Source organism: Schistocerca americana, chromosome 4 (genome assembly GCF_021461395.2).
Source record: "Schistocerca americana isolate TAMUIC-IGC-003095 chromosome 4, iqSchAmer2.1, whole genome shotgun sequence".
NCBI classification, from domain to species: domain Eukaryota; kingdom Metazoa; phylum Arthropoda; class Insecta; order Orthoptera; family Acrididae; genus Schistocerca; species Schistocerca americana.
Genome location: NC_060122.1, coordinates 149432285 through 149576463, shown reverse-complemented (window position 1 = coordinate 149576463; position 144179 = coordinate 149432285). Strand labels below are relative to the sequence as shown.

At 40.5% G+C, this 144179-nt stretch overlaps 2 protein-coding genes across 3 annotated transcripts; one reads left to right on the top strand and one right to left on the bottom strand.

Moving 5' to 3' along the window:
- Positions 1 to 72682: 72682 nt before the first annotated feature.
- Positions 72683 to 75270, bottom strand: LOC124613313. The gene is made up of 2 exons (XM_047142009.1): positions 75093 to 75270; positions 72683 to 73584 (listed from the first exon to the last, which is right to left on the bottom strand). Exons 1-2 carry the CDS (start codon positions 75268 to 75270, stop codon positions 72683 to 72685), a joined length of 1080 nt encoding a protein of 359 aa, XP_046997965.1.
- A 10871-nt stretch (positions 75271 to 86141) lies between these two features.
- Positions 86142 to 125756, top strand: LOC124612472 (arginine/serine-rich protein PNISR). Of its 2 annotated transcripts, XM_047140701.1 has the most exons (3): positions 86142 to 86266; positions 111546 to 111629; positions 122381 to 125756. In XM_047140701.1, the coding sequence occupies exons 2-3, from the start codon at positions 111615 to 111617 to the stop codon at positions 124796 to 124798; spliced, it is 2433 nt and encodes an 810-aa protein (XP_046996657.1). In that variant the 5' UTR covers positions 86142 to 86266; positions 111546 to 111614; the 3' UTR covers positions 124799 to 125756. The 2 variants fall into 2 exon arrangements, with proteins under 2 accessions (XP_046996657.1, XP_046996658.1); XM_047140702.1 differs by lacking the exon at positions 111546 to 111629 and having other exon boundaries at positions 86151 to 86266.
- Positions 125757 to 144179: the final 18423 nt, after the last annotated feature.

The window sequence follows — 144179 nt, the reverse complement described above, 5'->3', positions numbered from 1 at the left end:
TCATGAAGTGCACGCCCATAGCTCATCGGTTCCCTGTGCGGTGGTTGATGCATTCTGTACGCATTTTAAGCCACTGTTCGAACCAGGTTTTGAGAAAACAGTTGAGTTTCAAGCCCACATTGTCATAAAGTCGATAGCAAGTCTGAGATTTTACAAAGCCCTTCGATTCCATTGACCACTAAGGATGAAGTTAAAAATTAACTAGATGGCTTAGAACAGCAAGAATTTTTGTCTCCCATTAATAGAGCCAGTAGGCTTCGCCCTTAGTGATGATTAGGAGTCCTGACGGCTCTCTTTGGGTCTGTGGACACTAAACAAATCGTTAATGCTCAAGCAGACATTGATTCTTACATCTTGCTTCATCCAGGTGAACTTTTTTCTAAATTTTCAGCCTTAAATTCTTCTCAAAGTTCAATCTAACAGAGACACATTTTCAATTGCCTCTTTCCTTCTGAATATATCATTTGGATTGAATCACTTTATCAGGCTGCTTTTGGCATGACCAGCACCTCCATCATATTTCAGATGTTTTCTGCAGGAATTCTGTATTGTGTAAATTATTCCAACAATATTCTGCTTACTGGTCACATAACAGACAAACATTTGCACAATCTCTGTCAGTGTTTTGTGGCCCTTGTACTGAAAGTCCTTCAGTATAACTTTTTCAAATGTGCCTTCTTACAACCAGCAGTCACTTATTTAGGTTATATCCTCAGAGAAGAGGGTTTTCAGCTCATCACAAAATATGAAGATAGGGGTATATCCTTAGGTATTCCACAGCAGTTTCACCTTTACCAATCATGTTGCCTAGATGCAGGGATAAAGACTACCCTACATCCTGGGAGAATGATGTAACAATTGAAGATGGCAGCACATAACAAACCATGCCTCCTTTATCTACCACATGACAAGCCATTCCTCCATTATCTACCACATGAGAAGCAACACCTGGGTTCTCTACTGTTTGACAAATCACTCGTGGTCACCTCTCCCTCCCTTCCTCTTTTCACTCCTCTCCACAATCAGATCCCAATAGTTGACACTCCATTAAAATTAAACAGCCAGTCACAATGTAGCCCTAGAGCACCAATCTTGGTTGTGCTCAAATGTATGTGAACAGTCTGAATCGCTGCACAGTGTTCAAAAGTATCAATCAAAATTTATATAAGGAGTGTGAGTTGCATTATCTCAACATCTAATATATGTCATCAAAGAATGCATGCTTGTACATACAGGAATACACACACACACACACACACATATATATATATATATATATATATATATATATATATATATATATATATATATATATATATATACAGGGTGATTCAAAAAGAATACCACAACTTTAGGAATTTAAAACTCTGCAACGACAAAAGGCAGAGCTAAGCACTATCTGTCGGCGAATTAAGGGAGCTATAAAGTTTCATTTACTTGTACATTTGTTCGCTTGAGGTGCTGTTGACTAGGCGTCAGCGTCAGTTGATGCTAAGATGGCGACCGCTCAACAGAAAGCTTTTTGTGTTATTGAGTACGGCAGACGTGAATCGACGACAGTTGTTCAGCGTGCATTTCGAACGAAGTATGGTGTTAAACCTCCTGATAGGTGGTGTATTAAACGTTGGCATAAACAGTTTACAGAGAATGGGTGTTTGTGCAAAGGGAAAAGTTCTGGACGGCCGAGAACGAGTGATGAAAATGTAGCACGCATCCAGCAAGCATTTGTTCGCAGCCCAGGAAAATCGACTCGCAGAGCTAGCAGAGAGCTGCAAATTCCCCAATCAACTGTATGGAGAGTCCTACGAAAAAGGTTAGTTATGAAACCTTATCGTCTGAAATTGGTCCGAGGCAGGCAGCCCGTGACAGAGCACTTCATCACTGGCCTCCAAGAAGCCCTGATCTTACCCCCTGCGATTTTTTCTTATGGGGGTATGTTAAGGATATGGTGTTTCAGCCACCTCTCCCAGCCACCATTGATGATTTGAAACGAGAAATAACAGCAGTTATCCAAACTGTTACGCCTGATATGCTACAGAGAGTGTGGAACGAGTTGGAGTATCGGGTTGATATTGCTCGAGTGTCTGGAGGGGGCCATATTGAATATCTCTGACTTGTTTTTGAGTGAAAAAAAACCTTTTTAAATACTCTTTGTAATGATGTATAACAGAAGGTTATATTATGTTTCTTTCATTAAATACACATTTTTAAAGTTGTGGTATTCTTTTTGAATCACCCTGTATATATATATATATATATATATATATATATATATATATATATATATATATATGATATACGGAACTTCCACCTGAAGTGTGTAAAATGGGGCCACTTAAAAAAATGCTAACTATGTTTTCGTTATTCACTGGAATAAATTGTTGATGTCAAATACTGGACTGTCCTATCAGCAAATTTTATCTCTTATCTGTAAATCAAATTGGAAGCTATTGTACATAGAATTACCTACAGACTATGAGAACGAGTAAAAACATACTCGCCATGAATAATTAAAAACCAAAGGTCACTTATACCACGTAATTAATGAATTATAAATACATAGTTGTCAAAAATGAGTTTGATATCAACTATTATCCTGCAGAACTTCAAAATGCGAGATAAAATCAATTGCTACTTTATGTTCCTGCTGCTTGTTATTATCAGCAGAAGACGGCACTCATACTTTGATCTATGAACCACACTTGGCGTAAGGCGCAAAAAAGCACAAATCAATAGTTTTTCAAATTTAAGTGGATCTATGATGCTTGTCAAGTGTCATATGTTAATTCAGCGTTCAAAATACGTCAGCAACATAAGAAAGTCCAATGTATACATCAAGCATCACAATGTTATTTACCACACATACACACACACATTCGGAAAACTGCTGTCTAAAAAATAGTAATAGCTGTACGTGCAGAGCTGAAGGGTACAGAACGCAGCGAACACAAGGCTGAGATAGTTGCCCTGGCGGCTTTGGAATTGGCTGATCGCTGGCCTACGCAGTTTGCCCTCCGAGTGGCCGGATCGGCCGATCTGGCTATTACGACGCAGGCTATGGCAACAGCTACTTCGAGTATAACGATCCACCGCAAAAACATTGATTTCCAGAGGGATTACAGCATAGTTTCCGCTGAAGACACCATGAGGTGTTATGTCACTGCTACGACCTACAGATGTAAATGAAGCGAAGCATTCACCACCTGCGATGCATTTCAGACATTTGCAGCAAGCGTTGGTGGATTTACGAAACCACCGTGGAAGAAGCAGGCATCGCGCAACCTGGCGCCACAGAAGCAGTAGCAGCAACAACTAGAGGAACGACATCTGAAGGTACTACATACAGTCCTACAGCATCCGTAGAGCTACAGGAGCTTACACGACTGGCTGAAGAATAATCTGAAATGAACGTTTACTGCCACACCAGAAGGTGGAGTTAAACTTAAATTATTTTGTACATCCACCACTGACTACATCACAATGGTGAACGTGGCAGGAACGAAAGACATTCCAAGTAGTATAGTAGGGCAGGTTCTTGCGTGATTTTCTGGCTTGCTGACGTCATCGATGACGTCATGGAATTGCCCCACCCATATCCCCACCAACTTCTCCCCCTCTGAAAGAGGCTAATTGCCTTATGCATAAAATGGCAAGAAGTTCAAATTTTAGCACGAAATTCAAGGAATAGCCCAACTGCAGTAGTGAATTTCTTGTGAAAGGATGGGTGTTATAGTAAGCATAAATTGGCAGGTATTTCAGAATGGTGCATTGTCATACTCACTGACATGGAATTCTGGGACGGGCTCGATAATGTCAGAATGTGATACTTGGAATACAAGCATTAGCCTAGCTTACATCAGAACCCAATATGGCTGAGCTGGAATAAAAGATGGCTGGTGGACCATACTGGTACAGTTCTGTGACCTCATAATCCATTTGAGACCTGTTGGGCTGTAGACAATACTTTGAATTCAAGCATACTAGCCTAGAGTTGAAATACTGGCATGGCTCTATCATGACCTCAGAATCTGAGATGGGTGATTTGGAATACAAGATGGCGATCAGACTTGGTGACTAGGGCATACTGGGACAGGCTCTATGCTGTCAGAATCCCAGTTCTGGAGTACTGACACTGTGACATCAAAGACAAACGATGTTTGTGTGGGTCTAGACCTGTCTACTGATCTACATGACATGTTTTCCCAAGCTGTTATTCACTCAAAGGTGTATGGTTGTTGCTTCTCCTAACTCTTAAGTTTGACTTTCGTCCATACGTTTCGATCGGACAAACACTGTGCGGGGGGGACAGACCTCCGGAATATGGCCGCCGCCGCAGACGACGAGGCTGCTTCCGCACCCTCGACTTATTCTCCCTGAGTTAACGTATTAACTTTACACCGATTAGAAGGGACAATTGAGTCTTTGTTTAAACAAATACCTTTTCAGGGAGAGCACCCTTTCCGCGGACGAGAAGTGCGCCAACACCCCTCTACAGTACCTCCACTAAGAGCCAAGTCGTCCATAGTCACGCCACCATGCACCGGTGACAGCTCCATTCAGAGAGAAACCACACGCATACTACCGATTCGATAACCTAACACGAAATGGAATACAGGAGTTCCGATTCCCAACGCGATTGTGCTGTTGTGACAGCACTCCACTCACAGCCTCCATTACTCGAGTTAATGACAATAAACATGAAAAATGCAGGAACCACACTTGTACTTTAACCTGGACGACAGAGAGTCAAAATATACATAAACTGAAATAACCTGTAACCTTCACCTACATACATACATTCTACATAAAAATTGAAGAATCTAGTGATGTACTTTCATCTTCCTGGTGGTGGACATTCGTCCAGTGGCTCTGGAGGGAGAAAGAGAGAGAAACTATGCATGTAAAATTCACCAGAGAAAAAAACTGTATGAGGGAATGGATGTTGGCTATTTACCATCAGTAACATAACCAGCCACCACACAACCATTTTTTGACACACTTTAAATCGAAGTGCCATCGTCGACGACGATTCAGAAGACTTCATGGTGGAAAGTAAGTAGGTGCTTTGGTTCAATTTATTATGAAAAACTCTTATACTGATGCCATGGGAGTGGTATTGTCCTGCCAGTGGAACACCGAGTGACGCAAAGTGTCTGCTTTGTTGTGCATGGTCGTCGTCCGTTTGCGAACTGCTTCAAGTACTGTATCCATACGGAGGGCAGTGTGCAAGTCAACAATGGGAGTAAGCTACTTGCATGAAATATCCATCTGAGCACCATACTTTGTAAAACTTGTAAATGGCCCATTTGTGTTGGACTGGCAAGACACCAGACAGAGCTGCGAAACAGTATCTTAGAGAGCACCGTCGCCTTATATAATCGAAGCTTTGCCGTGGTACTGAGGTCAGTACTTTTGAAAAAAGGGCGGAGTTTCTATGATCATACCATAAGCTTTGTTCCTGAGAAAGTCAACATGTTTATGGAGAAAGGAGTGTTCGTCCAAAGTGACCCCAGGTAAGTCACCGTTGACCACCAGGGGATATCCCACCCATGCAGTCTCAAGTTGGTAGGCGTGAGGGGTGTTTCTTGCTGAAATAGATGGCTGCCATCTTGGCAGGATTTAGTTGCAGTTTACTGGTTTTACAACAAGCGGCTGTGGCACTGAAGGCGTCGAATGTTGGCGCGAATATGTCTGCCGCTGGTGAGAAACTCTGTATCATTGGCAAATTGCGCAATTCGTACCCCTGTGACAATTGGCATGGCATAATCGATTTGGGCTGGAGTCTGAACCTCCAGAGTAGGCACGATTCCATTATGTAAGTACCTTTTGAATTGGGGCCAGTTATTTTCCTGGTGAATTTGCTGGTTCAGTAGGGCATTTGTCTGTGGTAGCGACGCCAGAACAGGATCATCGTTCGGCGATAAGTCATTGATGGTAACAAGACGGGGGTCAATCCCAAGTCTTTGGGTGATAACAATGTCAAATACGTCTGAACGTTGATATCTGGCGGAGGGTGTGTGAGTTAGCTCAAGAGGTTCCCAGATCTACAGGTCAAAGTCCTGCTCCAGGCGGTGCAGCACGAATCCCCTAGAGTTTCTGGCTTGAGAATTCCAAGTAGGATGCTTCGCCAATAAACGTCTTTCCGTTTGGTGCTAAGATATGATGCAACTCTTGTGCCATGAGCTACATTACAGGGCAAAGATTGTCGCCGCAAAAGTGACCTGTCCTAAATCTGTCCAGACTGAAACTGCAGTTACCTCCAGGTCCTGTAGGTTGGCTAGGTCGACATACCGGTGAGTAATAGTATGGCGAAGGTAAAGTGCTGTGCCACCACCTCGTGTATGTCTGTAATTGCGGGAACCCACCGTATTTCGAAGTTTTAAAGGTTCATTTGGCTGTAGGTGAGTCTCTGACAAGAGCACTATATCGATCTTGTGACGGCCATTGGAATTTTGTAGTTCACGTTCCTTAGTGCGAACTCCAGTAGCTTTCCATAGACAGATGCGGAGGTCCTCTGTGTGTGCGACCACGACATTAATCTGACCCCTCAACCTGAGCCAGTGTTTCCACCAGTATAACTATCTTAGACAGCTTGTCTTTAGCTGCCAATATCTTTTTCTGACTACTAAGAAATCTGAGAACAGTTGTCACCTCTGTAAGCGCAGCATCTGCATCTTTGTTCCGAGACGCCCTCGGTGTTGAACGACCAGTGTCACGCCGTACACCCTGCATTGCTGAAGTAAACGCTCGTCCGTGTTGTGTTATAGCTTGTAACATCCCCGGAGAATTTTGAAAGGACAATAATTAAATGTTAATGGGAATAGAACCTAGTGTAACCTCCCCGTAATTATTTTTAAATGATATGAATTGAATAAAAATGCAATTAGAGCCAAATGTTAGGTTCCCACAGTAATAAAACTCAATGATAATAAAACTGTGAAAAAAATATTAAGTCCCCACAAAATTAACGTTAAGATCAACCTGATAAATTGATTCTGGGAGGAAAAGCAAAGGAAATATTGTTTCAATTGTAATGATTATTTTCTTAAAAAGATTGCTTTGAGAACAAAATTATTATTGGGGCAATTCTTGAACAAATTAATTACAGTTAACATACATTACATTATCAGATGTGCACAATGCTGCTTCATTACCTTATTTAAAAAATATACCTCGTCCCGAACCTTGACCAGAGACCCATGTCGACGCCCGCCGACTCCTCACACACAACTCCGACTATCTCGCGCGCGCTACTAGCACAGACGGACTACATGCTCTCGCGACTCGCTACGTACAACAGCAGCCTCGCAACTGAACTGAACTCTCGCGCGGTCAAGCGCAGACTAGCAACGATAAATAACTCTCTGGTCAGAGATTCTGTCATGCCTCGCCATCGCTGCTACTGAATACATACGTGTTTCATAACCCTCCACTGGGGGGGCAAAAATTTGGCAGCGATGGTGAGTCATTTGGACTTGCCATGAGCAACAAATTTTTTCTTAATTAATTAATTTTTACAATTCACAGAATATTCAGATGTAGAACATGAATTAAATGTGGTGCACATGCACCGAGTACAAAACATTTCAGACAATGGCAAAAAATATATACAATGAGTACAGAACATATGACATAAGTGCACACGCAGTGAAAAACTCTTTAGCATTTTCACAACAAATAAATATAATGGCAAAAAATCATGTTAATAAGTGACATAAGTGCACATATACTGCAGTTCAGCAAATCGAAAAGAAAATGTATAGGCCATGAATATAAATAATGGTAGCAAAAAAATGATTTTCATTATGTTACAAGAATTAGGATAGGAAAGGGAAGGATTGCATCATGGTTGTAGCACTTTAAGTTGCACGCAGCTGCACTGAAAGTCCATATCTTTCCACAGAAGTACAACACCAAGTGAGACAATTTGAAGTTCTTTTCCCAGAAGTATTTATCAGCGTAGCCAAGACACTGAAATGTCGTAGTAATATTCCATGTTTTCACTTTGGCAGTACATTAGGTACACCAAACAGTGGGACCATAATAACGTCTCCATCACTCATGGTGGTGGACAGCATGTCATGTCAACACCACGCTCTTAGAAGGCACACCAACGTAGAATTAGCGCAAAAACCAAATATAGTGCTCCATGATCAGGAGGATGTACAGGACAAATGGATATTGCAGTAATTCAGGGTAGTGAGGTCAGAAGGTGAAGGACATTAAGTCACATACTAGTCTTCATTAGGAATTACATTAGTAGTTTATGGCATTGATAGCCCAGTTATTGAACATTTCTGTACCATGTATGTAGTATTACAGAAAAATGTTCATTAATTGTTTTACATAGAATATTTGCATCCATTCTCTAATTACAAATCCTCAGAAGTCATTACTTAAAACAAGAGGTAGTCAATAATAATGTTGATACTCTATCATTGGTCATCCCAATACAATCATCATTTCTCAGTTACAAAGCATTATTAATTAGTAGCATTCATTTTCCAGTTACAAAACAGTATTAATTAATCATTTGTCATTTCAATATAGTAATAATCAGTAGCCTTCTTTTCCTAGTTACAAAGCATTATTAAATAATCGCATTTTTTTCCCAGTTACAAAGCATAATGAATAGCATTCATTTTCTAGTTACAAAGCATAATTAGTAGCATTCTTTTCCTAGTTACAAAGCATTATTAGTAGTTCTTTCTAGTTACAAAGCATTGGTCATCTCTATACAGTAATTAGTAGTATTTTCCTAGTTACAAAGCATTATTAGCAGTTCTTTCTAGTTACAAAGCATTGGTCATCTCTATACAGTAATTAGTAGTATTTTCCTAGTTACAAAGCATTATTAGTAGTTCTTTCTAGTTACAAAGCATTGGTCATCTCTATACAGTAATTAGTAGTATTTTCCTAGTTACAAAGCATTATTAGTAGTTCTTTCTAGTTACAAAGCATTGGTCATCTCTATATAGTAATTAGTAGTATTTTCCTAGTTACAAAGCATTATTAGTAGTTCTTTCTAGTTACAAAGCATTGGTCATCTCTATATAGTAATTAGTAGTATTTTTTTAAGTGACATATTATTCATACCTGATCAGCATTACTCAGAACTCTCTTAAACTGGTACCATTATTTGGGACTGGTAATACATTTTTTTGTTAGCAGTGCATTGCGTTGGGTAATTATAGGGGAAAGCAAGAGAGAAAAATTTGCTTCTGGGTTGTTGGTGTAAATGAAAATGTCTAACGTCATTCGTCATAAGTCAGCTGTAGCAAGATTATGAAACAAGTAGAGTATATGTAATCACATTCATAGATGACATAGATTTAATGAACAACTGCTTATAGCACATTAATTTCATAAATAATTTCTCCTGCAAAAATATATAAAAAAATGGATTATTAAGCTGAAAGAAGAAATGCATTTTATGCTGAAAAGTAGTGAACTTCGAATTAACAGGTAGTGAAATGTGTATAAAAATGTGTTCCATAGCTGTCCTTTCCAAAACGTTCCATCATTATACTATGCAATATAACACCTGCTGTCAAAGCGAACTGCAACATATACTTAAATAACTACATAGCATAAATACATAACTTCAACAATATCCTCATCTGTAAGGAAAAAAAATTTCATTATCCATCACTTCATTACTTATATTATCGTAACTCCATTATTATCATCACCTGTAAAGAAAAACTTCATTATCCATAGTAGCATATTCTTCATCATTATTCATCAGCATTCATTATCATCTGCAAAAAATCACTTCATTACTCATTACACAACTATTTCTTATCTCTAGCATATTTCATCACTAAAACTAAGATGTGTAGTTCTGTCTGAGAGCCTGCCTCAGTCGCTTCGTATCCTGAAAGAAAAAATTAGTTAAGACTGCTATTGTACGATGTGTATAGTATATTCTTGTTAATGCTTGTTAATTCTGATCCATTTACTCTTCCTCATCAGATTTTTGCATCTTCTTTCGTTTATTCCGTAGGTGAAATTCCCATTTCTGTTTAATTTATTTCCTTTACACGTTATTTCCGTCTGAAAATGATGAACAAAGATTATTGTCTTGCATTTAACTCATATACCCATTAAATAATGACTGGTTTATAGTAACATAATTTGAGCATACAGCATAACATGGCAGAAAACGTAATATGTCAAAGACAAAGGCAGTGTTCAGAGGCAAAAAGTGTACACAGAATATCACAACGCAGCAGCAAAAAAAAAAAAAAATGTAAAACAGTCACGATGTTGAGATATCATAGGGCAAAAAATGTCAAAGTCAACTGGTGTTTGCTATATCCTAACCATTTCATAGTGCATACAAACAAAACATGAAAACAATCGTACATACATTAAAAAAATGGAAAATGTGCATGGTCTGATGTGTAATGACAACAAAAGCGACCTGCTAACCTTACCTTGCCGGGCACTTGTCAAGAAAAAATACGACAATCATCAGTAAATAGTCACATAAATATAATTGCATAAGTGGTCATAAAATGTGTAAGTTCATCTGGAAAAATATGCACGGTCTGATGTGTAACGACAAGAAGAGCGACTTGCCAAGAAAAAATACGATAATCATCAATAAGTAGTCATGTGAATATAATTGCAGAAATAGTCATAAAATGTGTAAATGGCATCATAGCATGTTAAATCATAAGTGTCTTCATTCAATAAAGGGTTTAATGTTAAACACATGGTGGTTGCCTTTACTTTTTCTGGTTCTCAGAGCTTCGACGTGTACAACATTGGGGTGAGGAATGCTGCGAATCCGATATGGACCTGCGTATAGAAGTTCAAATTTGCTGCACTTAATTTTATTCTGCTGGATAAATAGTGTGTACGTACTAATATCTTCTGTCCAATGTGAAAGTCTCGGCGTGTACAAACCTGTTTTTGCTGTCTTCTCCGGCGCTCTGCGGCACGTTTGATGTTGTTCAGCGCAATGCCAATTATTTCGTGGTGTCGTGATCGACGAGATGTAGGAAAATTTACTAATTCTGTAATTATGTTTGGTGGTTCAACGTTTTTCAGTATAACAGGCGGAGATAGCACAGTGGATTCATTTGGAATGGAATTAATTACATCTTGGAATGAGAATATGTGTGTGTCCCAATCAATATGTCTTTTGTGGCAGTATATTCTACAAAGTTTACCAATTTCTTTCATTAATCGTTCACAGGGGTTCGAAGAAGCATGGTACTTGGATATATAGATCGGAGAAATGTTTCTAGCTCGTAACATGCGTGTCCATATAGCAGAACGAAATTGTGATCCATTGTCAGAAATTACTTTCATCACATGCCCTACATGAAATAGAAAATGTTTTACAAATGCTTTCGAAACGGTTTTAGCAGTAGCTTTGCGTAACGGAGTGAAAGTAACAAATTTTGAAGTGAGTTCAACAGCGACCAAGATGTAGCAAAACCCTCTATTGGTTCTGGGAATCGGACCAAAAATGTCTACAGCGGCCATATGTCTCAATTTAACAGGTACAATAGGATATAATGGAGGAATATGTGAAGTCGTGTCTGATTTAGCTTTCTGGCAAATTTTACATGACGCTAAAACTCGTCGTATACGTTTTTCCATGTTGGTAAAATAACAGTTCTGTCTCAGTATAAGAAAACATTTTCTTGCTCCGTAATGTGCGTAACTTAAATGAGTGTACCAGATTAATTTGTTAACCAGTTTGTCAGGAATGCATAATAACCAATTGTTGCTGTCAGGGTGAGAGCGGCGAAATAGAATGTCATTGCGTACAGTGTAGTGGTTTATAATCGTAACATTATTCTTATCTTGCCAAAGGTGTTTAATTTCTTTCCACACATTGTCTTTATTCTGCTCTCGTGCCATGTCCTGTAATAACGATGAAATAAAATTTTCAAATGCAACTTGTTGGATGTACATTACGCTGAAATTTGCTTTGCGGAAGTTGGTTGCGACGTCTTGATGATTGTTGCTGAGAGAACGAGATAGTGCGTCTGCTACAACATTTTGTGTACCGGGAATGTGAACAATTGCAAAATTAAATTCCTGTAGACAAAGCTTCCATCTGCTTAATCTGTCGTGTGTGAATTTAGCTGAAAGTAAAAATTGTATCGCTCTTTGGTCTGTGTAGACGGTGGTATGTCTGCCATAAAGAAAGTGCCGAAATCTCGTAAAAGCCCATACAACACATAATGTTTCCAGTTCTGTAACAGAATAATTTCGTTCCGCAGGTGACAGAATGCGGCTTGCAAATGCGATGTTTTTAATTATTGTAGAGCCATCTTCTTCCATTTCCTGAAAAATGTGTACGCCTAAAGCGGTGTTGGAACTGTCGGTGGCATGGAAAAATTTCTGGTAAGATCTGGGTGCGATAAAAGTGGTGCATTCAACAAAGCATGTTTCAGGTTCATGAATTCAGAATGTGCTTGCTTATCCCAAGACCAAATAGTGTTTTTATCTGTCAATTGACATAATCTAGGTGTGTCTAAAGCAGAGTGATGAATAAATTTACGAAAAAAGTTAATTAAGCCCAAAAAACTGCGTAGTTGTTTCTTCGTCGTAGGAACAGTAATGTCACGTAGAGCTTGAAGTTCCTCCGGATCAGGCGCAATGCCTTCCGCTGAAATTACATGTCCAAGAAATTTTATAGAAGTTTTGCCAAAGTGCGATTTACTGAGGTTAACTGTGAGTCCTTGTGCATGAAAAGTTTGCAACAGTCGTTCTAAAATCACATTGTGTTCAGACCAGTTAGCTTCTGCGATAAAAATGTCATCTACGTACGTCGTAATTCTGTCCTTAAGTTCTGTCGGAAGTATTGTGTTCAAACCGCGAATAAAAGCTGCAGAAGAAATAGTTAAACCGAATGGTAATTTACAAAATTGATAACAGTCGCCAAAACAGAGAAAAGCTGTATACTTTCTGCAATTCGGATGAAGTTGAATTTGCCAAAATCCCGATTCCAAATCTAGTGTCGAATAAATAGCAGTACCATGAAATTTCTGTAGAAGTTCCTCTAGTGTCTGTGGTCGATCTGTTTCATTAATAATAATGTCATTAATGTGACGCGAATCAAGTACGAGGCGAAGTGAGCCATCTTTTTTCTTAACAATATGTAGCGGGTTTATGTACGGACTAACTGTTGGTTCAATAATTCCTTGGTCGAGCATATCTTGCAATTCTTTTTTAACTTGTTCTCTATGGATATACGGAATGGGATAATGCTTTGCTTTAAATGTGTCGTGCTGTTTGACTTGAAATTCATACATAAAACCGGACATAGTACCAGGGACATTGTCGAAAACTGGAGCTTGCTGTAAAAGAATTTTGTATAGTTGCTTGCGTTCGTCGTCTGTATTTGCATTGCTCTGTTTAACTTTATCAGAAATCATCTGCATTACGTCGTAGTCAGCTTCGTCTGGAGTGTTATAGTTATGTACGTATGTATCAGTGCACAATGTGGAATTACAGTCTATGTTACGTGATACGGAAATGACCTCTGTACAACTAATTGTTTGTTCTTCCGCAGATAAAGAATGCTGAAATTCTAAAGCCAATTGCACATTTTCATCCTTCAACATTAAATAGGAATTTTGAAAATAAATAACTGCGTCGTGTTGTATGAGAAAATTAGTACCTAAAATAACGTCTGTTGTCAATAAAGGAACAATCCAAAAATTTGAGTGAAAAGTATGACCTACAATACAAAATGATAAATGCGTCTGTAATTTAACGTCTACACCTTTACTCGATACTGCTCCTTTTACTTTCGTTTTGCCTAATGGTAATGTAGGATAGGCATTCTCTTTATTACACTCGTTGAAAGTTTCTTCATTTATTACTGACATAGGTGATCCAGAATCGATTACTGCTGAAAATTTCGATGAACCAACTTTAATTTCGATGACAGGATGTGAAATGGTTTTCTGAACAACAGGTCTTTCCTGCAAGAGAGTGTCTCTGATGTCAAAAGTAATAACATTTTCGTGAACAACGTTCTGCGTGTCTAAAGTAGTGCTCGTGTTACTGGAAGATGCGACCTGTACAGTATCTAGTCAGATTCTATCTGAGGTGTTACTATTTTCAGGAGGATGTTGTGGCATTTCCACTATTTGAACTGTTCTATTACTTCTTCCAGACGTATTACGTTCTGGATGATACCTACTATCGGGTTCGTTCATGAGAATATGTTCTTGTGATAATTTTGCTGTTGGTAAGACCGACTATTGTTAGATGTACGCTGAAAATTGTCCTCATTATTTTTACGTCTGTCGTGATAGTCATTCCTATACGGTGCATTGCGATAGGAATTGAAGTATTGTGTTTTCTGCACGTAATTGTTCCTTTGCTGCCGTGCGTTACTATTTGTTGTACCAGGGACTATACGTCCACGCGGCGAAACATTAAAGTTAGGTTGACCTTGTGCATTACATTGTTGGTTAGGTATGCTAACCGGCTGTCTTTCATGCTGTTGTGGTGGAACACGTCTATTGTTACTATAATGTGGTTCCTGTTGCTGAAAATTTTGACGATATTGATAATTAGAATTTTGTCTGTTATTAAAGTTTTGGTGGTTGACATTCCTAAAGCGTCTGTTACTTTTACTATTGAAATTACGTGGTTGATCGTAATTACTGTAAGTTTGCTGGCCTTGGTTGTTATATGAAAAATTTTTGTTTACGAAGGAATAGTCTGATTGCTGCACTTCTAAAAGCTGCAACAGATCCCTGAATGCCGAAATATTTTCTTTTTGCTGACCCATTAAAAGTGACACTCTTAATGACCGTGGTAATTTAGAAATGCATAATTGTATAAGTGCAGATTCAGTTTACGGTTCACTTAGGTACTGGTTTTGTTGCACCATGTGCTCAAAGAATTGCGTCACACTGGGAAAATTTGAGTTCTCATAATTTGGTAAGCTAATTAACTGATCTTTAATTCCACGCTGTGTCGTCTTCGACCAATACGCTGACAGAAAAGCGTTCTGAAACTCTTCTACCGAATAACATTGTCTCGCGATCGGTCTCATACGAGTTGCCGGTTCGCCTTCCAAAAAAACTACAAATAAATTCAAGTTTGTGCGTTACAGGCCAAGTCGGTGGAAAAGCAAAGCTAAACTGTTGTATCCAATCCAGTGGGTGAATCTGTGTTCTGTCATTTTTAAACACTTTAAATTTTCTCACTGATAGAAAATGTTTGTAATCGAAATTATCCTCTCTGTATGACGGAATAGGTTCTGTATTGTAAGAGAATCTATTTGTTTGTGTCTGTTCTGAATCTATGTCCCATACTCTCTGTAGATTACCCAAGTTATACGCGCTGCATGAGTCTGACAAATGTTCACTACGTGGCGTCTGCTGTGATGTGTTAAACCCTGAAACATTTTTTATCTCTGTTACCTCTTGCTGTAAACATGACAATTTTCTACGTAAGGTGTTATTAGATGAATCGATCTCATTGATCGTCTGATGTAGATTTTGAAATTCAGGTGTTTGATTAAATGAAATTGGCGCAGCATCGTCTGATTTGCTCTCATTATTACTTTCAATAACATCAATACGACTGGCCAATTCATCATATTTTTCAGTCAGTATTTTTATCTGATCATCGTTTTTAGTGTCAGTGGCATCAATCTGTTTTTGCAATTTACGTGTAGTTTCGTTCAGTTTTTTAACGTCAGCTTTGACGACATCGGAATCCTGTGTTAGTTCTAATTGTTCGAGGCTGTCGGTCACTGTTTGAAAATCTGTTGTGTATGTGTCTGTTTTCAATTTAAGATCGGAAATTTCGTCACGTAATTCTGTGTTCGACTGTTTGATGGTATTAATTTCATCGGACACTGCAGCAATATTGTTGTCTACGTATGTCTTTACCTTCGCAAACAATTTACGTTTGTCTTCTTGTCTCTGTGCTGTGATTGTTTCCATTACTTGACGTTTTACTTTATTTTGATCCTGAATAAATTTGCGGAAACGCGTATCACTGTTTTGTATGTGGTGGTTAAAGCGCTCGTCAATTTCAGTGTTCTGTTGGTCGAATTTCGCGTCTATCTTTGCATCCATTGTGCGCGAAAGTTCTGCTGTCATTAGTTTAAACTCGTCGTGTAATTGTGTAGCCTTTTCAGAGCATTGTTTAGCGACTCCGCTAATTTCGTCTCTAAGTGTTTCTGTTGTAGCTGTTTGCATTTCCCTTAATTCTTGAGCAACAGATCTAATTTCTTCGCTACTTTTTCTTGAACAAGCCTCAATTTCCTCGCGTAACTGTGCCTTAGTATCATGACACTGCGCGGCAACAGCTCTAATCTGTTCACTAAGCTGTCTCGAATTGTTGTCTAATTTTTCATTAAGGTTGTCTAATTTTTCACTCTGTTGTTTGGAATCTTCCCTATTTTGTATCAATATTGCCATAATTTGACCTAATGTAACATTATCTACTTTATTATCCGTGCTGTTTGATTGCGTACCTGCAATTGTCGCGTTTTGTGTGACCATTTGGTCAATCTGAGATTTACAAAAAGGTTTGCCAGTCAAATGTATACTGTCAGTCACTATTTCGGAATTAAATAAATCCGTCATACTTTCAGTACACTGTCCATTTTCATTAGAAAAATTTGTCTGTACCTTACTTGAATTTTCCAAACTGGGTGTGTTAAGCTGGGCAGCGCTCATTACAATAGGGCGCCCCGCGTCATCAATTGTCAGATTAGCAGAGGACACAATTAAGTTCGTTTGTTCATCATTAAGATAAAAATCATCATTAGTGGTTGGAACGCACTGATTGTCAGTGAACGCAGGATTGTCATCATTACACTGCGTGTCACAAGTACTATCGGTGAAGTTGTTTAAGTCGGTAATTTCATTCATAATACCTCGCGATACACTATTCACAGTCTTTCGCGGCATTTTTACAATAGTCACAATTATTCACAAATGAAATAAGCACAATGCAAAAAGCAACAAACACAAATACAACAGAGCAACGAATTGCTGATGATCTGAGGAAAGAAAGTCATAAAATTAGTAAAAGCGTTGCGCCAAATGCTAATTATATTAAGTAAATAAGAGCAAATATCTGACTACTTCTCAGAAGATTCTCAACGAAATACGATCCCAGACCGGATGTCGCCAAGTGTAACATCCCTGGAGAATTTTGAAAGGACAATAATTAAATGTTAATGGGAGTAGAACGTAGTATAACCTCCCCATAATTATTTTTAAATGATATGAACTGAATAAAAATGCAATTAGAGCCAAATGTTAGGTTCCCACAGTAATAAAACTCAATGATAATAAAAATGTGAAAAAATGTTAAGTCCCCACAAAATTAACGTTAAGATCAACCTGATAAATTGATTATGGGAGGAAAAGCAAAGGAAATATTGTTTCAATTGTAATGATTATTTTCTTAAAAAGATTGCTTTGAGAACAATATTATTATTGGGGCAATTCTTGAACAAATTAATTACAGTTAACATACATTACATTATCAGATGTGCGCAATGATGCTTCATTACCTTATTTAAAAAATATACCTCGTCCCGAACCTTGACCAGAGACCCATGTCGACGCCCGCCGACTCCTCACACACAACTCCGACTATCTCGCGCGCGCTACTAGCACAGACGAACTACATGCTCTCGCGACTCGCTACGTACAACAACAGCCTCGCAACTGAACTGAACTCTCGCGCGGTCAAGCGCAGACTAGCAACGATAAATAACTCTCTGGTCAGAGATTCTGTCATGCCTCGCCATCGCTGCTACTGAATACACACGTGTTTCAAGCTGCAGTCCAAACCTGGTCCCGTGATGGTGGAGGGGGGAGGGGGCTAATTGAGCAGCCAGGCCAGCAATGTCAGCTATTACAAGTTTCACGCCACTAGAAACAGTTGGACATTCGCTCTGTTGTTGTGCAGGACGTGAGGCTGACGTGCAGAACTTCTTGAGAGCGTTCTGAAATTCGCTACAGCCGTTCCAAGAAGCTGCATGTGGGCCCCACCAACCTGCATGTTTAGGAGGTGAGCTTGGAGGTACTGTGCATTTAGTAGTGGTGCGCATCGCGCCACATTTAACACAGCATATGGGTAATCGGTAATAGTTAGATGTGAGTATCCTATTTTGGCAGCGTTTACACTGGAATGATCCGTTGCAGTAGCAGTAACGCTACACTCGCAAATTCGTCGACAGCACATAGCAGACTCCATAGACAGTATCAGATTTATCCCCCTTTGGTAGCGTCACAGTGTACACCGCCAGTGGATGGAGTTTTCCTTGGTCTTATACTTGAACTGATGTACATCCCTTATGGTAAAACCTTGTTCTTGTAGGTCTTTGTGTAGCTCCTCCGCAGTAACAGGAGGTGGCAAATCTTTGACCACCACCAGGTGACCTCCTGGTAAGTGTGAAATGGTAGCTATTGATTCTTGCAAAAGGTGAACGCCTTCTGGTATTGCTCGAAGATGTCAATTTAGAAATTTACACACAACCACCAAACACATGAACTTATATGTACTAGGCATGTAGCAGCAACATTTTAGAATGAAACATTCGTACACTTATTTACAAGTCTAATCGTAGCCATCAAAACGCAACAAATACATACGACGGCAAAATATGATATTTTCTATGAGCATAGTGACCAATACCATACCTCTAAACGACATTCCAAGATGTAAACTGAAGTACCTTCGCAAGAGGTTTGCAGCGTCAACTGACAGCAGATGACTGTAGCTATGTCAGCGACACAGCACAGACTGCTACCTCCATCTGGTGGTAGGAATATGAATGTTATACCCCGAAAGTGCAAGCAGAGACCTAACAGGGTATCGTGCAGCTATGTCCATCATGAAAGAAAGTGGCATAAAACGACGCGCCGGCCGGAGTGGCCGTGCAGTTCTAGGCGCTACAGTCTGGAGCCGAGCGTCCGCTACGGTCGCAGGTTCGAATCCTGCCTCGGGCATGGATGTGTGTGATGTCCTTAGGTTAGTTAGGTTTAATTAGGTCTAAGTTCTAGGCGACTGATGACCTCAGAAGTTTAGTCGCATAGTGCTCAGAGCCATTTGATCCATTTAAAACGACGCATCGCTGTAAATAAGTGATTCACATGGCTCACAGCTGACTGCACAGCTGCAGTTCTGACTTGATCACTGACAGCTTGCCCCCGACAACTCACGTCCTACACCAATCACATTAGGCTGGGGTTACAGCACCAAACAATGCTCCAGTTCACATCAGTTAGGAAGACATCAATACAGAATCGTAACCGTCAAAAACGTGGTAAATACAGACAATGAAAAAAGAATGACATCTTACGAGATTAATGGCCCCTACCCCTCTTATCTGCGGCATCTCAACATGGGAAACCAGTATAGATGCTAGACCACAGTGTATGCTGTAGACAAGATCTAGAGACTGCCGGCGAACAGAACCCCCTCTCATCCGCGTAACGGATGAGCATGATGCTGTCAGCATGGTGGGGCTACGAACCATGAGGTACAATGCGGCACGGGGGCTGTCGGTTCCCATCGAAGTTGGCGCTGTGGGGAGCACGTGCGCTGGCTCCTTACGCAACTGCCAGCCAGCAATGTTTTATGATATACTCCATATGCGCTACTTGCAGAGTATAATGACATCAGACGTTTCCACTGAATTTCGAAGTCGGACGACGAAATACCACGAGCTATTCTATAGACGTCAGAGAGCAAGTCACTGAATTTTACTGTGCCAGTTCACCTCTTTTTAGTGTCTAGATTCTGTCTTACATGGATTGAAGAAGCTTTTGACAGGTTGAAAGGGAAGGAATACATGTTGTCGTTATTCTGTCTCCTGAAAGGGCATAAGACGTCTTGCAAAACTGAACAGCTGGTTAGTGCTAGCGATATAGACCTTTGCTTGCATGCATCAACTTGATGATATTTCACACAGTGAATTTAACATTTCTACTATAAATTCGAACCCACAGAGTAGGTATAGATTCGACGTATGATACTACCCATTGAATTATCACATTAAGGTGCTCCCAATTCTGCAATAGATCCAAAGTCACAACAACTAGGAAACTGTTAGTTCCACACAAATTTTAACAAAGAGTGGTGCTGTAGATATAATGGCTTGTTAATGTTTGCAAGATATCTTAGTCTACTGTCAGCACCTCCTGTACTTTACGAAATCAATTGGTTTGGTATGATTTATGTAAAGTATAATGACAGCAAACATCTCCACTGAAGTTCTGAGATGGACATCAAGATGTAGAGAGCAATGCAATAACATATCCACATTTACATGACACACTTAAGTGCTTGGCAGAGGGTTACTCAAACCACCTTCAGGCTATTTACCTACCGTTCTATTCTCTAAAGCACTTGAGAAAAATGAACATTTAAATCTTTCTGTATGAGTTCTGATTTCTCTTATTTTATTATGATGGTCATTTTGCCCTTGGTTGGCCACAATAAAATATTTTCACATTTGGAGGACAAGTTGGTGATTTCATGAAAATATCTCGTCAATAGAAAAACGCCTTTTTTATGATTGACATCCCAATCAACTAGCTTATCCAAGAATGCATATCCAGAGGAAAGGTCAGGGGGTTGTCTGAGAGTTAGCCCCCCCTCCCCTCCCCTCGACATTTTCCCCTGGATATTATGGTGTCTTGGACAAGCGAGCTATATAATGACTGCCACCTAGACGAGAAAAGTCGCTGACAAATTATACTTAATGCTGTGCTACGTTCCATATAGTGTACATTATAGCACCTGATAAAACGTAGGGACTAGCTAGACACAGAAAAAAGAAACTGAAACATGCAGAAACTAAAAATCTCAGAGATTAGACCGCTAATGGAATTTCTAAAACACACTATCATTCGCTTTACATTCATAAAGACTCTCATAGTAAAACATTGTATTTTACAGGAAGTTGTCAAATAAACTAAAATATGTGCTAGGTGCAAAATCTATCTGATAATTAAGGGGACACACCCCTGAATGGTCTAAATTTTTGTCATTATCTTCATCTTCATAGTGCAACTGATCTATAAATTAGGGGTAGCTCAAAATTCTTACACACAATTAGGGTCATTAGTCAAAGCATTTCCCAAAAAATCATTGAGATATTTATTATATTTTGGTACTGACAACAATACTTATAATAGTATAAAAAACAGAACACTATTTCACTGTGTTACCACTCTCTTTGGAACCACTTACTGCACAACTTGGAAAAAGAGTCAGAGTACAGACAACATTCACACAAGTGTTCTATGCCCCCAATTTCCTTCCCTGATGCTGATCTGTGAAGAAGACAAGTAATTTATTTTACTACAACAAAGATATTTAAAAAGGTAGCTCAAATATCACCAACATCATCATCATGTTATAAATTTTTTCTGGAAATAGTAGGCAAGGGAGGTAGAGGAGGTCATTCTAAATATTTGTAACAATTTTTATGAGTTTAACTTCAGTCATTTAGGAGAAAAATGTACATGAATGATGGAAATTCAAGTTTTTGGTGAATGGCATAAGAATATTTACAGATTTATTAACTTACCATTATGCTTGTTTAGAACATTCCAGCTGCACACTCTGTCCTCCTCTTTCCTTATCTTCCATACTCTTTCTCTTCATTCTTTTCTTTATCCTTGACTCCTTGGTAGCAGTTTCTGCAGCAATTTCTGCATAGGTTACCCGGCGCTTTTGTTAGAGCTGAAGCCATATTCCGTTTCGTCTGGATGTTCAATTTCTTCATAACATTGGTCCTTGAAATTGCACCATCATTGAATGTTATTATTGCATCGATTACACCAATATTCAGCACTGTCAGCCAGCAAATTCAGTTTGGGTATTCTCTCCCATATACAGCTGTTGAAGCTTTCATCTGCATTCTGAGAGAGACCATGCATAAATTTCCTAAGTAGATTTTTATTTGCCAGGTCCCTATATATAGGCCTAATTGCCCCCATTATAGCAAGTAGTAAGGAATGCTGGTGGGCATATCGTATGCCTGTAGCATTGTTCAACCAGTACTTGCAGCACGAATCTTCCCCTTTTGTACACAAACCATGCCGTGGGGTTTCATCTGTTGACCCTCTGTGAAAACATGCTGCCCAAACAGCACATCTCATGTTCTCCAAATCTCCTACATTTCTCGTTATTGCTAGTCCATAATACTGAGTCAAAGAATCAATTTCACTTTTTGTAAGACGACTGGACAACCTATGTGTTTTCTGCCTGGCAGTTTTTTTTCACTGAAGTCTTTACATAATTTTCTCATCCAAGCTCCCATTCTTTTTTGTACATGCCCAACACATTCAAGCTTTTATAACAGGGTGTCACCATATGGTCTGTCATTAACAACAGTACTGTGTCCTTTACAGTTTCCATCCCCAAGGTAGCCTACATACCGCACACCACAACTGACCGCTGATCTTCTAAAAATGTTTATAACTCCATTCGTTTCCGTTTCCACTTGGGCTATCAAAGTTCTTTACACAAACATTGGTGCCAATACATTTGTTTGAAAACCCTGGAAGTGCTGTGTTAGACATTCATAATCAAGTATCTTGACCAGTTTCAATAAATGTGGCAGTTACAACACCATTTAGAGAAGTATGATCTCTCTTCTGTAAAGATCCATCAAATGCTGCTACAATGTCTGTATTCTCGAACAAGACTACTGCTTCTCCTGCTGGTCTTTTCTTAGAATGTTCACTTACACCACATAAAGCATTATGTATTAATTTATAGTATCTGTCGAATCTCAGTGGAGGTGGAAGCAAATCCATCACTGCACAAAAAGTCTGGGCAGCTCTCCTTCCCCTTCCAATACATCGCATTGCATAAGCAAACTGAATATTTACACATTTACACTGTAATGTTACTGGAGATGTCATAGTATCACTGTGCATCTTACATGAGTTACAGGCAATCACTAACTGACTTGAAAGACCTTTCCTTGCTGAAATGTCCTCAGAAACGACAATACTATCTTCACAATTGCAATAATTGCGTTTCACTGTTGTTGTTGTGGTCTTCAGTCCTGAGACTGGTTTGATGCAGCTCTCCATGCTACCCTATCCTGTGCAAGCTGCTTCATCTCCCAGTACTTACTGCAACCTACATCCTTCTGAATCTGCTTAGTGTATTCATCTCTTGGTCTCCCTCTACGATTTTTACCCTCCACGCTGCCCTCCAATGCTAAATTTGTAATCCCTTGATGCCTCAGAACATGTCCTACTAACCGGCCCCTTCTTTTTGTCAAATTGTGCCACAAACTCCTCTTCTCCCCAATTCTATTCAATACTTCATCATTAGTTATGTGGTCTACCCATCTAATCTTCAGCATTCTTCTGTAGCACCAGCACTCTTCAAAAGTCTTGACAGCATATTTTGGTTCACAATAACATTTATGTCGTTATTGCTGCTTACGGTACTACTAGGCTTGTTCTTATTACATTCAGAAAGCGAAAGTTTACGTCTAGAAGCACTGCTTGTAGACACAATTTCTGTGGGCGACTTTTGAAGCAACAGCTGTATATTATTCGGTTGCGTTTCGAACTGGTTGCCACGAAACTTTCGTTTGGGGCAAAATTTCTTTACTCTCGGCATTTGTATCACAGGAAACACACACATACAGAAACAAAACAACACACAGTAACTACAAAACCACATGCACATGAAATTCCAAAATCATTTATTCGCAGATATTTGTTTACATTTGAACTATAGCCTTCTAGCCATGCCTGTAATTTGGTTGCAGCAGTCAGTGCCTCCTAGAATACACATGTGTTAAGAATCCGTAACTAATGACGGAAAAGATGGAAGAACAAAGTAATGCATCAAATATTCTGACACACTTCAAACTGACAGATGGGAATGGCCTCTATGCAACATTACATTCAACCTCAATTTTAGAATGAATGGAAAATGATAATACCAATAAACTATACATTTTTGAAATCAATGTGAAGTGCTCTTTTCTATAGATCAAAAAATTTTTTCAGGTTTTGGTAATTTTCACGAGCATGTCCCCATAAGCACTCTGCTAGGCTGATTCTTCTTACATTTTTATATCCCTAATGCCTCCAAGATTGTGGCCCTATGGTGCATTATGAAGAATGTGCATATTATTCTCTATTCTATTCAGTTTCTGCCAACTCTGAGATAAATACATACTATTCCATTTTGTGGCCGCAGCTGCCCCCAGAGTCTTACATCTAAAGATCTGCTAACCTGGAATATATAGTAACGGTCCCAATGACACAATCAATTCTATACTCCCCACCCTGAAAAATAATCTTTCTATTCTACGTTATGTCTAATTCTCAATCTTAGTGTGCTATTTAAAATGGAAGTCACGTTTGATGTTGGATCTTGTGTCGCAGTTCTTGATTTGCTGTGATATCTTGCCTTGAAAAGTCATAGGGACAGCTCTAACCTTAACAATATCTTTGCAATTATTTACTGACACTAATGAAGTTCTCCTCTATTCCATTTTCTTTATTTTATTATATGGTTACATCACGTCTTTCTCTGTGTACCCATTAGATGTAGATATCAGCTATAAGGTATTCAACTTGTCACATATTTCCTTAACTGCTAAAGGCAAACTAAGTACATGATAAACTTTTGAGGTAAAAAAAGGCCATCTTTTAATTTGATGGATGGCAAGAACTTGTATTAACGATCTAATCAGTACATGAAACTTTCTGGCAGATTAAAACTGTGTGCTGGACTGAGACTCGATGTCAGGATCTTTGCCTTTTGTGGGCAAATGTTGTATCAACTGAGCTATCCAGACTCAACTCACAGCTTGTTCTACAGCTTCACTTCCACCAGTACCTAATCTCCTACACTCCAAAGTTCACAGAAACGCTAGTGCGAATCTTGCAGGTCCAGCACTCATGAAAAAAAGAATATTGCAGAGACATGGCTTAGCCACAGCCTGGGGGGATGTTTCTGGATGCAATGTTCATTCTGCAGTGGAGTGTGCACTGATGTGCTGTGCAAGTTTCGCTGGAGAACTTCTGTGAAGTTTGGAACATATGTGATGAGAAACTGGCGGAAGTAAAAGCTGCAAGGACAGGTCGTTTGCCATGCTTGTGTAGCTCAGTTAGTAGACAACTTGAACTTGAAAGACAAAGGTCCTGAGTTCGAGTTTCAGTCTGGCACACAGACGTAATCTGTCAGGAAGTTTCACATCAGTGCACTAATAACTGTTACTGAAAAGATGGGGGTTGTCAGGTTCGGTAGATGCTGCTATGGATTACCTTAGACCAGACATTTCAAGTAACTTCCATAATATGAATTTGACCCTCACTACCCCAACAGAAATAATGTCCATCATAAAATCTTTAAAATCAAAAACATCTAGTGGGTATGATGAAATATCAACAAAGTTAATTAAAGAATGTGATTCTGAGCTAAGTAACATATTAAGCTATCTGTGTAACCAGTCGTTTATCAGTGGAATATTTCCTGAATGGCTGAAATATGCTGAAGTTAAGCCACTGTTTAAGGAGGGATATAAAGAAATAGCATCAAATTTCCTTCCAATTTCACTGTTGCCAGCATTCTCAAAAATTTTCAAAAACGTAATGTACAGCCATCTTTATAACCAACTTATCTCAAATAACATACTGTCAAAGTCACAGTTTGGATTTCTAAAAGGTTCTGATATTGCGAAGGCTTTCTAAACTTACAGTGAAAATGTGCTTAATTCATTAGACAAAAAATTACAGGCAACTGGTATATTTTGTGATCTGTCAAAGGCATTTGACTGTGTAGATCACAATATCCTTTTAAGTAAACTAGAATATTATAGCATAACTGGAAATGCTGCAAAATGGTTCAAATCTTGTATCTCTGGCAGGAAACAAAGGGTGTTATTAGGAAAGAGACATGTATCAAGCTATCAGGCATCATCAAACTGGGAACTAATTACATGTGGGGTCCCACAAGGTTCCATTTTGGGGCCCTTACTTTTTCTTGTGTATATCAATGACCTTTCATCAGTAACATTACCAGATGGCAAGTTCGTTTTGTTTGCCGATGATACAAACATTGCAATAAATAGCAAATCAAGTGTAGTCTTAGAAAGATCAGCCAATAAAATATTCGTGGACATTAATCACTGGTTCCTAGCCAATTCTTTGTCACTAAACTTTGAAAAAACACACTACATGCAGTTCAGAACTTGTAAGGGGTGTCCCAAGAATATATATGTCTAACATACGATGACAAGAAGATAGAAGAAGTGGACAGTGTTAAATTCTTGGGATTACAGCTTGATAATAAATTCAACTGGGAGGAGCACACCACAGAACTGCTGAAGCGTCTTAACAAATCTCTGTTTGCAATGCGAATTTTGTCAGACATAGTGGATATAAAAATGAAACAGCTGGCATACTATGCTTACTTTCATTCCATAATGTCATATGGGATTATTTTTTGGGGTAATTCATCAAGGCAAGCTAAAGTTTTCCGGGCACAAAAATGTGCAGTAAGAGTTATATGTGGTGTGAACTCAAGAACATCCTGCAGAAGCCTGTTTAGGGAACTAGGGATATTAACTACTGCTTCCCAATATATTTATTCCTTAATGAAATTTGTCATTAAAAATATATCACTTTTTCAAACCAACAGCTCAATTCATGGAATCAATACTAGAAATAAGAATAATCTTCACAAGGATTTAAAGTCACTTAGTCTTGTACAAAAAGGTGTGCATTATTCAGGAACACACATTTTCAATAACTTGCCAGCAGCCATAAAAAGCTTAACAACCAATGAAATTCAGTTTAAGAGAAGCCTAAAGGATTTATTGGTGGCCAACTCCTTCTACTCCATTGATGAATTTCTTAGTAAAACCAACTGATTTGTATATAAGTACAACATAACTTCTGCACAATTTCAGTGCAGTCATGTGTTCATTGAAAATTTGTGTGTGTGTGTGTGTGTGTGTGTGTGTGTGTGTGTAAGTATAATCTAACTTCTCCACCATTTCAGTGCAGTAATGTGTTCATTGTAAATAAGTATTACAGTAGTTGTATTACATGTTTATTACCTTATAAATAAATAAAAAACTTTTTTGTTTTAAATTCAGTGCATTAGTATTTGTAAAATGACTCTTAGTGTTCATTAAAAAATTACGATCATTCCACTTGGGACCTGTGGAATGGTACATTAGCTTATTTGTTTTAGTTGTAAATATTTGTCATGTATTGTTTTTCTGACATGTTCCACATCCTGGAGGACCTCCTCACTACGGATCAATTGGAATGAAAGTAAATCTAATCTAATCTAATCTAAACACTCTGCTCCAGAGAGAAAATCCATTCTGCAAATATCCCCCAGGCTGTGGCTAACAGTGTATCTGTAATACCCTTTCTTCCACAAGTACTTGTCCTGCAAGTTTCGCTGAAGAGCTTCTGCGTTGTTTGGAAGGTATAAGATGCGGTAATTGTGGAAGTGAGGCTGTGATGACAGACACATGCTTGGGTAGCTCAAATGATAGAGCACTTGCCTGTGAAAGGCAAAGGTCCTGAGTTTGAGACGTGGTCAACCACAGAGTTTTAAGCTGCCAGGAAGTTCCACATCAGTACACACTCCGCTGCAGAGTGAAAATTCGTTCTGGAAACATCCCCTCAGGCTGCGGCTAAGCCATATCTCCAGTAGATACATATTGCCATTTCTAGCCCAGTTTTGATGGACATTTGAATTTAAAAACGATCAAGAAAAAATCACGAAATTTCAGGAATTTTAAGCAAAAGGTAACAAAATACACAACAAGTTATATGAGAATCTTCTAACATCAGCAGAACATGTTTCATCTGTTATTGTCACTTAGTAGCTTGTAACTGAAGTTAATAATGCGATAAAATTGTCAGACAATCACAGTAAAGATGAAATGAAAGACATAACACAAAAATATTACTCAATACATGTAACACAATAATATTACTCAATATGTTCTAAAAAAGAGAAAGTAATAAGAAGAGATTTTGACCAACACTTAAATGACCATAGTTATAAAATAGACAAAAGGAGATCTATGTGAAATTTAATTAAAGAAATACCTGGAAACAAAATTAAGTCTGTATATTGGGCTGTATTTAAATGTTTATAAACAATATGTATATGCTCAACAATTGTTTCATGTTTAAATTTGATGTACATATTTTTGTTTATATTATGTTCATAAAAGAACTAGGCTGTTATGAAAAAGAAGTAGTTTTAATACCTAACAATGAAGATAGATATATTAGTTTTGGTAAAAGAGAGAAAATTTTACACCCTAGGTTTGTTGATACATTTAAATTTCTAGCTTAAAGATTCAACAAACTGTCACCAAATTTAAGAAGAGTCTGTTGACAAACATTTTTTCCTGAAAACCCAGTAAATTTAGTAATTTAAAAAGGTTTTTATCGATATGATTATATGGACAGTTGGGAAAAATTTGAAGATGCAAGTCTTCCATCAAAACAAGATCTCTATAATACATTGAATAACTGTGATGTTAGTGATGAAGATTATAAACATGCAAAATTATTTTGGGAAAAATTTAATATCCGAAAGCTTGGTGAATAACTGATCTTTCCTTGTTGTCTGAAATTTTGGAAATTTTAGAAAAAATTGTATAAAAGCATATGCTTTGGATCCATCTTGTTATTTTACAGTGCCAGGTATAAGTTTGGATTCGATGTTAAAAATTACTTAAGTTAAATTACAATTATTAGATGATTACAACATGATACTAATGATTGAGAGAAGTGTAAGAGGGGGTATATCTCAATGTTGTAAGAGATATGTCAAAACAAATAATATATATTGTAAATATTAAGATCCAAATAGGAAATCAAAATATTTAACATATTTAGATGAAAATATTTCATATGTTTGTGCTATGAGTTAATATTTACTGTGCGGAAATTTTGAGCAGAAAAAAATTAGATATTGATATGATGAAAACTGAATTTGGATATGTACTTCAAGTAGATTTAGAACATTCAAAATATTGACATGAAAAATATAAAGAATTCCCATTAGCTCCTGAAAACAACATTGTGCATGGGACTATAGAAATTGTGCATGACACTAAAGAAAAAAGTTATTGACGACTATGATTGACAAAAACAATTATGTACTTCATTATAGAAACCTTAAACAGTATTTATTACTAGGAGTGACGATAATGAAAATACACAACGTATCAAAATTTAAATAATCAGATTGGTTGATGAAATGTATAAATTTGAATACAGAAATGAGGACTAAAGCAAAAAATGATTCTGAAATGATTGTTATGAACTACAAGGATGAGTCAAATGAAATCCTTAAATATTTTTTTAAATTTTATTTATTGTGCAGAAGTGGTACAAAGCTGTATCACTTTTCAACATAATCTCCCCCACGCTGAATGCAAGTCCTCCAGCGCTTACAAAGTGCATAAACTCCTTTAGAAAAAAATTCTTTTGGTAGTCTGTGTAACCACTGATGCGCTGCGTGTCATACCTCTTCATCAGAACGGAACTTCTTTCTTCCCATTGCGTCTTTGAGTGGTCCAAACATATGGAAATCACTTGGGGCAAGCTCTGGTGAGTATGGTGGACAGGGAAGACACTCAAAATGTAGGTCTGTGATTGTTGCAACTGTTGTACGGGCAGTGTGGGGCCTTGCATTGTCATGTTGCAAAGGGACACCTGCTGACAGCAATCCACGCCGCTTTGATTTGATTGCAGGCCGCAGATGATTTTTTAGGAGATCTGTGTATGATGCACTGGTGACAGTGGTACCTCTAGGCTTGCAATGCTCCAAAATGACGCCTTTTTCGTAGCAAAAGAGAGTCAGCAAACCTTCCTTGCTGATGGTTCTGTTCGAAACTTCTTTGGTTTTGGTGATGAGGAATGGCGCCATTCGTTGCTCGCTCTCTTCGTTTCCAATTGGTGGAAGTGGACCCAGGTTTCGTCCCCAGTAACAATGCTTGCAAGGAAGCCATCACCCTCTCGTTCAAAGCGCCGAAGAAGTTCTTCACAAGCATCAACACGTCGTTCTCTCATTTCAGGAGTCAGCTGCCGTGGCACCCATCTTGCAGACACTTTGTGAAACTGGAGCACATCATGTACAGTGTGGTGTGCTGAGCCATGACTAATTGTACACATGCTGCAACGTCATTCAGTGCCACTCGGCGGTTTTCCTTCGCTATGGCTTCAACTGCTGCAGTGTTCTGTAGAGTCACAACTCGTTGTGCCTGACCTGGGCGAGGAGCATCTTCCACTGAAGTCATACCATTTGCGAACACTCTACTCCATTCGTAGCCTTGCTGCTGTGACAAACATGCATCACCATACTGAACCTTCATTCGTCGATGAAATTCAATAGGTATCACGCCTTCACTACACAAAAACCGAATAACACAACGCTGTTCTGTCCTGGTGCAAGTCACAAGTGGGGTGGCCATCTTTGTACTGATACTGCAACGGTATGTGTGCATCTGCACTATGCTGCCACCTGCAGGCCATTCTGCACACTGCTTGTAGCACGCTTACCAAGTTACAGGATAATGGGGCGAAAATTCGATTTGTTGTTACAAATTAAGTTTTTCATTTGACTCACCCTCGTAATTAACAACTCAGTATTTGGAAAAACAATGGAAATTAGAAGAAAAAGATTGGATATAAAATTAGTTTCAGATGCAAGTAAGTGTGAAAAAGTACACCAAAACCAAATTTTAAAGAAAGAACAATATTAATGAAAATCTTGTTGCATGAAAAGAAGCAAAATTACATTTAATAAGACAATTTATTTTTGAATGAGCATATTTGATTTACCTAAACAAATGATTATCACTACAAAGTTTTGAAACCAAGAGATGTAGAAAAAATTGAGCTTTTTTTATCAAGATACTGATAGTTATGTTTAGAATGTGTGGGCTGAAGATTTTTTATGAAGAGGAGGTTTGATAATTTTGATAATAGTGATTATCCAGAAGATAATATTCGCAACATTCCACAAATCAATAAGGAAGTATTAGGCTACATGAAAGATGAATGTAATGGAAAAATAATGGCGAAATTTTGTGATTTAAGCTCCTCACAAATAATAGCTTATGAAACTGGTGATATTCTGGGAAGAAATGAAAGTGAGTTAAGAAATATGTTTAAATCTATAAAATAAGCTTAGAAGATTATAGAGGTTGTGTGTTTAAAAATATAGAGCAATATAGAATTATGAATTTAATATGAAGCAATAAATATGAAATTTATTTGTCTGATGTGAATAAAAAATTATGAAAAACTGTAAATTTTTTCGGTATCTTCTGTTCATCTCTTTTTATGATAAAAGATACCTTTTTTTGAAAAGAAAATAGATACATTACCACATCGACATTATCTAATCAAATAATTGGCTTATGAAAAGATTTTTACAATTATTGGTCTTGTTAATAATTCTCATAATTTCTTATTGTACTCTTCATCATCAAAAAAGGAATTTTAACTTCATCTTTAAAGAAGTGAAGATTAACAGAATTATTATGTTTCATATCTGCCATCTCTTCAACTGTATAAATATTTTCATTGTTTTCAGGGTATAGTAACAGAAAAATAATTTATAAATAAATTTAAATTTTCATTATTACATATTTTTCTATGTAAATGGATTCCTCATTTAAAAAGTGAATAATGCAAGTGGCTCTAATTCGTTTGTACCACTTTACTTATCAGCGGGCCTCAGAATCCCACCTGTGATTTTTAATATTGTCTCTATTAGTAACTATACAATTGATTTAAATTAAATTTTATGGCTTTTGTCAAGTTACTCATAATTTTTGGAAAAATTATAAAAATTTACCTTGGCATTGGTTAAAGTATCAGTGCACATTTTCCCCTGTACATGCCTCACACACCTGTTATTTGCCATTGTTGATGCACACTGTTATTCTTTCAGTGTTCAAAGGTCCTTCTTATGATATACACTTGTTTATTTTGGTGCATTATTTCATAACAGTTGTCTATTCTACAAACTGAAAATGTTACAGAGAAGAGGACTATCAGTTGAGGAGATAAGGGATCTGTTGGAGCAGTCCTCTGATTCTGAAAACCCACTTAGTGAATGTGAATCTTCCATGATGATGATAATGACGTAGAAGTCACTGAAAACTCATGATGATCATGATGATCATGAAGAAATCCTTTATGAAGATAGTGAAGAACAGTTTAGTGCAAATTTTGTTGAGTGTGACTCATTGTTTTATTATAAAGGGAGTTAAATATGGGCTACAGCTCCTCAAGCTGGAATTTCTGGTCAGTGGAGCAAAAATGATGTACTGAAAGAATACCAGGAACTTATAAGTTATTCGATTAGGTACTGTGACAATGTAGAATCGTTTTTTATGTTGTTCTTTCATGTACCCCTCATTGACAAAGTGTGTCTGTGGCCAAGAAGGAATGTCGAATATTTTTTGAAGACTGGGTGGATATAGATATGCATGAAATGAAAATGTTTCTTGATGTTCTGATCCTGAATGAAATTTACAAGTAAGAAATAAAGATATCAGTCAGCTTTGGAGTGTTGAGAATGGCTGTCCACTGTTCAATGACATTATCTCTCACAACTGCTTCCATGCTATTCTGAGGATGTTGCACTCTGACAATGCAGCAGCCTGACTCGAACGTAGGTTAAGTGACAAATTGGAACCGATCAGAGAAGTTTTTGAGAAGTGGGAAATTACCCTTAGGGATACCTACATTCCAAGATGGTGTTTAAGTGTGGATGAACAGTTGCTCACATTACTAGGTCTCTATTCATTTCAGCAATACATCTCGTCAAAACCTGATAGATATGGCATAAAATTTAGGGCAGTTTGTAACACTGCAACAAACTACTGCTGAAAGATGGAAGGGTGTTTGGGGAAGGAGGAAAAAAACAAAGTTGTGCAACTTGGAGAGAATGTTGTGAAACCCTAATAATTGAACTTGAAAAATCTGGATGTAATATTACCTGTGATAATTTTTTAAATCTCTTTATGTAGCTCATTATTTATTGTCAATAGACCTGATACTAGTCGGTAGTAACCGGAGAAAAAGCAAAAGTGAACTGCCTGTCTATTTTATTACACCTAAAGGACGTGAAGTATTTGGTTTTCAACCAGATATGATGATAGCTCTTATGTTTCTAAGAAAACTAAGTTTTTACCACTCTTAGGTCTCTTCATGACCAAACAACAGCGTCATCATCACAAGTTAAGAAGTCTGAAGATATAATGATATACATAGCCACAAATGGCAGTGTTGAAGGCATCGACCAGAAAATGCAATGCTATAGTGTGATGAGAAAAACAAGGTGCCCGGACATTGGTGGTTCTCTTCAACATGATCAATGTAAGTGCTAAAACACTTATGGGAGCAAAATTGTTATGATGATTTTATAGAAAGTATTTGAAAATTGTTAGGGATTTATTTGTAAAAAAAGTACCATGCTCAAGAAAGGTATTGCAAAAATTATGAAAATCGTTAAAAATAATCAAAATTATCAAAAAACGATGAAAATTTTTGAAAAAGTTGTGAAAATTATGAAAAACTGTTAATTTTTTCGGTATCTTCTGTTCATCTCTTTTTTTATATAAAACAGTGCTTTTTGGAAAAAATTTTGTTTTTCTGTGCCATTTGCCTGAAATTTGGCGATACTTTCATCAATTGTCCTTGTCCTCCTTAAAACTCACATTCATTTCCAAAATTGCTCTAGATACAGAAATATGTATATCTACTGCCTCTGCAACATCCTTTCTTTCTGAAGGGTTAGTCCTGCAAGTTTTGGAGGAGAACATCTGTGAAGTTTGGAAGGAAAGTGATAAAGTACTAGGGGAAATATAACTGTAAGAAAGAGTCGTGAGTGTAGCTTGTTGGTAGATCACTTCCCAATTTCGAGTCTCGCTTAAGCATACAGTTATAATCTGCCAGGAAGTTTCGTATCAGTGCTCACCCTGATGTGTCGGATTCTGGCATCAGTACGTGTCGGCTTCATATATATTGCAAATTTTAATGCTGTTCACAACTTTAGTGACAGTGATCCAAATAATTAATATAATTTCCCTCTTCGAGTTCCGTGGTAGAATCTATTTTCGGATGCATGCCATCTATCAAAAGTATTGACACCAGTATTACCAACTTTTATCAGATCAATGACGTCAACCACATATCACTCATAATAAATGATTTTGTCTTTCACAGGTGGATACCTTTCAAAGAATCTGCACACTAAATCGTTTATAAAAGTATCTGCTATTAACCTGCTGGACAATTTCGCATAGCTAGGACATCACTTTGTCGATATTCTTCATTATTAAAACCGAAAGGACTCTAAGACAACATAAATTCTGAAAGCTCTATCAGGTCAATTGCTTCTGCAGTGCTAATCTTACGATGTTTCGGTGCATAACGTCTAATACTGTCAAGAGTTTCTTTGTTGGAACATTGCTGTATAATTTTTTTATATCTAAGGATGCTCAAGAGGAATTCACTAGCTCTATACTATTTCTTATTCCATAGTGTTCTTCGAAATTGTACATTGTTTTCAGTTTCCTATTTAGAATGCTATTAATTCTATATGTTGGTGACATTATTCACAATTGGACATAATCGATTATAAGCCTTACAGACCTTGACTTGAGCATGTAATTGAGGGAGCTTGTAATTCATAATTTTTGGTGCTTTGTTCTCATATTTGTTAAAGAAAAATTGAGAATTATTTATTTTCTTACAGAAATCCTCCTGAAATTCCTTGGTAGGATATTTTTGTACGACTTTAATGTCATTCTCTTCAGAAAATTCCTCTGTTTCTTTTAATATAATATACATCATGTGTTACCCTTGTTGATTTACCCTTATTTGCCTTTATAACTATAGCTTTCCTTTCTTCGTCTGTTTTATTTAATTTATTTCAAACCCACATTGAGAATCTAAATTACTTGCCTTGTGTTGCCCCATAACTGTCGTGTATGCCACCTCAAGTTTACTGCTTTGGCTACTTCACAGGTGATCTTACATCAGCAATGTTTTTCTTATACTGCAGTCCCATCTGTAAAGGTGTCGTCTCTTCCTCACTAAATTCAATATTAGTTAAATTGACTACTGTGTCATAGAAAGAATGCTGGTTTGCTTTCCCTGTAACATTGCCCCTATATGAAATTTTCACTCTTCAGAGGAGTGTGCGCTGATATGAAACTTCCTGGCACATTAAAACTATGTGCCGGAGCGAAACTCGAATTTAGGACCTTTGCGTTTCCCAGGAAAGTGCTCTACCAACTGAGCTCATTTGGTAGAGCACTTTCATGCAAAAGGCAAAGGTCCCGAGTTCTAGTCTTGGTTCAGAACACAGTTCTAACCTTCCAGGAAGTTTCAACATTGTCCCTTCCTTTGGTGTGTGACCATTTTATTTTCTTGCTATGTGTACTTTCTATTTTCTATACATTCTCTCCCACACTAGTGGAGATCTCTTGCCAAACGAAATGAAACTGTGTGGGAGACTATTAGTTAGAAAGCTGCAAATGCAGATCAGAAGCATCTCTGCTCAAAAAGCCCTTACGTTTATAAGATTTTCGAATATCCATTCTGACCCAATTTAACTCTCTCTTCTCTCTAAGTATCAATGCAATAACTAACTGATTTCTGATTTGTATCCATAGCATAATTTGGCGTTACATTAGGCAAAAGGCACTGCTTGTTAAATTTAGTGTTCATTACCTCGGCATTAATTTTATGCTTTAATTTACAAATTATTTTGACTTTGGCACTGGATTCATGTGTTGTAACATTTTGGCAATAATATCTCACTGCAATACAGGAAATGTTTGTTTTATTATAAATCCAGTCTTACATCACAAAGATCTTATTAACTGGGTAATTAATTTCAGTCAGCTATGACCATCGTCAGACCTAACAAATAACGCATAAAAGTTGCTTGATGTACAATATCTTCGAAGTACATAAAATAAAGAACAATAAATCATTATTAACAAACTGACAGCGTTTATTTACCTATGTGAATCCAGTACATCACATAATCTGTGTCAGTCTCATTACTAATCCGTATAAGCTTTGTCACAAATTGTAAAAAAAAATTTGAGTAGCAAGGACACTACTGCTCCAGACATGTTAACAGTTAAGCGACATGAGGTATACTGAGTAGAGGGACAAAGCTGATCCCAGCAAGTTTTTGATTTCAAATTGACTTACTAATTAAATACAGTGGTGCCTAGATTTAAGTTTCACTTCCCACTAGCTGTCCAAATCTGATTAGTTTTTAAGGGTGTATATATATATATATATCACAATCCATCATAATTATAGTTGTTTAACAACCATGTAACTGCTGCTATTGGGACTGTGGAATTTAGTTGTAGTGTAGGAATAAAAGTATCTCCACATTAGTTTTTAGTGGAGATTTGTTCAGTGTGAACATTAATAAAAGCAACAAACTGTAGGGGCGGATTCCTGACTGGAAGTGGAGGAAAAAAAGGTCCTATGAACACGTTTCTGGAACTATATTATTGCTATGGTAGATGGCACTGGCAAATGATAGTTCCTCTGACCACATACCATGTGTTCCTTGTGTGTTGCAGGCTGTGTGACTGATGCAGTGTACTGTGACAGAACAAGACAAGATTGTGTTTGTGAACAGCCAAGCAGATGGAAATGGTTGAGGGGCAGAACTCGGTCTTCAAAATATGGTACATGCACATTCTGCTGCCTCACTGCACGTTAGTCTGTCTGAAAAGACCCATGATCATGCAAACGCCCAAAAAGGGGTTGAAATGTTGTTTGTAGAGGATGGTGTCCTTGAGGATACTAGTGTTGATATAGCCATAATATCTCTTGACCTTTTCCATCTGCTTGGCCATACACAAACACCATTTTGGCTTGTTACTGACATGAATACTGGACCATTCTGCTGCATACAGTATGCTGTGTCAGTTGCACAGCCTGCAATACACAAGTAACACATGGCATGGGGTCAGAGGAACTTTCATTCATCAGCATCATCTACTGTGGCAACAATGCATTTATGGACTCATGTTCATAGGACCTTTCTTCTCCATTTCCAATGAGGAGTCAGTACCCAACAGTTTGTTGGTTTTATTAATGCTCACCCAGTATATCTGAAAATGGTAAATATTTCAGCCAATGAATTTTTTGTTATTGTGTAAAACAAAGGTATCTCTGCATTGAATATTACAAGCGAATTGCATCTCAAGAATCAAATTGTGTCTCAGGAGTCAAATTATATCTATGAGAACTGAATAAAAGGAAAAATTCGTTACCATACCTCTTTGTTGTTGTTATTTACAAAAAACCTATACCAATTGTGTATATAAAGGATGTGCAAGACACAACTGGCATTAGTTTTGATAACAAAATATATAGAATGGTCACACGGGATTACGCCTATTGTACAGTAATAATTGCCTTATGGGAGCGGGAGGCACATGATTGTGTCCACTACTGAAGACATATAACTAATATGTCTAAAATTATATCACCACTACTTGAAGAAAACCATGGATATAGTACCTGGACAAAGCTGCATATTACCAAGGGGGGGGGGGGGGTGAGGGTGAAAAGATATCATATGCAGATTGTGAGGTAAAAATTCATTTATTTTTCATCCAACTTAAAAGTAATTTTACATTTTCATAAGCAGACACAACACTATTTTCACACATCTTCTTCTTGAGTCAATGGAGAGCAGGACACATGTAGAGTTCTAGGATTTGAATAACAGGAAACTTGGAGATTCGACACATTCATCTGATCTTCTCCTCACCTTTGATGTAGATAATAGTATATATGTGGCCGAATAATCTATATGTGGCCGAATAATCTATTTTTATAGAGTACACCAGGCTCATCCCTGTGAATTCCATGGTAGACAACACTTTGCACTTTCCATGTTTTAGCACACTTCTCATCCTTGAAAGACCTCAGCGAAGCAATATTTGCCTCTACTATATATACAATAAATGCAACTTCATTAAATATGAACTGTCTGCACTCACCATCATAGAAAGCCTGAGTGTCTGAAATGAAGTTCACACCCTGAGATGCGATTATGAAATCCTCTAAGTGTGGCACAGAACTTGTTCATTTGTATAGCTCATTGGACAACGCAGGTGAGCGGGCAACAGTTAATCACATGCTCATGTAGAACTAGAGCATACACTGCAGTGTGTTCTGGGAAATTTCCCAAAGGTTCAAATTCAGTTTGTACATCTATAAGTCCAGATTTAACTATCTCGTTCTGTTTTGAGCAGTCTGTTATGATTATTGGTGCCAGCTCCTTGAATTTCCATGGGCTGAAGAGACATACTTCTTCCTCATAGTTTGACACATGGAACCTCACATATGTGTCATATGCTAGACTACATACGTTTTCATTCCACTGCAGGCATAGATAATCATATAGGTAGAATTCAGAGTTCAGGAAGACTTTGGCATTAGCTAATCTACAATCGTCAAATGTTGTCTAATCATTTGCTATATTCCCTCTTCTATTGGTCTGAAATGCACGTATGATGAAACTGGGTGTCTCCAATTCAGCAGAGGTTTTAACAGCCCATGTTGTCCCATAAACGAAAAGATAACAGTAGAAATACACTGGAATTCAGGTCTATTAAGAGCTTCAAATGCTGCTCATCCGATACAGTGATGTGTGACTTTTTCCATATTATTTTATTGTGGTGATTTAGTTCTCCTCTTGATCTTCTTGAACGTATGAGTTGTTATCTGTTGCACTCTTTACCAGAATAAGTTCCTGTTTAGCATTCAGAACAATTCGCCACATCTTCAAAGTACCCCATAAACAAATTTAGAGATATACACACAGTAAGTCTTGCACTCTCCCACTGTTCTACACACTGGCTCATTTGTGAACCATCCAGCATTTGCTACATCGTTCAGATCTGAGGGAGAAGCTGAGACATAAGTTTTCAGACTTGATGTTATGCCTACATTATGTGTACATCCACTCGCAATCCCATTAAGTACATATTGTATCTGATGAAACAGGAACACTAATGCATTACTTGCAACTTTGGATGTCACTATAGCAGTACCATTCATTTTCGTAAATGACTCATCAAGACATATGAAACGCTTGCATGAGAGGGTCTTGCATGAGAGCGTCTTGCATGAGATTGCAACCGTAATTTCATTGTCCTTGTTAAATGTGATTGATGCATAAGGTTTGTGTGAGAAGTATTCCTGGCGTATAATATACTCGGCATATTCCACCAGGCTAATTATATCGAACGATGTCACTGAGAAGTTTCAGACCTACTGATTTAAGAAACTCATAGTCTGCATGTGTTACTTGCATTCTGTTGTGAAGTGTTGCGTGTTCATTGCGCATGTTGGTTTTATAGCTTATGCCTATCCTGTCTTTGTTGACAATACGAAGACACAGGGAAGCTGCTGTGAGTCCCAGCTGGATGAAGGTCGCTGTTACCACTTTTGGTCTCCCAGGAAGATGGGGTCTTTGTTGTCACTGCATGTCATTATCGGGTCCACTGCAGTTCCTGGCCAGTTGAAGGTCATTACCACTTCTGGGTCCCTGTAAGTTCGAAGTCATTGCTAGTTCCGCATTAGATGTAGTGTACAATGATTTCCTCGCCATAAAAGTCGAAGAGTTGGTTATTCTGATTCACATACTCAGTTCTAGATAGTCCAATGTCTGAACTGTTTCTCAGAGGTAAATAGCGTTGGTAGGGGTCTCAACGATCTTACAACCTGTTCCAGCTAGTGGGAAGAAACAATAAATTGTATGAATCAATCTATTGTAGAGGTAAGAGTTTGTTGCAGTCTTAAACTCCATACGGATTGTACTGACAGGAAGTATATCCACTGACTGGTTAGATCTGTAAAATTTATTAGGGTTCTTCTTCGAAACTTGTCCTTTTGGAAATACAGTAATTGTACTATTGGACCTTTCTGTTCAAAGTTAATCACTGCATTCGGTGTCTGTTTCATACTGAAGTGTACTGATGTTTGCATGTAGCACAGTCCCTTTTCCAGACCATTTTAGAACGTCGTTTAAATGGTCAATATTGTATGCGCCAGGTTCTATTTCCACGATTTCTCTTCTACCATTAATTTCCAGACGAAATTTATTGTTAGCCTCTGTGATATTCGGAATGCTGTTGTATGTCTCCAGTCCAATCAGCACAATACTCCACTCCCTGTTGCTTAAACCAGTCGGTGGAAAGTAATCCGTGCGTAATACTGACGATCGTTGTATTCAAGTCAGAGTATACGACATTGCATCTGTACCTCAACTGATGAGTGGATGTTTAATGCACATCCTTATATATTCTTCTTCATAAACGTTAGGATGAGCATGATGCACAGATGGCCACACATAGAACACACATCTTCTGTCGATGAAGTATTTTTGTAATTCTTCTGGTGGCTGCAGGTCTCCAAATGAGTCAAAATAGTAGACGTTCCTTGTATTTCTCTTATCATACACCATCCAGTTGGTTCCTGATCCCACAGCATTTAAATTCACAATCCCACAATCTCTGAATTTATTCATAGTCTTTAATAATGTATCCCACAAAACACACCACATCATCTTGGAATGCTGAATTTTTTTGTTAACAAACTTGAGCAGACCTGTATTTATAAACGGTCTATGTCGTAAGACAGCTAACGGGCTTGTTTTGGTTATGAAAAGACCTACTCCTTCTTGTATGGTTTCAGATATAGTCCTTTCCCGATGGCTCCTTCTTCCATCACACAGTTAAGTCTTCTTGCTTCTCCTAGCTGCTCCTGGGAGTTCTGTGCATTCTTAACTGTTCTAGCAACAGCCCTAGCACCACCAGCCAGCGAACCTATCACTGAGAGATCTACGAGGGCAGGAAAGGGATAGTTCTGCCTGTTGTCGTGGGTATCAGCAGAACCCGAGTGCTTTAACTGGTCCTTTATGCCTCAGAGCGCTTGTAGCTGCATACATCGCTGTTATGATACAATTTTATGTTCCTGTACTGGCGTCTTCTTCTTCTTCATTGTTGTCTTCTTCTTCTCGTTCATAACTTGCTTGAAATCACATTCAAGCCCAATTTTATCATTTATGGTTTGATCAACTACAAATGCTGCAATAAGCTGCCCTATACCAGTATTCTTTCTTGCACGTATTGCCTTGGCTTTATTAGCCAAAATTCGATCTACAGTGTGATGAGATCTTCATGTTTTGCATATACAATGTTGTGTTCCAAACGCGCCTCATCAAGTGGGTTAATCCCCTTATCACTATGAGCCAAACTTTTTGAAGTTTTGTACCAGGCGACAGTAATTATAACAGAGAATGTGCACTTCAGCTGGAAGTTTGGCGAGAATACCGCCATCTCCTATAGTGTGTCTCCTATTGTGCATGTCACACTACTGTGTTGGTTGTGTTCCATGAACCCTGTTATACAGCAGATCGTCAGTGACAATCCAGCTGTTTTGATTGCAGGATAATCAAGCCATTAAACTAGTACCCTATTCCCTCAACATCTTATGACACCCTCTATGAGAAACACTTGTGGTTCTGAGCTGTTCTGCATTTCCTCTGTGTAAAAAGGTCCTGAAATTTCAGTGGCCCTCCCATTCTGTAAGATGTAAGGTCTGAGATTTGTTCTTTGCACTTTGGAAACTATGAATATCTCACATGACCGGTATGGGAGGTATGACTTCTCAAATGCTATCTTGTGTTTGGAGATACATACAAAATCGCCCACATTGAATATCTCTTTGTGTGGGTCCAGCATTTTAATACAATAATATATCGTATCCATGAATCCATTATCACTAACAACAATTGGGCTCATTTTTATTGTACTATGTTTGGCTCGATTATACTTGCAATAAGTTCTGGAAGGATATCCATCCATTTGTATGAACTCCAAAGATTAAAACATATCCTTATTTGACCTTTTATTGTTCTCTTTAGACGTTTCACAGTACTCGCCTGCAGGTGGGTGACTGTTGAGTAGTGATTTATTCCATGCCACTGCTTCATGATCTTGAAATACCTATTGTAGAACTCTCTTCCTTGATCAGTGTGGAGGTTGTCCAGGCATTGACTTGTCCCCATCTGCAACAAACACTTGAGCACCTCCACGACATCACTCCCCATTTTTGTTTGAACAGGTAATGCCCAGGCAAATTTGGAGTATGTATCAATAACCATTAAAATACATCTGAATGCATTATTCGCATGTGAATCTCCCCATACATCTATGAGATCAGCCTGCCTTAAGTCATCCAAACCTTTAATCATAACATGCCTACAAAGGTATGTTTTGCAAGCTTGTTTGTGCAGCTGTAGAGCTACTATCTCCATACTTATTCTATTATACCTCTCTCTCTAAGCTTGCTCGGTGGTTTCCGAAACAACCTCATTCGAATAAGCAGTACTACCGGCAGCAGCTGATGTCATGAGCAGTCGTAGTGTATCTATTCGCTCATTGGGATCATTGTAGACATATACAGTGGAGGCTGATTGCTGACTCTTTTATGTTGGATGTCAATACCATCACCAGTGCTATATCGAGCATCTAATACGATTTTATAATGGCTCTGTTTGTCGCACTGCAGCAGTTTCCCACTTTCCTATGTACAGGGATCAGTTGCAGTGTTTCACCGTACATCTCCAGATTTTTGGAGGAATAATTTAGAGATTTTGTGGGATTTGCGGAATGAGGTCCATTAGATCAGTTACTCTTTGAAATTCCCTATCACCTACTTGCATTGTTCTTTTCTTTTAAACTTATAGGCTGTGTGGGTGATGTGGATATCGAATGTTTAGTCTAACCTAGCATCACTGTGATGGTTAATGAAGTCAGCAACACCGTCGTCATTGTGCAATTTCACTGAGAGTTCATTGAGAGGTTCAGGAACTGGTTTACAGGTTTCTCTCAGTGTCTGATCTTGATCCAATTGTCCTTAGCAGTCGTTATTTCTCTTGAACAGCTTTTTGTGCCATGATGACCTCATGCTTAGTCGACATCTTGTCATATACTAAGTGGACTCCTCCCTATGGTGCACATTATATACATTCAGTCCAATTCCATCAACCTTTACAGTTTAATCGTGTACATTCGTTCCAATTCTATCAACCTTTCCTGCTGGGTCGTCTGCTTTCTTTCTCAGAATGATGTGGGTGTTGTGGTGTCACCGCCAGACACCACACTTGCTAGGTGGTAGCCTTTAAATCGGCCGCGGTCCGTTAGTATACGTCGGACCCGCGTGTCGCCACTGTCAGTGATTGCAGACCGAGCGCCGCCACACGGCAGGTCTAGAGAGACTTCCTAGCACTCGCCCCAGTTGTACAGCCGACTTTGCTAGCGATGGTTCACTGACAAAATACGCTCTCATTTGCCGACATGATAGTTAACATAGCCTTCAGCTACGTCATTTGCTACGACCTAGCAAGGCGCCATTACCAGTTACTATTGATGCTGTAAAACATGTACCATCAAGAGCGATGTTCACCATTTATGGATTAAAGTTAAGTATTCCACAGCTACATCCTTTTTTGCTAGTCTAATTTCCTTGACCTGTTCTAGACCTCACGCCAGCCTGCGTGAGCTAAAACGCGTGCCTTTCAGCTTCCTCTCAAAACTGGGTTGGCTCTCTTGCCAATCCACAACATTTGGCGACGAGGCCACACCGCGTTCATAACTATACTGCCCTGATTTACTTGTATAATGGCTTCGCCACCATCTCCAGATGTACTGTCCGAATTTTATCGCTTACAGAACCAGCAGACGCAGGCCTTACTGGATGCTCTTGGACAGCTCGTCCAGGGTCAACGTGCAATGCAAAATGATGCGGCAGCCACCGCTCCACCGCTAAATCAGCCACAACACGCAGTTGCACCAACTTTTCGTCCTTTTGATGCTGCACTGGAAAGCTGGACGGAGTGATCACGCCAATTTGGATTCCATCTCGCCGCCTACAGAATTCAAGGTAACAAGCGGCAGCCTTTCGTATTATCTTCCGTCGGGGTGACCATGTACTGTGTCATAGTCAAATTATTTCCCCAATGCGACGTAGCAACTCTGTCCTACGAAGAAATTTTGTCTGCATTAGATGCATATTTCAAAGAATCAGTCAATGTAGTGGCCAAACGGTATACCTTCTTTTGTACAAAACGTACGGCAGGTCAGACTAATCAGGAGTGCGTTGCAACCTTGCAAGGCCTTACTAGGGATTGTGCTTTTGAGTGTCAATGTGGACTCCCTTATTCAGATACTATGGTATGTGATGCAATTGCACAGAACATTTCTGATGTTCGTATATGGGAACAGATTTTGAAACTAGTCAATCCCTCCCTTCAACAAGTGATGGACGTATTGGATTGGCAGGACACACTTGACTTTGCTCAGGAATCATTTGAAACTTCGCCACTCGTGTGTCAGGTTAACCGGCCCGCCGGGCGAGCTGCACAGAACAGTAAACAGTCCTCGCGCCCGGCCGGGCCAAAGCCACCTGGCTCTCAGCCACGTGTACCACGCCGGCAAGCAAATACAGTGCTAAAATCATGCCCGCGGTGTGCTACCAGACATTCGTGTGAGAATTGCCCGTCACGCCAGGCTATTTGCTTTTACTCTAATAAAAAAGGACATGTTCAAAGTGTTTGCCAGAAAAAGCTCCGATCGGAAGCTCAAAACCATTCCAGGCCCATTGCTTTGTGCCGGAATCAGAATCGAACCAAGGATACTCAGGCTCGTGACACTTCGTCCATGGAAATTCATATAGTTCATGCCACTCCGCCCAGTGCCACTCTCTCTAACAGTGACTGTGGTCGTCCCACAAATAGTGTGCATCGACATCGCAGGAAGTACAGAAAGGGCAACAGCCTCAACGGGTGCGGGGCAAAGTCAGGACATGCGGGGACCAAGCAGCAATCGGTATTGTAATTGTAGACTGTTGAAGCTGCAATGGTAAAGTACCGGAACTTCAAGCGCTGATAGAAAGCACTGAAGCTGAAATCGTTATAGGTACGGAAAGCTGGATGAATCCAGAGATAAATTCTGCCGAAATTTTTACAAAGGTACAGACGGTGTTTAGAAAGGATAGATTGCATGCAATGGAGTGTTCGTCGCTGTTAGTAGTAGTTTATCCTGTAGTGAAGTAGAAGTGGATAGTTCCTGTGAATTATTATGAGTGGAGGTTACACCCAACAACCGAGCTAGGTTAATAATTGGCTCCTTTTACCGACCTCCCGACTCAGCAGCATTAGTGGCAGAACAACTGAGAGAAAATTTGGAATACATTTCACATAAATTTTCTCAGCATGTTATAGTCTTAGGTGGAGATTTCAATTTACCAGATATAGACTGGGACACTCAGATGTTTACGACGGGTGGTAGGGACAGAGCATCGAGTGACATTATACTGAGTGCACTATCCAAAAATTACCTCGAGCAATTAAACAGAGAACCGAATCGTGGAGATAACATCTTGGACCTACTGATAACAAACAGACCCGAACTTTTCGACTCTGTATGTGCAGAACAGGGAATCAGTGATCATAAGGCCGTTGCAGCATCCCTGAATATGGAAGTTAATAGGAATATAAAAAAGGGGAGGAAGGTTTATCTGTTTAGCAAGAGTAATAGAAGGCAGATTTCAGACTACCTAACAGATCAAAACGAAAATTTCTGTTCCGACACTGACAATGTTGAGTGTTTATGGAAAAAGTTCAAGACAATCGTAAAATGCGTTTTAGACAGGTACGTGCCGAGAAAAACTGCGAGGGACGGGAAAAACCCACCGTGGTACAACAACAAAGTTAGGAAACTACTGCGAAAGCAAAGAGAGCTTCACTCCAAGTTTAAACGCAGCCAAAACCTCTCAGACAAACAGAAGCTAAACGATGTCAAAGTTAGCGTAAGGAGGGCTATGCGTGAAGCGTTCAGTGAATTCGAAAGTAAAACTCTATGTACCGACTTGACAGAAAATCCTAGGAAGTTCTGGTCTAATTTAAATCAGTAAGTGGCTCGAAACAGCACATCCAGACACTCGGGGATGATGAAAGCATTGAAACAGAGGATGACACGCGTAAAGCTTAAATACTAAACACCTTTTTCCAAAGCTGTTTCACAGAGGAAGACCGCACTGCAGTTCCTTCTCTAAATCCTCACACAAACGAAAATATGGCTGACATCGAAATAAGTGTCCAAGGAATAGAAAAGCTACTGGAATCACTCAACAGAGGAAAGTCCACTGGACCTGAGGGATACCAATTCGATTCTACACAGAGTACGCGAAAGAACTTGCCCCCCTTCTAACAGCCGTGTACCGCAAGTCTCTAGAGGACCGGAAGGTTCCAAATGATTGGAAAAGAGCACAGGTAGTCCCAGTCTTCAAGAAGGGTCGTCGAGCAGATGCGCAAAACTATAGACCTATGTCTCTGATGTCGATCTGTTGTAGAATTTTACAACATGTTTTTTGCTCGAGTATCATGTCATTTTTGGAAACCCAGAATCTACTATGTAGGGATCAACATGGATTCCGGAAACAGCGATCGTGTGAGACCCAACTCGCTTTATTTGTTCATGAGACCCAGAAAATATTAGATACAGGCTCTCAGGTAGATGCTATTTTTCTTGACTTCCGGAAGGCGTTCGATACAGTTCCGCACTGTCGCCTGATAAACAGAGTAAGAGCCTACGGAATATCAGACCAGCTGTGTGGCTGGATTGAAGAGTTTTTAGCAAACAGAACACAGCATGTTGTTATCAATGGAGCGACGTCTACAGACGTTAAAGTAACCTCTGGCGTGCCACAGGGGAGTGTTATGGGACCATTGCTTTTCACAATATATATAAATGACCTAGTAGATAGTGTCGGAAGTTCCATGCAGCTTTTCGCGGATGATGCCGTAGTATACAGAGAAGTTGCAGCATTAGAAAATTGTAGCGAAATGCAGGAAGATCTGCAGCGGATAGGCACTTGGTGCAGGGAGTGGCAACTGACCCTTAACATAGATAAATGTAATGTATTGCGAATACATAGAAAGAAGGATCCTTTATTGTATGATTATATGATAGCGGAACAAACACTGGTAGCAGTTACTTCTGTAAAATATCTGGGAGTATGCGTACTGAACGATTTGAAGTGGAATGATCATATAAAATTAATTGTTGGTAAGGCGGGTACCAGGTTGAGATTCATTGGGAGAGTCCTTAGAAAATGTAGTCCATCAACAAAGGAGGTGGCTTACAAAACACTCGTTCGACCTATACTTGAGAATTGCTCATCACTGTGGGATCCGTACCAGATCGGGTTGACGGAGGAGATAGAGAAGATCCAAAGGAGAGCGGCGTGTTTCGTCACAGGGTTATTTGGTAACCGTGATAGCGTTACGGAGATGTTTAACAAACTCAAGTGGCAGACTCTACAAGAGAGGCGCTCTGCATCGTGGTGTAGCTTGCTCGCCAGGTTTCGAGAGGGTGCGTTTCTGGATGAGGTATCGAATATATTGATTCCCCCTACTTATACCTCCCGAGGAGATCACGAATGTAAAATTAGAGAGATTAGACCGCGCACGGACGCTTTCAGACAGTCGTTCTTCCCACGAACCATACGCGACTGGAACAGGAAAGGGAGGTAATGACAGTGGCACGTAAAGTGCCCTCCGCCACACACCGTTGGGTGGCTTGCGGAGTATAAATGTAGATGTAGAACTCCCGTCAAGTCGCAAGTTATTTTGTACCAGTGTCACTTCACGATGCACGAGACAGTCGCTCTTGTCGTCAACAGGATAATAAACGTTTTGTGGACTTGGATATTAATGGCAAAGTGATACCATTCCAGCTCGATACCGAGGCTGCAGTTTCACTGATCAGTCAAGACACTTACAAACTGCTGGGCACACCTCCGTTGCGTGCCTCAAATGTTAAGTTAAGTACCTATTTAGGTCAGCATATCCCTGTGTTAGGACAGTGCAGCCTTCTTGCAACATACAAGGGACAAACAAAACTTGTGTCATTTTACGTCCTTCGTTCTTCTTCTGCAGTGAACTTGTTTGGTTTCGATTTATTTCAGTTGTTTAACTTGTCTATAGTAAATCAGGTCCTATCAGCGAACCAGACTGTGCCTTCAGCCAGTGTTTGTCGTCCATGTGAAGAATTTGCCGACATTTTTGCACCGGGCCTCGGTTGCGCTAAGAACTATAAAGCACATTTGGAACTGAAAGTAAACGCGCAACCGAAATTTTTCAGGGCGCGCAATGTTCCCCACGCATTGCGTGATGAGGTCACAAAAACATTACACGATTTGGAATCACAAGGTGTCATTGAACGTGTGCAGGCTTCTCTCTCGGCATCACCCTTAGTAATTTTGCCAAAACCTTCAGGAAAATTGAGACTTTGTGTGGACTTCAAGGTAACTTTTCTTTACCCCGCCAGGAAGATCCTTTTGACAAACTGTGCCCGGGTAAATATTTTTCGAAGTTGGACCTAGCAGATGCGTACTTGCAAATACCGGTGGACGAAGAATCCCAGCGCGTTTTGGTGGTTAACACGCATCTTGATTTGTATCGATTCAAACGACTGCCATTCGGGTGTGCATCCGCCCCTGCATTGTTTCAGCAATATCTACAAACTGTTTGTGCGTCGGTCCCTACTGCAGCAAACTATCTGGACGATATTGTGATCTCCGGAAAGACGGAAGAAGAACATTTAGCCAATCTCAGAACATTATTTCAGGTCTTGCGACAAAATGGTCTTCGCTTGCTGAAGGACAGATGCGTGTTTTTTGCTCGTGACTTACCCTATCTGGGACATGTACTCCATGCCCAAGGCATACATCCCAGTCCAGAGTACCTCTGTGCCATACAAGACTTGCTACGCAATGGCCCTTGTCAAAGTCACGGATCGGGGATCCGTTGGTTCGCCGATTTTTTGCTCCTAAGGAGAGACTTTTTGTACGACATGGTGTTTTGCTGTTGCGTTCTGATCATGATCAGTCCAGGCTCGTGGTCCCACGTTCGTTACAGTCCTCTGTCTTACGGCTTCTCCACCAAGGACATTGGGATATAGTGAGAACGAAACAACTTGCTCGTCAGCACTGTACTTGGTTCGGAATCGATGCTGCGATTACGAATATGTGCTCTTCTTGCATGGTGTGTGCCGAACAACAATCAGCACCACTGCAGAAATTCTTTGCATGGCCAAAAGCCACTTCCCCTTGGCAACGCTTACACATCGATTTTGCTGGTCCATTCTGGAATGCTCGATGGTTGGTTGTGGTAGATTCATTCAGTAATTTTCCTTTTGTTGTCCAGATGTCTTCCACGACGTCATCTGCCACCATCCAAGCGTTATCCGCTATCTTTTGCATTGAAGGTCTTCCACAAACTATTGTTTCCGACAATGGCCCACAGTTCATGTCCGCAGAATTTCAGTCATTCTGCAAGGCTAATGGTATTCAACATCTGACGTCCGCGCCGTTTTCGCCTCAGTCAAACGGTGCCGCTGAACGATTGGTCAGGACTTTCAAGTCACCGATGTTGAAGCTGAAAGAGTCGCATTCTCGGGAGAACGCGTTATTGCTCTTTTTGTCCTCGTATCGCTCTCAGCCCTGAGATGGTCGCTCGCCAGCTGAGTTGCTCCACGGTCGCCCTCATCGAACCTTGATGTCTTTGCTACATCCGCCGCATCAGGTTCCTGTGCAGCGGCAGACACCTGCTTTTGCCCCAGGCGATCTTGTCTACTACCGCAAGTATCGAGGTTCACGGCGTTGGCTCTCAGGGCGCATTCTTCGCTGCCTCGGCCGCGCTATGTATCTGGTTTTGGGGGCCTCTGGTGAGGTGCGCCGGCATCTCAATCAGCTGCGCCTCTGTCGTCGCACGGGATCTGCCGCTCCCCGTCTGCTTTCAGCGACGGTGCCGTCCGGTCAGCGCCCCGGGGACCCATCTACTGGCTCGCCTCAACCCCAGTTGTTACCGACGCTGCCTTCCATTTTGCCCCATGGCGACGCGCCGCCGCCGCCGCCGCCGCCGCCGCCTGTTCTCCCGCCGGCGACGCCCGCAGTGGACGCGTCGCTGCAACCGCCGGGCGCCTCCCTCTGTCACGCGCCGCCGATCGCTTCCCGTGACCAGTTGTCCTCCGCCATGGAACTCTTGCCGCTCCGGACCATATGTCGTCTCTGTCCATCAGGTGCCCCAGCCCAATGGAGGTCGACCCTTCGGCCCCTCCTGTCTCTCTACGGGCGCATATACCGCATGTTGGCGTGCACCCTAGAGCAGGTTTTCAGGCGTTTCCTAGCTCCCCTCAGTCCGAATGGCAGGGTGCAGGTGGCACAGCCTCGCCTGTTGTTAGGCTCCCCACCTCGTCGCATACGTCAACATGGGGTCCTCCCCACGGCGGGCGGAAGCCCTATGCCACAACCGTCCGCCGATTTGCGGGGGAGGAATGTGGTGTCACTGCCAGACATCACACTTGCTAGGTGGTAGCCTTTAAATCGGCCGCGGTCCGTTAGTATACGTCGGACCCGCGTGTCGCCACTATCAGTGATTGCAGACCGAGTGCCGCCACACGGCAGGTCTAGAGAGACTTCCTAGCACTCTCCCCAGTTGTACAGCCGACTTTGCTAGCGATGGTTCACTGACAAAATACGCTCTCATTTGCCGACATGATAGTTAACATAGCCTTCAGCTACGTCATTTGCTACGACGTAGCAAGGCGCCATTACCAGTTACTATTGATGCTGTAAAACATGTACCGTCAAGAGCGATGTTCACCATTTATGGATTAAAGTTAAGTATTCCACAGCTACGTCCTTTTTTGCTAGTCTAATTTCCTTGACCTGTTCTAGACCTCACGCCAGCCTGCGTGAGCTAAAACGCGTGCCTTTCGGCTTCCTCTCAAAACCGGTTTGGCTCTCTTGCCAATCCACAACAGGTGTACATCTATAGGTCCTTAACCCTACCACTGATGTCATTGATCAATCTCAAAAGAGTCTGGGTGCATGTTTCTAGCTCCTTAACTTTAAGTTCGAAAGATTGAAGTTTTCCATCTCCATCTATGCACACCTATTCTCTCGGGCTGCGTGCTGAGCGAACTCGTCCGTGCTGTCATGTAAACTAATGTACTCATCGCTTTTCTCATATCTAAATGCAAAGAAACTCTTGGAAGTTCCGCCTGTACCCACCCTCATTCACTTTCCTTGATGTATCAATGAAGAGAAAGTCTTGTGTGTGTGATTCTAATAAACTGCGAATATATTTACAAAATCATTGAATGACATGTCAGTTCCTACATGCTCCTGGTAAATGTATCTTAAATTCAAACTGTCTTGCTTGAAAGCTAAAATGACGTTTGCATTATCCTGCACCAACTGGTTTGTGATTCTGGAATTTGTTTGACTCAAATAAAATACATGAACACCCATATGATGACCAAAACAGACATATCATAGGCTTTTATACTGGGTTTTCACAGCAACATCATCAAATGTCAACATGGTGCTTGGCTTTACTTTTTCTGGTTTTCACAGCAACATCATCAAATATGAACATGGTGCTTGGCTTTACTTTTTGTGGTTGATGGATTTGACTGCTTTGACTGAACGTTACACCATTGACACTCTGCAGTATATTTTGCAGTAACTAGTACTTCGGCTGAAAAATCGTTTTTGAAAATACACATATATGCTCAAACCAGACTTCGTCCCAATGTGTTGGCAATGACGTGAGAAAATTTGTCTTCCCATAGTTGGATGGACCTACAGGTATCGCTTGTTTATTATTGGGAAGGACTATCCCGTCCTTCTTCTTTTTCTTATGGTCTTCTTCTGCATCATCACAGGACCAGTCACTTACAACAAACTCTTGATGTTTCACCCACCCCATCATGATACCGACTACAGCAGGTTTTGGTGTGCAGTGGGCTTTTGCAGCTTGGTGCTGCTGTGGTATTCTAGACACCGCAGTGAAAATACTGGTAGCAGTAACATTATTACAAGAGGTATGAAAACATAAAACACAGTTTGTGGTAATACACATATTTTTATTCAGCAGTCATACACAGGATGCAGTACATCAAAAAAGCACCTGGTTCTTTCTTTATCTTCATACCTGTACAGCATTTAGCAAATAAAGTTTTGCCATATGCATAGAATTCAGTGGTAATTGCCTCAAACTGATTTAGTTTCTCCTTTTTGGCATCATGTTGATGCAATGATCTAAATTGTCTATGTGCACACTATATGTACAGAGGTAGTTCACAATGTCTTTATACACAATTTGAACATAATGCAGCCCATGGTTTGGTCTTTCCAACACCACCTGTATGCCGAGCCATTTGTAGTAGTGGAGTTGTATATAAATGGATAGACCACCCAATCTCACCATGAGTACCATACCACTGTTCAATGATGTAATAGATAGTGTCAGGCCAGCAGAGTAAATGTCCAGGGAAGAACGAGATGGAGAATACTTAGAGTTCATCTGTTGATTGATGTAGAATTCTACATGACACACTTCATCCATAACAACACTGTAATCTGCACCTTAACACTTCTCGGTGCATGTTAAATCTCTAATACAACATGTCAGACTCACTGTCCACTGATGCTTCTATACCAGTATTTAAGTGCTCTCAACCATTAACTGTTAAACTGTAAGTTGAAGTGAAAAGCAGAAAAACACTGTGAGGAATCAGCAGTTTCTCATCCGCCACATCAACACTCTGTCCTTGCAGTAACACCAGAATGTTCTGGGGTGGTGCACATGTTGGAAACCAGTACTGACCTGCACTGTTTGGTATAGGACCCCCAGTACAGTTCTTCTGAAAGTCAGGGCAGATTGAGTGTCTTCATCAATGAGCAGAGTGGGTAATAGTAGTTCATTGCCCTGCTCCAACCCGCTGTTCAGGTCCACTATAGGATCCCATGGTGCAGCTGCCATTGCTGGTCCTGACAGGCATGAGGTCGCTGAAGGACCCAATGAGCTGTCAGTGACTGCTGTTCACCTGGACATGCTGGAGATGACTGAATAAAGAAGAAGAAGAGAAACAAAAATCCCCAATCAAAGACATGGAATTGAACAAAGACATGTACTTACTTTTACGCTTTTCCCATGAGATGGAGATAGATGAGGCTCTTGGCTGCTGTTGATGCTTCATGCTTCTTCCACTGACTCAAGGTACCCTCTGCCACACACTGTCAGGTGGCTTGCGGAGTATGGATGTAGATGTAGATGTAGACTGACTGCAACTGAGAACACATCTATTTTATATCCAGCTGATGTCATGATCACATGACTGTATGTAGCATTCCTGTGTTCCTATTGGCTCCTGCCAATTTTCAGGTGGGCTGAGGGACGACAAAATAGTGTTTTTCCTTCAGGGTGGGGAAGGAGGAGGGGGAGGGAAGGGGTGGGTGGGTTTCTCAGAAGGATGGATTAGCCTCAGAGGGTCGTAAATCAACATCTATGGAGTCATAACCACTTAGCAGGACAATAGGTTAAGGGAAGGGATGACCAATTTCATTAATTAGCAGATCAGTTTCTTATAAAAATGTGCCAGGATCAGCTTTGTTGCACTACTATACCTCTGTGAGGCACTTTATTGTGAATAGCAGAGTAATCACACAGATGTAGATGTAGATGTGGAGGCAGTGATGTGACATGTCACTGCTGTACATCATTTCACACGACTTCAAAGAAATGCTCTTTTTAAGTGACTGTACAGTATCTTTCCAATAGAATTTAGTGCAAGTAAACCAGAAAACTCAGATTACTATGGTTATATGTAATGTAATAAAACGTTGTAAGGAAAGAGGCTTTATTAAAAATGCTTACTGCATTACAAAATTACATTGCATCGTTATACAATACAGTTGATCGTTGAAACAAAATCTGCAGCTTGCTAATGAAACAGACCATAGAAGTGCCTTCCCCTGACAGCACACATCGCGCCCGCATGATCCATTGGCCAAACATGATCCTATGAACTGGCACTCGAGGATATACATAGAAACCAACAAAATATGACTCAGCGCTAGTGTCCAGAGTATTTACTCATGAGCTAGAATTAAAACAAATTGTAACAAAGGATGTTTTATAAAAATATATTACCATGTCACAAAAAATGCAGTACCATTATACGACACATTTAAAACCTAAAATAGGTGTGCAGCTCACCAATTAAACAGAACTAACATTTTTAAAATGGCCAAACTATGTCCACACAGCCCACCCACCACTGGGGAGGACATACACTGGTTCAGTTATATGAAACGAAAAGACCAGAGTGCAAGCATGTCATTCATCGCTGCACAGCAGTATATCTCGTTTCTGTAAATTTTCAACATGTCCTGCATAATAGTATCCATGGCACTCAAAAAAATTTTTACATTTCGTGATGAAGCCTGTATGGCTGATTAATCTGACTGTACCATCTTTATACCCAATGGCAAGAGTTATGTAGTGTACTGGATCCACTCAGATATGAAAATGCTACCATTTATTTGTTGATAATGATTTCTAATTCTGTATTTTAAGTAATGTGGAGACATTTGTAAGATGGAAAGAACTATGCCCCTTACGTGACATCATTAAAGATCACCTAACTCACGTTGAGCGAACAGTAGGGCTGAACAAAAATGACTGACAAGGTACAATGCATCTTCTAGAGGGTATAGTATGGATATATTGGAATAATTAATGTCGGGTGATGGTTTTAAAGTAATTCACACGACATGAAACCTTTGTGGAAACGCGTCGATTTACTGGAGGCTAGTTTATGGAGGTTAGTTTATCCCAACCGTGGCCGGCTGGGGAGTGGCGAAGGGAAGTGACAATAGGCAGCTTAGGGCGGCTCAAGCTCTGAGAAAGTGGTAACGGGGCGCGACCTCCAGCTGCCTTAAGACGAGTGACAGTGAGTGGGTGCATGACCCCATGTTGGTGTACCGGGAAGCAGACAGAGAGCTTGTATGCCTGTTGATAAATGTCCGTCATCCCATTTTCAGTGAAACATGCAAGTAAGCTGTGCAAAGCTACGGTGGAGCGGTCAATAGAGGTCAAAATATGCGTGTTCGTTCTTAGCAACTACACGCTGAATTCACGGTCCACAGAGTCTGAAGTAAATCGGGTGAAGAGTGATAGAATGAAATACGCCGGCCTCTGATGGGAACGTAGGACCAAGGAATTTGAAGTACTCTCCTGGGTGTCAGAATTCCGGAAAATTTGGTGTTTGTGCAGATGCTAACCTTGATGGGTGGCCTGGGAGGAGCTAAATAGCAGAAGTTGAGAGGATTGGAAATTTTGTGGGAATTTGTTCACTTCCCAGAGCAGGCATTGGTCGGTGCTGGGAAGTGACGCATAATTAACGTGACTTGTGCTGCAATTGGCATAAGTGATTTGGCTGGAGGGGAAACCGAGGCGAAGAGCGGACTGTGAGAAGTCTCCGTAGGGGTCTTCCATTCCCAGCTTGCCTAGAGTGTAGACATGGCGTTCTTTACTCAGATTGCCTGAGAAAGAGTGAGCGTCTCTGCAGTTTAGGACTTAGCAAATGGAACGATTGAGCTTGGAGATAGAAATTTTTGGTTCAGCTATGTACCGAGCAAGATAGCTAGGAGTGAATAGACGAGCACAGCCTTGCAGCACCATGAAGTCGGCCAACGTCCATACAATGACGACGCTCCGCCACGCTGTATTCGGTGATATTGCGCCCGCTCCAGCCACTGATTAATTTGTTGGATCATGTCGGCAAACTTTCCACAAGGGTTTCATGAGCCGTGTATTGTAGAATTCTTCTCGCACTTCGCATTATTCCTGGGTCAGTCGATAGGAATTACTTTTGATTTATCGCGCTTTACTCCACACAAACGCAATTTATTACCACTGTCTGTTAGGAGAGTCATGTAATGTGATGATTGAAGGTCATGATTTAAAATAAATCTGTGCTAATCATCTGCATCTGTTTTCAATCAAGTAGTTGAAATCCCAAGTCACTTTCTTAATTAATTTTATGTTCAAAATTTGCATCTGGTGTTCAATAGCTGAGTATAACATCAATGTGCACCCCTTTTTAATTAAAAGGGATCAATTCTGAATCAATTAATGTCAACACTACCACCGCAGTTCAATGAGGAGTCACAGGGCCTTATTACTTTCTTTGCGTTATCCGACATTGCAGCAGTTTTGCACTCTCTGTTGATCTATTAGTTACCTGTGGTGAACACACACCAAAACCAGATGTGACAGGTGGGGTGTTACATATGGCGACCCTGCCAGGATACGATACTGTGGGATTTGCTAGGGAGTAGTCTTGAAATAGGAAATTTTTCCACGTGATCCATTGCTTAGTCATTTTAATTGAAAACGTGTAGCATTAGTTATAATAAGTTACATTGTCTTCTTCATGTGCTGTCCTTTCAAATTGACATTTACAGGTGCTTGTTACTTGTATTTGTGATTTGTTGGAGTACTTATGATGTGCAGTGCCACAATCAGCCTATGCTGAGCACACAGAACACAATCATTGGTACTAGTCTTTTTTGGTGGAATGCTTCATGAACTGTTTGTCAGGTCACTACTCACGCCCAGTGTATCAATTTGTGTCCTGATATATGTTTTGCGTTATCTAATTATTGAGAGTAAGGGGTACCTGGGTTTTGAGTTTCCGTGTAACATAAAAGTGCAAATGATGACGAGGGTAAAAGCCAAGACAACGGCAGAATATAATCAGACTGTCACTCGGGGGAACATGGGTGATAGTAGGGAAAGCTCTACCTATGAGTGTGACGAACGCGAGTTGCAACTTCCTGAAACTGCGTCTCACGACTGGTTTAGTCCGCTGATTAGCAAGGACGTTGATTCAGGCAGTGATACTGGGGGCTTGGGGGACGCAGGGAGTACAGGATTAATCCATAAGTATGGAAGATCCAGCCTAAGAAGCCAGAGTGTGTTGGAACAAAACGGTGTCCGACCATTATCAAACGATTTATTCACAAGTGATCCGACAGGGGCGCGGAGACGGTACTTGTCTAGATATCCAAGGGTTTCTCAGAACAGAGGAGAAGAGTCGCATTTTCAACCACAAAAGAACGAGGATCAAAATGCGGCTACTCTCAAAAACATTACGGACCTGTTGCAACAGATGCAAATGGTGAACTTCAGAACAGAGCGCCAACCTTAATGCCGAAATTAAAAAGGCGAATTCGGAGCTGAACTATAGGCTCACAGAAGTTTATAGGGAAGTAAAAGAGGAGGTAAAGAATCTCGGCGTCAAAATAGAGAAAGAGATTGCCATCATCAAACGAACGGCAATTGAAGCCAAATTAATCGCGAAAGGTGCAAGGAAAATAGCGATGAAAACTCGGGACTCCACACAAAGCACGGAAAAAGTAGGAAAGGTCATGTTATCAAGGCTACAAAGCCGGATAAAACGTGTCGAAGAAAAGCAACAAGAGCAACCGGACATAGGGCCTAACGAGATGTTGAAAGAGGAGGTGGCTATATTGAAAAGAAATTTAGAGGACGAGGTAAAACGACTCATTACAGAGACATCAGGAAAGGAGAAGGGTGTAATTACTGCGTCGACTGAACCGTCACATGCCGGAACACAGATAACCGCTTCACGGTGTGACAAAGTTGACACTAAAGCAACGAGAGCCATGCCTTAATTCACAGCTCTGAGGCAACGACCGAGGTAAACACAGACAGCGCGCAGCAATCCAGTGAGCACAATTGCTGTCAGCTGATTAGATGTACCGAACAAAAATGGTTCAAATGGTTCTGAGCACTATGGGACTTAATATCTGTGGTCATCAGTCCCCTAGAACTTAGAACTACTTAAACATAACTAACCTAAGGACATCACACACATCCATGCCCAAGGCAGGATTCGAACCTGTGACCGTAGCAGTCGCGCGGTGTACCGAACAACTGTCGAACATACAGAGGGGGAGAGATGACGATAGCCTGTCGGAACGAATTAGTCCACGTCCCGAAGTTCATACGAATCGTAAGAACGGGCGAAATGATAACTGGGATGATGACCGGTTTGACTACAAGCATTTTGTATCAGTCAGAAAGTCCCATCACTACAAGGACGAAGGTAATAGCTTGCATCCAAAAACTTTTATGGGACAATTCGAGTTATCTTTGCCCCCACACTGACCATTGATGTACCAGCTGGATTTTGTGTGCTTCCATATGGAGGGGGCGACCGCTGAGTACATGAGAAATGTAGCGAAGACGAGCGTCTCGTTCGAAGAATTCAAGAATGCCTTCTTGGGCAAGTATTGGTCTAAAGAAACCCAAGAAAGGATCAAACAAGAAATTATGATGTCCAGAGATATGGAAGGAGCAGGGTACCGGAGTCCGGTTAAATTTTTTGAAAATATGACGAAAAGGAACCAGTACCTAGACAACCCATTTAGCGGTGCGGAAATCATCAGATTATGCTACATGAAACTTCCCATCTCGTATCAACAATCACTTGCCGGTCGTTGTGGTAGCGATACTGAAGTATTTAAGGGCATTTTGCGCGAACTGGAATTCGCATTTCAAGAGGAACAGGCGCGGGAGATCGCCGACAGCGTGAACAAAATAACAACCGTCGCAATAATGGACCCCAGTGGGATAGTAGGCCAGTACCGAACTACAACGGCCACAATCAAGAGTAATGGCAACTCGAAAAGAAGGTACAAGGAAGAAGAGCGACACTCTTCGGTGCAACATAATAAATTACAAAGGACTTGGGGCGGTAATCAGCAATCGGGAACGAACAGGAATAATGGTTACCAAAATAACAACCAGGAAGAGGTCGAAGTCCGCCCTCCGAAGCCTGGTCCATCCCACCTTAACGGGCAGGATTACCAATGACTAGACCAGAGCGCGGACGTAGTAAATATAGGCTTAGAATAAGGATTTTTGCTAAAGTGTCTTGTTTGTTTGTGTATGTACTGATCTTAGTGGTAGAATGTCTCGTTTATATGTACCGATATTTTGTGTTTTTATTATTAATGATATCTCGCCTCTCGATGTTGTGAAAGTAAAGTGCACTAGAGTATTTTGTAAAAACACATGATTAAAGAATGGAAAACAAGTATTTCTGGGCGTCCCCCTAGAAAAAGATAGATTAGGAACTCTGTAAATTACAGGATAGTTCCCCATAATTGTATCTCCGTCACTGGAGAACGTATTTAAGGTGGCCAGTCCCGTAAGTCGTTACGAGGACGCACCGACGCATCTCGTATGCCCCTGAATACGTAAGAGGTGGACAGCTATGCGCAGTTGCGTGAATTAGCGCACCCAGTGTATGTTAAAATGAACCGGATATAATCATCTACAGAGCGAACAGCAGCATTGATATGCCAGAAATACGTGTTGATACGAAGATAGTGTAACAACTGCGAGCGTGAGCAGTGAGCTATATTTGTGTTGTGCCATTGTGACATTGCTAAACCGAAACATGTTCACACGCCGTATAAAACCATTCGTCACAAAAGGAGAAAACGGGAAGAAAATAGAGCAGAGAAGAAGTGTCACAATAGAACACGATCAAGGACGCTATCCAAACTTCCAGCAAAAATCTAAGTTTGTTGTGTTTTATACATGTTCGCAGGCACAATAAGAGGGACGTCTGCCACTCAAGGGATTCAGAAGAAAAAACAAGATTAGAGATAAAAAGTAGTAAATAGTAGATATGTAGTCGGGTCGGCCAACACCGTGTTAGTCGTAGGAATTGGTAGTTAGAAATGGTGATGGGATCCCGTCCATACAATCTTGATTCCCTATCCCTTGATTCTGTGTGTGTGTGAACGACTGTGAAGGGAGTTGTCTTGTACACTTTTATGTTTATGTATAAAAAAGTTCTGTTAAATTTTTATTTTAATTGATCCTGAAGTAGATTTACAAACAAGTAAAATTATTCCTTCTGTAATGAAACAAGTTCATTGTATTAAAAAAAAAATGGTACTGATGGGTAAACATGAGCACTTTCCATGTACTAAAATTAGTTGTCTTAGTGTGTTAAGGTGGCGTAACTGAGCAAGAGGGAGTTGAAGCTACGACACCTGGCACACCACACACGAGCTGACAAGGAACGAGGACGACAGCAATGAGAGGAGCACAGAGCTGACGATGGTGATGGCATGCAGACCACGCCCTGAATCGACGGGGACGGTGGTCAACTCAGCAGCCAAGGAGAGGTGACATCCAGCACCTCTGTGTACGACAAAGAGGTCGGTCCTGGTCTCTGTACACGGTACGGATCGGGGGCAGCAATGAAGAGGTCCAAGAAGGATTCTATATTTGTTGCTCGCCACATCAGGTGGAGCGACAGCCCAGATGGCCTTTTGTGCCTAATGACACCAACTTTGAAGGCCTGAGCAACTTTGAAGGCCAGATGACCTTTTGTGCCTAATGACACCAACTTTGAAGGCTCTCGTCTGATCACGGTCCCTCCCTTGCCCTAAAGCGTCTATAGAAGGACTGAGCTGCGAGAGGTCACCGATCATTGATGCACCGATGGGATCTTGGGCCTGTCGGTCAAGATGTCGACAACGAGCTCTTAGGTGAGAGCCATCCTGCCTCAAGAAGATGCGGGTGCCTGTGGCGCCATTTCGATAATCGACGTTACTCTCTTCTCAGCCGGTAGTCATCCCTCAACTTGCTAGTCAGACTAATGTCACTTCCGTTCCTGCAAGATACTTGTGCCGTCTGTGTGAGTGTGTCAGTGAGGATTCAAATGAATAACATGCGCCTCAACGAACTTAAAGTACTCATTTGTTCAGTTTATGAATTATGTTATAAGAAGGTTATGATTTTACAAATGTGCCATTTGTTAAAACGACATATATTTGTCATGGCACATTTCTTTGTGTTAGAATAAGATTTCATACTTATACCTTGTTACAAATACACAACAGTGGTTGCTCAATCGCAATGATTCTTGTCATAAAGATGACACTTACATCATGCACAATATAAACGTCCAGAGACAGTGACACACAAAAAAAACCTTTATTTATAAAATGTCAAACGGGCGTTCACATATAATTGAATGAAAGCAACCACTACCAACTTCACAAAATGTTACACGAATATTGTTCATGTATGTTTCTAGTAATTTAAGTCGAGTAGGGATGGATAATTGAGAGTGAATGGACCTTAAGTTATAATTGCGTGTCTTGCCATTCAAATGACAAGCACAGAGGTGCTTAAACATATGTATTTGCCCTTTGCGACATGTGTCCTTGTAATGTAATTGTAGTTTTCTTTTGAGTACTCTGCCATCTTACACATTATACATCAAGCTACCCTTGTATGTAATTATTTACTTCTGAAGTTGGTCATAATCACCGAAATTAATTACCTGGTTGATAAAAAATTTTATAATCCATGGCTGATTGTAAACTTAATGCTACAATTCCGGCTCCAAATAGATCACAGTACTTAGGTACTGTTTTCTTTCACCATTTTTAGCAGACTGCATTTAGTATGTGGAATGGGTAGTCTGGGCCCATAAACTGTTCTTTTTTAGTAAACTGGACAGCTTATTTAGGTGCTGGTCAACAGCATGTACGAATTTCACAAAACATATTACACTGTGCTGCCTGTGATAATGATATTTATTTTTCTATCACTTTTGGTCTTAAATCATCTTTAATGGCAGAAAACGTGTCGCAGATTTAACAGATGTCTTACATGCTTTGACATATGTTACTTCTGAAAACCATAGTTGCCAATATAAATGGAAAATCGTAGCGAGATTACAGAAAAACTAGAAGCGCCACACACGGGCCAACGCCCATATGACATCACAGCCTGCTACTGCACGTACTTCGCAGTACTACATCTACATCTACATTTATACTCCGCAAGCCACCCAACGGTGTGCGGCGGAGGGCACTTTACGTGCCACTGTCATTACCTCCCTTTTCTGTTCCAGTCGCGTATGGTCCGCGCGCGCTCGAATCTCTCTAATTTTACATTCGTGATCTCCTCGGGAGGTATAAGTAGGGGGAAGCAATATATTCGATACCTCATCCAGAAACACACCCTCTCGAAACCTGGCGAGCAAGCTACACCACGATGCAGAGCGCCTCTCTTGCAGAGTCTGCCACTTGAGTTTGCTAAACATCTCCGTAACGCTATCACGGTTACCAAATAACCCTGTAACGAAACGCGCCGCTCTTCTTTGCATCTTCTCTATCTCCTCCGTCAACCCGATCTGGTACGGATCCCACACTGATGATCAATACTCAAGTACAGGTCGAACGAGTGTTTTGTAAGCCACCTCCTTTGTTGATGGACTACATTTTCTAAGGACTCTCCCAATGAATCTCAACCTTGTACCCGCCTTACCAACAATTAATTTTATATGATCATTCCACTTCAAATCGTTCAGTACGCATACTCCCAGATATTTTACAGAAGTAACTGCTACCAGTGTTTGTTCCGCTATCATATAATCATACAATAAAGGATACTTCTTTCTATGTATCCGCAATACATTACATTTGTCTATGTTAAGGGTCAGTTGCCACTCCCTGCACCAAGTGCCTATCTGCTGCAGATCTTCCTGCATTTCGCTACAATTTTCTAATGCTGCAACTTCTCTGTATACTACAGCATCATCCGCGAAAAGCTGCATGGAACTTCCGACACTATCTACTAGGTCATTTATATATATTGTGAAAAGCAATGGTCCCATAACACTCCCCTGCGGCACGCCAGAGGTTACTTTAACGTCTGTAGACATCTCTCCATTGATAACAACATGCTTTGTTCTGTTTGCTGAAAACTCTTCAATCCAGCCACACAGCTGGTCTGATATTCCGTAGGCTCTTACTTTGTTTATCAGGCGACAGTGCGGAACTGTATCGAACGCCTTCCGGAAATCAAGGAAAATAGCATCTATCTGGGAGCCTGTATCAATATTTTCTGGGTCTCATGAACAAATAAAGCGAGTTGGGTCTCACACGATCGCTGTTTCCGGAATCCATGTTGATTCCTACAGAGTAGATTCTGAGTTTCCAAAAACGTCATGATACGCGAGCAAAAAACATGTTCTAAAATTATATAACAGATCGACGTCAGAGATATAGGTCTATGGTTTTGCGCATCTGCTCGACGACCCTTCTTGAAGACTGGGACTACCTGTGCTCTTTTCCAATCATTTGGAACCTTCCGTTCCTCTAGAGACTTGCGGTACACGGCTGTTAGAAGGGGGGGCAAGTTCTGTCGCGTACTCTGTGTAGAATCGAATTGGTATCCCTCAGGTCCAGTGGACTTTCCTCTGTCGAGTGATTCCAGTAGCTTTTCTATTCCTTGGACACTTATTTCGATGTCAGCCATTTTTTCGTTTGTGCGAGGATTTAGAGAAGGAACTGCAGTGCGGTCTTCCTCTGTGAAACAGCTTTGGAAAAAGGTGTTTAGTATTTCAGCTTTACGCGTGTCATCCTCTGTTTCAATGCCATCACCATCCCGGAGTGCCTGGATATGGTGTTTCGAGCCACTTACTGATTTAACGTAAGACCAGAACTTCTTAGGATTTTCTGTCAAGTCGGCACATAGAATTTTACTTTTGAATTCACTGAACGCTTCACGCATAGCCCTCCTTACGCTAACTTTGACATCGATTAGCTTCTGTTTGCCTGAGAGGTTTTGGCTGCTTTTAAACTTGGAGTGAAGCTCTCTTTGCTTTCGCAGTAGTTTCCTAACTTTGTTGTTGAACCACGGTGGGTTTTTCCCGTCTCTCACAGTTTTTCTCGGCACGTACCTGTCTAAAACGTATTTTACGATTGCCTTGAACTTTTTCCATATACACTCAACATTGTCAGTGTCGGAACAGAAATTTCCGTTTTGATCTGTTAGGTAGTCTGAAATCTGCCGTCTATTACTCTTGCTAAACAGATACACCTTCCTCCCTTTTTTTATATTCCTATTAACTTCCATATTCAGGGATGCTGCAACAGCATTATGATGACTAATTCCCTGTTCTTCACTTACAGAGCCGAAAAGTTCTGGTCTGTTTGTTATCAGTAGGTCCAAGATGTTATCTCCACGATTCGGTTCTCTGTTTAATTGCTCGAGGTAATTTTCGGATAGTGCACTCAGTATAATGTCACTTGATGCTCTGTCCCTACCACGCGTCGTAAACATCTGAGTGTCCCAGTCTATATCTGGTAAATTGAAATCTCCACCTAAGACTATAACATGTTGAGAAAATTTGTGTGAAATGTATTCCAAATTTTCTCTCAGTTGTTCTGCCACTAATGCTGCTGAGTCGGGAGGTAGGTAAAAGTAGCCAATTATTAACCTAGCTCGGTTGTTGAGTGTAGCCTCCACCCATAATAATTCACAGGAACTATCCACTTCTACTTCACTACAGGATAAACTACTAATAACAGCGACAAACACGCCACCACCGGTTGCATGCTATCTATCCTTTCTACACACCGTCTGTGCCTTTGTAAAAATTTCGGCAGAATTTATCTCTGGCTTCAGCCAGCTTTCTGTACCTATACCGATTTCAGCTTCGGTGCTTTCTATCAGCGCTTGAAGTTCCGGTACTTTACCAATGCAGCTTCGACAGTTTACAATTACAATAACGACTGCTGCTTGGTCCCTGCATGTCCTGACTTTGCCCCACACCCTTTGAGGCTGTTGCCCTTTCTGTACTTTCCCGAGGCCATCTAACCTAAAAATCCGGCCAGTCCACGCCACACAACCCCTGCTACCCGTGTAGCCGCTAGCTGCGTGTAGTGGACTCCTGACCTATCCAGCGGAACCCGAAACCCCATCACCCTATGGCGCAAGTCGAGGAATCTGCAGCCCACATGGTCGCACAACCGTCTCAGCCTCCGATTCAGACCCTCCACTCGGCTCTGTACCAAAGGTCCGCAGTCAGTCCTGTCGACGATGCTGCAGATGGTGAGGTCTGCTTTCATCCCGCTAGCGAGATTGGCAGTCTCCACCAAATCAGATAGCCGCCAGAAGCCAGAGAGGATTTCCTCCGATCCATAGCGACACACATCATTGGTGCCGACATGAGCGACCACCTGCAGATGGGTGCACCCTGTACCCTTCATGGCATATGGAAGGACCCTTTCCAAATCTGGAATGACTCACCCCGGTATGCACATGGAGTGCACATTGGTTTTCTTCCCCTCTCTTGCTGCCATATCCCTAAGGGGCCCCATCACATGCCTGACGTTGGAGCTCCCAACTACCAGTAAGCCCACCCTCTGCGACCGCCTGGATCTTGCAGACTGAGTGGCAACCTCTGGAACAGGACAAGCAGCCATGTTCGGCCGAAGATCAGTATCAGCCTGAGACAGAGCCTGAAACCAGTTCGTCAGACAAACTGGAGAGGCCTTCTGTTCAGCCCTCTGGAATGTCTTTCGCCCCCTGCCACACCTCAAGACGACCTCCCACGCTACCACAGGTGAGGGGTCAGCCTCAATGTGGGCAGTATGCCGGGCAGCCACAGTCGTAGTCCGATCGGGAGATGCGTGGGACGAGCTGGCCGTCCCCGACAAACCCCCATCTGGGCGCTCACAGTGATGCCCATTGGCAACAGCCTCAAGCTGTGCGACCAAAGCCAACACTGCCTGAAGCTGGGAGTGAAGGGATGCCGACTCAGCCTGCGTCCGAACACAGCAGTTGCTGCTCCAAAGTTTTGAAGGTCATGCTCATGGGGATGCAGTAATTTGACCTGACAAATACCAGTGTACTGATCAATATCCAAACTGGTTAGCTTTTTTTAAAATTCCACAGGATAGAAGGAAGTGATCAGTACAAGGCGTGTTTTTTGAGTAGTACTATTTTGCCACACCGCGGCCGCAGCTCTGCGGTCGGCGTTCTGTACATGCGCACTGGGTACCTACATATGTTGTCTATGCACTGACGCCATAACAGTCTGATTCTTCCTTGTTTACGTTGTGTACTGTGTGTAAGATGCCTCCGATAATCGTGAGTCCCGCCGACTGTGAAGTACGCGCTGTTATAAAATTTCTTAGTGCTAAAGGCCTAAAAGCGATGGATATTCATCGTGAGATCTGTGCAGTTTACGGAGAAAACATTATGAGTGATGGAATGGTAAGAAAGTGGGTGAGAGCATTTGAAGATGGCCGCACAAATGTGCATGATGAACAACAGAGTGGGCGTCCTTCGGTCGTTAATGAAAATTTGGTGCAGGAAGTGGACAATAAGGCAATAAGGTGAGAGGAAACAGATGCTTTGCGATTTGCTCCTTGTGGGATGACTTTCCTAATGTTTCTCGTAGTGTATGGCATTGTGATCGAGCACTTGAATTACCGAAAATTGTGTGCGCATTGGGTACCGAAAATGTTGACGAATGTGCACAAAACCAAACGCTTAGAAAGTGCATTGACTTTCCTTGAGCAGTACTGCAATGACGGTGATGATTTCTTAAGCCAAACTGTTAAGGGCGATGAAACATGGGTGGCCTACGTCACACCAAAATCAAAGCAACAGTCCATGGAATGGCGGCATTTAGATTCACCTAGAAAAGTGAACTTTAAGCAAACAATTTCTGACCGGAAAATCATGTGCTCAGTTTTTTGGGACAGAAAAGGAGTATTGCTTGTGGAATTTCTGCCTCGTAATGAGACAATCAATGTAGCAGCTTACTGTAAGACATTGCACAATCTGCGCCATTCAATTCAGAACACAAGGCAATGCCTGTCCGCATGTGGCGAATCAGAGCAAACATCTCATCACATCTTTATGGTGGGAAACTCTAAATCAGGGCTTCCCAACCTTTTCAGCTGGCGGACCCCTTCTTCAGTCGAAAATCCATGGCGGACCCCTAGTCAGTCAAGAGCACAGTAACTTTAAATTTCAGAGCGAAACCCATGGGAACTGAAAGTTTTTAATGCAAGTGCCATGTTCCCAATGTTCATATCAGCGTACACTCCGCTGCAGAGTGAAAATTCCCATACTGGAAACATCCCTCAGACTGTGGCTGAGCCATGTCTCCATAATATTCTTTCTTTCAGGAGTTCTTCTTCTGCAATGTTTGCAGGAGAGCTTCTGTAAAGTTTGGAAGGTAGGAGACGAGGTACTGGCAGAAGTAAGGCTGTGATGACGGGACATGAGTCACGCTTGGGTAGCTCAGATGGTAGAGCACTTGTCCATGAAAGGCAGAGGTCCTGAGTTCGAGTCTCGGTCCGGCACACAATTTTAATCTGCCAGAAAGTTTCAAGAAACAATATCATTAACACATGGCTTTATGAGATTTTCTGCAATGGTATGAGCTTTGCCTGTTTTTGTCACTCAATAACTAACTAAGAAAGAAGCTTTTAATGAATTTTCATTAATTGTTTTTGCATGAGTTTTCATGCAATGCTGAGAAGCAGCTAGTTCTGCACTCTTCCTTTTGAAAAAATCCGGGTGAGTACCTTTAAAGTGACGGCGCAATTTAACTTGAACCATTGAACAGTTCGGAAGGACTCGCACACAAATTACACACTGAGCTTTACCCTCCTTTGTCTCCATAAAGGCCATTTCCAAATAGCTTTCGTTGTACTTACTCTTCTTGGTTATTCCACTTCCACAGGATATTGCAACCAATGGAGTACTTGCAGCATTTCACATAATAAATCCGGCTGTGGAGCTTCTTGTGATTGTTCTTCCTTTGGTCGTCCTCTCGCCTCATTCATTTCAGCTTGAAACTTCCCTTGTTGTGAAGGCGATGGAGAAACTGCACCCTTCTTCAATGATCCTGACTTCAGCCACCTATCCATGTTAGAAGTAATAAACTGGTCAAAAATCGACTTACGAATTAGGTAGTGCACTGACAAAGCAAATTTAACATTTAATGATGCCTGGGGACGCATACGTGCCAGTGAGCACTGTGACTGGTCGACAAAGCTCGCTCCGCACATGCGTAAAAGTTTTCAGCGCATCTAGCGCCGAGAGCCGGCGCACAAACGACCCCCATACTGTTGCGAAACAGTTGATCAGAGAAGCCGCATTCTCCGGCACTAAACTGTGTATGCGTTCTCACTTAGGAACCGCAAAGGCTGCTTGGGAATACGACCTGAAGTAAAAGTACACAAGTTTTTCACATGAAAAAAAAAGTGATGAATTTGATTTTCACATTTTTATTCAATAATTTTACTCATTATTTTACACGACTTGGTGAAAGGTGGCCGCGGACCCCCTAGGAAGAGCCGGCGGACCCCTAAGGGGTCCGTGGACCACATGTTGGGAAACCCTGCTCTAAATCATCCTCCGTACAACCCCGATCTTGGCCCAGGGACTACCATCTGTTCCTGCACCTGAAGAAACACCTGGGCGATCAGCGTCTTCAAGACAATGACGAAGTCAGAACAGTGGTGATGCAGTGGTTAACAAGTCAGGTGACAGACTTCTATGAGGAGGGTAATCAAAAACTGGTACAACGTTATGACAAGTGCCTCAATATTGACGGAAATTATGTAGAAAAGTAGATTAAGGTACAGGCTTTCATGTAAAAATAAAATTATTGAGATTTCTTAGCATGTCTTTTTTTCATTGCAAAACAGTACTTACTTAAAAAACATGCCTCATTTTTATTGATTCATTTCCTATAATAAAAAGTAAGATCTCCAGTAAATTTTATTTTGTAGCAGTTTCCTCCTCCTGAGTGAGCCATCACACTGTAATGTTGCTACAATCCATTTATATTGGCAATCATGGTTTTCAGAAGTAATGTATATCAAACATGTGTAATGTGTTAAATCTGGGGTAAGTTTTCTGCTCATGAAGACAGTTTAAGATCAAAACCGGTAGCAGAATAAATATCATTTTCACAGACAGCACAGTGTGATGCATTTTGTAAAATGTTGTTCTTTACTTTAGTATTCCATAAAGTGCTCATGGTTTAAAGTTACAGAAAAGAAACATTTTACTGTACTAACGCACGCACATAATAATCAGAACACACACATAAATAAAAACAATAATAAATAACATGTATAGGAACTACCAGCTATGCACAGATATAGATTCTCATTTATAACATCCTGAGGTGTTGTACTGCACTCTATCTAAAACAGAGAAAACAAGAATACAGTAGCAGAAAATTCTTGCGCAAAGTGAATATAACATAGGTGCTATGTTCATTAACAGATTAAATAGTATAAAAATAAATGTGGGCTGACATATTCTATTACACTGTAGAAACACTTCTCAAGAAGAAATGTTTCTGTGAATACACGTTGCTCTTGCTCATTACACATGGTGTGACCCACAGTGGTTCATGTTAGAAATATGGTAACTGCTACTAGTTCGCAGGTACTTACATTTAGTTCTTTTAATCAGCACACATTTGTATATGTATTGGGAGTTTTATAGCGAAGACACTTTTTTTTTAAATAGGAGCTTGAAGGAGTCCTCGTAGAGCTATATGAGCTGTGAATTGTGATCTGTTATTCTCATACTGCACATATGGTAATCTAAATCATTTGATTCAAGCACAGGACACACATCAAAATCTGTTCTAAAAACCGGCATAAACATAGAATAACTGATGTTAATAACAGCATCCTAATAGCAACACAATTTTGTTATATTTATACACACCTAGCTCAAATTTCCATTGCGTCCTTTATAAATTCCCTCTACTGAATAGTAATATTTCTCCCACAGAAATTTCAGTAGCTTTGTTTTTAGGCTCTCTGGCTTCATGTTAGACACGTTTTTGCCCATTAATTTATTACATATAGTCATCTAAATATACTGTGGAGTCTGTGCATATAATTTCAATTGGTGTGTGAACAGCACAAAATTAGTTTTTTGTCTTGTATTGTGTGTGGTTAAAATGATTCTCCTCAAATAATTTTCATCTGCTGTGTAGAAGATTACAGTTTCGTAAATGTATACAGTGAGAACATTTAGGGTTTGTAGTTTCTGAAATAATGGGCAACAAGATTCTTTTTGTTGTTCAGTACCCATGTATCTGAAAATTTTTTTCAGGAGTTTCAGTATTCGACATACACTATTTCAACTTCCTCAGAAAATTATACCACATCAAATGAAAGATCCAAAAGACTCACGTCAGTAGAAGGTGATAGAATTTGTATTGCAAATGTGAAGTTGCTTAATTTATTTTATTGGAAGTTAATTTGTGTGCTCAAGGTTATGTTATTGGCCACATCTAGTCTAAGGAATTTAATCATGTCAACGTCTTCTGTAAGTTGATTTTTATGTTGTATTTTAAGCGCCATACATTTCGAAAGGTACGGTATGGGTTTTTGCAATGTTCAGTTTCAACCTATTTACTGGAACCAGCTTTCTAGGGTATCCAGTGTGCTTACAGTAAAGTTCGGAATATTTCTGTAACATCATCTACAAATTTAAGAAATGATGTCTGCAAACAGAACTCCTCCATCCAAACAGGCCTCAGAAAGCCCAACGGTACCAATCGACCTCCGTGTCATCCTCTGCCAGTAGCATCATTAAATGTGGGTATGGTGTGGCATATGGTCAGTGCACTGCTCTCCCTGCTGTTACCAGTTTTCGTGACTGGAACCGCTACTTCTCAGTCAGGTAGTTAAGTAGCTCCTCAATTGGCCTCACAAGGGATGAGTGCACCCCACTTGCCAACAATGCTCAGCAGACCCAGACAGTCACACATCCAAGTGCTAGCCAAGCCAACAGCGCTAAACTTTGGTTATATGATGGTAACTGGTGTTCCTATTGCAGCAAGGCTGTTGGCTACAAACAGGACAGGCGTGGAATTTATGTTTATGGGTAAGTCATTTACATAGAATAGGTATAGGATTGCCCCTAAAGTGCATTGAGGATAGTTTGTGACACTGTACTCCACTGAGAATATTAATTCACTGCATTTGAAATGTCAGTTGGCCTTTGTTTTCTGTTATGGAGGCAACAAGTAAGCAATTTCAGAGCAATGTCCTTAATCCTGTATTTATCTAATTTTTAGATAAGCGTAGCATAGTTTCTGGAGTCAAACGCTTTTTTAAGATTGCAGAAGATACCTGCAACTTTGCTCACCTAATCCAATGCTTTGCATTCATATTCAATAAAGTTGTTCACTGCATCCATAGTGTTTTTCCTTGGTATGTACAGATTGGTTACTTATAATAATATTACTATTAGATAAAATTTTGAAACCGTGTTTGAGGCTATTTTCTCTAACACTTTCGATAGGACAGGAGGAACAGAAATATGGTGATCGTTTCAAGGCAAGATTCGAATAGCTATTCTCTGTAATTTAAAATTTTCATTTAATTTACTATAAGATTTGCCACAGTAAACTGTTAAAGCTACAAGGGACTGTAAGTATCCTGTTAAGGTTTATGGAATACAATAATGCAAATGAACAACTTTTATGATGTCTTAATACAAAATCAAAAGCACAGCACAGTGAATGGCAGACAAGTGACGAATAATGAAAAAGTGGCAATGCCCAAGAAATATCGAAATAAATGCGACTGTGGAGCTATCAATATTTTAGTCACAAAGATCTTAAAAACGTAAATTACATTTCAGTTTTAACACTCCCACTGTTCTGCACTTTAAAAACTATTTCCGACAATGTTTAAGCTTGTGCACGATATCACAACCTATTTTTTCTCAATGGTTTGATGAAGATGTCTGCATACTGTTTTTCGCTTGGAACATCGCTAATAATGATATCTCCCTTCTCATACTTTTCTCTTAGTTACGAAATGGTATCGAGTGTCAATGCGCTACGATCTTTTATGAAATTCCGGATTTTTTATGAGTCTTACTGCACTCTGATCATCCATATAATGTTTTGGTTGCTGGACCGTATTTATTTCCAAAATTACTTAGCAGATTTCGCAGCCATATCACTTCATTTATAGCCATGCAGACTGCCATGAGTCCGCTTCTGTGGTGCTCAAAGTCACCGTTCTCTGACGCTGAGAGGACCACGTTATCGATCCATTTGATAACAGAGAAACAAAACCAGAAATCGATCGCCTTCTTACTGTATCTTCCGCGTACCTGTACAGAATCATCTTATCTTCGTTCTTCTGTACAATATACCAAAGTCTTTCGTGCCTTGCACTTACTTGAAAACGCTTACGACGGCATGACAATGACATTCATGACGATTGTTCTAGTATTTGCTCAAGGCATTCCCTGCGAAAGCCAGATCTGGTCGACTAACGCCGCTTTCACACTATACGGTTTTGACCGTACGGCAAAAAGCCGTACGAGTTTTAGCCGTGCCTGTGTTGCTTTCACATTACACGGCTTTTTGACGTGACCAGTTGTTGGTGTCTATTCAGTTTGCTTAATGTGTGTATCAAGATGAACCGTAAACGAGTTGTTGCTTTGTGGTTGCTTCATCGTCGCCGCAAAAGAAAAGGTCGTCTTTTGTGGGTACACCCCATTAACCAGAGAAGAGACGAAGTGGGTTTATTTTATACACTCTTTGAAGATTTGAGGAACGACGGAAATAAATTCTTTAACTATTTCCGAATGTCTATTACCTCGTTTGACGAATTACATAGAAAACTAAAGGATGTGTTACAACGACAAAACACACAATTCCGCAATTGCATCCAACCTGTTCAAATGCTGGCTATCACGTTAAGGTAATTTAATACATAAAAACTAGTTCTGTTTATTTACTTATTTATTTGTGTTTTACATTTTTATTACGCTCAGATTATGAAGTAGAAAAGTCAATATCAATATCAGCAGTTGAAACCAAAGAGTTTGTAGCAGGACTGACTGTACTGTCACTTTGTGGCGACAGGCTCTCTGCAAAAACGTTGTAGAACTGCGTTGTTGATGGTGGGCCTTCATGGCTACTTGTGGAAGGCGAAGGGTATGGTGGTGGCACTTTATTAATTCGTTGATAAGAACTGCGACCTTGAGAAGTCTGTAATGGTTGTTCGAGAAAAGTAGTTGGGTTTGGTGCAGCTGGAGGAGGACGAATCTGATGCGTATGGTAAGAGGATATTGGAGCAGCATTTTCCATAGGTGAATAAGAATAAGCTTGAAATCTATTATTATAGGGCATGGGAGGTGTGTAATGGGTAAATGGAGGAGGTTGAGCTGTCAATATATTTCTCCTTTCATATATATTTTCTATAACTTTGAGGACTCCCATCTGAAACTGAAGATAATCCTGTTCATCAAATTTTTCCAGATGAGGCTTCAGACTAAGTAAAAATGACATTTTGCTGCAAGGTTTGTCTTCTTCCAGAGCTCGTAATATTTTCATTTCGATTGCATCAGGTTTTCTATGTTTTCTGTTTGTATGGCACTCGCTTTTGGATGTTTGTTGTGTGGGTGCTGTATCAAATGGCCCAGAAACATTCTCAGTATTTTCGACGGAGCCCTGCGTTTCTATATCTTCTTCCAGTCTGGCGGTGCGTTCCGATTGAAAACTGTCCTCCGTCTCTCGAGCATCATACAGCTTTTTTAGAAACTGCAGCTGATCAGAATATACATACTTTTTCATTTTCTTTGCTGCTGAGCCACTTTTTTTCGCAGCTTGAATTTTTATGTTTGACTTCACAAAGGAGTCTCGTAGATTGGTCCACCTCCGTATTACTTCTATACCTACATCAAAAGAAAACAAAACTGTATGAAAACATTTTAATTTTGTATAGAAAAAAGCAAAACTGTAACAAAAAATGTCCACTGCAAACTAAATGTCACTGATTTTTTTTCGTTTTGTTCAGGTATCTGGCAAGCGGTTGTTCCTTCACTGACTTACATTTCCAGTACAGAATTGGGATTTCTACAGCAAGTAAAGTGGTTAATGATGTATGCACAGCAATTTGGTCATCACTGCGGGAAGAATGTATACAAAGACCGACCAAAGAGGTATGGGAATCAATAGCGGCTGGATTTGAACGTACTGCTAATTTCCCCCACTGCTTAGGAGCGGTGGATGGAAAACATATCCGTCTTACTGCCCCATTTAATAGCGGATCAATGTACTTCAATTACAAAGAATACTTTTCTGTGGTTCTGATGGCTGTAGCGGATTCCAACTACAGGTTCATTTATGTCGACGTAGGAAGTTATGGCAAAGACTGTGACTCTTCAGTGTTCAGACGGTCCAGTTTATGGAAGTCAATAGAAAGTAATTCCCTGGAATTTCCAGACGTCCAATGTCTGCCTGGTACGGAAGGTCCAAAAGTACCCTACTTCTTCGTGGGAGACGCAGCATTTGGCCTACACACGCATTTGCTCCGGCCTTTTGGGGGAACAAACTTGACAGTTGAGAAACGTGTATTTAATTACCGTTTGTGCAGAGCAAGGAGGTATGTGGAATGTGCTTTTGGCATCCTCACCAATAAGTGGCGGTTGTTTCACCGACCTTTAAATGTTCATCCAGATTTTGCAGTAAAAATGGTTAAAGCTTGCATTGTTTTACACAATTTTGTACGTCAGAGAGATGGATTTATAATTGAAGACACCACATCCTTCACTGGTTTGGAAGACTTAGCCCAAGATGCCAACATAAGAGGAGGACTGACAGCCAACGCCATAAGGAACACTCTTTGTAAATATTTTATGACAAATGCTGGAAGCGTGTCATGGCAGATGTCAAAGATATAAATTAACAAGCCTTTTCCTTTTTGTAGATTGTTTGTGAAAGCCTGCGACTGTATAGTAAATAGTTTTCTTTATAAATAAATTACTGCTACCACTCACGTTTTTAATCGTTTTGTTTATATTTTGTACGACGCGTTTCGGGAAATAATTCCGATCTTCAAGTGCGTTTTTTTCTCTAAGTTTTCATTATGTGTAGTGTTTTTTTATTTGTGAGGTCTTGTGCGTGTTTCTCTTATAAATTACAGTAAAGAAAACAGAATGCAAGACCTGACACATAAAAAGACACCACACATGATGAAAACTTAGAGAAAAACGCACTTAAGGATGGGAATTATTTCCCGAAACGCGTCGTGCAAAATATAAACAAAACAAAAAAAACGTGACTGGTAGCAGTAATTTACTTATAAACAAACGATTTACTTTTAGAATAAAATTTATAACGTTAAATAAAAACTGTTTAAAACGTATTAAATGTAATATTAATATATTAAATAAATACTTACCAAACGCATTTTTATCTTTGTCTTCCATCTCATCAAAATCTTGCTTCAGTGCTACGCAAACTTCCCGCCAAGCATTCTTTGTAGCAATACGATCTCTATACGCATCTAGAGTTTTGTCCCACAGAACAGGTCTTACTTCCACCAAGGTTATCAAAAGTTCAGTATCAATTTCATCCATTCTTCTACACTTTTCAGTAAACAAGAATAAACACAAATGAATAAAACGACACTACAACGAACTAGTCGACGCCGTACGGCTCAAAACCGTCCAGTGTGAAAGCATGCACTTAGTCACGTAGGCCACTGTTGTCGAACTTGCCGTACGGCGACCGTCTGTTGTAGTGGCAAGACACGGCTGCAGCACGGCACGGCAGCGGCATTTTGCCGTCGCCGTATAATGTGAAAGGCGCCATACATTTCTTCACACCTACAGCCGTACGGCTTTTTGCCGTACGGTCAAAACCGTATAGTGTGAAAGCGGCGTAATAGTCACGAGAAACAAATGTGAACCAACTGCTTCCCAGACTATAAATTTCGCTGCAAGTGGTGCATTTTCATCTGGTGAGTACAATTTTACATTTGGATCCACTCGAACAGGTCCAAGATTCGAATTTTACAAGTCGAAATGTTTTAGGATCCGCGTTGCAAATGTTGTTTGGCGGACAAATGTTTTTTTCTTCTCTGTTTCGTTCAATTGCCTTTCTGGAAAGGATTTCCACTTGGGAAACAGTTATTACAAACATTTTCGCCGTTTCTTCTACTATGTCTTTGGGATATTCTTTGCTTTTTACAATCAACAGCCCATTGCATACATACAAACCCAAGAGTACTAAATTATTTCCAACTTTCTCATTGAAAATATATTTATCAACGTCATTCTCTTTGAAATCGAATTTTATCAAGAATTTACAAAACGTTTGATTTTAACAATGGACAGCCCACCTTAAACCATACATTATTTTTTTACGCTTGCTTACATATTGCACCTTGCAGCTCCAGCACATAGATTTCCTCATTTAGTTTTCCGTATAAAAATGCGATCGAATTCCAACATTCGAATTATTCATTAAAATATCCCTCCAGTTTGTTAATCTCATTTAATTCATCATAATCCAATTCCCCAACCTCTTTCCCAAGTAGCAAACAAATTTGGATCTGTAACGTATGAATCTGAGTTCACATTTTGGATACTTCTGTCAACCAAGTATCATGTGAGATGTCTACCTTCATAGGGGATTGTGCAACAACCGTGAACATGTTGTATCTAAGACATTGCAAACTGATTGTAGAGATACATCCCGGCTATGATTCCGATGTTTATTGCTAACAATGCAGTTAGAAATAAATATATTGTTGGAGCAGCTGAACTCGAAGCGCCCATGTACGCAAAACAAAGTATTTTGGCTCTGTTTCTGTGGCTGCCTCCAAATCAGTTCTCGGGTTAGATTTCCAAGTTCTTCATTTGTAACTGAGGGTCCCTCCTTCTTGTCTTCGGCAATACCAACATCTTTAACTATGATCTCAAGTTCACTGGCGTCAGTCATTTGTTGTTCGTTTTCAGTGTTATCTTCATTGCTGCTTACATTTTCTTAATTAGGTTGGTCGGGCGTGTTCTCTGGAGCTGATATGGTCTTCTCAGCCGAGACGACGATTATGTCGAAGAGCGAGGGTAAAAGAGATGTGTTTTCGAATTTCTCACTTCGATTTTCTTATTAAAACACAAACGCTGAGACTTTGCATATCGACACGCTTCATAAAAAATGACGGAGCATCAAACATGCCCTCTATCCTTTGATAAGACCTATTTTTGTCAAATTGTCAAGCAGTTTGACGTTCATTTGACCAAGTGATTCGAGCCAGGTTTTGAGGCTATTTGCGGTCGACAAATTCACTTCACATTAGGTCTACGATGCTAAAAACGTTATGCAAATCTCGTTTTGTTCCTTGGGCAACGAGTCATCCAATCCAAGAATCGTTTCAAAATTATCTACAAAGCTCACATCAAAACCTCTCGTAATATAAACACCGACAGTAAACAAATTCTTTCTTATTTTCGGAACATACAGCACATCATCAATTCCTCCATCTTCCAAGCGCCCCTTCACGAATTATTTATTTTAGTATATATATTAAGATGGTATCTGTTCTTTCGGACATGTCCGAAAGAACAGATACCCTCTTAGTATATATATATATATAGTTAAGTCTCACCGACCACTTGACCATCTTCTTCTTCTATGCGAATGCACAAACAGTGCCCGAACTCTTACGGGAATCGGCAACGCATCGCGAGTAATGAGTATAATGGGCGGGGGCACTACGAATGTAGTCCGGGTCAATACGTTGAGAATGTGGGTTTTGCGGGAGGCGTGCCAGAGATAAATCCCTGCAGTCGCGCTATCCTCTGTGTCCTCGGTGGCTCAGATGGATGCCAGCACAGTAGCTCAGTGTACTCGGTTAGAGGGTTAGCTACCCTCTGTAATAAAAAACTGAGTGAATGGATCATCAAAGAACCTGAACGGCTGTCATTGGACATCCGCCACGAACAGATTCATCGACCAATAAAGAGCAAAATGTGATTAAAAAAAGGATGGATAGAGCGTCTGCCATATAAGCAGGAGATCCCGAGTTTGAGTCCCGGTCGGGGCACACATTTTCATCTGTCCCCGTTGACGTATGTCAACGCCTGTAAGCAGCTAAGGGTGTTCATTTCATTGTAATTTATTTTAGTTGTTCCGACTCCCTTCACTTCGCATTTAATGTTATCTTAAAGTGATATTTCAATGAGCTGACACTCGCGAATTTCACTGAGTGATTCCCACCGAAAAGCAACGTGTCGCGACGCCTCGATGTCGGTAAACCATACATCGCTTATATCAGCATGCAGTATAGTCTCGCAAACAACTTCACCATGCACAACTTTTTCATGTGTTCCTCCATTCGGTAACAACGAATGCATTTACCACATTACCTTTGCTTTGCTCATTGTTTTTCTTCTCCCTTGTTCGGCAATTTCTCGACACATGACCTACCTTCCCGCAGATCCAGCTAGTAAATTATCCTCTTGAATTCGCGTCTGTATGTTCTTTCTTCCAGGCTTGAGATGAAATCGCTGCCAGGTAATACTGAAGAATGGAATACAACCCATCAACTTTGAAAAATGGTGTCACAGGTTACCACAGATGATACATTGCAAAGACATCATGGAGGTAAAAAAAGAAGGGAGATGGCACTGTAGACTGAGGCTGTGTGTAGGTTTGAAGCCAGAGTGAACTGGGCTTGCCGCCATTTTAAGTAGCCCAAGACTATTGCTTCTTGTTCATCATTTCTGTCGTGAGCATGCAACAACTGTTTAAATAATACAAATTACAGTGCTTGCTTGAATAACATAGTGTCAGGATGGCAAGTCCGAACGTTTTTCTGTTCTTGAATGCGTATTTGCTCTAGTAATAGTACACATTTATCCTCGTTAATGTAACTTGTTTTTTGTTGATGCATTTGGAATAACGAAGAAGAGACGTATGGAATGTGAAAAGGACGTTTCCGTGACGCATTTTATTCCACTTTTACTATATTCGTATCGATAGCAAATGAAGCTGGAACTCTGAAAGTAATATTTGTTCGCTTTCTGGTTCTGCTTCTTGTTCATTACATGTTCAGCTTTCAACTAGTACACGAATTTTTAATGTTCAAGTTTGCAAAAAACTTACCTGCATCTTCTTTGTTAGCCCTTAAACGTGAGAAATAAGGAAAGAAGCAAAACATGCCATCGTATGTTGTGCATGTCAACAAAGTGAACGATTATTGAAATGTCAGAGAAACAGAACTACATGCAGAATAGAGTTCTTGTTTTATTAAATTGTCAATGCATTAGTTTCACTGTAGTTTACACATCTTCTCACTTTGACATCTTACCAATGGTGTGTCATTCAGAGCGTGGCTAATAATAGCTATTTACAGGGTAAAAAAACCTATATAATTTTTTAAACATCTTCCTTAATTGTGGAATGCTATAAATGTGATTGAGGGAATGATCTCAAACGCTTATGACCCCTTAAAATGAATAGTTTGTTTTAACACATATGTAAGTAACTTTTTAGTAATAATAACCTAACCTGTGTAAGATGCAGGCCAACATTTCCACCGGTAGCCTACTTGCTTATTTTCCCAGAATATTTCTCGCCAGTAACGCTGTCAGTTTTTCAGGAACAACCAAGCGCAGCACAATTGAAATGCACACCTACTTTGATCACCTGCTTGATGTTACTTTTGAATTTCATTTTGAGGTTTTCAAAGTATGTGTGCTTTGTGATATACCAATAGTTAGTTTCATGTTCCACATATTATTTGCATGATAAATCGTAATGATATGGAATGAGTCATTACATACTGACATCAATGTTTTGTTGTAAATATGCCTCCATTCTGATCATTTATTAGTTTTTACATTTTAATTAAAGACAGACATGTTAATCATAATCCCTACCCAGCACCATTTACACATTACAATAATATATAATCCTCCACAGAATAGGAGGAGTTATCAAAGAGAAACGTTTCCAATTTAGGTTCAAATTTTACATTGCTCTGTGTCAAGCATTTTATATCAACGGGTAAGTTATCAAAACCTTTTGTTTGCAGCTTTGTGAACCCATGTTTGTGTCTCAGACAACCTTAATGTAATGTAATGAGCATCATTTTTTTTCTGGTATTGTAATTATGTACACCATTGTTCCTGTTGAAGTGCAGTGGGTTATTTATAACAAACTTCAGGAGGAAATTACTACACTACGAAAGGGATAGGTTGCTACTGACACACAGAAAAACAGGCAGGAATGACGAAAAGAATAATCACATAAGTTTTCATCGATAGCCTTCTTCAGAAGGGAAGCACAGCATGCATACACATTCGTAAATCATATGCACGAAACTCACACACACGTTACCTCAATCTCTGGCTGTTCTAGCCAGAATCTTATTTAAAGGGGGAGGAAACATGAACAATGAATGATAATTATCAGCAAAAGCAATTTAGGGCGTCAGATGCTGGTCCAACAATCAGCGTGTGTTGTGCGTCGAGGTGACCGTTGATACAGTGTGGCTTGGATGTCGGAGCGTTTGCAATTTGGAAGGCAATGAAAAACACAGGAAAGAAGAGAAGGAATGGACACTAACTACAGTAAGGTAAATATAAAGTCAAATGACAGAAATAAAATAACTACAATAAAAGTAAACAGTGGAACAATAATTCACGTTTACAAAAGAAAATAATAAATGAAAAGCAACAGTTTGCTTTTGTTCTACAACATTAGTTTTATTGTTAACCGCTTTTCGGCTTACAAGGCCATCTTCAGCCAAAAACTGGTTAACAATAAAAGTAATATTGTAGAACAAAAGCAAACTGGTGCTCTCCATTTATTATAATGTTGTTCTACCAAGAACCGACGGAAGATTCTGTTAAGATGACAAAAGAAAATACTGCCAAATCGCTCAACTTACTAATGAAATGCGATTCCTTTAAACTTAAGACTACGATCAGATATATTAATACACCCATAAACAACACTGGTTGGCATTTTTGATGAAACAACTACATCTCCATGCATTACATTACAGACTAAGTTATGATCCACATTCAGTCTGTTGATTTCTTATTGACTTCCAAAGCAGAATATACAACCTAGATGTGAAGTTGCTAGTTTCATGATAAAAATAAAGAAAGCAATTCTTCTGTGCTAGACTTTAGCAGAAAATATATTTGAGGTAAATGCTGAAATTTCACTCATTGCAACATTTCATATTTTCCAGATTTCGTGTATCTTCATTTCACATTCCTATTAGCATATATTTAACTTCCTGTTTACTTTCAATGTTCTGTGCTCTAAAAAGCTGGTTTCCTCTCTCTCTCTCTCTCTTTCTCATTTCTTCATGTTATGTAAGAACACATGGGAAGTCAGTTTAAAACAAACAAACTGGCCGCAAATTTCGCAGTTGTGAGCCATCAGAAATGTATGAAGAGGAAAAAGGCCTAACATCTACTTCTTTTTTTAGGTTCACCACTGTCAAAACAAATGTCCATTTTTCGAGCTGTGGATTTAAATAGCCTTTTATGTATATCACCAAGAAGAAATGACACAAATTTTGCACAGACAATAACAGATTTAAAACATTTATTCTCCTTCCATGTTCCATGTATTTCTCTTTGCACTTGTATCAACAATAGTAATTTACGTTGCTATCACGAATAGTCAAACAGTAGAAACGCAATAAATACGTTTAATATTATAAATTTCGAACTTTGCAGAAAGCTTAAACAATGAACAGTATCCCAAGATCGCGTTCCAATCCCAGGTTAATGTTGAGAACATTTGCAGAACTTAATTCTCACTTCAGAGATATTTCTACTCTATTTTTTTTATTTTTTATTGGCTTCTAGCATATAAACGTTTTAGGGATCACAGTTTTAATGTATTGGTACACACACACACACACACACACACACACACACACACACGCACACACACACACACACACACACACACACACACACACACACACACATATATATATATAGCAACGTAACATTTGTTCATCTTCATTCATATATGTTTTCAGATCGAGATTGTTGTACTCATATTATAAAGACACAATTGACAGCTAACCACTTAGTTGTTAATTCATTTCTTTAATTAAGTTCAGTGGTCACATTTCCATTTAAATATTTGTCTTCATTAGCCATAAATCTGGATATGGTGCCATAGGTTCTCCTGGTTGTCCCCAAGAATTGGGATCATGCAAAGAAGCTGTCAGTGACCAAGTCTTAAGAACTCCTTCATAAAAGTTGACTCTGCCTTTCTCATACCGTCTACACTGTAATACGATGTGGTTTTATCAGCAATTGTTTCTTCTTCACACTGACAGTAGGGTGTCTCCGACACATCAGTTCTATGTAAATGGGCAGGGAAAGATCCATGACCTAGACGCATTCTCGCGATATATGTTATAATTTTCCTGGAATTTTTTTGGTTTTGCAAACCATGGCTCTCTTGGTACGAATGTCTGTATATGTGCATAGCTTTTGCCTCTTGTTTGTTGACTTTCATTCCATTCTTCTTGCCACGAGAGAAGGGCTTGCTCTTTCACTATTAGGAGGTATTCTGTGGATAGGAGTTTAACGTCCAAAGGTCTTCCGCTACTAATCGCATTTCTGCTCTATGGCCACGCCTAAGGAACGTACTTGCCTTTACTTGCGCATGTGTTACAAGAAGTACTGTGGCTGTGCACCATTCAAAGATGTACTTGGCTGAAGCATCTGTGTAATGTCATTTTGGATTTTGTCAAGCTCATATTAGGTGTGTTTTATATCATAACCCCATTGTAACTTATGTCCTAAATGCTGTTCCAAAACGCTAGTACGCTGAGAATCTCTCGGAAGGTACAATTTATTGATATTAAATGTCAGATAATTTTATTGGCGTTTAAAGATTTTAGGAGAGGTATGAAACAGGAAAAAGTCTTGAATGACAATTGATCGCTTTCGTGATGTGGGGAAAGTTCTTAACTATCGCTAAGGCGATTGAATTGCGAATTTGGTTGTTTTGGTTCAATCCTGTCATCTGTAAAAATTTTCTTATTCACCTTCATGGTTCAGAGAGCTTCTCTGACTTGTCATTGTCAATAATTTACAAATTAAGCTTGAAACATGGAAATGCAGGTGAATATTCAAAACACATTGATTATCTCGTAAAAACAAACACCCACTGTTATGGTTAGTCTCACAGTCAGCCACCTATGAAGTATAATACAAAATTTACAAGCTAATTATTTTAGCAGATTTCTTTTCCAAACAAGAACATCTTTAAATTAAGTACATGTGCAGACGAAATATATTCTGGTACTTGTGCAGGCATATTTCTGCTGGTGTTTCAGTTACTTTCAAGAGCAAAATATGAAGTTTACTTTCCTGGCACTGAATTGTAATTTTTCGCACAAATTAGAAAAAAATTTCACACTACCAGCACACTTACATAGCGTCAGTGGAGCTTCTTAAGTACTCTTTGTTCTATATACCTCTTTGTAAATGACGAGTATTAGGTGGGCAGGTTGTCACTACCAAAGAAAGGGAAGACAGCAAATTTCCAAATTCGCAATGAATAAACCAACAGAGCACATAAATAGTTCCTACTTAATTCACCTGCTAGATAGACTACCGCAGTCACAATACCTTGAAGCCTTTTTTTCCGGAGTTTCATCCTCCTCTCTGAGGGAGGCAGAGGAGCAGGCTGTTCTAAGGTATGCTTGCATGCTCTCCAGCCATATGGTTTTAGGGAGTTTCATTTGGTTTCATTTATTTATTATCTCTTGCAAAAAAAGTAGGATCTTATTTTTCCCAATTGTGAATTTATTTGAAGGAAATTTGGGGACATCTCCAGTTTTCATTTTATGGCCTACGGAAAATCTACAAAATCTGGGCAAAGCTGCTGGTGTTGCCATCTTTTTCCCTTTCCTAGCACGTCTGCTTGGGATGCACTAGGTTGTGTACATCTCAGTTCGTCTGCATTGGCGTTGCCATCCTGCGTCGTGGCGCTCAGTGGCGATATGGGTAAGTGGCCACACGGAAGTGGGGGCTCTTGCTGCTGCTGCCACCACAGCGCCTGCTTTCTTCCATCTTCTTTTCAAGTTCCTTTTGTTCTTGCTCTTTCTTCTTCCAACCCCCAGCCAGCTGCGTTGGTCGTCAGCTCTCTCCTTCACATTTGGAACTGTCAGGTCCAATATGGCGCCGTCTATCAGATTTCTGTGATAGGTGACAAACTCCTATATTTGTGCTTCCCTCTCTGTGTGTGTTGGCGCGTCTTCTCTGACGACGTTCGTCGTTTGTGTGGCGCGGGCTACCATTGTAATCTTTTTCTTCCTGTTGATTTGTATAACTTGGTTCATCATGGAGTGGTCTTCTGCTTGGGAGACTATCCCGTTACACAACTGCACATCCTTTTGCGACACCCTCCGCTGCAGTAGCGGCCAGTGGAGGTATGCTTCTCGCAAGAGGAGGCAGGCAGCCTCCATCTCCACATGGAGCGCCATCCTGAAAAGGCTCTAGGCCTCCTGTAGAGCTGCGTCGATGTTGGAATGGTGGTGGTCGTCTTTTTTGTGGCCTGCTGTAGTGCCGGTCTTTGGTGCAGCGACATTCTCTAGTGTGGCGACGATATTTACTGTTCGCCGTGAAGGCGCCGACTGCACCAGCTCAGCGGCACGGGACCACCCCCACCTCCCTCTCCTCCATCACTCTCACTTGTGGGGTGACCGGCCGGCCGCCCACGGGTGCGGCCTGTTGCTGTCGCGTCTGTAGACCTCCCTGGGGTCTAGGTTGTGGTCTTCTAGTTCCTGCGTCTTCGACGACGTCTTCTTAAGGGTTGAGAGACACCAGCCGGCCTCTTCATCTTTTCATTGGTATTGCTGCACTCTGCAAAATTCGGACAGCCACGGTAATTTGCGACATGTGTCCGCCTTAGCGGGCACACGACGGTCGTTCGTTTCTGCTGATGGTACAAGTGCAGCTGACGTGCAGCCCTGGACACTTAATGCATCTTGCAGCATTGTGGCAGTATTTCGCCACATGCTCTTCTTTCTGGCATCTGTAACATTGGGGTGACGGATCCAGGCTGGTGGGGAGAGCCTCCATCTCGATAGGAAAGCCTAGAAGCAAACCACACTGCGTATACGTCGTCATCGTCATTTGTTGTTTGCATCAATGAAGAGTGCGGCCTCTTCTTGTTCGTCAAATTGTGCAACTTGATTGCTGCACTGTGGAAACCTGCTCGCCGCAGTCCTTCCTGGACTTCCTTCTCGCTGATATCTGTGGCAGTCCCCTCAGGAGTGCCTTGGTTGTCTTCACATGTCGGGGTTGCGAAGCTGTCTTCTCGACGGACTCATCAGCGATATGGGCTGCTGTAGTGCTTTCCAGCGTCATGTAGACGCCCATGTTCGTCGGGGCTTGCAGCTTGATTATGGTGTCGGAGTCTACAGACTGGACAACAACTCCGAACTTGCAGCGCAGCGCTGCAATGGCCAATCATGCAGCTCTATCGACTCGTCGCCTATACACGGAATGTTGAGGGGACGTACCGTTGTACTGCGGTCATTTTCCTCCTTTTGTTCTTGCACTCGCTCGTCGGTGCTTTCTGCAGCTTGGGCTTCCTGATGCGTTTTATCTTCTTCGCTATTACGGCATTTACCTAGACCTTGCTTCGCCATGCTGCACGCCAGGTAACGCGACAATCCGCCTTGCTGTGAGAAGAGCGGCAAGACATTTGGCAGCTGGGCGTGCAACACAGTCTGTCTGTACTCTCTCCCTACTTGCCCACTGCAATAGCGCGGCGCTCACTAACACATGTGCGCACACTGCGTATCGATGCCTTCAGGAAAGCCAAATGCCTTCAGAAAGCCAAAGTATATATTTGAAAGGTGCACAATACCTCTCGTATGTGTAAATTAAAGCACATACGAACATAAAAATAAATTCTGCTGTGACACTGTCAGTATCTTAGGCGCGAGGATTTTAAACACGAAAATAACATTTTAATTTCAGTATAAACGAAATAAACTATTCCAGCACGTGTCAAATGATTCCCAGAACAAGCATGCCGAACACAGTGTACTATGAAGAAAATTGATATAATGCGTTTCATTATCTTTCTAGCTACGTTGTAATAATTTCCTGTCTGTTTGATTTTATGTGTACATTTTTAAACATTATCTTTACTATATATTCTTTATTTATTTTAGCTTTCAGGCAACACTGACCGTGAGGTCAGTAATAGCTTTTAAAGACTCTCTTTTACATGTGCCTGTTGTATATTACTTGTTCGTAGAAATTGGTGTTTTAATTTTTTTGTAAATGTTACAGGCCTAATTTAAGTCAAATGGCTATTTACACAACGTGTATAACAATAGATAAATGGAAGAGTCTGAGTAGAAAATATGTTAGCGTGTTAGCGAACTTTTGGCTGTCGAAATGAAGTACTTTGCATCGATCTACCTGAAGAGATCCTGTGGAGTTCTGTGACATTAGAACACAGACAAAAACAGTACTGTGTGCCTTCAAACAGTGTGTGAAGAATGAGCAACGAGGAATCGGAAAACATTTTTTCAAGTGGTAGTTTCGACTCTTCCGAATGGTGTGTAATATTATGATAAATAAGATCCATCATCTGTGCCACTGGAAGTTATAGATCTCAAATGGAAGCTTTTGCGATCGTGCATGAAGTAGTGTGGAAAATTACCGCATCCCGAACATAACCTATAAACATCAGCATTAAATCAGTGATTAAGTTGCTGTGTTACAGATTCGGGTATTTTTGAATGTTGCTGTTACAACAGCTTTCAAATTTTTATTTGAACAATAATGTGACAAAATTAAATAGTGGTATTTAGATGGTAAAGTTCGGTTCGAGTATCAGGGTTGAACTTAAGCTTTTTCTTGTTTCGGTGCTTGGAAACACCACTTACTAGAAGAGGACGTATGGTATGTTTACTAATAACATCTATTTATTCACATCTGCCATCATACCCGAGAGGGACGCAGAGACTTGAATTTTTGGGTTAGTTTTCCGTGGAAGTTTCACAAGCATTGCAGAATTTGTTTACCGCCACCGCCCATACCGAGATATTTTCAGGAGTGGGAAGCGTTAATTATTTAAGGAGACTAATTTGTTACGCTGTGTAAATGGTTCACATCAGTTCTGCGACTGTCTGTTGCAGCAGACGTGATAATGATTTTATATCATGCGAAAGGCAATTCAGTGAAGTATTTTGAGTCCTCAGAGAGAGTCTTCTTTCGTTTAACAGTTTTCGTAACTGACTCGAAATAGAAATTACACATGGACTGTTAATGACGTCGTTGAAAGTGTAACATACACTGTTTAGCGTGAAAATTTGTTTACAAGTGTCCACCCTCGTCGTGTGTTCATCACCCTGTGGGTATACCTTCCAGCTGGTGTTTCTGTGTGATACAAATAGTGAAAGTCAACGGCATGTATTTACAGTTTAACAAGGGTCATCGTAAATAATGCCAAATGACATTGCATTTCAACACAATGTACAAAATACTGTCACAAACTCATTTCTAAAAATCATAGTCGTTGGCATTGACCTTTATCATGACAGTACAATAATAGAGGATGCTAACAATCAGTAAATTATAAGATACCAGTAACTGTAATGGAACATAACATGCACACTTATGTACACATATGTAGGGATAGGGATTTATTCATTTAGTGTTACGTTTGTTCTTTCGCGATAATGTTTTCTTCTTTGTGGTATTGATGTTTTAGGTGACACATTTTTTTTTTTTTTTTTTTTTTTTCTTTTCCCCCCTCCGTACACCATTGTGTTATGTAGTATAAGAAGGCCTAAGGATCTGTTGGCTTCCAACTCAATAATTCTTCAATTCTGTTTATATTTCCATTGGCCCAATTTTATGAAATAGTAAGTTATTTGTGTTCAGTGGTTTATGTTTTTACTTTCCATACAATGCTGTGTGTGTTATCAGACTACAGGTAGATTCAGTGTTCCATGTGTTTAGATATTGTGCAAACATTGATAGCACAGTAACACTGGTAACAAATGTGTTGCACAGTATTTTAGGAACGAATCAGTGCAGTGTGGTCAAACAATATTTTTTGTGATTGTGCTAGGGGTGCTAATGATGCTGGAGCTCTGGCATTTCTATTTGAGATTTTGAAGTTGAAATCCATTCCACATATTTTTGTGTTAAGTTGGGAAATCAGTTTTCATTCAAACCCAGTGAGGTAAGTCCTGTACACAAGCAACATTTTTCAATGCCAAGATTCATTTTCTGTCAGTGTCTATACTGATAATGAACCCACCATTAAGTGGGTGTTTTGGCAGGCTGTTTAGGTTATAGTTTGCACTTTAATTTGCTGAGGCATATCTGCACATGAACTTGTACAGTTTGTTGGAGTATGTGCAGTTAATACGGTTTTATTAGTAGTAAATATTAACAACAGCAATTGATGGAAGAGATGTCACGTGTCTATCATTGACATAGCTCTGTTCCTAGGTCATGCTGCTGGAGTCTAATAGTTTGCCCATCAAAAAAGATAAACAAAACGGGATAGAGAAGTTATGAAGTTGACATAGCAAATGCTAGACAGCATGATTTGAAATATTTTTTATTCATTTTGGTCATGGAAAATCTAGAACTCAACCATTCAAATTTATTTTGTTTCTTTATGATGAATGTATGCAGACTGAAGCATCAAATGAAAATTTATACCAATGCTGCGATTTGAACCCGGGTCTCTTGCTCAGTAGGCAGATGCACTAACCATTATATCACGCTGGCACACTGACTTTACACAACTGCATTTACTACCCTAGGGTTTTATTAAAATAATTTCAGATCTCCAATATATATTGATGTGACACATTCACTCTTGACTTGTTCACAGTACCATCAGACATGATTAACACACCCTCACACTTTTGAATTTTTTTCATTTTTAATTGCGAAAAATTAACTGCGAACATTTGCAACTTCCAGCAAACTTCAAAATTGTGTTTTGAGAATATGAATAGTCACATGATGTTAACTGTCTTGAGAAATTATAGAGTGAAAAGACTGCAAACTGTCTTCCATGACATAAATGCCTGAAATTCTTATACTATCAAAATATTTGAACATAAAGATTCGATAATCTGAAATTTTTTGATTCTTTACGAACTATTTTCTGTAAAACACCTATTCTGAATATTCTAAAAATTGTGTGGTATGTTCGTATGCTAGTTGGTGATTGTATTTGTGGAAGGTTCAATCAAAGTGGGCAATATTTTGAGGTGCAAAATTTGAAAATTTTGTATGTTAGACCTGTCTCTACAACAAAAATGCCAACATTCAATGCATCAGTAACTTCACACCTAGGAATATAAGCATCTGCACTGTATTCTTCAGTTTCACATTCGGGTGACGGCAATGGTTCAGGTGGGCCATCACTAAATTTCTATTTGTAATGAGTACAGCAATTGCTGCACAATGGAGGTCATGGTGACACATTTACTTGAGGACCAACGTATTTCAGCAATAGCTCTGACAGATTTCCAACAATTGTGAAGTGCTTTTCACTTTTCTTAAACACCAATTTCTTGTGTCTTTTTTTCATGGCCTTTGCATCTCACCCATTCACTGCTATATTTCCTCACTGACATTGTATCTAAGAAAATGCCCAAACCAAACACAAAACTGTATGCAGAATGATTCGTATGCAGCTTCTCACTCGTTATAAACAGAAGAGCACTAGAAACAGTGTTGCCAACTTGTAGATTTTACACTAGAAGTTCGATGGATGCAAAATATGCAGAATGTTGGAAAATTTGTAACACTTTACACAGAAAAATATTGCCCACATTGTTTGCAGTAACTACTAATGCGTTAACAAGACAATGTATTGTGCAATTTTCATAAGTTTTGTGATAGGGGTTTTTAGGTCCCCCCAGGGGGCCCACAGTTCGTTTGTGGGTACATGTGTGGTGCGCACGGGGCCCCGAGCTATTGCAGCCTCCTTTCCTTTCCTTTGAAGGCTGCATTACCTTCCCTGTTCCTCTTCCTCCCTGTCCTTGCTCCTTTGTCCCTGCCCCCTCTTTTCCCTCTTAGTGGACTACTTTATGTTGACTTGGCTATCCTTCTGGCTCTGTTTTGGTCTATGCTATTGTTTAGTTTGCTGCTTCCATCTCCTTTTCATCATTTTTGGTCCCCTTGGGGTTTGACCTCCATTTCCAAAAAATTTCCATTCAGTGGGAGCCATTTGGGGATGAACTCTCTACCTAGCTTCCATGGCGCAGGTTCCTCTCCCCCTCCCCTTTCCCTTTGCACCCTGGCCTCCCTCCTGTAGGTCACCAGCATGGTATCCAGTCCATGTGGTGGGGCTGTTAAGTACCCACTTGGCTGAGCCCCCTGAAACCACAGGGATCACACTGCTAGTACCTGAGTTTTTAACGTCTCATGTATTCCCAGGAGTCGATGCTAATCATTTTGGGGCACCAGAACTCCTGGCAATGGCTGCTGTTCCAGACGGCCCTTGCTGTGGCTGGGTGGCGCCCACGGGACGAGCCCTTGATCGGAGTGGGTGGTACTAGGGCGGACTAAGTACAGGGCATTATTTTCCACCGAGATCTTCTTCTGCAAACTGACGAGGAGCTCTGTGCTAACCTCGAGCAGCGAGGGGTTCGTTTTATATGCTGTGTGCAGCGAGGCCCGTCAAACAATCGCATCGCTACGGGCGCCTTTATCATGACCTTTGAGGGAGATGTCCTCCCAGAGAAGGTCAAGGTAATGGTGTATCGGTGTGATGTCAAACCTTATATTCCACAACCGATGAGATGTTTTAAATGCTTAAGGTTTGGACACGTCTTCCCGCTGCACCACTGATCCTCTCTGTGGTGACTGTGGGCGCCCCCTCTATGAGAGGAGTGCCTGTGCTCCCCCGCCAGTGTGTGTAAATTGTAAGGGACAGCATTCTCCATGCTTGCCTACGTGCCCTGTGTTTGAGAAAGAAAGAAAGAAGAGTACAAAACCTTACATCGGCTCACCTACACTGAGACTCTTCAAAAATATGACCGGCTTATCCCGTGTCTATGACCTCTACTTTTGCTTCAGTTACGTCCATTCCCCTCCTACCCCCTCCTCTTCCCAGTCCCACCCCATTCGCCCCATGCCTTCAGCCGCCTCCCCCCTCTCCCATTCCCCTTCCCCCTCAGTACTCATACCCACCTCTTCGGGTGCTGCTCCCCCTCCCCTGCCGGAGAAGTGCTTCCCTCCTTCGGCGGCAGGCGGTACTGGAGCTCCCTCCCAGGACTCCAAAGGCGATCTACTGCTCCACATCGGCAGCGTGACTTGCGGCCAGTGGGCGCCAAGATTGCCCGGTGTAATTCCGTGCCTGCCCCTTGCTGAAGTCTGCCCTTCTCTTCCTTCCCAAGAGAAGAAGCAGAAACACAGGAAGAAGGGCAAGGCCCCTCTGGTACCCCCTGAGGTGCGGACTTCCCCTCCTACAGTCAATGAACCAACAAAGTCTGACCCCACCTATATGAATATTACTCCTTATCGGTGACAGGTAGCGACTCAGTGGTGTGACCGACTCCAGTCCAATCACTTCCACTTCAGCTTGAGAATCCTCCAGTGGAATTGTAATGGATATTTGCGTCACCTTCCAGAGTTGCAGCCCCTTCTTTCCTTCTACTCTGCCACTTGTATTGCACTCCAGGAGACCCATTTTCTCAATTGTTACTCACCGACCCTTTGTGGGTTCCAAGCTTTCTGTCGGAACCGAATTGCCCCCTTGCGGGCTTCTGGTGGTGTTTGCACCTTGGTCCGCAAGGATATTGTTAGTAAATGGGTTCCCCTCCATACCACTCTGGAAGCCATTGCTGTCGGGGTCATCTGGCCACTCCAATCACAATCTGTAATCTTTACCTCCCACCTGATAGGCCGCTCACATCCCATGCCCTCACCACCCTTCTTCAACAACTCCCTTCCTGTTATTAGGGGTCTATAATGCCCACAACCACCTTTGGGGTAGTCATACGACTATTGCCCTGGGCAGGACAGTTGAAGCGGTTCTGGCAGGGATTGACCTCTGTTTACTATACACAGGCGCTCCCACACACTTTAGTGTGGCGCACGATACTTTCTCAACCATTGACCTCTCCATCTGCAGTCCCGGCCTTCTTCCCTCCATTGAGTGGGGTGTCCATGATGACTTATGTGACAGCGACCATTACCCGATTGTTCTGACTTTCCTTCAGTGTCTCTTGCTCTGTCACCCTCCCAGGTGGGCCCTATCTTAAGGCAGATTGGGGTGCCTTCTCCTCTGCTCCCATCCCCCCTGAATTGACACACGACAGTGTTGATGAATCTACTCAGACCTTGACTGCCTCCATCCTTTCAGCAGCTGTTTCAGCAATCCCTTCTCATTCAGGTTCCCCCAACCAGAAGATGGTCCCTTGGTGGACTCTGGAAATTGCTGCAGCCATAAAAGACAGCTGCCGTGCTCTTCAACACTTCAAGTGGCACCCTTCTACTGCTATTCTTCTGGTCTTTAAATGATTCCGCTCCCAGGCCCGCTACCTAATCAAATTTCAGATACAGATTTGCTGGGAACAATTTGTAGCTCCCATAGGACCCCACACCCCCTCTTCACAAGTCTGAACGAAACTCCGGCGAATTTTTGGTCACCATCCCCCCACTGGGGTTGCGGGAATATCTGTACATGGTGTTGTCGTTACCAATCCAGACTTTGTGGCATAAAATTTCGCTCAACACTTTGCTCAAGCTTCAGCGTCGGCTCAGTATCCACCCATGTTACTTCTCCTGAAAGAGCATTCAGAATGACTGCCTTTGTCTTTTGTTACTCGCTGCTCAGAACCGTATAATACCCTATTTAGCGAGTGGGAATTTGTCAGCGCGCTCGCCCTTTGTCCTGACACAGCTCCTGGACCAGATCGGATACACAACCAAATGCTCCAACACTTAGCGGTGGTTGGCCACTGTCGTATATTGACGCTCTTCAACCGTCTGTGGGATGAGGGAGTATTTCCTACCCAGTGTGCAGGAAAGTATTATTGTTCTGGTATTGAAGCCAGGGAAGCCGCCTCTTCAGTTGGATAGCTACTGTCCAGTTAGCCTTACTAACACCCTCTGCAAGCTCCTTGAACATATTGTGAGTCGGCGGCTGTTTTGAATCCTTGCATCCTGCAACCTTTTGTCATCGACTCAAAGTGGTTTTCGCTGTGGCCGCTCTATGGTAGAGAACATAGTGCACCTAGAGTCTGGTATCCGGTCGGCTTTTGCCCATCGACAACACCTCCTTGCAGTCTTCTTTGATCTGCATAAAGCCTATGACACCACCTGGCACCACCACATCTTCACCACCCTTCAGGAATGGGGCCTTCATGGCCCTTTGCCCGTTTTTATCCTTAATTTTCTTTCTTATCACTCTTTTTGGGTCCAGATTGGCTCCTGCTACAGCTGTTGCCATCGACAAGAAAATGGGGTTCCACAGGGTTTCGTGCTGAGCATCCCTCTCTTTCTCATAGCCATTAATGGTCTAGTGACAGCTGTTGGGCTGACAGTGTCCCCATCTTTGTATGCTGACGATTTTTGTATCTACCTCTCCTCCTCTGTAATGGGCGCTGCAGAACGCCGTCTACAGGGAGCAATCTGTCGTGCCCACTCATGGGCTCTCTCCCATGGCTTTCAGTTTTCGGCGGCCAAGACTTGTCATGCATTTCTGCCGTCGCTGGCCAGCCCCTCACGGTGGTTGACACCCATCAGTTCTTCGGTCTGGTCTTCGATGCCCGGTTGACATGGCTCCCTCACCAACTGAAGAGGACGTACTGGTCCCATCTCAGTGTTCTTAGGTGTCTGTGCAATACCACCTGGGGTGCAGATCACTCTTTTCTCCTGCAATTGTATCAAGTGTTGGTCCAGTCTCGTTTAAACTATGGAAGTTCTGTCTATGGTTCTACGTCGCCTTCGAAACTGTAGATCCTAGACCCCATCCACCACTGTGGGGTCCGACTTGCGACTTATGCCTTCTGGCCTAACCCCGTACTTAGCCTTGTCGCAGAGGCGGGGATTCCGTCACTCAGTTTTGCGCCAGCAACAGCTGATATCTTACGCACTCCACATTCGCTGCACCCCAAAGCAGCCTAATTATGGTCTTGTTTATCCAGACACGGAGATCACCCTTCCACAACAGCGGCCACGATGTGGGCTTACGATGGCTGTCCGCATTCAGTCGCTCTTTTCTGAGCTCCAGCACTTGCCTTTACCACCTCTCTTCTCCGCTCACGCATGCCCCCCTCCATGGTGCGTCTCTCGGCTGCAACTCTGTTTTGATCTCTCGATCGATTCAAAGGATTCTGTCCTCCCGATAGCTCTTTGCCACCAGTTCTCCTGTCTCCTTAGTTCCTTTCAGGGTTCAAAAGTGATCTATACTGATGGCTTCATGGTCGCCGGCCGCGCCTATGTGTGACGCATGGAACTTCGCTCTTTGCCAGATGGCTGTAGTGTTTTTACTGCAGAATTGGTAGCCATCTTGCTCGCACCATATGTGCTCCTGCTCAGGACTATCCTTCACTATTTGTAGTGACTCACTGAGTGGTTTGCACACAATCGGCCAGTGCTTCCCTCGCCACCCGTTGGACATCGCTATTTCGGGACTCCCTTTCTCTCTTCGTTCAAAGTGGATGCTCAGTGGTTTTCATTTGGACCCCAGGCCATGTTGGGATTCCTGGCAATGAACTTGCCGATCGACTGGCTAAATTAACTACTACCAGGCCATCTTTCGCTACTGGCATTCCAGAAATAGACTTCCGCCCTGCATTAAGTTGTTAGGTTTTGGGCCTTTAGGATGCAGAATGAAGCACTCTTTCTTCTCCAAACAAGCTCAGGACAATAAAGGATTCTACAACTCCATGTCGGTCCTTCTTACGGGCCTCTCGTAAGGCCTCTGCCGGCTCTGCATCGGCCATACTTTTTTGACTCGTGGTTATCTTCTCCGCCATGAGGACCCACCTCTCTGCCGTTGTGGATCGATGTTGACTGTGGCTCACATCTTATTGGACCGCCCCAACTTAGCCACCCTGCGACGGACTTTTAGCTTTCCAGAATTGCTACCCCTGGTTTTGGCTGACGATGGCGCATCTCATTTTACGTTTTATTCATGATGGGGGTTTTTATTGTTTTATTTAAGGGAGGGGCCTTCCACCTTATTGGTGAGTGGAGGGGACGGCAGGCTTTCATGCTCCCCCCTTCACCCAGACTGGATTGGCTTCATCTGGGCTTGGTGGTTCACCCCCGCCCCTCTACCTTCCCACACCTTTCCTGATGAGGTCTGTAATGTCCTGAGCATCTCTTGTCTCCTGTGCTTCTTTCTTCATGCCCCTGTCATTAGTCACTTTCTTTCCCTCACTCGTCTTCTGCTGTTTTCCTTCCTTCCCTGTCAATGGTTTATCATTTTATGGATGTTGTAATTCCCTCTTTTAATGTGGGATTTTATCGGTTTTAGTTAATCTCAGGTCGGAGGGACTGATGACCACGTAGTTTGGTCCCGTCTCCAACCAACCAACCAACTTGTAAAAATGTGATTTTTTTTTTTTTTTTTTTTTTTTTTTCTTTGTAATAAGTATTTACATAATATAGATACCTGGAGCAGAGACGATATTGTTTATAATTATATCAGTTGTGTCTCAGAAGTTATCATTCTTTTACTTTCCAAATTAGAAAAAAATTAAGTAAAAAAAATTAAAAATTTTGTATTTTCTTCTTAAATTGGTTAGTTAAAAGGAAGCCTGTGTGTGTGTGTGTGTGTGTGTGTGTGTGTGTGAGAGAGTGAGTGAGAGAGAGAGAGAGAGAGAGAGAGAGAGAGAGAGAGAGAGAGAGAGAGGGGGGGGGGGGGGGGCACTAAATTTGAATACATAAAGAGGGAGCTTTAAAGCAAAACATATGCCAAGTAGGACTTTACCATTTACAAAAACAAAGGTAAAATGAAAATATTTCATTTCTTAACACGTATGATATACAGGTCTAACATAAATTTTTGCAGTGAAATATATTGTCATCAATTGATGTGTCCTGTATGATTTGAGATGAAATTGACCCCTAGAACAACTCCCTCCTTTATCCAAATTCCCGCTCACGCCTCAACCCACTTGGTATTCCCCCTAAATCACTAAAATTTTCATTTGTTGCTTCAGTCTGCATGTGTACATCATAGGTGTTTCAGATTTGAAAATGTCACTGGATTTATTTATTTGATTTGATTTATTTATCTGTTCATCCATAGACCTCTTAGTACAATAGTATTAGACATGTCATAAAGTCTTTAGTAATTTCCCTGTCTAGGCAAATCATTAATGATTTCTTCAGCAAGACTGATATATTAATCTATAAGTAAATGTAGATAAACTAGTCTGTTGCAGTACCCTATAGCTACCATTAAAGTGCGAAGATTCTGTATAAGAAATTCCATCTTTGCTACCAAGCCATAACAATTTCCCAGGTTGTTTTTTAAAAGTCAGTTGCCATTGCCGAAGCTCACCAAGGTTTCAAATATGTAAGCGATAATTAGCACTACCTAGACATAAAATTTTTGGTGATTTTTCATTTTAATCAAGAATAAATTTTGAAGTAGCAAATTCAGCAGTTTTAATTAATACATTTTAGACACATTTTACTTCTTTACGATTAGGGCTAATTTTATTATTTACTGATGTTGTCATATGGTAATTTTAACTACTTTCTTGCATAAACTATTCACTGAAAATATTTTATTTGCAGATCAGTGTCATTTCTTTTATGAAGTGTTGTAATGCAGATTATATTTTTCTGCACTTGATTCCGAGTCTAAATGGTCTAGGAGTTATCACATTAAAGGATCCTCACACTTTTAATACATACAACATTTTGTATACATGTTTTCTCAAGGTAAGAGGGTGTGGGAGAGAATGTGTTAAACATGGCCTCCTTCTCTTACCTTCTCCCCCCCCCCCCCCCCCCACCCCCACCCCCCACTAGGGAACTGTCCGATTCCACCCACCTGTTTCGACACAGGACATCGTCAGTATGGCGGAAATGTCTACTTCCAGTGTATACAGTATGGCAATGAACCATGGACCTTGCCGTTGGTGGGGAGGCTTGCGTGCCTCAGCGATTCACATAGGCGTACTGTAGGTGCAACCACAACGGAGGGGTATCTGTTGAGCGGCCAGACAAACGTGTGGTTTCTGAAGAGGGGCAGGCTTTTCAGTAGTTGCAGGGGCAACAGTCTGGGTGATTGACTGATCTCACCTTGTAACACTAGCCACAACGGCCTTGCTGTGCTGGTACTGCGAAAGGCTGAAAGCAAGGGGAAACTACAGCCATAATTTTTCCTGAAGGCATGCAGCCTTACTTATGGTTAAATGATGATGGTGTCCTCTTGGGTAAAATATTCTGGAGGTAAAATAGTCTCCCATTCAGATCTCCAGGCGGGGACTACTCAGGAGGACATTGTTATCAGGAGAAAGAAAACTGGTATTCTACAGATCAGAGCATGGAATGCCCAATCCCTTAATCGGGCAGGTAGATTAGAAAATTTAAAAAGGGAAATGGATAGGTTAAAGTTAGATATAGTGGGAATTAGTGGAGTTCGGTGGCAGGAGGAACAAGACTTGTGGTCAGGTGAATACAGGATTATAAATACAAAATCAAATAGGGGTAATGCAGGAGTAGGTTTAATAATGAAAGGGAAAATAGGAATACGGGTAAGCTACTACAAACTGCATAGTGAACGCTTTATTGTGGCCAAGATAGATACGAAGCCCACGCCTACTACAGTAGTACAAGTTTATATGCCAACTAGCTTTGCAGATGACGAAGAAATTGAAGAAATGTATGATGAAATAAAAGAAATTATTCAGATCGTGAAGGGAGATGAAAATTTAATAGTCATGGGGGACTGGAATTCGTTAGTAGGAAAAGGAAGAGAAGGAAATGTAGTAGATGAATATGGAATGGGGGTAAGGAATGAAAGAGGTAGCCGCCTGGTATAATTTTGAAAAGAGCATAACATAATCATAGTTAACAGTGATTTAAGAATCGTGAAAGAAGGTTGTATACGTGGAAGAAGCCCTGAGATAGTGGAAAGTCCCAGATAGATTATATAATGGTAAGACAGAGATTCAAGAACCAGGTTGTAAATTGTAAGACATGTCCAGGGGCAGATGTGGACTCTGACCACAATCTATTGGTTATGAACTGTAGATTAAAACTGAAGAAACTGCAAAAAGGTGGGAATTTGAGGAGATGGGATGAGGGTGAACTGAAAGAACCAGAGGTTGTAGAGAGCTTCAGGGAGAGCATTAGGGAACGATTGACAGGAATGGGGGGAAGTAGTACAGTAGAATAAGAATGGGTAGCTTTGAGAGATGAAATAGTGAAGGTAGCAGAGGATCAAGTAGGTAAAAAGACGAGGTCTAGTAGAAATCCTTGGGTGACAGAAGAGATATTGAATTTAATTGATGAAAGGAAAAAATATAAAAATGCGGTAAATGAAGCAGGCAAAAAGGAATACAAACACCTCAAAAATGAGATCGACAGGAAGTGCAAAATGGCTAAGCAGGGATGGCTAGAGGACAAATGTAAGGATGTAGAGGTGTATATCACTAGGGGTAAGATAGATACTGACTACAGGAAAATTAAATAGACCTTTGGAGAAAAGAGAACCACTTGTATGAATATCAAGAGCTCAGATGGAAACCCAGCTCTAAGCACAGAAGGGAAATCAGAAAGGTGGAAGGAGTATACAGAGGGTCTATACAAGGGCGATGTACTTCAGGGCAATATTATGGTAATGGAAGAGAGTGTAGATGAAGATGAAATAGGAAATATGACACTGCGTTAAGAGTTTGACAGAGCACTGATAGACGTATGTCGAAACAAGGCCCTGGGACTAGACAACATTCCATTAGAGCTACTGACAGCCTTGGGAGAGCCAGGCCTAACAAAACTGTACCACCTAGTGAGCAAGTTATGAGACAGGCAAAATACCTTCACACTTCAAGAAGAATATAATAATTCCAATCCCAAAGAGCAGGTGTTGACATGTATGAAAATTACCGAACTATCAGTTTAATAAGCCACGGCTGCAAAATAATAACACAAATTCTATACAGACGAATGGAAATAGTGGTAGAAGCCGACCTCGGGGAAGATCAGTTTGGATTCTGTAGAAACGTTGGAACACGTGAGGCAATACTGACCCTACGACTTATTTTAGAAAATAGATTAAGGAAAGGCAAACCTACGTTTCTAGCATTTGTTGACTGGAATGCTCTCTTTCAAATTCTGAAGGTGGCAGGCGTAAAATACAGGTAGCAAAAGGCTATTTACAATTTGTACAGAAACCAGATGGCTGTTATAAGAGTCGAGGGACATGAAATGGAAGCAGTGGTTGGGAAGGGAGTGAGACAGTGTTGTAGCCTATCCCCGATGTTATTCAGTCTGTATATTGAGCAAGCAGTAAAGGGAACAGAAGAAAAATTCGGAGTAAGTATTAAAATCTATGGAGAAGAAATAAAAACTTTGAGGTTCACCGATGACATTGTAATTCTGTCAGAGAAAGCAACGGACCTGGAAGAGCAGGTGAACGGAATGGGCAATGTCTTGAAAGGAGGATGTAAGATGAACATCAACAAAAGCAAAATGAGGATAATGGAATGTAGTCGAATTAAGTCGGGTGATGCTGCGGATATTAGATTAGGAAATGAGATGCTTAAAGTAGTAAATGAGTTTTGCTATTTGGGGAGCATAATAACTGATTATGGTCAAAGTAGAGAGGATATAAAATGTAGACTGGCAGTGGTGTGTAAAGCATTTTTGAAGAAGAGAAATTTGTTACCATCAAGTATAGATTTAAGTGTCTGGAAGTCGTTTCTGAAAGTATTTGTATGGAGTGTAGCCATGTATGAAAGTGGACGTGGACGATAAATAGTTGAGACAAGAAGAGAATAGAAGCTTTCGAAATGTGGTGCTACAGAAGAATACTGAAGATTAAATGGGTAGATCACATAACTAATGAGGAAGTATTGAATAGAATAGGAGAGAAGAGAAATTTGTGGCACAACTTGACTAGAAGAAGGGACCGGTCGGTAGGGCATATTCTGAGGCATCAAGGGATCACCAATTTAGTATTGGAGGGCAGCGAGGAGGGTAAAAGTCTTAGAGGGAGACCAAGAGATGAATACACTAAACAGATTCAGAAGGATGTACTTTGCAGTGGGTATTGGGAGATGAAGAAGCTTGCACAGGATCGAGTAGCATGGAGAGCTGCATCAAACCACTCTCTGAATTGAAGACAACAACAACAACAACAACGTCACTACAAACACATTGCAACAAACATCAACAAAATAAAGTCATCTGAAGGTTTCACTCCAGCATTAGAATTAAGGTAATGGGGGCAACTGTGGGAAGTAGGGCGCATAGGATGGTGTCAAGCTAAATGTACATCAGTACAAAACTCTGCACCATCGCACATATATTATACACAAAATTTAAGGAAAAACTCAGTTTACGAGATAACGCTACAGCCACTAAACTGACAGGAATCATACACTTCACTCAGCCTAAAAGCACGACCCCAAAAGCCTCCAATAAAATCACCTAGATCCCCCCCATGCTCACACATATATATACAAAAGCAACCCAGCCCCCACAACTTCCCACCAATACACCAACCCCAACCCACACGATACCACTAAAAATCACAAAACCCACAAAAAAGAGTAACGATCAAAAACCAAAACCAACCACTCCTTAAAAAATTCAACAACATAACCAGTCCTCTTCGCACGAAACAAAGGAACATCTAAACACATCCTTCCCCCACTTGTAACTGGTTCCATCAACCTCACAAACAGTACCTACAACCTTATCTTCCACACCCACTGAAACCCAACACTCTCACACCCTTGGTATATACATCCTCCCCACAGCCCTTAAAAGAAGGAAAAAAAAAAGAAATAAAAAATATCAGGGATTCTCTTCCATCAGCAATACTCATCTAAATGGGATTGAAGATTGGAAGAGCACAGTGTCCCCCTTCTTGTTTCATTGCTCCCCCCCCCCCCCCCGCCCCCCCCCTTCCCCCACAAACCCTTCTATGGTATTAATGCAAGCCTGAGAGTCATAATCTTTAAACTGAATACCATTGTTAACCACTAAGTTTTCATAACATCTCTTCCACAAACCGGTCTACGACAGAAATGCATCTGACCTAGCAATACTACCTTCCTCCAACTTCAGGTACTGCCCATAAGCATGGCACCTAATATTATCTGCTGATAATCTAAAAACCTGCAGAACATTTATAGTCGACAACATATCATCTCTAAAGCAACATGTGGTGAAAAGATAGTCAGTCGTATCCATCCTTTGATATATACACAAATCACTGAAAACGAAACACATATTTCCAAATTCGCATTATAGGGCTCACTACCTAGACCCAAGTAAACCCATGTTATCACACGGACAACCAAGACTCAAATGAACCCAGTACCATACTTCACCACCAGAACACACCATCAGATACAGCAACATGAAATCTGCAAACGTGAAACAACACAAAAACACCTGTCTGACAGTGACATCATACTCCACAACACCATTATGTCATAGGTGAAAACAGACAAGTGGAATCAGATGCTTCCAATGACCCCTGACACGCCCCCCCCCCCCTCTCTCTCTCTCTCTCTCTCTCTCTCTCTCTCTCTCTCTCTCTCTCTCTCTCTCTCACACACACACACACACACACACACACACACACACACACACACACACCATTGATAGGCAGTACTGGGATGTCAGTAAAGTACGTTGAATATCCCTCTACCATGTTTTATATTGTCAAACTAAGGCGATATGATGCAGGATAGTGGTAGATAATGTGTAAAATAACTACTAAATAGCAGTCATCTCTTAATGTTGAGAAGTTACAACCAGAAACTAAATTCCTCCCAATTTTAGTGGAGAAACAAATACTTGACATTGATCGTGTCTCAACAATGTCAGTAATATTTGTGTTTCAGTTAATTGTGTGACACTCATAATGAGAGGATGTAGCCTGGAAAATTCCATTTAGGATCGATCTTTGTCTGTTAGTACGATTTTTCTGCTCAATAGATGTGTCCAATACAGAAAATACATAATTTGTAAAAGATTTGTGCTATCCACAACTTTTAAGAACAGACAGAAATGTTACAGAAAATGGTAACTTACGAGGTACGACAATAAAGTAATGAGACTGATTTTCTTTGCAAGATGTGGCAACCCTGCAGGCCTGCTGGCTTTAGAACTTGATGCAACATGCTTTATTAACTAACAAGTAAATAAATACAGTGTGTGCAAAATACAGCACAGTTACAGATTATGTTGTCAAAATTTATGTACAGAGCATATGTTAAAATATAGACACGTACCTTCAATGCCTATCCAGGCTTGCTTGCATATGTTGAGCAGACAACAGCTATGATTACAGAACCAAATTTAGCAAACGTGTAGCTTGCAAAAATGTGATACGAACTTTCTCACATCTAAAACAAAAAGTAGAAAGACTACATGAAATATGGTGGCTAATAGGTAGTGTAGTATGACACTACAGAGGGTAGCAAATAACATGTCTCAGCCCCTGTGTATCTCTTATCTTTTTCTTTTTGCCGCTCAGACACCTCACACACTACTTAACAGGGATGAGACATTCTGTCCATTAGCAGTTCCTGCGACACAACAATAATAATTGTATTTGTGTGTCATTGGTTGCTAAAAAAGCTCTGTATGACTTGAATACTGACATGATGAAAACATAATTTCACTGCGGCTTGTATGGAATTACTGATTCAAGCCTAAGGGCTGTGTAATGCAATCCTTTTCCCCTCCCTCTCCCTCTTGCACTCATCCTCTACATCATCATTTATTCCTGTCAATTGAGTTATTACAACGATAATGCACTCTTCTGGAGATTCGATCTGCCTGACATAGAAAACAGTTTTCTTTCCATCGTCACCAAAACCAGTTGTACCAGAGCCTGTTATTGACAGTGGATTTAAGGAATGATTTATTCAATAATGAACTTCAACATCTGTATTACAGTTTACCTGGTTTTTAAAGGTTGTTCAGATGTATCTTTCTCACAGAGTTGCATTTTCTGTGTCTAATTAGACACTGCAATAGAAATATTTTCCTGAGCCTCTTGAACATTTCCGATCTGTTTCTGGAACTTAACCATTGCAGTAAAACTGATAGGGGAAAAAAGATACATTAAATCTTAAGCTTCGGAAGTTTTAAAGCATTTTCTTTGTAAGGAAGAAGAGGCAAACAGAAAAATATAAGAGAGATATCTGTAATTAAAAGAAGGGAGGAAAAAAAATACTGTGACAATAGATGTAGGGTTCAGCTTAGGAGTATTAAGTAATAGAGGATTGCCATTAACTCTTTGTTCAAATCCAAGATCTAAAATAATACACTGAGGTGACAAAAGTCATGAGATAGTGATATTCACATATGCAGATGGCAATAGTATTAAGTAGACAAGGTATAGAAGGGCATGCGTTGGTGCAGCCGTCATTTGTACTTAACCAATTCATGTCAAAAGGTTTCCAGTGTGATTTTGTCCGAACGACGGCAGTTAATTGAGTTTGTATGTGGAATAGTACTTGGAGCTAGATGCATGGGACATTCTATTTCGGAAATTGTTAGGGAATTCAAGATCTATAGTGTCAAGAGAGGGCCGAGAATACCAAATGTCAGCCATTACCTCTCACCAAGGGCAGTGCAGTGTCTAACGGCCTGAGAGCAGCAGTGTTTGCCTACAATTGTCAGTGCTAGCATACAAGCAACACTTTGTGAAATAACTGCAAAAATCAAGAAAAAAGGGGGGGGGGGCAGATGTACAACAACAAACATATCCATTAGGACGGTGTGGCAACATTTGTCATTAATGGATTATGGCAGCAGACCACCAACATGAGTGCCTTTACTAACACCATATCGGTTGGACCTAGACAACTGGAAAACCATGGCCTGGTCAGATGTGTCCTGATTCCAGTTGGTACGAGCAGATGGTAGGGTTCGAGTGTGGCTCAGATCCCATGAAGCCTTGGTCCCAAGTTGTCCACAAGGCACTGTGCAAACTGGTGGTGGCTCCTCAATGGTGTAGGCATGTGTTTACAGGGAGTGGACTGGGTCCTTTGTTCCAACTGAACTGATTGGAAATGGTTATGCTTGGCTGCTTGGAAACCAAACCAGCCATTCATGGACTTCATGTTCCCAGACAACAATGTGTCATGTTACTGGGCCACAGTTGTTCATGATTGGTTTGAGAACATTGTGGACAGTTCGAGCAAATAATTTGGCCAGTCAGATTGCCCGACATTAATCCAACCAAACATTTATGGGACATGATCAAGAGGTCAATTTGTGGACAAAATCTTGCACCAGCAACACTTTCACAGTTATGAACGGCTATAGAGGCAGCATGGATCAGTATTTTTGCAGAGGACTTCAAACGACTTCTTGAGGCTATGCCATGTCAAATTGCTGCACTACCCCAGGCCAAAGGAGGTCCGACACGATATTAGAATGTATCCTATGACTTCTATTACCTCATTGTGGTATAGTATATTAATTTATCCACCCAATGATAAACTTATAATACAGTAGGATTTACCAGCCTAATACAAGGTAAAATACAGACATATAAACATACATGTGTTCAACATGAAAGGGTATCACAGGTGTGAGTGGATGGAATCATCAAAACAGTACAGTTGTAGAGAGACATTAAAAAGAGGAAAATAACTGTTTGGTAATTAAAAAGAGAGACCAAAAACAGTAAGAAAGACAGTAAAACGGTGGGAGGGAAAGAATGGTCTGAAATAGAGCTGCTGAGATTAAACAAATCAGAATTTGTTGAAAGTTTAGACCACATGGTGCACATTGTGGAAAGTGGTTGCATTGGTGCTAAGAGAAGGGCTTCAAACAAGAAGAGTTGTGAAAAGTGTACATTGGAAACCATAAGTTACATTCCAGAGTTTCGTCAGCATCAGGGTTACAAAATGTTATATAGTTAACCTTAAGACAATAAGAGTGGTCGTATTTACTGGAGGCAGCTATTTACTGTCACAAGAATATATTTTGTTAATATTGTCTTCTAACTTTTCTTGCAGTGTATGGAACACTGCTGAATAACATTAACACTTTAAAAAACTGTAACCTGATGTAAAACTGAAATGGATGTAAAGTACTATTTTTTGGAATCTTGCAGAAAGTTATATATCTTCCGTAATTTCTCGAATCTTTTCTCTCCTAAATAATTTCTTAATTTTGACCAAACAAGCCCATAGGTGGAGGAGATTCTCTCAATGAATGCAGTTCTGGCAGGACGAGAAAAGAAGCACTATAGTTGGATTAAAATTTGCTTGATAGTTGACACTTCACGCATTGGAGGTGTGGTTTTTACTATTCAAAGCACTCAAAATCACACCCGAACCATTTGCTGTTGCGTATCTGCCAGAACAGTTGGCCACTTCACTTCCACTTCCATAACCACACCACAAACAAAACACACATAATGATGCTAAAGAAACACACACATTTCACACACAGCACTAACTAAACACCACTGTATACTTCTAAACACCACTGCATACTTCTGTGCAAGACGTGATTCAGCTTCACATGTTCATTTGTCATAGTCACAGAGATCAACTTGCATTAAATAAGCTTTGCACGACATTGCATGAAACTTTAGTTTCTGAAGGGTGCAATTAATCATTGCCACTGGGTTATTACAGGTAGACATAGAACAATTTGACTGAGTGTTATATCTTAGCACAATGGTTAGTATTTTAACTTGCCGTGGTGCATGTTGTTGGTTCAAACTGCGTCTGCTACCACAAATCTTTTTATGGCTAAATATAATCAAAAGAGTTCATCATTTTTATTCAATTAACTGATCTAAATGTAATTTTTTTGTTTCTAATTCTTTTGTGTGCCATTTTCATTGTTGTATTGACATTTTTATTTTCTGCTATTTTTCTACACACCATTCTTTCTTCATCTGGAATCTGCCTGTGTTGTCTATAATCTGCAACCAAGTGCCAACGAAGACTTCTCAGCTGTTGGTAAAGTGGCAGTTCATGCAGCCAGTAAGAGGATAGTTTCAGCCAATCAGTGACAGCAAGGAATTAGGTGGCTTCTAGTGCTAAACCTGAACTTTTTCTCTCACGAGTTTGCACATAGTGGTTAGCTTTAATAGTGGTCAACAAAGTGATAATGATTTCAGTTCTGCCCCAGATTGTTGACCTCCGCTCTCTGATACTTTAGACATCACAAGATTGTGGTTAGCTTAGGACACGAGTTTCAGTTCAGAGCTGCAAAACCCGTCGTCTGTTGCAGTTTAGTTATTGGTCATCTAAAGTCAGCTGTCAACAGAGTATCTTGCATTTCTAGCATACCTGTTTCGTCCACTTCAAACAGTGCTCCATGTCGCACATTAACAGCATTTGTGAAGCGATTTGTGTGTTTTTATGTCACCTATTACCACGTGCTTGCCGGTGACCAGTGTGGCAACACTGCAGCGACAAGAGGCAGACACAAACTATCAAGTAATTTTAAACAGGCAGTAGTAAAATAGATAGTGTAGTGTTTTGAATAAATTAACTATGGGAATTTAAATTTAACTAACTGTCAAAAATAAGACAGTAAAACCCATTAAAACCCAATTTTATCCACTCGCCATATAGCGGGGATGTTGAGTCACAGATAGGCCCAACAGAAAGACTGTCAAACAAGCAAGCTTTTGGCCAAAAAGGTCTTCATTTAATTTGGGGTGGGGGGGGGGGGGGGTAGGGGGAACCACACACACACACACACACACACACACACACACACACACACACACAACAAATGCAACTCTCACACTCATGACCACAGTCTCTGGCTGCCGAGGCCAGACTGCGAGCAGCAGCACATAATGGGAGAAGCAATCTGGATGGTGTGGGTAAGGAGGAGGCTGGATCGGTGAGGGGAAGAAATACACTCCTGGAAATTGAAATAAGAACACCGTGAATTCATTGTCCCAGGAAGGGGAAACTTTATTGACACATTCCTGGGGTCAGATACATCACATGATCACACTGACAGAACCACAGGCACATAGACACAGGCAACAGAGCATGCACAATGTCGGCACTAGTACAGTGTATATCCACCTTTCGCAGCAATGCAGGCTGCTATTCTCCCATGGAGACGATCGTAGAGATGCTGGATGTAGTCCTGTGGAACGGCTTGCCATGCCATTTCCACCTGGCGCCTCACTTGGACCAGCGATCTTGCTGGACGTGTAGACCGCGTGAGACGACGCTTCATCCAGTCCCAAACATGCTCAATGGGGGACAGATCCGGAGATCTTGCTGGCCAGGGTAGTTGACTTACACCTTCTAGAGCACGTTGGGTGGCACGGGATACATGCTGACGTGCATTGTCCTGTTGGAACAGCAAGTTCCCTTGCCGGTCTAGGAATGGTAGAACGATGGGTTCGATGACGGTTTGGATGTACCGTGCACTATTCAGTGTCCCCTCGACGATCACCAGTGGTGTACGGCCAGTGTAGGAGATCGCTCCCCACACCATGATGCCGGGTGTTGGCCCTGTGTGCCTCGGTCGTATGCAGTCATGATTGTGGCGCTCACCTGCACGGCGCCAAACACGCATACGACCATCATTGGCACCAAGGCAGAAGCGACTCTCATCGCTGAAGACGACACGTCTCCATTCGTCCCTCCATTCACGCCTGTCGCGACACCACTGGAGGCGGGCTGCACGATGTTGGGGCGTGAGCGGAAGACGGCCTAACGGTGTGCGGGACCGTAACCCAGCTTCATGGAGACGGTTGCGTATGGTCCTCGCCGATACCCCAGGAGCAACAGTGTCCCTAATTTGCTGGGAAGTGGCGGTGCGGTCCCCTACGGCACTGCGTAGGATCCTACGGTCTTGGCGTGCATCCGTGCGTCGCTGCGGTCTGGTCCCAGGTTGACGGGCACATGCACCTTCCGCCGACCACTGGCGACAACATCGATGTACTGTGGAGGCCTCACGCCCCACGTGTTGAGCAATTCGGCGGTACGTCCACCCGGCCTCCCGCATGCCCACTATACACCCTCGCTCAAAGTCCGTCAACTGCACATACGGTTCACGTCCACACTGTCGTGGCATGCTACCAGTGTTAAAGACTGCGATGGAGCTCCGTATGCCACGGCGAACTGGCTGACACTGACGGCGGCGGTGCACAAATGCTGCGCAGCTAGCGCCATTCGACGGCCAACACCGCGGTTCCTGGTGTGTCCGCTGTGCCGTGCGTGTGATCATTGCTTGTACAGCCCTCTCGCAGTGTCCGGAGCAAGTATGGTGGGTCTGACACACCGGTGTCAATGTGTTCTTTTTTCCATTTCCAGGAGTGTAGAAGGGCAGGGGTGGGGGGGGGGGGCGATAAAGTGCTGCTTGTGGGAGCATGCAGGGACTAGGTGGGGAGAAGGTAGGGCAGGTAGGTGTAGTTGGGAGGTTAGACAGAGGGTGAGGGGGGGGGGGGGGGCAGCTGGAAAGGAGAGAAGTAAAAAGACTGTGGATGCGTTGGTGGAGTAGAGGGTCGTGTAGTGCTGTAGTGGGAACAAGGAGTGGGATAGGTGTGTGTAGGACAATGACTAACGAGGGTTGAGGCCAGGAGGTTTACGGGAAAGTAGGATGTATTGGAGGGACAGTTCCCATCTGTGCAGTTCAGAAAATCTGGGGTCGGTAGGAATGATCCTGCTGGCACAGGCTGTGAAGCAGTCATAAAAATGAAGAACATTCTGTTGGACAGTGTGCTCAGCAACTGGGTGGGACAGCTGTTTCTTGACCAAAGTTTGTTGTTGGCCATTCACGTGGACAGGCAGCTTTTTGGTTGTCAGACCCACATAGAACACAGCACAGTGGTGGCAGCTCAGGTTAGAGATCACGTGACCAGTTTCACAGGTAGCCCTGCGTTTGATGGGATAGGCGATGCTAGTGACTGGACTGGAGTAGGTGGCGGTGGTGGGAGGATGTATGGGACAGGTCTTGTATCTAATTCTGTTGTAGGGATGAGCTGTGAGGCAAGGGGTTCAGGGATGGGGTTCTGTAGATTTGGTGTGAGCCAGAATACCCCTGTTGAAGGCGAGGGAAAGACAGTGAGAAGGACATTTTTCATTTCAGGGAATGATGAGAGGTAGTCTAAACCCTGGCAGAGAATATGATTGAGTTGCTCCAGTCGTGAGTGGCACTGAGTCATGAGGGGAATGCTCCTCTGCAGCCAGATGATGGGACTTCGGGAGGTGGGGGATCACTGGAGAGATGGGACATGGGAGATCAATTACTGTTCAAGGTTGGGTGGGTAATTACGATCTGTGGAGGCTTTAGTGAGACCCTTGGTATATTTTGAGAGGGACTGCTCATCACTACAAATGTGATGGCCGTGGTTGGTTATACTATATGGAAGGGACTTCTGGGCATGGAAAGGGTGGCAGCTTTTGAAGTGGAGGCATTGCTGGTGGTTGATATGCTTGATGTGATACTGATGGAGCCATCTTTGAGGTGGAGGTCAAAATCAAGGCATGTGGCTTGTTGGTTTGAGGAGGACCAGGTGAAGCGAAAGGGGAAGAAGGTATTGAGGTTCTGGAGAAATGTTGGGGGGGGGGGGGGGGGGTCCTCACCTTTGATTCAGATCACAAAGATGTCATCAGTGAATCTGAACCATATGAGGGGTTTGGGATTGTGGGTTTGTAGAAAGGATTCCTCTAGATGACTCATGAATAAGTTGGCAGAGGTACCATGCGGCCCTCCTGACCTCACCCTTGGTTAATGACTGTCCTACACCCACCTATTCCCTCTCTGATCGCAGAGCAGCACTACACAGCCATCTACTCCACCAACACATCCAGTCTTCGTACTTCTCTCCATTTACACTGCCCCTACCCTCCATCTAACCTACCGACTGCATGTGGCTGCACTACGCTCTCTCTACCTGATACCTGCATGCTCCCAGAAGCAGCACTTTACTATCCTCCACCCCTACTGTGCTATTTGTCCCCACCCCATCCTCTCTTACCCCCCTTTTCCCCCCACCAATCAGATTGCTTGTCCTATCATCACATCATGTGCTGCTGCTCACAGGATGGGTGTTGAGTTTTATCCATTATTTTTTCCCCAGATTTTTCTGAATCCTGGTCAACAGTAAACCATTGGTTTTGGGAAATTGGTGGACATTCATTCTTAAGAGCATACTGATGCTCATACAAATACAGACTGCAACTAAGATAAAAAGCATTATTTATTTCTTTAGGTTGCTCACCAACTGATAATGGTACCACCAGATTGCGTGGCACTAAGAGAAGTGTCACAGTCATGTAATAAGCAGCCTTGAAATAATTTTCAGGTCCATCTGTTAATAAGAACAACTTCTCTTCTGTGAATTGTAATTACTACTTTCATCTTCGTGTCTTCAATTTATTATGCATTCTGATAAAAAGTCAAAAATAGTAGAATTCAATTAGCAAATTATTTGCTTACTGAAGATTAAATTAGAATGGAAAAATATTTTGGAATCTACCCTGAATGCTGAGAGGTCGAATAAGTATTAGTTTCAATGAATGATTATGTCTGCTGCCCTATTTTTATGTTAAGTTACTTTGCGTGTACAGCAGTTGCTATTGCACACACAAAACTGGTCTTTTAATGAAACACGTGACCTCTGCGTTCACACTTTCTTCTGGAACTGTCACAAAAAAATCTATAATTTCTGGTTGTTAACAATGTTTTATGGTAGATAAATTAATCAGAATTCTCCCAACAGTATTACGTCATGGCATGTGTATGAAACACATTACTATGACAATTACAGCTTTTGTGCATGCAAATATTTTAGTAAAATATATCTACCTAAAAAGTAGGGCTTGTTCCAGTGGTCCAAAATTTGTTCTGCCACATAATAGTCAGACACACACACACACACACACACACACACACACACACACACACACACACACACACACACACTTACAGTGCAAGCTACATGTATATTGCGGATCCCCAACATAAATCTTTACAAGTATTGTGCACTGTTTAGAACAGTGAACATGTTGCAAGTAGAAAAACAGCTCATTTAGCTCTGTCAGGACTAGACTTAAAGGAAAAAATACTGTACAGACTATATATTCTGGTTCTCTATCAGGATTGTGGCTATTGTTCCATCTTGCGTAGTTGAACCTAATATATCTCTTGAGCCTTTGTGGACAAGGACATGTTCAGATGAGCACTTAGTTTTAGATAACTGCAACTGTGTAATATTTGACATTGACACTATGGAATACACTGCATTTCAGGCTGTAAATATCTGTTTCCTTTCTTTATTTTTGTTTTCTTTATTAAGATCTTTGTTATTTTTTTCATAACTGTGGAATCACTACATAAGCTCACAAAATCTTAAACAACACTTACTGTTTCCTTAAATCAGGTTTTTATGTCCAGTTCTTTTACACATGAAAGTACTTCTTTTGAAAATGCTTGCTTCATAAGATATTTGTCAAATTTATCAGCTTCTGTTTTGTTATTCCTCCTGATGCTTCAAAAAAACTATTGATATTATGGTTACTGCTTGCAGGTTACAGTGAGTTGAGTTGCTGGACCAGAATGCATTGTGCTCTTACTATTTGACATTGATGTAACTATCTAAATGGTATTTTAATGCATTCATGATGTGTTCTAAAATATGGTCAGATTTGAACTAATGTTAAGATCCTGGTAAATCTTAATACATTATTTTTCAGACATCAGCTCTTACATGGAGACGGTAACCCGTTAGACTCTAAAAACTGATATATTCGACAAGTATTCGCATGAATTTGATGAAGGTGAGAATTAAACTTACAGTTACTACTACATAATTTGAATGCCATTCAAATTAAGGGTCTGTTCATATATAATGGCATTGTTCCTCTTTCACAGTACATTTGCTTGATATGTGTAAATTAACTAGTTAAATTATTTTTGATGAGGATAATATATATGTGTATTAATTATTGATTATTGTTTGATAATTGTGATTTTCATAGTGTTAGTTGTTAGTAGTCCTTGCACACTTTAACCCCCAAAGAAAGATCCTATACATTATATATGACGCCAGAAAAATAAATAAGGTTAATCTTTTTATGTTGTAGAGCAGTTGATATTTATGCTGATGTCATGTGTAATGGCTTTACATATTTTGTTTGATGTTGATTAACCAGAAGCTGGAACCGGTTCATGTGGTTTTTAGATCTACTGATGATGTACGTATCTTGCTGAGAATGGGTACCACCTGTATGTTATTACCATGTTTGCCTGACCTTTTTTTCTTTTCAAACCTTATCCTCCATTGGAGTAAGGATGAAGTCCAAATGTGTGTGATCTAGGCTGTATGATGGATGAGAGACCACAGACCAGCTGTTTGGCAGTTAATTGTTTACAAAATTGTTGAGGCTTTCGTGGCCACTTGTTGACAAACTGCCTATTGGCTTCTGTCTCGGGTTATTCGGCCGACGTTCATCTAATGATTTTTCTGACGTTTCGCCAGCACAAGTGGCTGGCATTGTCAAAGCTTCACCCTCCATTGCCGGTGGTGAACTGGAGCCGAGCTCGCGGGCGCAGACTATATGTACCTGGCGCGCCTACGTCCGAGGGCTTCTCCGCGGTCATTTCTGGTGCGATTCTCCTCTTGCTACCTGCGACGGTCATTCGCTGTAGTATGGGAAGCCAGGATCCGTTTACCTTAAGGCTTTCCTCTTTCTTGTTCAAACTGTTAGCGTGTTTTTGTATTTCTACAGCTTCTCTGAACAAGCGCGTGTGATAGTGGTTCTCTACAGCCGGAACTTCCGTGTCGGCGAATTTTATTATGTGGTCGGTCTCATTCAGTGCGTGCTCTGCCACGGCCGATTTCTCCACCTGCCCCAACCTACAATGTCGCTTATGCTCTTTGATTCTGGTGTTAATGGATCGTCCAGTCATTCCGACGTAAACTTTTCCGCATGTGCATGGTATGCGGTATATTCCCAACATTGCAAGTGGGTCTCTTTTCTCCTTCGCCGATCTAAGACACTCTTTGATCTTCCTTGTCGGTTTGAAAATCGTCTTTACGCCATGTTTGCACAATATACGGCCGATTCTGTCCGTCACTCTGGGAATGTATGGCAGAAAGGCCATACCCGACATTTCTTTTTCTGGTTCCTTACTTCGCCGAGTGTTTGGCTCTGTTACACTTCTAATATAACTTGTGGAGTACCCATTGCTCCTCAGGACAGTTTCCAGGTGTTGCATTTCTCGTTTGAGGTGTTGCGGCTCACATATTCGTCCTGCTCTCGTTACGAGCGTACTAACCATGCCTCTTTTCTGGCTCGGGTGGTGGTTTGACAGTTTGTGCAGGTATCGGTCCGTGTGAGTCGGTTTTCGATACACGCTGTGTCCCAGGTTTTCGCCGTCCCTTGTGACCAGCACATCTAGAAATGGCAGTTTCTTGTCCTTTTCTACTTCCATGGTAAATGTTATGTAGGCATGGAGGCTGTTCAAGTGTCTTAGGAAGTCACCGAGCTGTTCTTCACCATGGCTCCACACCACGAAAGTATCATTGATGTACCTGTACCACACCTTAGGTTTGCAAGTCGCCGAGTCCAGTGCCTGTGCTTCGAATTGTTCCATGAAGAAGTTGGCCACCACTGGACTGAGAGGACTACCCATGGCGACGCCTTCCAGCTGTTCGTAGAAATTGCCATTCCACGTGAAATAGCTCGTGGTGAGACATGCATGGAAGAGCTTTCTGATGTCTAGCGGGAAAATGGAAGCGATGTGCTCCAGAGCGTCACTGAGTGGCACTTTCGTAAATAACGAAACAACATCAAAGCTGACCAGGATGTCGTTTGGTGCAAGTTTCAGTTTCTTCAGCTTCTTAATGAAATGTCCTGAGTCCTTAATATATGTGTCAGTCTTTCCCACGTGTGGCTGGAGCAGAGAGGCCAAGTGTTTTGCCAGTTTATACGTCGGTGATCCAGGAGCGCTAACGATCGGTCTCAGTGGAATGTTGTTCTTATGGATCTTGGGTAATGAACAGATCCAGGAAGATCAAAGAGTGTCTTAGATCGGCGAAGGAGAAAAGAGACCCACTTGCAATGTTGGGAATATACCGCATACCATGCACATGCGGAAAAGTTTGTCGGAATGACTGGACGATCCATTAACACCAGAATCAAAGAGCATAAGCGACATTGTAGGTTGGGGCAGGTGGAGAAATCGGCCGTGGCAGAGCACGCACTGAATGAGACCGACCACGTAATAAAATTCGCCGACACGGAAGTTCTGGCTGTAGAGAACCACTATCACACGCGCTTGTTCAGAGAAGCTGTAGAAATACAAAAACACGCTAACAGTTTGAACAAGAAAGAGGAAAGCCTTAAGGTAAACGGATCCTGGCTTCCCGTACTACAGCGAACGACCGTCGCAGGTAGCAAGAGGAGAACCGCACCGGAAATGACCGCGGAGAAGCCCTCGGACGTTGGCGCGCCAGGTACATATAGTCTGCGCCCGCGAGCTCGGCTCCAGTTCACCACCGGCAATGGAGGGTGAAGCTTTGACAATGCCAGCCACTCGTGCTGGCGAAACGTCAGAAAAATCATTAGATGAACGTCGGCCGAAGAACCCGAGACAGAAGCCAATAGGCAGTTAATTGTTTGTTCTTAAGGAACTGTTGCATAATCATAGTGAATGTGGATCACTTTCAGATTTCTGGACCTTTTTCTCTAGGCTTTGAAATATCCACCTGTTTTGCTCTTTGTTGATTGTACAGCTGCATTCCAGAAAATCATGGGAGATGGTGGCCTTGTCATCCTTAAAAAGATCACTCTCTCTCTCTCTGCTGATAATGGCCTGTTAAACTACGTAGGTTTTGGGACGAAGATATGACGCCTTTCCACAGACTTATTCTTCATTTCCATATTGCAGAAATATGCCCAAATTTTGTTTCCTGTTTCCAGAAGAAAAGACATGTCCTTATCTTCTTCAAGCATGTAAAACATATCTGATTAGGCATGCTCTTTTATTTTCTTCTAAACAGGTTGTACTGGTGAGTTGACAGCAGGAAAAAGTTAGTAGGAATTCACACATCTGTAAAAAGACCAATATGCGAAGCATACAACTACTACCACTGTTGTACTGTAGCAGAAGATCTCACCAACAACCTGAGAAAATTGTGGTCCTCCATAAAATCACTAAGCAGGTTGGTGGCTTCCACCCGGTCATTCATTAACCAGCCAGGTGTGGCAGTAGAAGACACCAAAAGGAAAATCGCAGTTTTAAATTTGGTGTTTAAGAAATCATTCATGCAGGAGGACTGTACCAACATACTGTTGTTTGAGTATCATACAGGCTCCCTTATGGAGGACATAGTAAAATGCATCTCTGAGATAGAAAAGTGACCAGGGAGGGGGAGAGCTGTTGCCAGGTCCGAATGGAAACAAGGTTTTACAGCGTGTACCCTTTGGCACTGGACCATTACCTATCATGGTTTTATCGTGAATCTCCTCCCAATGCAAAGTCCCAAGCGACTGGTAAAAGAACGGACCTGGAAAATTACAGACCAATGTCCTTTACACTGGGTTGCCACAGAATTCTTGAACGTATTCTCAGTTTTAATGAAATAAATTTCCTTGAGACTGAAAAGGTTATGCCCACAACTCGGCATGGATCTAGAAAACATCGCTCGTGCAAAACTCAGATTGCCCTTTTATCATATGGTATCCTGCGAACAATGGAGGAATGACAGCAGCCAGATTCCAGTTTCTTAGATTTCTGGAAAGCTTTTGATATGATGACCCATTGCACACTGTTAGTGGAGGTATGAACATATGGAATAGGTTCCCAGATATGTGACAGGCTTGAAGACATCTTACATAAGAGAACCCAGTATGTTATCCTCGAGAGCGAGTATTTATCTGAGACAGGGGTAAAGTCAGGTGTGCCCCAGGGAAGTGTGACAGGATGACTCTTGTTCTACATATATGTAAATGATCTGACTGACAGAGGAGCAGCAATCCAGCAGTTTGCTTATGATGCTGTGGTGTTTGGGATGTTGTTGTCGTTGAGTGTCTGTAACGGGATACAAGATGGCATTGACAAAATTTCTATTTGGTGTGATGAATGGCATCCTGCTCTGAATGTACAAAAATGTTAAGATAATGCAGATGAGTAGGAAAAACAATCCCGTAATGATCAAGTACAGAATTTGTTGTTTACTGCTTAACATAGTCATGTCAGTTAAATATGTAGATGTAACATTCCAAAGCAATGTGAAATGGAATGAGCACGTAAGGACGGTAGTAGGGAAGGGAAATGGTAAACTTTGGTTTATTGGGAGAATTTTAGGAAAGTGTGGTTCATATGTAAAGGAGATCATTCTTGAATGCTGGTGGAGTGTTCGGGATCCCCAGCAGGAAGGGAAGACCTCAAAAAAATTCAGAGGTGTGTTGCCAGATTTGTTAACAGTAGTTTCAGTCAACATAAGTATTGTGAAGGTGCTTTGTGAACTCAAATGGGCATCAGTCTAGAGAAGACAAACATTGTTTTTGTAGAACACGATTGAGAAAATTTAGCAAACCATCATTTGAAGCTGAGTGCAGAATAGCTCTAGTGTTGTCAATGTAAATTTTGCATGATGACCACAAAGATAAATTAGGGCTCATACTGAGCCATATAGTGTGTCGTTTTTCCCATGCTTTATTTGCAAATGAAACAGGAAAGGAAATAGCTAGTAATGACCCACGGTTCCCTCTGCCATGAACTGTGTAATGGCTTGCAGAGTACAAATGTAGTTGTACATCTATTAACTTTGATAACTGTTGTTACTGTGATATCATTGTCGCTGATCCTTGTCTCCATACTGACACTGTCGATAAAGGCAGGCCTGTTTGCAGTTAAAAGGTCTAAAATATTTCCATTGCATGTGAGCTGTTGAATAGCTCTTTTCTGCGAATTTATCACACAACATTAATAATATACGATGGCTGACAAATTTTTAGTCTCATGGTACTGTGTAGCAACTCCAGAAATACCAGAATTATGTAGGTCCTATTATATTCTGTCAGTTTGACACTATGAAACTTTCATTTTTGGTACAATACTGAAATTTCAACATGCAGACAATAAACTGAAATGAGAAAATGCAAATCATTCACCTGTAGCCAGTTGCTGTATGGTGACAGAAACATGTTACAGTAGATAGATGTTTCTTCTCTCTTTCTGTATCTGTGTCTGTTCTACAAACCATGGTGTACTGTATAGCAGAATGTGCTTCTCATTGTACCATTTGTTTGAGATTCCCCTGGTTCCATTTGCATGTGGAGTGCAGGAAGAACAATTTTGTGCACACTGTGATTAGTCTAATCTTGTATCTGTGGGAGTGATAGGTATGGGGCTGAAGTGTATTCCTAGATTCTCACTTGAAAATAGCTCTTAAAACTTTTGTATGTAAGCTTTCATGGGATAGTTGGCATCTGTCTTAAAAGTGTCTGCCAGTTCAGGTTTTTCAGCGTCATCTTGACATACTTTCGTGCAGATGTTTGATGCAAAGACTTTGAAATACCTTGTAGTGTCTAAGGAACGACGGGAACCAAAAATGAAGATACTAATATGTCTTTATTATGTTAATTACTGTAACATAAAAAATACACAAAATACCTGATCATTCTTGTGGTTGACATTGAAAGTAGCTGCTGTAAGTACATAACATATGTATCACTTTTATTTTAAGAGGTTTTAGTGTAATATCTGAGAAATAAAAATTTTGTCAATTACACTCCTCCAACAAACTATAAAGGAAATTTTATCAAGTAACATATATTAAATTTGTACATTTTTGCATTACATTGATTATACTTTTAGAGCCCTATTTTAATAACATCCTTAAGTCTCCACATATGGAATCACAGATATCAGGAACAATTTTAGATATTATAGCAGCTGTAGAAATATGAAAAAAGTACTTATGTCTGATGTAAACATACACAGTTCTAAAAATCAGGGTGTAAGCAATAGCCTTTTTTTCTGATATTGTTTTTTGCTATTTAGTGTTTCATTTTACAATTTTCCCTCAGTTACAGTGAAGTGCACTACTGCCAGTTGTTTACCACTTGTGTAAATATCCGGGTATCCATATTTTCCATTTTCAAATCTGATTTGCTTGCTTCTTTACAAACAGAGCACTTGCATTCCATCAGAAAATTTGTATTGTGACTGTAACTAGCATTGTCTCAAATGAAAACTGTGTGCTGATGACTTTAGTGCAAAAAATGGAAGGGAGGGTTGTGATAGAACCAACCATAGCATCACAGTATTCAGGTGTACTTCTATATACAGTCCCTCGTGTTCTCTTCCATTCCCTCCAGTATAAATCCGTGTTGACAGGTGAAAGTGAATTGTAATGAACACTAGCAAATAGTTCTATGAACACTCATTTGTTAGTGTTTGCTTATCACTTTGTTTGATGTAAATGAGGCATGATTATCAGCAGTGGTGCTTGTTGTTTCTTTTTGGAATTGAAAAGTAGTTTTATTAGTGAATTCGAGCTATTACCAGCTAAAGTTGACGATTTTCATTGTTTCCAAAATAACACTTGAATTGCACTTGGAGCTTAAACCATTCAAAGGTAGCTTAACTACCCAGTTATGACCTTCCTTTTGTTCCCCAGACAAGGAAACTAGCTTTCAAGCTATTGATGGCATCTCCTATTTTGTGTTTACCATTTCTGTTTTTCTAATTATACAGAAGTCTTCATTTACACTAAGTCCCCTTTTCTTACCAGTACATTTTTTTTTTATTTGTGCCCATTATACAGGCACAAATACTGATGAAGAATGCAAGTTTAAAAACTGAGCTACAGTTCTTCATATTTTTATTGTCGACTGTCTCAGATATGGCTAGTTGATAAAACTTGAAATATTTTGCTGAAGCTCCTGCTTGTGATTTTCAGATAATTATATAAAAGGTATTGTAATAATATTCAATCAGAGCTGCTTTTTATGTATATCTGTTTTTTGCTACCCATTTTCAACAGGGCTCATTTTCAAGCAGTCCACTATAAAATCATAAATGCTGTTTTATTTTTGAGCAGTACACAATAAAATTGTGAACGCTGCTTGAAAAATAACATTTATGATCTTATTGTGTACCACTTGAAAATTAGCCACACTCAAACTGGTAGCAAAAAATTAAAAAAAAAGGATACCATATACAAATATGCAGCTCTGGTGGAATATTATTAAAATACATTTGATACAATTTGCAGCTGCAAAACAACGTACACAAGATATGTTCAAATTATTATGTTTGTTGGTGGTGGAAGAGCAAAGTCAGATCATAAATTTTCTTTGTGAAACATGAGTGGTCATGTAGGAGTGTTGGTCTTGAGCTGTGACACCATTACTTGGCATATGTACTCTCATTTCAGCACAATTAAAGCCCTACAAGGGTTCTCAACTGATAGTCCACATAATCACCTGAAGTTGACAAACAGACACTTTATCAACAGTTTTAGAAATACAATTGAATACATCATAGAGCTTGAGCAAGTAAAGTAGAAGTAAAGCTTTATTCAGAAAATGCAGAGCAATGACATGGTCCTGTGCCTTTTTGTGCAGCGTGTAGTTGGATTTTTTTGTATTGTTTGTATTCTTTCACTCATAGAACTGCCTATGTATTTTAGATCCCCTTTGAGTCACTTTAAGATATCATTTATTACTCCATGATTTCCCAATACTGTAACTTCATTATCAGCTGCATTTCGGTGGAAGTTACATATCCTTTCTGTGAAACAGTGAGTTGCTTAGTCCACAGTAAAATATTTTATACCTTTGGCTGGAAATTAAATGTAATGTTTCTTACTTACAGTTCTGTGTGTTGCATCATTAAATTCCATAAACTATTTTGATGTGCATCACAATTCACTGACAACATGTCACACATTTTATCACTGTTATACTTTTAATTCATGTAAGTGTTTAACAAGAAGTCACAGGTCATACTTCATGCATCTAACATACATTATTCACAACTTGTGTAATAACTGCTTTGGATATACATGAAGAAATTTTTGTACTTTTTGAAAAAATCAGACGGGGTGACTGCTGGAATTAACAGCTTACGTGTTGAGCTGAAGCACTTCATAAAAATAGCTGGAATAGTTGTGACTTTGAAAGTCTATTTTGTTCAAGTGTGTGGTAAATGAATTTCATCTTTTGGAGGATATTTTCAGTTGTTGTAACAAGCCTAAATTTCTCTCTTTGTTTTCAGTATGTAGGATGGTGAGATGGTTTAAGTCTCTCATTGTAAGGTTGTTGTACTTTTCAACAATAACGTGAAATATTTCAGCTAAACACCCAAGCAAAGCAATCAGTCCCAGCAATCAGCTCCTTGGTTTTCTTCAAAAAGGAAAAACTTTTCTTCATCTATAACCAACACAGTTACGATGAGAATTGTGACTGATGTATCTTAGCTGTATGAAATAAGACCTTTGAGTTATTATATGCTTACATTCATTACAAGTGTACCAGTGGTAAAATGTATGTCATGTTGTTAGCAAATTGTGATATAGATGAAAATAGTGTTCAAAATTGAACAATATAGCGCACAGAATTGAAAATAATATACACATTGGACATCAAACTATAAATGTAAAATTTCTTTGTGTGTTGTATGTTGTCTGTTACTGCATACAAAGAACCTTACTGTGAGCTAACCAGTTTATTGTTTTGTGGATCAAACATGTAACTTCCACTAAAATGCATTTGACGATGTCACGGTCTCCAAAATGTTATGTGTAATAAATAATATATTGTGACTGAAGGAAGATTTCCTTATTTGGTCAAATGCTCATAGAAATGACAGTCACGGTATAAGTGCGAACTATGAACAAATTGTTAAGAATTACTAATTGCAAAAAATTCTGTTGTACCAGTAAAGGACATTGGTACCACTGCCTTTCCCCCCCCCCCCCCCCCCCCTCCCCTCCCCCCTAGTAGTCATTGCTTGTACAATCTGACCCTCAACACCCCATATGCTAATAAGAAATTTCAATTCAGTTTATGGTAATCTGTTCATGGCTACTTTCTGTATCACAACTGCTAAAGTTGTGTATGACAAAGCTGTTCAGTACAGTCTTTAAAAGTAGGGCAACTTGTTTTCCATGTTCACATTAAAATTGTAACTTATCTGTGACAGTTTAAATGTTTTTAATGTTCTTAGATAACATTGTGCTGAAGTGTTTTGATGTTATTGTATCATTTCAGCAGATTCCCAGTATTTTTGTTTTTGCTTTTAAGGTTTTGTAACCTTTGTAGGGCATTTTCAAAAGAATGGTATGTATAGCTGTAGTTTTATACCTTGAGGAGTGTGTCTTTCTCACTTAAGTCATTGAAATGTGAGATGGGCACTATTCTTGTCTGACTCCTGAATTATTTTTCATCATTATACAGTATTACAATAGTTATGTTGATTGTGCTGTACCAAATCTTATGGCACTTGAGACACTTAAGTACTCTCTTTTTTAATCCTTTTCCAGTTTAAAAAGAATTTTTTTTCCCCAAATACTGTAGCAACAATAGTAAAAATGTGTGTGTGTGTGTGTGTGTGTGTGTGTGTGTGTGTTGATTAAATTCATGTATTTTGATATAACCTTGGTAGACAGTGTATCTTTTAGGAGCCACATTTGCTGTGTTAAAGATAGCCTCATCTATTTGTCAGCATTATTTATATGTAAGCTAGAGGAGCAAAGTCATCAGCTTGTGCTCCTAAGATCATAAGAACCTACTAGAGCGTGTGCTATTCCTTTGGGAATTTTCAACACATATCTGTGAAATAAAGAAAAGAAAATTAACAACAGTGCATGCTTTATATAATTCTTTCATACATTATGGTATGCTGTCCAGGCTTTTCTTCTGTTGTTTGAGCACAAGATTTCACTGTTCATTAGATACTTTAGTCACTCCAGCATCCCCTCTTCCTTCTCCGTGTGAATGTTTCAGGACATTATGATCACATTCTTGATGTATCTGTGCCTCTGTTAAGATATTAGTCACAGCTTTACATCACTTGTTACACATGTCAGTTGAAGACAGCACTCTCTCTCTCTCTCTTTGAAAGTTTGCAACTGATGAACTATTTTATTTTAAATCAAATAATGACCAAATGCTATGTCAAGACTTCTATATAGAGAGAACTATTTTGCCTTCCTTGCTAGCAAATTGACTTTTTGGTTGACTTAATGATACCCTGCATTGAAAAGAATGCTAATCCATATTTACAGGAAAGTACGATCTTTGCTTTCTAAACTTTTGTAAATGAAAGCTTACAACATTTTTTTGTGGTTTTAACATCTCTTAAGATTATCTCACCTCCCCCCCCCCCCCCCTCCCCCCAGTGTTATCTGCACTAACAACTTTTTTTGTTCCAAGTGTGACCAATGTTCAAAATTTTGATTTTACTTAACTGTTTATCTTAAAATATGATGTATTTTATGAAACTAAAGCAGATGTAAGTGTTGCCATTTTTCTGTAATCCTCAAATTAACTTCAGATATTTTTTATTTTAGGAGTCAGTTCATATCAAGAAGGAAGAAGCCATGTGGTCAGGAGATCCACAATACTCCAATTGGGCTCTCAACCCTTCTACATACCAGAATGTCGCCCATGAAGAAGTGGACTGGGCAGCTTTGGCACAGCAGTGGATCCAGATGAAAGGGACCCACCCGGGTCCCGAACAGCCGGTCTCAACTGCAGCACCTCCGCCGCCGCCCCCTCCACCCCCACCTCCTCCCCCGCCCACATACAACAGAAATACTGCTCCTAAAAAGGAGGAAAGAGACTTTGACGATGGAGAAGTTCCAATGGATATGGATGACAAGGATGATAGTGAGCCAAGTGGTCCAAGTTCACAGGAAAATTCCTGGGGTGAGTGGCCAAACTGGCAGCAGTGGGGATGGTCTTGGCCATCTGGTGGAATGGTGCCTCCTAACAGTGCGAGTAATGCAAACAACCAAAGTACAGTCTCCACAGTGAAAGGTCCTCCTGCCCCCGACACAGTTCCTGCACCACCATTCGAATTTCCTTCAGGTGCTCAGACATACGGGAACCAAAGTAGTGTTTATGACTATAATCATTTACCTGGTACAGAACATTACACTCCTACTGTTTCAAGTGGTTACTGGCCAGGTGGCCCCCCAGCTGAAGGTGCCGGTTTACCTCCAGGGGGACCCATTGGTCAGTCTCCATTTATCCGAAATAATCGTCAAGATTGGAAGAGACCCGGTCGTTCACATGACCGTGCCCGTTCTCCTGATAAGTCTGAGGAGGATGATAGTGCAATGCCTGTGCTGGATGCTGCAAAACGGCGACAATTACCAGCTTGGATAAGGGAAGGATTGGAAAAAATGGAAAGGGAGAAGCAGAGAAAACTGGATCGCGAGAAGTTAAGGGAGGTATATTTGAAGAAGAAACGGGAAGAGGAAGATCAAGCGAGGGCTGAAATGCATGCGGAAAGTGATTTACCGTCACTACCCAAAAAGAGCAAGTTTGATAGTGATTCCGAGGAATCCGTTCATGAAGTAACGGCAGCTCCTTCACCAACTGCAAGAAGGAAATCAAGGTTTAGGAATGCTGACAGTCCGAGCCAATCACCTAATGCACATTCAGATAGTCAGCCACCATCTGAACCTGAACCACCAAAGAGTCAGGAGGAAAGGTTACAGGAAGTTATGTTGAAAGTTCGTCGACTGTTAACAGAGATACTGCTGGAAGTTACGACAGAGGAGATGGAGGCAGTAGCACAAGAGGTTATTACAAAGGCAAAAGCCAAGGCTCCCGTTCAGCAGTTGAGGAAGACGCAAGCTCTTGCGTCACTGACTGGGAGGTTAGGCTTGGGAATGTATGGTGACAGTGACGAATCTGAGAGTGATAGTGAAAGTGACACTGCAACTCAAGTTAATGGAGCAGATTCAGAAGAAGAATTGAAAGCTAGAATTAAAAAACGAAAACAAGAATTTCTCAAAACAGAACAAGAAATTGAAGCTTCATTGCAAAGGGAAGAAGAGCAGAAGAAAGAATCTGAACGACAGTCAGTGGTGGATGGAAGTGAAGACAGTGATGCAGAAGACAAGGCCCCAGAAGCACAGGACGCCAAGAGTAAATTGGAAGAAGAGAAAGAAACTGCACAGATGCTAAAAACTACTACCGTACAGCATGCTGAACAAGAGAAATCGGGCAATTTTGTAGATTCTTCTGCCAACCCAACATTGGTAAAGAAGCCTAGCAAACAAGACTCTATGTCAGATGAAAACACTAGTAAGGAGAGACATCAGGCAAAACAGTCCGAAAGAAAAGAGTCAAGTTCAGATGATGACGATTCTAATTCCGACAGTGGTTCTGAGACAAGTTCTGAAACAGGCAGTTCATCATCTCAGTCTAGTTCATCAAGAAGTCGGCGCAGTTCAAAGAAATACAAAAACTGTAGTAACAAAGGAGACAGTTCACAAAGGAAAGATAGAATTGGTGGTAGTAGTCACAAAAGGCACAGCCGTAGTCACAGTTGGGATATTGAGCCAAGGAGGACTGAAAAGAAACATAGTAAAGACAGGAGAAAGGACAATCACAGTAAAGAAAAGAAAGGTCGAGATAGGCAGGATCAGCACAGAAAAAGTAGGAGCAGGTCACGGGAAAGTCGTAGGGGTGATGAAAATGACAGAAAGTCAAAGTATGACAGGAGACACAGTAGTTCAAGTAGGAGTAGGGAAATTGAAAGGAGGTATAGTAGTGGTAGTAGCAAAACTCATAGTTACAGAAGTCACCGTAGTAGCCATTCTCCAAGCAACAGGAGGGAAAAGAAGAGAAAAGGGAAGAGATCACATAGGTATTCTTCAGATTCTAGTTCTTCATCACAGTCTAAAAAACATAGGACACACAGGAAAGAAGGTCGCAGGAGATATTCTCGTTCACGCTCGAAATCGTTGTCTTGAACAATGTGTAAATAAACATCAGTGTGCGCGCGTTTTTTACTAAGGTCTTCTTTGAATTCCTGAGTCTTTTGAAAGTATTTGACAGGATCCAGTTCGTGTGTGTGGGTTCATTGCTAGAAACTTATGTGAATATATATATAGCGAAGTAAAAATAGTTTAAACTTCAGTGAACTATGTTTATTACAAAAAGAAGTAACTGTATACTTTTATTCGTTCACAGAAATTCTATTTATAGTCCTCTCTATAAATATGGTCAAAGCAGTTAGTTTTTTTTTCTGTGTTTCATAAGGTTTTAAAATCATTTCAACACATTGAATTTGACATGCAGTTTAAACACAAGGAGTTGAGATGATTTTTCAGTCTTATTATGAACATTTGTTGGAGTTAGTGGAAAGACATCTTTCATGTATTTAAATAGCATAATTTCAGATGCATTATTCATTGTTTGAAAAATTAAGTAGCTGGAATGAGAAGGAAGTCACCTTGCGCTCTACAGCAGAGGTTAGTGACATTTCCAGTTACCCCTTTTCCCAAAGTACATTCACAAACAAACACACACACAAACACAAAAACACACACACACACACACACACACACACACACACACACACACTAACACTCTTACTCTTATAAATGTGAATTGTCTTGGTTAGTCTGTCAAAAGTAAGGTAGACAACCTCCAGATGAGGCTGTGATAGTTATTTTATCATGAAATTCATTCATCAGCGGCAACCATAATGTATACATATGTACATTTAAATGCATTATATAGTGCTTCACCTGTTAAACGGGTGACATTCTCTTCTCCTTCCTGTAGCTTGATTCCTCCATAACTGAACTGCTTGAATTATGTAATGCAATTGTTTTTATGTAATTTATTTAATAGCATAAAATGTAAAATGTCCAAACAGTTCACATATTTTATGGTAAATGAATCCAATAAAAATGTCAAAATCTTTGTAGTTTATTTGCACCACTGATAATACTTTCTAATGTTTTTATGTTACCCTTCAGAAAATTTTAAGATCATGTTCTGCATTTGCAAATTAAAACACAATGATAGATAATAAATTTAATTTTGTTAATTAGTGGTCTCCTCAAAAAAGAAGTGTAATTTTCTGAATTTATACAAGGTAAGGTGCTTTGTTTTGTAAAATTTACACATTACTATAGAATATTTTCTACGTTTACTTCACTGCTGTATACAAGACTAAATTGAGTAGACCAATGACCTCAGCAGTTTGGTCCCATAGGAACTAACAATACCGCTAAATCGAGTATGGGAAACGAAATTCATTGACTTCAATATGAGTGGCAGAAGAATCAATATCTGAAGTATGCAAAAGTTGTATAATTTGTTTCTGGAAATTGGTACAAAATCAGGAACATTTGTAATGTAAAAGTTGTACCAGAAGTAATGAAAAGTGGTCTGTATTGATACACTCATACATTTTTCAAATTGCACGTGTAGTCGTAGTGACATTGTCCTCTTCACTATGTTGTTACCAAACACAGCTACCATCAAAACCAATACATTTAGGTACTTAATTTCCATATGCAACTCTTGAATCATCTTTGCAAAGGGTTATGTGATATCTCTTTCACAGTTCATTGTACCTCATTTGTGTCAACAGAGTGTAGTCCGTGAAGACAATCCTTCATTGAATGAAACAAATAGAAGTTGGAAGGCCATCAACTGCTATGGTACCTACTTCACAGCCCCCCCTCCCCCGCCACACACACACACACACACACACACACACACACACACACACACACACACACACATATGCTTTTCTTTATAGTAAAACTTGTGATTCTAGAGAAGAGCCTGATAGTATACTAAGCATACATGTAAGATAGCATACTAAGAAAAAGCAACTTTGATTTCTTTCCCAAAGGAGCAGTCAACTAGTTGATGAACAACAGTTTGGCCTCCTACAAACAGCGAGTAGTAAACATGCCACTAGGCAGAAGTCCACAACACCATACAGTGCGTTAGGAACAAAATATTCATTTCATTTTAGTTTAGTGATTCAGCCGGTGTAAATGAGAAATATTGTGATGAGTACAATGAATGCCTCCACAGACTAACTGTTAAACATCACTAACTAATGCATAAACAAAAAGTGACTCCAGAAGAACATATCATATTTTCAGTTGTGAGGAAAGTCTAAAATGAATCCATCTTGTTCTCCAACACTTGAAAAGAAACTGTTTTTGAAAGTGATCACTTAAATTACCTCTCAGACTGACTGGTATCAAAATGAAGGCTTGCGCCTTGCTATTTTTGTTGAATACAATACTTGTGCATGTGGCACTCGGTGATATCATGGACTTCACAATGTCCAAAAAATTGCAGTGTTGTAGTGAACTTAATAAACTTGTTCTTTGTGTTGTGGAAAAAGACACTAGTAATTATGCAAACTGGAATGGTTTTGAGTGGTGGGCTCCATGTGGTTCCCAAGTTGTGCAGCGACCGTAAACTATAAAATTACCAAATATGCAGCAAACAGTCACAAAATCATATTTTATTTATTCACTTTGCAAATTGATTTCAACTGATTAACAGCCATCATTGGTGCTTTCAACCAATATGTGCCCTTGAGTAGTAACACTGTCTTAAACAGAGGTCAAACATAACTTGACTTCATGTTAGACCTCTGCTTAAGACAGTATTACTACTCAGGGCACATATTGCTTGAAAGCACCGATGATGGCTGTTAATCAGTTGAAATTGATTTGCAAAAGTGAATAAATAAAACATGATTTTGCGACTGGTTGCTGCATATTTGGTAATTTTATGGTATGGTTTTCATTAGTAGCCATGATTATAATGTTCATTATGTTTATGTTCATCTTGTAACTAAATAATTATAGTTCCAGATACATAGTTTAGAATAAACACAAGATAAAACAAATGACAACTCAAGGAAACTGCTCTATAACTTTATTCAGCGGTAAACAATAAATTGTGTTTGCTCCTGAATAAAATCTACAAGAGGATTTTTTTCTTTCACTCCTTTTTCGAAGTAAGCAGTTTTTTGATATTAAGTTCATTGCATGAGACATGATAAGAGTGGAAACTGTCATCATTTGAAATAAATTATGTCAAGAGAGCACCTCTAACAAGATTTGCACGTGTGGTTAAGAATGTGTAACACTAATTACATGTTATCCAGATGCTTCAGTAGATTCTCGAGGATTTTGTCATTTACCTTGAGAAACTTTAGAGTGTGACCAGTCTCATCTCTAATGATAGCATGTTGCTCCTGTTGGAATTCAGTGAAGTTCACAAGGAAAAAAGGCTGTCATAGGTTGTATAATGGAGAGGAGATGATTTTTACCCATTTTACTTTGGTCAGAGAATCATTGACACACAGTACAGATTAACGGCTCTTAAAGGAGGATACATTTTAACTTATTTCTACAAGTGAATGTCATTGCAGATAGAAGTGTGACCATTTATATCAAATGTCATGTTTCATTCAGATGACTGATGCATCAAAATAATGCTCAGAACTAATATTCTTAGAGTTGTTATAATTTTCGAGAAAAATGTTTCAACTGTGGTAGTCAGCAATTATAGGGCAGACCACAAAAGTTTTTGTGTCTCCAAATTTGTCCCTGTGATAGGCTTCCCCGAAGAAAAAAATTTATTTTCTTCAAGGATCTCAAAATTACCTTTTGACTGTTTTATCAGAGGAAAAAAAATGCTTCATTGCCTTCAGTTTTAAATTTTGATATCTGACACCATACTTCTGAAGTGGAACACACTGAAGCAGTACAGTAACAGTAATACATACATTCTTAGTTTTAGTTCAGAGGTACACTGTGGACAAAAGGGCCTGTATGACTATGACTTTTAATTTTTAGCGCTGAAAGTTATAAAGGCGTAATGATATCCTAAATATTTACCAAATTGGATGTCAGTTTGGAATGGAGACATTTGAAGACACACCTTGAAGGATTCTAGAATATTGACAACATGAATGACAAATGTAAGACAAGTGCAATGTAATTCAGCAGACCATTGCTTTCTTTGAAAGTTCTTTTACATTGGTATATTTTAAACATAAATGCTATATTAATAAGCAACCATATTTTTAATTAATACTATTAGAATGTTATGTCGAAGAAAACTGTAGCTGTGTCATAATATTGAAATTTATGGCTCAGTTACGGGCACTAACTACAACTCATACTGACGAATGTCATCAGTCGGGCTAAAACTAGATATTACCCATTAGAAAATAAGGGGCTCCATGTGTAAAATGAAGACCTTTATTCTGTTGTAAAAGAAGTATACATGCAGAAGCTCAGAATAGTACAAAACTTCAGTTATAAAATGAATCTGTTATTCATTTACTAGTATTATATAAAATATCTAATAACCTCTTTCTGCTAGTAGTTTGAAAGTTAAATAAAGTTACATTAACACAGGCATAATTATGTAGTAGACTATCGAATCATTAATCAACAGGGTAGTGACTTTGTTTCATTAAAATATTTCCTTGAGATTTCCAGCTTGAAATCCCAAATTTCCCTCATCTGATTTTTGTTTTATGTGAGAGAGTTTTTACTTTGCTTTTTTTCACATATAAACAGATGCACGGGGTCCAAGTGTTAAAACAACACAGATTACAGTAGTAATAATGATTATACATTGTAATCTGTATAAAAAGTATTGTCATCAATTGATGTGCCAATGCTACATAGTCAGTTCTTATAGGGAAGCTTAAAATTACACAAAATGTATTAATTGTTACACACTGTCAAAAAATTGGTGTAAAGAACATTCAAACTATTCAAAAGAAAACTTTTCAGCTGTTTCTCTTTTAATTTAGTCATATCCCCAATGTCTGATTTAACATGAAGAAGTTGTTTATTATAGACTTTTTTGCTTGAATAATGTACTCCTTTCTGTTCATACAGAGATTTTGATATCTTTGTGAAGATCACATTTATTTCTTGTATCATGATCGTGATGTTCAGTGTTTGTTTTGTAAATTATATGATTATTGTTCATAAAGCACATTAGTGAAAAAAAATGTGCTGAGATGGCATGGCGAGGATCCTGAGCTGTTTGAATAAGTTTCTGGTAGAGCATCTGGGGTGCACTTAGCCATAATTCTGAGGACTTTTTCTGTGCAATAAAGACTTTGTTTGCTGTTGACTGGCTACCCCAAAATATGATTCGATATGTCATAAGTGAATGGAAATTCCCTAGGTATGCAGCTTTAATTGTTTCCAAGCCACAAACAGATGAAATTGAGCAAATGGCAAATGCTGCTGAATTCAGTCTTTTACGTAGGTTGTTGATATGAAGTGACCAGTTTACATAGTTGTTTATGTGTAATCCTAGGAAACTGGAAGACTCAAATCTCAACAGTTCTTTGTCACCACACTTCCCCTGTGCATGAAAATTCAGTCACGTCAGACCATTTGAAGTGAACCAATCTAGAACTGCTTTGAATACGGTAGTCAGTGTTCTCAAGATTGCAGTTTGATAATTTGCCAATCGTAATGGTTGTCACCTGCGAACAGGGTGAAGCGTGCTTTTTGTGTCATACAGCATGGCAGATCATTGATAAAGATTAGGAAAAGTAAGGGACCAAGAACTGAGCCCTGTGGCCCTCCACATTTTACTGTGCCGCAGGCAGATGCCATTGCAGATCTATTCAATACTACCTTCTGCCTTTTGTGTTCTAAATGTGATTTGAGCCACATCCTTACAAGGTGAAATTGTTGAGACAGAAATCCTCTAACAGCTTCCACAAGGAACTGGGGAAATGTGAGACCCTGTTTGTCACCAAACAATTGCACAGAGATAGGGCGTGAAATTTAATAATTGCTTTTAGTAAAAATATAAAAATGTTTATTGAATGAAAGGTAATGCAAAATTAAATTATAACATGCTGTTTATTTGGTAAGCATAAAAAATTAAATTATTAGTGGATGAGAATTGAACTATATATTGCCAGAACTGAATTGGCGTGTAGGGATGTTAAGTATTTCAGAACATGTGTAGAACCTCTCTCCTTAATTAACATGATGTGCACATAAATACAAAATGCTGATGGGCCTTAACTCAACATAATTAAACACAATGAAATATTGCCAATTATGGTAAGGCATGCAGTCATGTAATCAAATGAGATAAAAGTTCAAGTGATTGCCTAATAGTCTTCCAAAGTTAACAGTCCAAATTGCAGGCAGGATTTTCAGTCACGAAAACCAGAAGTAAGTTCAGATTAACTGAAGTATATGATACCAAATTTCCAATTCAGAACCACACTGTCACCTTCTGACCAAACTAGACCTTAAGCTATGCTACAGATCAATGTATCACTACATCTAACAAGGAAACATCACCAATCTGACCTTATATTTTAAGAAGAAAAAAAAGCCCACTTCCAAGAGATCAGCCCTAGAAATCGATCCTGTGTGAAAATTTGAGTCATAATTGTGAAAGTGTGCAGTTATGACCATTTGAAAGTACAGCTATTGAATTTTTGCATGCACCTGCCATTTGTCACTTGTTCTGCCCCACTGCTACCAATAACGCCCAAGCACAAAGCACTATGTAATAAAGCGAGTAAAAGGTTGTGAATTGAATTGCTCTTTTGACATTGGTACTATGCATTGTTTGTTGTGTTAAAGTGTGCAGTTACTAAACTGTAGCTGGCTCTAAAGGTCTCTGCTTTGAACATACGTTTGTTGTGATTCACAAATGCAATCTGAATGAAGTAAACAAATTAGTGCATCATTACAGAAGTAGCGTGGTTACAAACATCGCTGTTTTACATTATTTTCTGTGAATTTTAAAGCTGATAGTGTTAATGTAAAATACATTTGCAAGAGATGTGCTATTCTTAAACATAGATGGCGTGATTAAATTACAAATCCAAAATAATTAAGCTCATTTCATAATAATTCTTAAGTTGTTATAATAGAGGGAAACATTCCACGTAGGGAATATATATCTAAAAACAAAGATGATGTGACTTACCAAATGAAAGTGCTGGCAGGTCGACAGACACACAAACAAACACAAACATACACACAAAATTCAAGCTTTCGCAACAAACTGTTGCCTCATCAGGAAAGAGGGAAGGAGAGGGGAAGACGAAAGGAAGTGGGTTTTAAAGGAGAGGGTAAGGAGTCATTCCAATCCCGGGAGCGGAAAGACTTACCTTAGGGGGAAAAAAGGACAGGTATACACTCGCACACACGCACATATCCATCCACACATACAGACACAAGCAGACATATTTAAATATACATCTTTAAATATGTCTGCTTGTGTCTGTATGTGTGGATGGATATGTGCGTGTGTGCGAGTGTATACCTGTCCTTTTTTCCCCCTAAGGTAAGTCTTTCCGCTCCCGGGATTGGAATGACTCCTTACCCTCTCCTTTAAAACCCACTTCCTTTCGTCTTCCCCTCTCCTTCCCTCTTTCCTGATGAGGCAACAGTTTGTTGCGAAAGCTTGAATTTTGTGTGTATGTTTGTGTTTGTTTGTGTGTCTGTCGACCTGCCAGCACTTTCATTTGGTAAGTCACATCATCTTTGTTTTTAGATATATAATTCTTAAGTTGCTTAGATTTATTAATATTGAATTGGAGGCACATATATAGTTGCAGAATATCAATATGAGACTATTGTTAAAATAATATTGACTGTGTATTTGAGTGAGACTAACACAATACACATTCACACTACTTACAATTTTTTGTGTAGAATATCAGTTCTTGGACAAGATTTCAATTCACGTTGGGCAGATGTGTGTACCTCTCTCCTCTTCACTCATCTTCAACATTACATGAATAAGAAAGCTCCGGTTGTCCCAACAGTCACACACGGGCATTAAGCGACTGCAGTGGGATGGTTGAAGCGACAAACAAGCAGCGCCCACAAAATGTTAAAAGCTGTACTTTCAGAATTATGGCCCAAATTTTCATGCGAGATCAATAACTGGGGCTAATATCTCACAAGTGCGCTCTTTTCACCTCAAAATGTGAAGTCAAATTGTTGACATATTCTTCTAAGATTTTATATTTACATTCATTGACTTCACCATCTCACAACCAAATTAGCACCTTCCAAGTTAACCCAGAGCTTTGGTAATGCTACAGATCAGTCTGTCATCACAACCTACATCCTAAAAACAAATACAGACTAAACGAAATATTACTGGTGTTCTGTTCTCACTTTGTTGTACCCATATGGTGTTACATGCTACATCACCATTATGTTACAGGACAAAGCCAGTATCAAGTATTGGTAGGTTCAGTTGACCTGTGAATTCAGCAAAGTCTGAAACACACAAAAATACAGGGTGTCCAGGATACAAAAATAATATAAAATGTAATAATTTGAGAAGTACTTAATTGAGATATTTATTGCAGTACGTTTCTACAAGTATGGTAACTTTTTTTTTATGCACCGAATACACTCTGAGATTTGTGCCATTAGTTGTTTGATGGACATCTTATCTGTTTTCCACTTCTGTCCAAAAGTTTTGCAGCATCGCAGACATATTTCTGATAGCTACACTAACATGGCAGTGCTGATCTGGTAGATCATTGATAAACCTGCACAGAAAAAAATCAAGTTTTGTAATGTCTGAACTTGCAGAAGCAGATCTACTTCCATAATATGCGTTGATTGATGTATGTATTTTTTCTGGCATGGTTAATTGATTCATGCTAGTTGAAATGACTTTTACATCAGAACTAGACATTGTAGAAACATTCAGCTTCACGTAAGCTCTGCTGCAACTACCTGACCAATCGCCATTTGGATCTTGGCTGTAGCTGCATGTGCTTGTACAGTATTTTTGGATAATTTTTGTATCATAAACATAGCCCAGGTTCAGCAATCTGGTCTTATGGTTGAATTAGATGATGCAATAACATTGAAAAATAAATTTTAAAAATTGCAGGATATCTTGATCTCCAACACTTGTTCTAAGACAAGTGACACATGCTAATTTAAAATATGTAAACTGTTCATCTCTGTCAATCACCACTTTTTAGATATACTCCTTAGCCCATTTATATTTCACTAGAATGATTGTTGTTACATGGAGCACTAATGAACATGGCATTAGCTAAGAAAATAGTGAGATTGAGTCACACAGCATATATACTACACAATAATATCTTGTTCAAGATGTAATACACACACAAAATCCATACACCGTGAAAATACTTCCTTCATACCTCCTTGACTTTCTGTTAGTGCCAAGTTTTGTCCATGGCCACAAATAAGAACACTGTCTTTCCTTCTCATCCTGCCTGGTAAGTCTCCCCTGACCTGCAGTTCTGGTGACTTCTCTGAAATCTACCCCATTTCCTTGAACACTCCAGTCCTTTTCCTTCATCACTCTTCCTTCCCCACTCCAGTCCTTTTCCTTCCCCTTCAGTACTTCTGCCATAAGAAGGAGCCACTGGCTCCGAAACTTTGCCTAATTATAACCTTCTTTTATGTGCGTGTCTTGCTGCTGCTTGGTGAGTAGATTTTTTTAATCTAGCCAGTTACATTATCAAAAAATTGATTTTTTCCCTTAATGTGGGGCAGGTTTGGCTTGAACTTCTTGGCTGTAAACTTGCGTTTGTGCTGACATGTTGAAGTGTCTAGCAATAGTCAACACTCCACTGACCCTGATACTGTGACTCCATTACTAAGATGTTCAAGTGAAAACATTCATTATGTTCATTAATTACTATACCTGGGTTTTCAGGGAAGAAGCCAAGTTGTGAGTTGAGGAGATGAATTTTGAAGGGCATGGTGGCCTCCAATTGCTTGTACGCAATGATGCCCATCTTCACAACATTTACACAGTCAGCAGATTTATAATTTTCAAGGAAATTGGCTACAACTGATTCAAATTCCACCCATGCATTTCTTTCAGTATCCTTCACTAAGTCTTGGATGTGGGTATCAGAAATTACCGTTCTTGTTTGTGGATATATGACTGCATCTTCTTTTACTTTTGCATAACTCATCTCTGGAAACTTGTTGCACATGTACTGAGAAGCATCTGAGTCATCGGTTAGTGCCTTCTTGAAATTCTTCATAAGTCCCGGCTTGATGTGAAGTGGTGGCATGATAACTTTGTCATAGTCAATCAATGGTACATGAAGGACCCTTTTTTTTTTTTTATTGGCTGCATTCTGTTTCCAATTGGCCAACTTCTCTTTATGCTGTGGTGCTTTCTATCTCTACTGTCCCACTTGCAGATAAAACAGCAGTATTTTGTGTATACTGCCTGCATTCCCATGAGAATGGCGATAACTCTTAAATCACTCAGATAAACCATTTATACTTGTGATAATGAATTTTTCCAAAAAGTAGTGACATGGCTTCATATGTCTGTTTCAGGTGGGTAGAACATTTAACTAGTACTGATGCATACTTATTTCCATTGTGTAATAATACTGCATTACTCAATAGCCAATTGCCAAGCTTTAATGTTGTGTTCCACCCCTAGGCTTGATATGAGATAATGTCACTCCCTCCAAAGAATTTCACATATTCTTTGCGTCTGTAGTGAAAATGTGAAGTTGTACCTGATGCAAGCAAATTAAATATTTTAAGGTATGAACTAAGCAGTTCAGCTTGACCTTTTGTTAGTGTCAGGTCTCATCCATGGTAACAAATATCAGCTTTGTTCATTAAATGAATATCTTCTCCATACTGGTAGTCGAAGTCTGATAATTGTTGGAAGATGAAAGAGAACTTTCTTCTAGAGTTTCTTCAAATGTCTATTTTGTAGGTGCTATCCGTATTAAACAAGCAATGGTATAATGTTGAATTGGTTTAGAAACTAGGGAACATCTGCGTACTTTACAGATCCCAAATGGAAATAAAAGTCTATGCTGTAAAAAGATTGTGTAAATTTATGCAACCTCTGGATGCCATAATATCAGTTTAAACTGAAAATAAAAAAGAAAAATGAAAGTGTAGTAATGAAATTTCACAAATGTTTTGAATTATTACCTCAAATATAATTTTCACTGATGATGAAGATACTATATAGCATTACATGAAAAATTACTAAAAACGTGGAGGTAAAAAAGTGATGGCAGGTGCTCCATGAAAATCAATTTTTGTCAATATCTCCAAAGCCTGATGTGACAGAGCAAAATGGTCTTCAGATGTGAAATCAGCATAAAAAACTACATTAGAAAAAGTAAAAATCATGCCAGATACCCATAGCTGTTTCTCAGTATAATTCATCTCTTCAACACAAAGAGTTTGTGATACTTTGTTTTACTGTTTGTTGGTGAGAACATGGTGATAATTTTTACAGTCGATATTCTGCAGTTTGCATACAGCAACTAGCAAAGGGAGTTGTGTGGTGACCAGATGCTATACCAATTTCAACGGCTGGGCTCTTCAAGGAACTTAACAAATATACGTGTAATAGCGTGCCACCCCTATACAAATTCCCACAGCCTTCAGCTCACTGTATTTAGCCCTGTCCACAGCTTAATTGCCCTCTCCCGTCAAAAGCACATGTACCACTGACTGACAATCATCCTAATGGGGATAAACTTACAGCAGCTGCAACTGACATAACAGAATCAGTAGCAGCAGTAGCAAATGGTCCTGGTGGCAGAACAAGAACAACAGCTTCAGCTTTTGCTACAGGGCTCCAATCCAGCATTTTTTCCACTGCCCATGTTGGTTGGTATATCATTTGATATGCATTTGAAAAAGTGGGTAATTTACCAAAAAATGCTTGTTTTGTAAATAAAACTGCCTTTTCCTGTTGCCACTTAATTTATTTCTCCCAGACACGTTTTGCATTTACTTGTTCTAAGGCATCATCAGTGGGCTCCTGTATGATATAGTTTTGTTATTTTTAAATTATCAAACAGTTCATGTCACAGTTTTTTATGTAAAAAAGTAATTACTTATGATTTGCTAAGATCTGCATTTCCTCTCATCTGATCTGGAGATTGCACTACCACTTTATTACTGACAGATAAGCACAATTTTGAGTTCTGACCTTTTTCACGATGTTTATCCTTCTTTTTTTGTAGCCTATTATTGTTCTTTTGCCACTCAATATAACTATTTCTTTGGACATTGTGCTTTTAACGATGTAAATATTGCAACTTCCTCCTCTTTGGTGTGTTTACCTACTTCTTGCCAACATAAGGAAGTATACGCAATGTGGTCAAAAGTATCCAGACACCCCCCAAAACATATGTTTTTCATATTAGGTTCATTGTGCTGCCACCTACTGCCAGGTATTCCATATCAGCAACCTCAGTAGTCATTAGACATCGTGAGAGAGCAGAATGGGGCACTCTGCGGAACTCACGGACTTCGAACGTGGTCAGGTGATTGGGTGTCACTTGTGTTATATGTATGTACACAAGATTTCCACACTCCTAAACATCCCAAAGTCTACTGTGTCTGATGTCATATAGCAGTGGAAACATGAAGGGACGCATACAGCACAAAAGCACCTCGTCTGTTGACTGACAGAGACCACTGACAGTTGAAGAGGGTCATAATGTGTGATAGGCAGACATCTATCCAGACCATCACACAGGAATTCCAAACTGCATCGGGGTTCACTGCAAGTACTATGACAGTTAGGCGGGAGGTGAGAAAACTTGGATTTCATTGTCGAGTGGCTGCTCACAAGCCACATATCATGCCAGTAAACGCCAAACGACACCTCACTTGGTGTAAGGAGCATAAACATTGGATGACTGAATGGTGGAAAAATGTTGTGAGTGTAAAGATGTTGGGTGGTATTATTATTATACTGGATGGTGGTATTATATTAGTCCTCTTTGGAGTGGAAGGGTTAGAAGGTATTTTTTATTGTTGATTCTAATTATTTTCATGTCTTCTTCTCTAGTGGTTGGCTTATGGTCATGTTCTCTTAGGTGTTCTGCAAGTGTGGAGTGGTTTGTCCCATATTTCCAGGTTCTCGTGTGTTCTTTTTATCTGACATCAGGTATAGAAGGAGCCATGAAAATAATTAGAATCAATAAAAAAACATCTCCTAACCTTGCAAGAAAATTACCACATACAGAAAACCAAAGCAGAAAGGAAAACCCTGTTGAATGATCAGGTACAAATGCCAAGCAATTCATTGTTTACACTAATAGATGAAATAAAAGAATAATACCATCCAACATCTTTACACTCACTTATCCATTGGCAACAAGTGGGTAAACTCACCAAAGAGGAGGAAACACATAATGGAGTTGCATTATTTACATTGTTTAAAGCACAGTGTTTGGATAAATAGTTATATTGAGTGGCAATAGAACAATAGTACACTACAAAAAAGAAGAATAGACATCGTGAGCAGTGTGAAAAAGGTCAGAACTCAAAATTCTGCTTATATGTCAGTAATAAAGTGGTAGTGCGACCTCCAGACCAAATGAGAGGAAATGCAGATCACAGCAAATCATACATATTTACTTTTTTACATAAAAAATCATGATGTGCACTGTTTGATAACCTAAAAATAACAAAACTGCATCATTACAGATCCCACAGATGAGGCCTTAGAACAAGAAAAAGGCGAAATGTGTCTGGGAAAAATAAATTAAGTGGCTACAGGAAAAGGTGGTTTTACAATGCTGGCCATTAAAGTTGCTACACCATGAAGATGACATGCTACAGACGTGAAATTTAACTGACAGGAAGAAGATGCTGTGATATGCAAATGATTAGCTTTTCAGAGCATTCACACAAGGTTGGCGAAGGCTACAACGTGCTGACTTGAGGAAAGTTTCCAACCGATTTCTCGTACACAAACAGCAGTTGACTGGGGTGGCCTGGTGAAACGTCGTTGTGATGCCTCGTGTAAGGAGGGGAAATGCGTACCATCACGTTGCCGACTTTGATAAAGGTCGGATAGTAGTCTATCGCGATTGCGGTTTATTGTATCGCGACATTGCTGCCCGCGTTGGTCGAGATCCAATAACTGTTAGCAGAATATGGAATCAGTGGATTCAGGAGGGTAATACGGAACGCCGTGCTGGATCCCAACGGCCTCGTATCACTAGCAGTCAAGATGACAGGCATCTTATCCGCATGGCTGTAACAGATCGTGCCGCCATGTCTCGATCCCTGAGTCAACAGATGGGGATGTTTGAAAGACAACAACCATCTGCATGAACAGTTCGACGACGTTTGCAGCAGCATGGACTATCAGCTCGGAGACCGTGGCTGCGGTAACCCTTGATGCTGCATCACAGACAGGAGCGCCTGCAATGGTGTACTCTACGACGAACTTGGGTGCACGAATGGCAAAACGTCATTTTTTTGGATGAATCCAGGTTCTGTTTACAGCATCATGATGTTCGCATCCATGTTTGGCGAGATTGCGGTGAACGCACATTGGAAGTGTGTATTCATCATCGTCATACCAGCGTACCACCCAGCATGATGGTATGGGGTGCTATTGGTTACACGTCTCGGTCACCTCTTGTTCACATTGACAGCACTTTGAACAGTGGACGTTACATTTCAGATGTGTTACGACCCGTGGCTCTACACTTCATTCAATCCCTGCGAAACCCTACGTATCAGCAGGATAATGCACAACCGCATGTTGCAGGTCCTGTATGGGCGTTCCTGGATACAGAAAATGTTCGACTGCTGCCCTTGCCAGCACATTCTCCAGATCTCTCACCAATTGAAAACGTCTGGTCAATGGTGGCCGAGCAATTGGTTCGTCACAATACGCCAGTCACTACTCTTGAAGCTGAATGGGCAGCTGTACCTGTACACATCATCCAAGCTCTGTTTGACTCGATGCCCAGGCGTATCAAGGCCGTTATTACGGCCAGAGGTGGTTGTTCTGGGTACTGATTTCTCAGGATATATGCACCCAAATTGCATGAAAATGTAATCACATGTCAGTTCTAGTATAATATATTTGTCCAATGAATACCCATTTATCATCTGCATTTCTTCTTGGTGTAGCAATTTTAATGGCCAGTAGTGTATTTACAAAACAAGTATTTCTGTGCTTGCTGCAGGGGATGGCCACACAAACAAACATGTTGTGACTGTAAATGCATTTCCTAGCCCATAATATTTCTGCCTCTGATGAACTACATGATTTCATTCATCTTATAATCTGAAAATGTTTGATTTTGTTTGTAAGTAGAATCAGCTAAGTGATTCCAACAAGTTAAATTGTGTGTGTATCTACAGTAGCTTGTCTGAGCATTTCTTTAAAGAGAGACTTGCATTGGCTTCTCACTTGGAATTTTTGATGTGTAGGAAGCTTGCAGTTCTCAAAAGCCTGTGGCATTGTTGCAAATTTGAATTTGAAAAATGTAAACAGTGTGTGTTTGGACACACAGTTGTTAATTCATGATAATGTAGTCTGCTTCACTCCAGATAATAAGTTATGAGTTCAGACACTGAAATTATCGAACTTTTCATTGGACATGGTTTTGCTTTTGCACAAGTGTGTGAAATCTTCCTCAAAAATGATTTTGTGCTGCACTTTAATTTGCAAAGTTGAAAGAGACACCATAAGAACATCAATCAACATTGTTCAATATGTTGAAACATCACAAATAGGACAGAAAGCCCAAAACAGTGGTACAAAAAATAGTTTTCATTCTATCAACTATTACCATTAAAAATATGGCTCCTGGGTCTTCTGCCAGATCATGTTTTGTGTATCCTATAATATTTTCTTGAGGAAACACCTCAGCATCGTCAAATGGTGGCTGTTGTTTCAGTAGTGTGGTGGCAGTTAAATACAAGCAGACATCTGCAAAAATGCTACATATTAATATGTTTATTTACACTACGTACACATAAGTCGTCTGGTCCCTTCAACACCCACAACCAACCAACCAACCAACACACAAGTCCACAGCTCATGGTGCCGCGGAAGTGTTCTTGCTTCCCTAGTGCAGGATCCCGGGTTTGTTTCCCAGTGGGGTCAGGGATTTTCGCCTGCCCTGGGATGACTGGGTGTTGTGTCATCTTCATCATCATCATTCATCTTCATTATGGTCGAAGGAAGCCAATGGCAAACCACCTCCATTAGGACCTCGCCTAGTACTGTGGTGCGGGTCTCCCGCATCGTTCGTCTATGCTCTGTCAAAAAGCATGGGACTTCATTCCCATTTTCCATGTACACATAACAATTCAGTTATACATAACATTGTATGCTGTAGGTTCTTCTGTGGTGCTGTGTTATATCCAAAGTAATATTCTTGATAATAACGAGCAGTCTGGAATGCTGATACAGTTATATGAGTCACTGACTATTAGCCCATTTTCCATTGTTTGACTATTAGTAATATGTAGCAGTGTCATGCTACTTTGATGTAATATTCCTCACTGCAGTCTTCTACACTAATGTTCATGTCTATAGACACACTTGATCTTGGGCCAAGCTCTGAATTCCCGCTGCTTAAAATTATGCACCAGCCAATCAGAGTTGTAGGCAGTGAGGTCATGTCATTTCCATGTCCTCTGGTGACATGGCATGCTGTCATTCCACCCTCCCCCTCCCCCCAAAAAAGAAGAAAGAAATTGCGCATGATCGTGCTGACATAATGTGGGTATGGGAAATGGCTAGTGGGGGAGGGGGGTGGGACGGGGTTTGTGCCATTGTCCTGCAGACCACACGAAGAACATTTGCCAAGAAACCAGAGGTAGAACTTCCACCCAATGGCACGGGTGGGTGCAGCAATTGTCAGCTTCTGCAGGCTTAATCTCCATGATGTCTGCCACAGCAAATGGCGAGAGGTGTATCGTCTGGGCAGCGGATGCAATGGCAGCAGTGGCTGTCATTGGAAGACCCATGCACCCATATGCCAGGCTGCAGCAAGGGCTGCTAGGAGACACAGACAGCAAGCTGGATTGCAGGCAGTTTTCTATGGCAGGATCACTATAACCCTGGAATGAAGTTGATTTTGGTACTGTCTGTCGGTGCCAGATATGCTGTGAATGGTATAATGAGTACAGACAGATACCTGATTTAGCCCTATGAGGCTTGTTGAAGACTTTATAGAAAATTTTGTCCTTTGTGCAGAACTTTGTTGTGAAGTTCACTTTGGGAACAGGGTGGAGAGGGTGAAAAAGATGCAGCAGAGTGTGGTGGCAATGATCATGTAAGAGTTCTGTTGGTGAAGAATCATGAGCAGATATAATGTGGCCGGTGCTCAGAAATAACATCAAAACACCTTCCCTTGAATGTGGAGCACTAATTATGGCAATTATATGAAAAGGATAGATTGCTACTCACCATGTAGTGAAGATGCTGGGTCACAGATAGGCACAAGAAAAAGACTGTTAGACAAGTAAGCTTTGGCCAGGGCTAACCTCTCTACGACTTCTCTTCTCATATTCCAGTTCGCACATACTTAACTCACCTAATCTAGCCACATCTGCTGTCCTCCTTCTTTGTACATATTCGCCAAGAGACCTGCAACCCAAAACACAATCTTTTTATTTATATTTTCTTTTATCATTGTGTTTTCACATCGATTTCAGTTGACTTTTTCCTCTCACTATCAGCCTGCTTCCTCAGACTTCATCTTGTTTCCTTGTACTTCATCTGTTCCGTCCTTTTTGTGATTTTTTCCAATGTAGTTTCGTGTACTTTAGCAAATTTTTTCACACATATTTCTGTGTTATTTGCATATTTTTACATGTTTTTATCCTCCAACATGGATCCTTGCACCTTCCATCGTCACTAATACAGAAGTGTTTTCTTATCGCTAGCCAGAACCCAGTCCCACATACTGTTCCCGTGTTGTTGCTTGGCTCATGGAATCCCTCCAAATGGCCTTACCATCAAATTACCCATCTGCAGCTGCAACTCCTCCTTCCTCAATAACCTCCATTTGTTCAGAGTCCACCAGTCCTTAAACCTCACCAATAAAGTCCTGCAAAACCATGTCAGTCAGGCCCAGATCTCCTTACATCTGTAAAATTCTCTTGCTTTGGAATCCCAAATTCCTGGATCCCATCACACATTGAAACTCTTGCCCTCCAGAAACTAGAGCAGCATTTACAATGCCACCTCAAAAAACTCTCCAACCTGTTCACCTCCTACTCCTGCCTTGGACTACTGACATCCACCACTTCTACAACAATCTCAAAACCTCCACTACATCCCCTCATAGTTGAAGAACTCTACCTCCCAGACCTGCTACATTTACCCCACCATCAAACCCCCCTCCCCCCCACCACCACACAGAATTCAGAACCTAAACAGACCCAAAACAGTCATGAACCTTTCTTCCAAAACCTTTAGCCCCACAGAGGTATCAGTCCTTTTTGAAGGGCTCACCTTTTGCCTCACTCCTAAATTGAGTCATGCACGACTTGTTAAAGACGTTCTCTCTTTCTCTCAGTCCCTAAAGTGGAAACACTTTTTTGCCACCAACCCTACCAATCAGACTCAAGCAAAGACCAATGTTGAACCCTGCCTGACTATGTTCACTCCTCCATCCAACCCTGATCCACCCCCACACCCCCAGATTGCCCCCTGTTAACTTTCTAGAATTGCATAACCTTGAACTTTGCCTCACCATCATTCCCCAAATCCCTCAATGTGCAAGATAACCTTACATCCGCAGAAAGAACCACAACCCACTACCTAAAAACTGATCCCAGCTTTATAGGCCTACCTACTGACAAAGGATCCACCATTGTTGTTTTGAACTGCAAGGATTCCTGGCAGAAGGACTCTGCCAGTTGTCAGATTCACCCACTACAAGCCCTGCCACAGTTACCCCATTCCAGAAATCCAGCAGGATTTCCAGTCTCTCCTTGAATCCTTATGTCCATTCCTGAATCTCTCCCCAGAGTGTATCTCTCTCCTCACCCCTGCCACTCCCCTCACTTGTACCTTCTACATGCTTCCTGAAATCCACAAATCCAAACATCCAGGATGCCCTATTGTGGCCGGTTACTGTGCCCCACTAAGAGAATCTCTGCTCTCATAGACTTGACAACTTCAGCCTATTACCCCCAACCAACACTCCTATATAAAAGAAACAACCATTTCCTCCACCCAGTCACCACAGTTCCTGTTCCTTTACCACATGGTGCCCTGCTCGTCACTATAGATCCACTAACATCCCTCCCCATGGCCTTTGTGCTATTGAATACTGCCTTTCCCTATAACTAACAAATTACAAAGCTACGTCCTCCTTCCTGGTCACCATGATCAACTATATCCTCGACCACAATTACTTCTCCTTTGACAGCATCGCCTGCAAAGAAATATGGGGTACGGCAGTGGGTACCTACATGGCACCATCCTATACCAACCTATTCATGGACCATCTGGAGGAATCCTTTCTAACCTCCCAGAATCCCAAACCCCTCACCTGGTTCAGTTTCATTGATA

Bases quoted from the DNA above. Each gene is read 5' to 3' on its own strand.
- LOC124613313 (XM_047142009.1), bottom strand. From the start codon at position 75,270: ATGGATGAAATTGATACTGAACTTTTGATAACCTTGGTGGAAGTAAGA. The intron at 73,585-75,092 runs GTAAGTATTTAT...CTTTTGATGTAG, and splicing joins CAAAGATAAAAATGCGTTTG to GTATAGAAGTAATACGGAGG.